The 144,179-nt window shown below is 40.9% G+C and overlaps 3 protein-coding genes and 2 non-coding genes across 7 annotated transcripts; 2 read left to right on the forward strand and 3 right to left on the reverse strand.

Annotated features, from left to right (window-relative positions):
- Positions 1-17,970: 17,970 nt before the first annotated feature.
- RPL3 (ribosomal protein L3) lies at positions 17,971-23,845 on the reverse strand. Its single transcript, XM_063308044.1, has 9 exons — positions 23,621-23,845; positions 23,060-23,228; positions 22,223-22,358; positions 21,512-21,698; positions 20,963-21,123; positions 20,178-20,279; positions 19,773-19,868; positions 19,093-19,212; positions 17,971-18,069 (listed from the first exon to the last, which is right to left on the reverse strand). Exons 1-9 carry the CDS (start codon positions 23,658-23,660, stop codon positions 18,025-18,027), a joined length of 1,056 nt encoding a protein of 351 aa, XP_063164114.1. The 5' UTR covers positions 23,661-23,845; the 3' UTR covers positions 17,971-18,024.
- Positions 21,274-21,366, reverse strand: LOC134501695 (small nucleolar RNA U83B). The gene has a single exon (XR_010068381.1). It is a non-coding gene; the product is annotated as a small nucleolar RNA U83B (small nucleolar RNA).
- Positions 22,359-22,408, reverse strand: LOC134501696 (small nucleolar RNA U82P). The gene has a single exon (XR_010068382.1). It is a non-coding gene; the product is annotated as a small nucleolar RNA U82P (small nucleolar RNA).
- Positions 23,846-39,783: 15,938 nt separating the features above from the next.
- On the forward strand, positions 39,784-70,858 carry SYNGR1 (synaptogyrin 1). 2 transcript variants are annotated; one of them, XM_063309543.1, is made up of 5 exons: positions 39,796-40,413; positions 54,222-54,459; positions 58,139-58,284; positions 64,570-69,295; positions 69,470-70,858. In XM_063309543.1, the coding sequence occupies exons 1-4, from the start codon at positions 40,315-40,317 to the stop codon at positions 64,783-64,785; spliced, it is 699 nt and encodes a 232-aa protein (XP_063165613.1). In that variant the 5' UTR covers positions 39,796-40,314; the 3' UTR covers positions 64,786-69,295; positions 69,470-70,858. The 2 variants fall into 2 exon arrangements, with proteins under 2 accessions (XP_063165614.1, XP_063165613.1); XM_063309544.1 differs by lacking the exon at positions 69,470-70,858 and having other exon boundaries at positions 39,784-40,413; positions 63,310-64,703.
- A 2,654-nt stretch (positions 70,859-73,512) lies between these two features.
- On the forward strand, positions 73,513-96,505 carry TAB1 (TGF-beta activated kinase 1 (MAP3K7) binding protein 1). 2 transcript variants are annotated; one of them, XM_063309542.1, is made up of 12 exons: positions 73,555-73,635; positions 74,548-74,814; positions 75,693-75,829; positions 75,976-76,129; positions 86,014-86,100; positions 87,166-87,304; positions 87,555-87,668; positions 90,090-90,201; positions 90,324-90,468; positions 94,313-94,535; positions 94,875-95,031; positions 95,878-96,505. In XM_063309542.1, the coding sequence occupies exons 2-12, from the start codon at positions 74,785-74,787 to the stop codon at positions 96,083-96,085; spliced, it is 1,506 nt and encodes a 501-aa protein (XP_063165612.1). In that variant the 5' UTR covers positions 73,555-73,635; positions 74,548-74,784; the 3' UTR covers positions 96,086-96,505. The 2 variants fall into 2 exon arrangements, with proteins under 2 accessions (XP_063165611.1, XP_063165612.1); XM_063309541.1 differs by lacking the exon at positions 74,548-74,814 and having other exon boundaries at positions 73,513-73,635.
- Positions 96,506-144,179: the final 47,674 nt, after the last annotated feature.

Here is a 144,179-nt window from a genome sequence, read left to right on the forward strand (position 1 = left end):
CCCTTTATGGATGCAGTTTCTTTGAATGAAAATCTTTGACTCTAAAATATTATAGAACCATCCTCCCAAATGTGCCATCTTCCAAATGTGCAGGGAGTCTTGGGCAACTGTGTTCCCTAGCCAGCATCACCCGAGCCAGGAAATGGGTTTTTGAGTCCCACTGCAAAACGTAGCTTCAGACAAGAGTGTGATCTGAAAGAAGTTGGACATATTTGAGTCTTGTCCTAAGAAATTTGCTTTTTTCACCAATTTATGCAGGCTTAGTATAGATAGCTATAGATGGATGAATGGAAGAGATAGCGTGTACATATATGCCTATAAATATACACATACACACACACATGTATTACTCCCTGAATTATCTTCTTTGCCATTCCTTTGCTACCCCAGGTTAGATGTTCCTAAATCACTGTTGTTTAGGATCTACATTGTAGGGGTCAACAGCTCCACTTTCTTATAATTGGCATATATGCATACTTCATTTAAAATAAAAATAGAAATAGAGGAGTGCACCACTTTCACTTCTCAAGATTTTTTTTCCTTCTCAGCACTTTTCAGTTCTGTTTAGAAACAAACTTGATGAATCTCTCTCAATTGTCATTTTAATGGGAAAATAGATAAAATGATAAAGAACTTTAAAAAGAAGGTAATGAGCAAGGAAGATACAGAGGGAGAGGCCTCTCTCCTGTGCACAGGGATAGGAGAGAAGGAATATCACCATTTTTTAGCTTTGCTGCAAACTGGTCTTGAGAGAGAGGACATGCAAGCCTTGAACAAATCATTCAAGCATTTTACAATATAAAACAGGGTCACAATGCCTCTTTGTAAGTTTACTATTCAGGGATAAAAAATATCACGTTATTACAGTCTCACAGTGACTCATCTGAGGCCTCTAGTTGCTGCTGTCATAAACCAATAAATAATAGTTAAACTGACTGGGATGCAGCAGTTTTAAACCTGCCTGAATCACAAATCAAACCAAGCTACCATTTAAAATAGAAGAAAAAGGAACAGTTTGAAATGTACACTTTCAGGTTCCATCTCCAGCATCAAAACAACAAGAAGCACAGGATGGAGGTAAGAATAATCAAATGCACTCAGAGAATGTGAAGCTGAGGCACTGGCACATAGACCTTCAGGATAAAGACTACATCTTCATCCCCACTGGGCATATAAATAAGCTACTTTCCCATGTTAAGCATATTTGAATGCACCACCTGTCAGCCTGATCAAAGAGAGGGGCCCACTTCAGTGCAGGAGTGTCAGATGGGTCACTTGTGAAGCTAATTGTGGGAATAGAGAACATCAAAACCCAGCCTCCTTCAATGCCTGAGGCAGCTTTGAACATCACTGACTGTATTGAACAGCCACAGCTGCTTTCCAGCTCAACTCTGAAAGTTATGAATAAGCAAATTGGGAACATGAGGTTTCCTAGGAAGATCTATTATGGTAATGTTATCTCTGGGAAGATGCCATTTCAACAGGATTTTAGGGCCAGGCCCAGGATCCTACCCAGCAGAATGACCAGGAAGGCATCCAACACAGCAGGAAGAAAAATACTACATTTTGAAGTAAGTGAAATTATGTACATCAGGTGAAAATGAACTCTTTCCATGTATATATTCATTAATTTGAGAGCCTAAACTTACCTAGTAGCTCTGTGGGTGAATTAGGCTAGGAAACATTGCCTGTTCTCTGAATCCTTTGAAATATACCTCTCTACACCTACAGAGGAGTAAATCTGTCCACTTTGGTTTTTCTCCATGTTTCATTATTGTGAACATCTTCTCTTCACTGTTTCTCAGCTTCTCATTTTGACAATGTATCACTTTCCAAAACTTGAGAAAGCTTTAGTTTACACTGAAATTTGAATTTATGTTGTACTTTTCTTCAAACATAACATTTTTGTTGTACTTTTTGTCCCTTAAGTGCATTCTAGTATATTATTTTCATGACTATATATCATATATTCACACCTACCATATTAGTGTACCCTCTTCTGTCACACTCACTGAGAACGTGAGTGAGGTTGAACTCAACCCTCCTCCCTCCACCCCAAAATCAGCTGGTTTCCTGCTCACCATATTTTTTGTTAATCTTTTCCCTAATACTAATAGCTATGCAGAGAGGAAATCCCCCCTCAAGTCTTGTTGCGTTGTCTCATGGCAGGAGGTGGGGTGGGGTCCTGGGAAGGATGAGTGAAGAACACTAGGAGTATATGCCAAGAATATATAATCCCAACAGGATGCAGCATGCAGGTCACCCCAGCTACCCTGTTAAAGCATGCCAGCACCTATATTGGGCAGCAGCAATATAGGAAGATACTGGAAGCAGATCATTTTAGTGACAACAGCAAAGGCATCATTTTGTACTGCATGGGAGAAGGCAATAGTAAACCACTCCTGTATTATTTTACCAAGAAAACCACATGGATACATAAATGGATTCCTGACAAAGCAAGTTCTCCTCGAGGTTCCAGTTATCATGCTTCTGACATATTATGTGAAGACCTTTCTCTGGAGAAGGCTAATGCTGGGAAAAATGGAAGAAAAGAAGAAGAGAATGACTACCAGCAAGGTGAATGGACTCAGTTATGATGTGTGTGTTGTTGGAAGACGTGAAGAACCAGGTTGGGGACAGATCCTCCTGGACAAATCCTCCACGTGGTTGCTAAGAGTCAACAGCAAGTTGGATGGCACATAATCAAGGAAATGTCCATAACTCCTATCTCCTCAGAATCCCATCCCTGCCATTCATCTCTGTCTCTAAACATAAATAGCAAAAATTAAACTGTATTGGCACATTACTAGCCTTCTTTCCATACTGTTCAGCTTCCCAACCAATTAGCTAAGTAGCAGATTGTATAAGTAGAGAGGAAGATTTTTGAAAATCCTACAAGAATCAGAATCAAGTACTTAAAGTATTTTCCTCTCTGTTTAGCTGGGGAGGAGGCCTGCCAAAGGCTCCATAAACTGTAGAGGGCGTGTATTGCCCACTCCTAGATTAGACAACTTTCCGGAAAGTACCTCTACTATTAGTGGCACTCATTTCACATGCCAGTAAGGTAATGCTCAAGACCCTGCAAGGTAGACTTCAGCAATTCATGGAGCGAGAATTGCCAGATGCACAAGCTGGGTTTAGAAAAGGCAGAGGAACTAGGGACCAAATTGCCAGTATCTGCTGGATAATGGAAAAAGCCAGGGAGTTTCAGAAAAACATCTATTTCTGTTTTATTGACTATTCTAAAGCCTTTGACTGTGTGGACCATAACAAATTGTGGCAAGTCCCTAGCGATATGGGGATACCAAGTCATCTTGTATGCCTCCTGAGGAATCTGTATAATGACCAAGTAGCAACGGTAAGAACAGACCACAGAACGGACTGGTTTCAGATTGGGAAAGGAGTACAGCAGGGCTGTATACTCTCACCCTACCTATTCAACTTGTACGCAGAACACATCATGCGACATGCTGGGCTTGAGGAATCCAAGGCTGGAGTTAAAATCGCTGGAAGAAACATTAATCTCAGATATGCAGATGATACCACTTTGATGGCTGAAAGTGAAGAGGAACTGAGGAGCCTTATGATGAAGGTGAAAGAAGAAAGTGCAAAAGCTGGTTTGCAGCTAAACCTCAAAAAAACCAAGATTATGGCAACCAGCTTGATTGATAACTGGCAAATAGAGGGACAAAACGTAGAAGCAATGAAAGACTTTGTATTTCTAGGTGCAAAGATTACTGCAGATGCTGACTGCAGTCAGGAAATCAGAAGACGCTTAATCCTTGGGAGAAGAGCAATGACCAATCTCAATAAAATAGTTAAGAGCAGAGACATCACACTGACAACACAGGTCTGCATAGTTAAAGCAATGGTGTTCCCCGTAGTAACATATCGCTGCGAGAGCTGGACCATGGGGAAGGCTGAGAGGAGGATAGATGCTTTTGAACTGTGGTGTTGGAGGAAAATTCTGAGAGTGCCTTGGACTGCCAGAAGATCAAACCAGTCCATCTGTCATGAGTAATGATGGCGAGCAGGAAGGGGCTCCCATCCAGGGTGGAAAATGCATGCGTAGTACTGAGGAATTAAGCAGCCATTCAAAGAGACACAGATCAGGCCCGCCTTAGCTTTTGGGGTTTATATGTCTGGGTTTTTCCCATGCTTATTCAGTTTGTTAGGATTCTGTTTATGTAGCAGTAATAAACACTAGAGAACTACTCATCTCAGTGTGTGTCTCACTGTTAGGACACCATCCTCCAGGAAATAAAGCCAGACTGCTCACTTGAGGGAATGATATTAAAGGCAAAACTGAAATACTTTGGCCACATAATGAGAAGACAGGACACCCTGGAGAAGATGCTGATGCTAGGGAGAGCGGAAGGCAAAAGGAAGAGGGGCCGACCAAGGGCAAGATGGATGGATGATATTCTAGAGGTGACGGACTCATCCCTGGGGGAACTGGGGGTGTTGACTGACAGGAAGCTCTGGCGTGGGCTGGTCCATGAAGTCACGAAGAGTTGGAAGCGACTGAACGAATAAACAACAAACCTCTACTATTAACTATCAGACCTGATCTATAATGTGTTTGTTTTTTAAAAGCTATGCCTACCAAGGATTGTAAAAGGAGGAATAGGCATCTCTGTTCAGGACATGTCACAAGGATGCAGCAAAGATTCCTGCTCATACCCATTGACATTCACAAGTGGATTGAGTTAATATAGTATCTTCACATTAGTCAAATTAACATGATGTAAGGATATGGGATTTTGGCCTCATCCACCTGGAAATTTAAGTTTAAAGACTTTGTTTTCTGGCTTCTTCTGAGCATTTGTTTCCAACATGTATATATTTAATGTGATTTGCATGTCACACTAAACTTGGTTAATTGTTTTATTCACTCACAAGTAGAATCAACAGTGTGTTCAGCATTAAGTCAGCTTTATGGCTTAACATAACATGTGAACTAATGATCATTACTATGGCCTTGCAAGCATTTTTAAAAATATTGTTTTCATTATCTTTTTCTCAAAGGGTTAGAAAAGCATCTTACTAAATAACCAGTGGTGTTCTTATATGAGGTTCTTAAAAAGAAAACACCCAAGTCAAGATCGACTTCCAGTGACATTTTGGACACATCAATACAACTTTGGCAACATTACAGAAGTGGTTTAGCCTGCGTCTTCAAGCCTTTTTTTATTTTACTTTCTATTCTAGCCTATAGCCTGAGATTTCTTTGTGCTGTCTCATCTAAGTACTAACCAGCTTTCTGAGATCAGCCAAGGTTGGTTAGATGCTATCTCCTGCTGCATCTTGAGATTGGGGTGTAAACGCAGCTATCCCCAATCTGGCAACCTCCAGTTCAGTGTTTTTCAAACTTGGCAACTTGAAGATGTGTGGACTTCAGCATGCTGGCTGGGGAATTCTGGGAGTTGAAATCCACACATATTCAAGTTGTCAAGTTTGAAAAACACTGCTCCAGATGGACTGGGCCTGCACCTTCAGTAATTTCAAAGGCCAGGTGGTAAAGCTTGGTGCTCTGACTTCACTTAGCAGGAAATCTGTGTTTAAATCATGTATGAACCGTAACAGGCTGGAGGCTTCATCCCTCAACCTACTTTAGAAGGCTATGGTAAGAAAAAATGAAGAGACCCTGCTCCCCTCAAGATACTGTCTTCCTAAAGTATAGGTAAAGGTAAAGGTTTCCCTTGACATTAAGTCCAGTCATGTCTGACTCTAGGGGGTGGTGCTCATCTCTGTTTCAAAGCCGAAGAGCCGGCGTTTGTCCGTAGACACTTCCGTGGTCATGTGGCCGGCATGACTACACGGAACGCCGTTACCTGCCCGCCGAAGCGGTACCTATTAATCTATTCACATTTGCATGTTTTTGAACTGCTAGGTTGGCAGGAGCTGGGACTAGCAACGGGAGCTCACCCCGTCACGCGGATTCAAACCACCGACCTTCTGATCGGCAAGCTCAGCAGCTCAGCGGTTTAACCCGCAGTGCCACCGCGTCCTAAAGTATAGCATCTTAAAATTCCTTTGAGGAAAATAAGCTCCAGACACAATGTGAGGAAAGAGCAGATGAAGCAGCTTTTGTTTCTGAATAAATATGTAATGTAGGCAAAACCACCAAACATGCAATTTGACCCTCAGAGGGTCTATGTTTTTTTCTTATTCAAAAGCATTCATACTATAGAAGCATACAAAAGGAAGAATTCTATATAATGTCTAAAATTGCATTTTAAAATGAGCCTTCTGTTTCTTTGTCTAAGATTCTGATCTCAGATACTTTGAAAGAGGTCATTTTTGCTGACAGCCAAGCCTTTTCCAGACTGAGCCCATGGCAAAGGCCTGCCCTGTGACATCACTCAATTGTTACCCGTTGCTCTGGAGATGGTGTCCTAAACACAAGATGCAGCCTTTACTGCAGGAATAGAAAGGCAGAGAAATCATTCCACAGAACTGAGAGAGCAAAGAGAGACCACCACCTACTGGTCCACTCACTCAGCAACAGCACTGGTGTCTTTGAGGACATCTTCTTGTAGGCACACTGCTAGGCCAACCAGTTGATCCTGCCAAATGTGCTGGACAACAGTTTCTCTTAAAGTAGCCAGTCTTGCCTTTGGGTTCAGTTGCAGTCTCCGCAGAAAAGTTGAGTCCAGAACCCCAGAGAATGGGCAAAGACAAAATTTAATGCATTCAATGGCAGTTCAGATCTTAAGCCAGTTGGTTATGTATACATTTTAGACATTTATACCCTTTTGTCAAAGTTTTCAAGACAGTGCACTCTACTTCATGCACTGATCTTGCAGTTTACTTGTTTTATTGGCCTGCAGGTCAGGTCTTTGACAAAGATGATGTGCCCTCCAAACCCACTGTGTCCAGATTGGGACACTGGCATAGATATAATGTGTAATAAACAAACAAACAAGGCAGTTTCCCTCTTGGGGTGAGAAGAAAGCTTGTTGTGATATTTACTCAATTTCATTTTCTGGATCTGTGCAGTAGATCGAACTAAAAATTAACTGCATAACACATTAGGCCAAAATGTAGTTGGCTAGTTTATGGCTTAGCATGCCACATGAACAGCAGCAGTGACTATAGTGGTTGAGGTGTTAGGCTGGCACAGTGGAGACCCAAGTTAAAGTCCATCATAGCCATGGAAATTCATTGGGTGATTCTCGGCCAGTCACTCTCAGGATGTTGTGGGGTAAAATGGGAGGAAAGAACATTATGTATGCCACCTTGAATTTCTGAAAGAAAAACAGTATCTCTATTATCTATCATCTATCAAATTATATTTTATTTATTATTCAAATTTAATTAGAGGGACTCTGGGCGGTTTACAATAAAATCAAACTCCGATCATAAACATTAAAATATCATAAAACCAGACACATTACAATTATTATAAAATACAATAAATATAAAATCTAAGGGGGTATAAAATCCAGGCTGGTGGGAGGGGCTCTAGGGTGTGAGCCACCCCCAAGAATGGTCGCTCACTTTCCCGCCCCAGGCGAGACAGCAGAACCAAGTTTTCAGGGCCTTCCAGAAGGTCAGGAGTGAAGGGGCCTGCCTCACCTCTGGGGACAAGATGTTCCAAAGGGCGGGGGGCCACTGCAGAGGCGTTTCCTGGACCCCACCAGATGAAATTCTCTTACAGACGGGGTCTGCAACATGCCCTCTCTGATCGGAAGGGGCAGGCTGAAGTAATGGGGATGAGATGGTCCCTCAGGTAACCTGGCCCCATGCCATGTAGGGCTTTAAAGGTGATAACCAACACCTTGAATTGGACCCGGAAGCAAACTGGCACCCAGTGCAGCTCACGCAGCAACAGTGTTATATGTGCCAACCTAGGGGCACCAAAAATGGCCCGCATGGCTGCATTCTGGACCAGCTAAAGCTTCCGGATACTCTTCAAGGGTAGCCCCATGTAGAGCACATTGCAGTAGTCTATATGGGAGATGACCAGGGCTTGAGTGACTGTTCGGAGGGCTTCTTGTTCCAGGAACGGGCATAACTGGCGCACAACCCAAAGTTGCACAAAGGCCCTCCTGGCCACGACTGCCACCTGCTCTGAGCAGGAGTCGTGAGTCCAGGAAAACCCCCAGATTACACACTGCGTCTGTCTGGGGCAATGCAACCCCATCCAGAACTAAAGATGAAAATTTCCCGGAAAGCGAGGCGCCATCTATCCACAGCCACTCTATATGGCTTGCAAGGCTCATTATTTGGTAATGTGAATAACTTCAGGTGCCACTTGCTGCGGATGGGGAGATGTTGCAGTGTCAAAGAGGAAAGAGGAAAATACCACAATCTATTTTTTGACCCCTAAGTTAGCTAGCTGCCCAAAGTTAAACTGAAAAGATTGCACTGATCTTTTCAAACATGTTAAAAAGGTGGTTTGTCAAGTACAAGTATCCAATGTAGAAATTTTTTAAGGTTGTAAAGATTTAAATACTCAAATTCTGTTTGAAAAAGACTGCTAGACTTCCACATGAAACTGCTGTTCCATTTTTCCAACACATCAATTTTAATTCAAAAACTCCACTAAATTATTGCTTAGGACTCTATCACCCCCATCTATTCATTACATTCCGACCATGCTATCCCCTTACAGTAGCTGAGCAAATGCAAACCTTTCCTCTTGCAGAGATTAGAATATTGGCCAACCTTAAATGATTATGAAACTAGGATAATATATGAGAAATACTTTTTAGCATGCACTGTATATTGTACAGATTGGAGGTGATGGCTGAATGCACCACATAGCTGCTTATGGATATATGAATTCATAGTAGTGCTAGTTCAGGGATTTTATGCACGTATTTTTCAACATGATCTCAATCTGTAGTTTGAGATCTTGCTCCAGTGCTTTAAACCTGCCATGGAAATTATGAAGGGATCAACATTGGAGTTTATGCTTTACTGGAAGGACTCTGGTAGTATAAGGCTTATGATTGACAGAACTGTAAAGTTTGCATTTTGTTTATTCATTTAGTCATTTCCAACTCTTCGTGACTTCATGGACCAGCCCACGCCAGAGCTTCCTGTCAGTCAACACCCCCAGCTCCCCCAGGGACGAGTCCATCACCTCTAGAATATCATCCATCTTGCCCTTGGTCGGCCCCTCTTCCTTTTGCCTTCCACTCTCCCTAGCATCAGCATCTTCTCCAGGGTGTCCTGTCTTCTCATTATGTGGCCAAACTATTTCAGTTTTGCCTTTAATATCATTCCCTCAAGTGAGCAGTCTGGCTTTATTTCCTGGAGGATAGACTGGTTTGATCTTCTTGCAGTCCAAGGCACTCTCAGAATTTTCCTCCAACACCACAGTTCCAAAGCATCTATCATCCCTCAGCCTTCCTTATGGTCCAGCTCTCGCAGCCATGTTACTACGGGGAACACCATTGCTTTAACTATGTGGACCTTTGTTGTCAGCGTGATGTCTCTGCTCTTAACTATCTTATCGAGATTTGTCATGCTCTTCTCCCAAGGATTAAGCGTCTTCTGATTTCCTGACTGCAGTCAGCATCTGCAGTAATCTTCGGACCTAGAAATACAAAGTCTTTCACTGCTTCTACATTTTCTCCCTCTATTTACCAGTTGTCAATCAAGGTGGTTGCCATAATCTTGGTTTTGTTGAGGTTTAGCTGCAAGCCAGCTTTTGCACTTTCTTCTTTCACCTTCATCATAAGGCTCCTCAGTTCCTCTTCGCTTTCAGCAAAGTGGTATCATCTGCATATCTGAGATTGTTAATGTTTCTTCCAGCAATTTTAACTCCAGCCTTGGATTCCTCAAGCCCAGCACATCGCATGATGTGTTCTGCGTACAAGTTGAATAGGTAGGGTGAGAGTATACAGCCCTGCCGTACTCCTTTCCCAATCTTAAACCAGTCCGTTGTTCCGTGGTCTGTTCTTACTGTCGCTACTTGGTCGTTATAGATTCTTCAGGAGGCATACAAGATGACTTGGTATCCCCATACCGCTAAGAACTTGCCACAATTTGTTATGGTCCACACAGTCAAAGGCTTTAGAAGAGTCAATAAACAGAAATATATGTTTTTCTGAAACTCCCTGGCTTTTTCCATTATCCAGCGGATGCTGGCAATTTGGTCCCTAGTTCCTCTGACTTTTCTAAACCCAGCTTGTGCATCTGGCAATTCTCGCTCCATGAATTGCTGAAGTCTACCTTGCAGGGTCTTGAGCATTACCTTACTGGCATGTGAAATGAGTGCCACTGTTCACTGTTTGAACATTCTTTAGTGTTCCCCTTTTTTGGTATGGGGATATAAGTTGATTTTTTCCAATCTGATGGCCATTCCTGTGTTTTCCAAATTTGTTGGCATATAGCATGCATTACCTTGACAGCATCATCTCACAAGATTTTGAACAGTTCAGCTGGGATGCCGTCATCTCCTGCTGCCTTATTAGCAATGCTTAAGGCCCATTCAACCTCACTCTTCAGGATGTCTGGCTCTAGCTCACTGACCACACCGTCAGAGCTATCCCCGATATTGTTATCCTTCCTATACAGGTCTTCCGTATATTCTTGCCACCTTTTGATCTCTTCTTCTTCTGTTAGGTCCTTGCCATCTTTGTTTTTGATCATACCCATTTTGGCCTGGAATTTACCTCCAATGTTTCTAATTTTCTGGAAGAGGTCTCTTGTCCTTCCTATTCTATTGTCTTCTTCCACTTCCGCGCATTGCTTGTTTAAAAATAATTCCTTATCTCTTCTGGCTAACCTCTGGAATTTTGCATTTAATTGGGCATATCTCCCCCTATCACGGTTGCCTTTTGCTTTCCTTCTTTCTTGGGCTACTTCTAGTGTCTCAGCAGACAGCCATTTTGCCTTCTTGGTTTCCTTTTTCTTTGGGATGTATTTTGTTGCTGCCTCCTGAACAATGTTGCGAACTTCTGTCCATAGTTCTTCCGGGACCCTATCTACTAAGTCCAGTCCCTTAAATCGATTCTTCACCTCCACTGCATATTCCTTAGGGATATTAGTGAGCTCATATCGAGCTGACCTGTGGGTCTTCCCTAATCTCTTTAGTCTGATCCTAAATTGTGCAAGTAGTAGTTCGTGATCAGAACTACAGTCAGCTCCTGGTCTTGTTTTTACCGACTGTATAGATGTCCACCACCTTTGGCTGCAAAGGATGTAGTCAATCTGATTTCGGTGTTGTCCATGTGGTGAAGTCCATGTATAAAGCCGTCTCTTAGGTTGCTGGAAGAGGGTATTTGTTATGTACATTGAGTTGTCTTGGCAAAATTCTATCAGCCTGTGTCCTGCTTCATTTTGTTCTCCCAGGCCATGCTTACCTGTAATTCCAGGTGTCATTTGACTGCCCACCTTAGCATTCCAGTCTCCCGTGATGAAAATAACATCTCTTTTAGGCGTGTTGTCCAGTAGGTGCTGCAGATCCTCATAGAACTGCTCTACTTCAGCTTCTTCAGCATCTGTGGTTGGGGCGTATATTTGGATCACTGTGATGTTATATGGCTTGCCCTGAATTCGAACTGAGATCATTCTATCATTTTTTGGATTGTATCCAAGCACTGCTTTAGCCACTTTACTATTAATTATGAAGGCTGCTCCATTTCTTCTGTGGTCCTCTTGTCCACAGTAGAAGATCTGGTGGTCATTTGATGTGAAGTGGCCCATTCCAGTCCATTTCAGTTCACTGACGCCCAAAATGTCTATCTTTAATCTTGACATCTCACCAATAACCACATCCAATTTGCCCTGGCTCATAGATCTTACATTCCAGGTTCCAATGGTGTGTTGATCCTTAGAACATCGGATTCGCCGTTCACCACCAGCACCGTCGGCCGCTAGCCGTCCTTTCGGCTTTGAGCTAGCTGCATCATCACATCTGGGGCTAGTTGAACTTATCCTCTATTCCTCCCCAGTAGCATTTTGACCATCTTCCGATGGTATACCAACATATCTCTGGTTGTACTGATCCATTTAGTTTTCACGGCAAGAAAACTACCGGGGTGGGTTGCCATTAGCTTCTGCTATATAAAAACAATACTTTCCACGATGGTTTTTCAGTGATCATCCTATCTCAACTGCAAGCTCATAGTACAATGAATATCTTTTAACCACCCCAATCCCTCCTGCACCCCTCTCCTTTTAAGCTGAGAATGATAGGACTATTAGATTGGTCAATAACTTGCAATATTGGTTTTGAAATGAGGGCAAAGGATAACTGAACTTTTGGCATTTATATATACGTGTGCATATTTAACCAGCTTGTTCTTCTGCACCCATTCTATAGAAACCTTGAATGCAACGTTTGTGTATATCTGTCATGTTCTCATTCTAATGTCTGGTTAACATTGTAACGTTTCACATGTCATTCTCTGTTCCGTGTTCCTTCACCCGGGGTTTTTCCATTCTTTCGCCCTCCATTGTTTTGAGGGCTTGGAATGCATGTTTGGGTTTGCGCTCCTGTTCAAGGTTACTTTCCCAGGCGCGTCTAACGGCTTCCAGCACCTGGGAGGGAGAGCGTCCTGACGAGCGACGGGGCGGGACCTGCTTACAAGCAAGGCTTTTAAGTTTGTATTTGGCGCGCTTTTGCTCATTCTCAGCTTTCTCTGTATTTGCATACTATTCCTTTAATAAATCAGTTATCTTTAAGCCCGAGCTTGTGAGACTGAGTATTTGGGTTTAGGCAATCGTTACATAAAGCTGAGAATCATTTCATCCATTTTCCGCTAGCCCCATCCAATCATTGGATAAGAGGGAACGCTAGCGATGACAGAACCTCAACTTCGCGCAAGTGAGGGAAGCGAAGAAGAGCGGGAGGCGGCCAAAAGCCGGCCAGTGCTAACTTCGAGAGCGCAAAGAGCAGCACGTCGGGAGTTGCGAGATATCCAATTGGACGAGCTGCTGATATCCATGCAGGAGAGTCTCAGGAGTGATCATAGAACCGTTATGGAAAAACCCCGGGTGAAGGAACACGGAACAGAGAATGACATGTGAAACGTTACAATGTTAACCAGACATTAGAATGAGAACATGACATATTGCCCCCCCAAAAGAAACTAGGGAGCCGGCTTGTCAGGATAGGCAGAGTGAAATTGGTCTACGAGACGAGGAGAATGCACGTCTGGAGCAGCAACCCATTCGGGATGAGGGAAATGTTTCCAGCGGACGAGGTATTGTAAAGCGGAGCGCTGGCGTCTGGAGTCGAGGATAGATGTCACCTCGAAGTGTTGCTGGTTGTCAATCATGAGGGGAGGTGGAGGAGTGGGTTGTGGATGCCAACGGTCCGACGACAGGCAGGGTTTGAGTAAGCTACAATGGAAAACAGGATGTAAACGTTTAAGGTTGTGAGGCAAATCAAGTTTAAACGTAACAGGGTTGATTTGAGCAACAATTGAAAAAGGTCCGACAAATTTAGGGCCAAGTTTCTTCGAGGGTTGTGGGGACTTGATAAACTTAGTTGATAAGTAGACGGTATCCCCGCCCGTTTGGTGAGTGACAGAGGCACACAATTTACGTCACAATTTTGGCGGGCGTTTTTAAAACTTTTAGGTACCAAACAGTCGCTTTCCACTGCCTGGCATCCGGAAACGGACGGATCTACGGAGGCGGTTAATTCTACATTGGAACAATACCTCCGGGCTTTTGTTAACTACCAACAAGACAACTGGGTCGATTTACTCCCATTTGCTGAAGTCGCTTACAACAATTCCGTTCATCAAACCACTGGTCAAGTTCCATTTAAAACAGTTTTTGGACGTGACTTTGTTCCTATTCCTGAACTTCCTCATCCTCAACCGCTACCAGCCACCCTTGCTGACTGGGCAGAATCTCTCAAAGGCTCATGGTCTAATATTCTACTGGCGCTCCACCATGCCCAGGCTACCTATAAACGCCATGCCGATGCAAAGCGTTCCCCAGAACCATCCTTTACAGTCGGGGATAAAGTCTACTTATCAACTAAGTTTATCAAGTCCCCACAACCCTCGAAGAAACTTGGCCCTAAATTTGTCGGACCTTTTTCAATTGTTGCTCAAATCAACCCTGTTACGTTTAAACTTGATTTGCCTCACAACCTTAAACGTTTACATCCTGTTTTCCATTGTAGCTTACTCAAACCCTGCCTGTCGTCGGACCGTTGGCATCCACAACCCACTCCTCCACCTCCCCTCATGATTGACAACCAGCAACACTTCGAGGTGACATCTATCCTCGACTCCAGACGCCAGCGCTCCGCTTTACAATACCTCGTCCGCTGGAAACATTTCCCTCATCCCGAATGGGTTGCTGCTCCAGACGTGCATTCTCCTCGTCTCGTAGACCAATTTCACTCTGCCTATCCTGACAAGCCGGCTCCCTAGTTTCTTTTGGGGGGGCAATATGTCATGTTCTCATTCTAATGTCTGGTTAACATTGTAACGTTTCACATGTCATTCTCTGTTCCGTGTTCCTTCACCCGGGGTTTTTCCATTCTTTCGCCCTCCATTGTTTTGAGGGCTTGGAATGCATGTTTGGGTTTGCGCTCCTGTTCAAGGTTACTTTCCCAGGCGCGTCTAACGGCTTCCAGCACCTGGGAGGGGGAGCGTCCTGACGAGCGACGGGGCGGGACCTGCTTACAAGCAAGGCTTTTAAGTTTGTATTTGGCGCGCTTTTGCTCATTCTCAGCTTTCTCTGTATTTGCATACTATTCCTTTAATAAATCAGTTATCTTTAAGCCCGAGCTTGTGAGACTGAGTATTTGGGTTTAGGCAATCGTTACAATATCACACAATATATTCCCAGAATCACTGCATCGTGCTGGTGGAAACTCCTTTGGTTTACTCACATTTCCCATCCACTGTGTATCTTTCCGTTCCTCCCCTTCAGCATCAGTCTTTCCAATCATAATGAATACAGTGAACATCATACAATAGTGAGTTTGGGAACTCTTCAGAACTACCCATAATCCTACAGTACAGTTTCCTAGTGTCATCTGATCAACATCTAAGACCTATTAATAGAATAATAAGATACGGAGATTCTGGTTCAACGAACAATGCAGTGTCTTATCTGCAATGAACATGAGCCAACATTCACTCTTTGCTGGAAAATTATCTGAAGCTTTTAACTTGGTAATTGATGGTATTTCCTTTAGCAGTAAATAACCTCAAACCTTTCCTGTACCTATTGATCAATCCTGTATTTTGGCTTGGAGGTATTTCAACCTATTCCTCTTTATAAAACCGTTTCACCTTGTTGATGTTGGGCTATCTTTCATGAGCTGCTTTCTTCAGGACACACCAGTTTCAATTGGTTTGACATCAGGGCTTTGACTTGACCATTTCCACATACAAATGTCTTCTACTCCAATCATACTATTATAAATTTACAGATCACCATTGTGTTGCATAACTTGCTTTAGCTTCAATCCACAAGACACCTTGACATCCTCCAGTAGAATTTGCTGGTAGAATGTAGAATCCACTGTTCTCTCAAGGATTATGAGCTGAAGCTACAAAGCTGCTCTAAACCATGATTTTCTCATCACCATGCTTCATGGTTGGGGTGGGTTTCATTTTCTCCAACTTAACAATGCCAAAATTCTACTTTAATCTGTCCACTGAAAGCCTACTAAACCATCAAGATGGTCTTTAGCAAACATGAGACATGCAGCATTGGGATTCCTGAAAAGCACTAGTTTCCTCCCTCATATCCCTCCCACCCTCATTCCACTCTTGTTCAATGTTTTCTTAACACTGACTTCAGAAAACAAAAACATACCTCACAGATCCTTTGCCATTGCCCTGGAATTCTTTGTGACATCCTAGTGTATTTTACATTTTATTCTTGGGAGTTACTTTTGTTGGACAACCACTCCTGGGAAGAATGTGGGGATCGATGAGATCAAAGACCTTAGCAATGGTTTTGTATCCTTTTCCAGCCTCACACTGACAACCCTTTTTCTGAAGTACTCAAGAGAACTTGCATTAGTACCAAATTCACATACTTGTCAAGAACAGGCTTGGCAAGTTAGAAGTCTTTTCAAAACTCACACATCTCATTGATTTGGAACACCTACCCCCCCCCCCCAAGAGAGAGCTGCTTATCCTATGGTTTCAGTATGTTTTTCCAACTAAAGCAAAGAACTGAGCTCAGCAAAGACAGGACACAGTATGTTTTATGTGTTCTAAGAGCTAATGGTTCAACCCAAAATTCTCACTCAAGGCACAAACGATGAGGCTCAAATTATCCTACTTTGGGCACATTATACAAAGACCTAGCTCTCTAGAGAAGGCTCTAATGCTGGGAAAAATAGAAGAGGATAACCACCAAGGTGGAGGGACTGAATTACAGTAGCAATGAATGCACCATTGGAAGACCTGAAAGACCAGGCTAGGGACAGATTGTCATGGAATAAAACTGTCTATGTGGTTGCTGAGTTGATGACACATTATCAAGAGATAAATGGTAGCCTGGTTATTTCCTCTAAAGTACCTATTTTCCACATCTGTACAATGCTAGGGATGTGCAGAATGAAAACGTTTGGTTTCAAACCCAAAATGAACATATGCTTCAGAAATCCACCAGAACCAAAAGCCAGGTTTTTCTAACTTTGGCTTAAAAGAAAATCCAGAAGGGTCTTATGGGTATGTAGCATAAGGCTGGTCCCCCTCACTTTGCTCTTCCTTCCAACTGTGGTCCCAGCAGCCTTCTCTCCCTAAAATAGTGTTTCTCAACCTTGGCAACTTGTGTGGATTTCAACTCCCAGAATTCCTCAGCCAGCATGACTTGCTGGGGAATTCTGGGAGTTAAAGTCCACACACCTTCAAGTTGTCAAAGTTGAGAAACACTGCCCTAAAGTGCCCCCAAAGTGTTTGGCTTCAAGCACAGCCTATTCAATTTGCCACCTGCCCCTTCTCTCCTGTATCTTCCCAATACTTTTTTCTTCCTTTAAGCTGCATCTCCCACCCACCCAACATTCTGTCCATAACATGCATATTTTAGTCTCATTCATTCCAAATGCATATTCCAATCTATAGTCCAGCTGAAGCTCGATCAGTTTCATTTACTAGTTTGTACATGGGAAATTTTGCACAGCTCCAGTTGCAGCACTTGAGGGGGCTTTTCCCTTCCTGACCTAAACTCAAACTAAATTCCTGGTGCCTACATCCACGTTTTATTTGGCAACCATTATTTGTCATTACCTTCTCCTGAAATGCCATTACTGTCCATTCTACAACCTTTGATTTCCTGGTAAACTCCCTTTAAAGTATCAAGAGCTTCTAGAGATGGTTCCCATTTTCAACTCTGACTACATATTCATATCAATCTTTGTAGCTGCTGGATTGTTTTTGAGATATTCCTACTCAGAATTCCACTATACATAATAAGGAAGTTGCCAAATGCAACAATAAGACATTTGAGATTTCAGCATCTTTTCAAGGAAAGGAATCACCAATACTTTGGAACAAAGGATAGAGATCAGTACGTTTCACTAATTTGGGCAGTGCTGAAGTGTAACACATTGCCACGGTAATGTCTTGTTCAGTGAGTCTGTTTCTACCACATTAAAAACAAAACATGCCAGGGAGGGGATTGACTTTGCCTCCACCAATACTTTCTGGAGAACTTTCTCTACAACTCTAAACTGGTATCACAAAGGAAATGTCTGCTTCAAAAATCTCCTTAATGAAATGCAATAGATTGTGCTTTATGTGCAAAAGGTGTTAAGACCAATTGCAAGTATCTCCAATTAGAGTGCAGAAAGGCAAAACACTGGAAAGCCAAATGAAATTCAATTAATTTAGACAAACAGCTTCCAGAATCAGATATTAACTACTCCTTTAACCACTACAGTGGCTTCATTTATTTTTCTTTTGATGCTATGCCTATTAACCACGTAGATCAATACTTATTGGTATTAACCATTCTGCTATGAAAACCTAATCAAACACTGATAACAGCAACAATTCTACAAGCACAAGGCAGAACCAAGACTTGTATTTGTAGTTTTATTATAAACTACAGATCAAAATCACAATATGCCAGACATTAAGCAGTCTCCTCTTTGGCAATACGGTCTTTCTTGAGTGGTCCCTGTAAAGAAGAAAAAAGAATCTCAATTTACATAGCACATTCCAGCAAGGATACTTTAGGTGAGCTTTTTCCTAAAAAAAAGAAAATAGAATAACCCACTGAATAACAATTAGTGAGAGTCTGCTGCCACCTACTGGACACCCAATATAGCACCGTTGAGTCCCAGGTCATGTGGTTAGTGAACTAGGTCTAATGTATAGTATGTTGGCTGTGGAAATTTTTAAGAATGTTAGACAAAGTGCTGTAAAAACATCCTGAGCAGCTACATTTACATAAAAAGAGTAATACATTTACACCTCCAATATTCTAACTCTGCCATGTAAGGTAAAGAGAAGAAATTTGCTTTGGGAATTGGATTACATCAACTTCCATTTAAGATCTCAAATCTCATGCAGGCTCCTCGAAATGAATCTGAGTGTGTCAGCTTTAAAAGAAGACTCTAAGAGTGTAACTCATATTTAATTTTACACCTAGCATACAGAATCTTAACATGAGAGTGAGCATGCTAAGTACATGTACAGCTCTCAATTCTTATACCGCTATGAAAACTATGGAAAGTACTGAAAGAAAAAGAAGGCATCAACAAATAGCAAGATTAAGACTGCTTCTCCCATGACTTGCAAATACAAAAATGGAAAACCTGAAGCAGGCATAACTGTATAGAGTTGAGTTTTCAAGTGCAGAACCACTTCTTGTCACAACTTACGTTACCCAGTTATACTAGAAATGGTAGGAAAGCCATATGGGACATCTATGCCAGATACTTCTGGCCAGAATAATGTTACAGCTTCCAATCTATATTAAGTCCTTACATTGCTGAAGGCACAATTTTGGAGTCTCAACTTATTTAGGTAATAAATATTATGCAAGCCTTGATTATTCCTGGACAGTTACTCCATTACTTCTGTACATTGTAGAACTAATTCCTATGTTGCAGATACAGTAAGTAACACAAGGCACTAAAAGGACAAACCAAAACCATTACCTGACTAAGGTAACAAGTTAAAAGGAAGTAACTCTTACCATGAAAGCTTTCTTCTCCTCTGCTGTCTGGAAACGGCCATGGCCAAATTTGGAAGTGGTATCGATAAACTTCAGGACAATCTTCTCCAGGGCCCGACGTTTGGTCTGCACAAGCAAGGACTACATAGGAAAGTGAAATGGATTAGAAAGAAACTAGCAGTCAATTTGGAAATCTCATTGGCTCCCATTCAAAACTCGCTTACTGTTACAGCAAACCTACAGCTTCCACTGAACATATCAATCCTCCCTATCTTAGAGCCCTCCAATTGTCGGCTACAACTTCCAGAATTCCAGCTAGCATAGTTCCTGGCTGTACATTATGGGAAATGCAGGGGTCCAGGTTAGAGAGAGCTGGATTATATGGTACGGTGTGCAGACTGTATAGCAACTGCTCAATGCTATCTGAATAATCCTTCAATCCTAGTGCAGGACGGATAAACTCAGACATCATACACTTTCAAGGAATTAGCAGCATGTGAATGTTTCCATACTTAAATCAGGGTTTTTTTGTGTGGCTTGCAGCAGACATTATGGTTATATCATGTAATGGTAGATCAATTACTGGTTGCCTAGGGGATGTTTCTGCAGATTGTAAATGCTTGCTGGAAAATCTGACTGCTATCTGGACAAGGAAGCAGAGGAACTTCAATGTCATCAATCAATGCCCTTGAAACACTCACCTTGCGCAGAGTGAGAACTCTCTTCTTGGTCCCAACAACACATCCTTTCAACATGATGAAATCATTGGTCACTTCACCATAATGGACAAACCCACCCTGTGTGGTAAGGAAGCAATATTTTAAGTTGTTTCCACTACTTAGTTAAGCCAGTTCTCCTTATTTCCAGTGGAATTCTACCAAAGCCTCAATGATTAGAAGGTTTATCCAAACAGAACCCAGAATTCAGGGCAGGTAATGATCAAACAAAAACTACCAAAATATGTTCTATGGAGAAGGAAAGGATCATAAAAATTATAGCGCAATTAGAACAAAAGATACTGAACACCATTCTGTGCCACTAGAAAGTGGTTACCCCACTTTTACCACTCAAGTCTGCTTAATTTCCAACTTTTAAACACAACTCACCAGAGGGTTAATGCTCTTGTCAGACTGATCATATTCTGTCGAAGCATTATTTTTTATTAGCTTGCCATCTTTGATCTGGTAACCTTGGCCAATCTTGTAGATCTAAGTGATCAATAAATGGCAAAGAGGGTTCACCAATAAAGTTTTTGAAGAACAGTACACACTCATTATCTGTTACACATGTAAATAAAAGACTATACATTTCTTCCAAGTACTCTGTGCCTGTCAGCAAATGCTGAGTGAAAACTGCAACCAAAATGCAGCTGAAAGTTCTATTAGCATTTATGGACTTCTGATTAACATCCATCCATAGGACTTTACTAGGTACTTTTCTGCCACGAAATATTTTTTTTTATAAGAATTTTATTAAGTTTCAATTCTGCCACCAAAGATTTGATGTTAGCCAAACTTTACTGTACACATGTACATAGTTTCACTATGTAGAATTACATTTCTTCTTTAGCAGTTCAACAATGAACAACTTGGTCCTTCTTTTTGATGCCAACAGTGACATTGCCCTGCAACTTCATTTAACAGTTTTATACATCAGTTGTCTTATGCCTTTCAAAGTTAGGAACCCAAATCCAGTCAATATCCCAGTATTCTCCTGAACCAAACTGTAGCTTTTAAAGCAGAAGTAAGTAATCTGATGCCCTCAGGATGTCTGGGACTTAAACTCACATTAACCTCAGTGGGTACAGCCAACGCCAAGGGACTGTGGGAATAATGTTTTCGCCTGGGTGGGCACCAACTCAAGGCTACAAACTATAAGGCACACGCCTTACCTTTTTATTGATTTCAGTACGGTGATGGTACCCCTTCTGACCGGCACGAGCTACAGAGAAGGCCACACGAGCAGGATGCCACGCACCAATGCAGGCTACTTTACGCAGACCCCTATGAGTTTTGCGGGGCAATTTTTTTGTATGCCATCGGCTAGTAACTCCTAAAAATAAGAACACAGAACTTGTCAAGGTACTCTGTTAATTATTGGTCCTTTGAGGAGAAAGTACTAAAAATAAGGTCTGAACTACCCAGGAAGCCTTTGCAGTTATCTGACCGACCACTCCACTTCCCTTCCATCCTTCATCACAATGCTGCTCTCAGAAGGAAGGCAGCATGGAAGAACTCCTCATGGGTCTCAGGCACTGTACCCAGTGCACATTCCATGACCTCATCACTGAGCAGCTCTTGTTTAGGGCAGAGCGCAGTATGCTCTCCTTGTCCTCAGGCAACATAAAGTCAAAAGCATCCCAAAAAAACCCTACATAGGTTTGAAAAGCCAGCCTTAATGATTTCATCCTTACTACAGTTTTGCCTGTGAGCTAAGTTACCTTTATATCCCTTGCCCTTAGTGACTCCAATGACATCTATCATTTCATCCTGGCCAAAGACAGTGGACACAGGCACCTGCTGCTCCAGCTTTCCTCGGGCCCATTCCACCTTTTCAGCCACAGTGCCACCATTCACCTGGATCTCCATCAGGTGAGACTTCTTTTGCCGGAGTGGAAGCATGCGCATCTGAGGGACCAAGAGAAGCAGTATTATGCAGCTTGCACAAGATAATTTTATTCACCTGCAAATTTTTCCTGCATCAGATTAACATCTTTAATGAAATCATCCAAAGGTGAAGAGTGATTATGTTTGTTCTCTTAACTGATGGACCACACCCAAGGCTGTGTGCGCTAAAAAACAAAAAGAAATGCACCAGCATCCCCAACTACTTTTCCTTTCTGAAACCTATAAACAGCTTCTTGATTAGAAGCAAGACCCAGCTGAACAACAGGTAGAAGAACAAATATCAAACAGATCATGTGAAATACTCAAAACTGAAACCCCTCAAGGAAACCAAATAAGATTTTACAATGAAATGCCATTATGACTATTGATTTACTTCCTGTAGAGCACATGGCAATTATGTTTTACAAAGTGTTATTACTAAACACTCTGTAAAGCAATAAGCAGCATACCATTTAGCAATAGCAATTCCTTGGACAAGAGTTCAGTACCTGCAAATCCATGTGTGGCAGGAAACAAGCACTCACCTGAGTGTGGGCTATGACCCTGATGACCTGGCAATACTTCTTCATGCTGCTGAAGTCTTTCTCCAGTTGTTTCTTGCCTTCCTCATCCTGCCACTTTTTGCAGTACTTGGTAAAGGCCTTCTTCTTGGACTTATGCCTTCAGGGAGCAGAGCACAGAGGGGGATTGGCACAGCCCTTCATCAGCTCACCCAGGGAGGTGGCTGAGTGGAAGAAACCGCCAGGGGGTTGAATTGGCTCATTGCCAGCTTCTAAGGAGCCTTTTCAACTGGCAAGCGGAGCCTGGAGCTCATCAGACAGTGGCCAAGCTGCCAATGCTGAGCGGAGCTGCCACAAATGCCAAAGAACATTAATATGTACTGAAACAACCTTGCCTTACATTACACATCAGGTTTACTTTAACATAAACTTCCTTACATGTATAGGTGGGAGTTGCACTTCATATATAAGACTCCAAATGGGTGCTAGTGAAAAGAATTTTCTGAGTTATCACTAACGTTTGCCAGATTATATCATATGGGAAAAGTCAGAAAATCTGTCAGAAATTCTTAAACCACACCACCCTGAAATCACCCCAATGATGGAAACTACACTCAGTACTCGACAATCAGCAACAAACGCCAAAGGCGATTCTTTATGTCCGCCCGTCGAGGAAATCATCATGCGTAGTGTACCGATACTGTACATTTCACCTCTAAATCTCAATAGGAACAAGCTCTTCAATACAGCTTTCAGTGCTCCAGTTCCAGGCCTAGATTGCTCAATCCCTCCCAGAAGTACCATACAGCTAAGTCTAATAAACTTTGCATTTTCCCAACTAGGAAAGTTCAGTTATCATACCAGTTCTTGTAGAAACGACGCTTGCACTCATCACTGATGTGCTCAGCAAACACAGTCTTGAAGGTGCGAAGGCCACGGGGAGTTTGCACATAGCCTACAATCCCAACAATGACCATAGGTGGGGTTTCCACCACAGTAACTGCTTCTACAACTTCTTTCTTGTTCACCTCTGTGAATCAGATATTACATAAGTTATCCTCTGTTTTCTTATAGTTAATGGAAAATGCAAAAGGCTACATCCAGAAGTAAACTAGTCCTTCAGTTCTGCAAGTTAAGTTAAACTCTTCAGCAAAGACTATCATGGGAAACCCAAAGGGGATTAAAAGAAGAGAAGTTTTCTTATGCCTATACAGAAGCCAGGTCTCTATACAACTAGGAAGAGAAGTCAGACTTCCCAAAGACTAGCCTGGCTAAGCAACTCTACTCCAATTGCTGTCTCCATCTGAAAGGTGAGTTATTTTGAGGTTACGTCTTAATCATATACGCCTTAAGCACTAGTGGCAAACCCCGGTTTCACTTCCCTCCCACTATTTCCCATCCACAGAGTAAAGGAATACTTACTGGACCCAACCCTGTCAACTTCACGGACAATGTGAGTCATGCCTGCCTTGTATCCAAGAAATGCAGTGAGATGGATAGGCTGGCTAGCATCATCTTTAGGAAAGCTCTTCACTTTTCCTCGATGGCGAGAACTACGCTTGCGAGGCAGAAAGCCCAAAGATCCATGCCTGGGAGCTGAAAATTTGCGGTGGGACTAGAAAAAAAAAATACATTTTTCTCATAAGGAAGCCTTGAACAAGTTATTCCAAATCAGGGAGCCCTTGTAAGGGAAAAACCTGCACTGAACAAGAAAGGTCTTATTCCACTCATTAAAATCCTCCCTCCCCTGGAATAATTAAAATTTGGGGCATACAGCAAAACAAGCAGCACGCTCTACTGCAGAAAAAAACAGGACAACCCTACAGGGATTCTACATATTTAATCATCATTCTACAGGACACTAACCCAACTAACACTTAGGCAAGTACCTTACTGGGACTTTGGCCATGAAAACGATATCCCGTCATGGCACACCACTATAAACATTTATAGAACTAGAAAAAATCCTTATTCTATAACCACCACTCACCCCCTCCACTGATGGACAAATATAGTAAACACAGAAACCACCGCATTCAAATAAGTCATGCAGCTCACTTTCCACGTGGCTCTGATTAGTAAGATAGGCCCTAGTTTGAACAGCTGCTGTTGCATCACATCCTAAATAACTAGACCAGGTTTCACGAATAATCAAGAGAGCCTTCATACAGTAATATCTTAATCAAAATCCTCATTTCTGTGCGTTTAAAGTGGAACAAGCTATTTCTCTGTAGGCTAATTCCACCTTTAGAACAGGCCAGGATCTCTCATCGAATGAAGACATAAAAACTCCCGAAATATTTATCGGGGTACCTTCGATCAAATATCTTGAACAAGAAAAGCCTAGCTTCCTACACGTGAGAGACCCCCTCGAAGCGATGACAGTAGATTACATAACGCAGGCCCTATTCAATCACCTACCATTCTCTCTCCGAGCCAAGGCAGAAGGAAAGACAAAGCTCGCGCATGCGCTATTTATCTCCTTTTCTCGAGGACGTACGTCGAAGCGCCTTGCGGAATCTTTTACGCATGCGGCTTTCAAATCATTCGTACGTGAGCGTATGAAATGTCGCGAAGAGATGAGTAGAAGGAAGGGATACCACTGCTTGTGGGGTGGGACTACGGGTGCCGGAAGGGCTGCGATATTGTTAGAAGACGCTCTTGCGAAGCGGAGGCACAGTGAGGAATGTAATTTGTATTAAAGCTCACGTAGAATTTCTTGTGACGAAGTGTACCTTCAGAGCCAGGCTCTTGGGAAATTACGTTTTGGTCTTAATCATGCATTCCTGAAAGTCGCATTGATTCAAGAGGGATTTGATGGAAGATGATAGAAATATAATACTGTAGCCCATATAAACCACGTGATAGAATTCCCTGCCTGTCATATCATAAAACGAAAGCCTAAAACGTGTCCGTGAGCAGATGGTTTATTAATGATTTGGCTAACTAATATATGCAAAATAGAAAACAGTCATATTTGTTGATGGAAACAAATTTGTGTGGATTTGAGAGCTTTGGCCCTGCACAAATCTCTTTAATCCTCTGCTTCTTTGGAGATTACAGCTATTAAATGAGGTGGAGAATTGCACTCCATCTTTATTGTTGTTGTTTATTCGTTTAGTCGCTTCCGACTCTTCGTGACTTCATGGACCAGCCCACGCCAGAGCTTCCTGTCGGTCGTCAACACCCCCAGCTCCCCCAGGGACGAGTCCGTCACCTCTAGAATATCATCCATCCATCTTGCCCTTGGTCGGCCCCTCTTCCTTTTGCCTTCCACTCTCCCTAGCATCAGCATCTTCTCCAGGGTGTCCTGTCTTCTCATTATGTGGCCAAAGTATTTCAGTTTTGCCTTTAATATCATTCCCTCAAGTGAGCAGTCTGGCTTTATTTCCTGGAGGATGGACTGGTTGGATCTTCTTGCAGTCCAAGGCACTCTCAGAATTTTCCTCCAACACCACAGTTCCAAAGCATCGATCTTCCTTCGCTCAGCCTTCCTTATGGTCCAGCTCTCGCAGCCATATGTTACTACAGGGAACACCATTGCTTTAACTATGCGGGCCTTTGTTGTCAGTGTGATGTCTCTGCTCTTAACTATTTTATCGAGATTTGTCATTGCTCTTCTTCCAAGGATTAAGCGTCTTCTGATTTCCTGACTGCAGTCAGCATCTGCAGTAATCTTTGCACCTAGGAATACAAAGTCTTTCACTGCTTCTACATTTTCTCCCTCTATTTGCCAGTTATCAATCAAGCTGGTTGCCATAATCTTGGTTTTTTTGAGGTTTAGCTGCAAACCAGCTTTTGCACTTTCTTCTTTCACCTTCATCATAAGGCTCCTCAGTTCCTCTTCACTTTCAGCCATCAAGGTGGTATCATCTGCATATCTGAGATTGTTAATGTTTCTTCCAGAGATTTTAACTCCAGCCTTGGATTCCTCAAGGCCAGCTTGTCGCATGATGTGTTCTGCATACAAGTTGAATAGGTAGGGTGAGAGTATACAGCCCTGCCGTACTCCTTTCCCAATCTTAAACCAGTCTGTTGTTCCGTGGTCTGTTCTTACTGTTGCTACTTGGTCGTTATACAGATTCTTCAGGAGGCATACAAGATGACTTGGTATCCCCATACCACTAAGAACTTGCCACAATTTGTTATGGTCCACACAGTCAAAGGCTTTAGAATAGTCAATAAAACAGAAATAGATGTTTTTCTGAAACTCCCTGGCTTTTTCCATTATCCAGCGGATATTGGCAATTTGGTCTCTAGTTCCTCTGCCTTTTCTAAACCCAGCTTGTACATCTGGCAATTCTCGCTCCATGAACTGCTGAAGTCTACCTTGCAGGATCTTGAGCATTACCTTACTGGCATGTGAAATGAGTGCCACTGTTCGATAGTTTGAACATTCTTTAGTGTTTCCCTTTTTTGGTATGGGGATATAAGTTGATTTTTTCCAGTCTGATGGCCATTCTTGTGTTTTCCAAATTTGCTGGCATATAGCATGCATTACCTTGACAGCATCATCTTGCAAGATTTTGAACAGTTCAGCTGGGATGCCGTCGTCTCCTGTTGCCTTGTTATTAGCAATGCTTCTTAAGGCCCACTCAACCTCACTCTTCAGGATGTCTGGCTCTAGCTCACTAACCACACCGTCAAAGTTATCCCCGATATTGTTATCCTTCCTATACAGGTTTTCTGTATATTCTTGCCACCTTTTCTTGATCTCTTCTTCTTCTGTTAGGTCCTTGCCATCTTTGTTTTTGATCATACCCATTTTTGCCTGGAATTTACCTCCAATGTTTCTAATTTTCTGGAAGAGGTCTCTTGTCCTTCCTATTCTATTGTCTTCTTCCACTTCCGCACATTGCTTGTTTAAAAATAATTCCTTATCTCTTCTGGCTAACCTCTGGAATTTTGCATTTAATTGGGCATATCTGCCCCTATCACTGTTGCCTTTTGCTTTCCTTCTTTCTTGGGCTACTTCTAGTGTCTCAGCAGACAGCCATTTTGCCTTCTTGGTTTTCTCTTTCTTTGGGATGTATTTTGTTGCCGCCTCCTGAACAATGCTGCCAACTTCTGTCCAGAGTTCTTCCGGGACCCTATCTACTAAGTCCAGTCCCTTAAATCTATTCTTCACCTCCACTGCATATTCCTTAGGAATATTAGTGAGCTCATATCTAGCTGATCTGTGGGTCTTCCCTAATCTCTTTAGTCTGATCCTAAATTGTGCAAGAAGAAGTTCGTGATCGGAACTACAGTCAGCTCCAGGCCTTGTTTTTACCGACTGTACAGATGTCCGCCACCTTTGGCTGCAAAGGATGTAATCAATCTGATTTCGGTGTTGTCCATCTGGTGAAGTCCATGTATAAAGCCGTCTCTTAGGTTGTTGGAAGAGAGTGTTTGTTATGCAGAGTGAATTGTCTTGGCAAAATTCTATCAGCCTGTGTCCTGCTTCGTTTTGTTCTCCCAGGCCATACTTACCTGTAATTCGAGGTGTCATTTGACTGCCCACCTTAGCATTCCAGTCTCCTGTGATGAAAATAACATCTCTTTTAGGCGTGTTGTCCAGTAGGTGCTGCAGATCCTCATAGAACTGCTCTACTTCAGCTTCTTCAGCATTTGTGGTTGGGGCGTATATTTGGATCACTGTGATGTTAGATGGCTTGCCCTGAATTCGAATTGAGATCATTCTGTCGTTTTTTGGGTTGTATCCAAGCACTGCTTTAGCCACTTTACTATTAATTATGAAGGCTACTCCATTTCTTCTGTGGTCCTCTTGTCCGCAGTAGTAGATCTGGTGGTCATTTGATGTGAAGTGGCCCATTCCAGTCCATTTCAGTTCACTGATGCCCAGAATGTCTATCTTTAATCTTGACATCTCACCAATAACCACATCCAATTTGCCCTGGCTCATAGATCTTACATTCCAGGTTCCGATGGTGTGTTGATCCTTAGAACATCGGATTCGCCGTTCACCACCAGCACCGTCGGCCGCTAGCCGTCCTTTCGGCTTTGAGCTAGCTGCGTCATCACGTCTGGGGCTAGTTGAGCTCATCCTCTGTTCCTCCCCCGTAGCATTTTGACCATCTTCCGACCTGGGGGTCTCATCTTCCGATGGTATACCGACATATCTCTGGTTGTACTGATCCATTTAGTTTTCACGGCAAGAATACTGAGGTGGGTTGCCATTACCTTCCCCAGGGATCGCATTTAGTCTGACCTCTCTGTCATGACCTTCCCGTCTTGGGTGGCCCTTCACGGTTTAGCTCATGGCATCATTGAGGTGCTCAAGCTCCAGCACCACGACAAGGTAACGATCCTTTGCTGAAGTCCATCTTTATAGTTTTATAATTTTTATTTGTAAGCCACCCAGAGTCACTTTTATAGTGAGATGGGTGGTGTATTAATAATAATAATAAATAATAATAATAATAATAATAATATAGGCAGTCCTTCTGGCCTAGATAAGAACTAAATTTGGTGTGAGAGCCTCTGCCCTCATTGATCCTGCAGGATAAGTGTACATTTTCATGGATAATTGGGATAATTCAGACAAAATTATGTGATTTTTCCACTCAATATCTGGGCTTTGAAAGAGCCCTTTGTCAGGGCTGAAACAGTGGGTCATAGATCTAGATCTACAAAAAGATCTAAGTTCCAGCCTAAACTTGTAAACTCAGACTTATTTGGAACGTCCTCTTTGGTGGTCTTCTATGTCACTAGCATTTTGGTATTCAGTGATATACAACCTCTGGACTTGGTTCCATTTAGCTAGCTAGGAGGTAAATACATAGACCTCTAAACTTACATAGTTTTTAAAATCTAAACATCTAAGTTTGTATAACCCTTGATTCTTCTCAAAGTCTTACTCTTATGGTAAAGTTTACTTTCCAAAAGTCTGTGTGAAGCATGCTTTTTTAAAAGAAAATGTAGGCAGTTTTATAGCAGGGCATTCCATAGAGATATGAAGTATGTAATGCACAGGAAAACTATATGGATTGTGTGTTCTCTGTAATATGCAAAAAAAGAATATCAGTGCAAATTAGCATTAACTTCTCTTGGTAATTTCCATAATTAACAAACTAGAAGTCAAGGTTATTTAAGGCAGCTTCATATGCACATACACACACAGTGAGACATAATGGAATGTAATTTATCATATGCTCATTTTTTAAGCTAGTGAAATTAATTGGAAACAATCCAAGACTTCCTGAAGGATTGGGCACAAATGCTCATGAAGAACAAGAAGGTGGAATGAAAGTATTGTTGAGATAAAAGAAGGCTGAATGGGGAAAATGAGGGACTGCCTCTTCCTAATTAGGTCTACCTGTCCCATTAGATCTGGCAGAAGAGGCATGCTCCAGGTTCCACGTGCTAAGGAATGCCATCTGGCGTGATCTAGGAAGAGAGCTTTTCTGTTGTGGTGTCTGTCCTTTGGAATATTCCCCAGAGATTAGAGTGGCCCCTACCTGTTGGCCTTTCATAAGGTCTTGGTTTTGTCACCAGGCCTGGGGGACAGGAGATGGGGTTGAGCTTGTACATTGGTTATGTTGACTTGTGACTGATGGGTCTGTTTTTACACTGGCTGCTGTTTCTAGGTGTGGGGGGGTTTTCCCCCTGTTTTTTATGCTTTTATATTTTCTTTTAGAGTAATACAGTACTATTAGCCTCCCAGAGTCATGAATTTGGGATGGGCAGCCACGTAAATTGAAATAAACTAATTTATAAAAAATTTGCACACAAAATTAAATACTTTCTGTCAATATTCTATCCCACTATCACATAAGCTAGAGTTTATTTTAACTTTCTACTACTAATCCATAGAATAAAATTTCCAATATCCCTGTTGTACCTTCTAGCTATACCTAGCCACCCATCTCTTCCCCCTTTATAGAGATGGAGAAAAACCATGCATCTGAATCATGTTCAGTGATTATTTTTAAGACTGATGTCATAAAAAGCCTGGAGTTCAACCTGGCAAGCCTACTTCAGCATGACCATATTTGGCTCTCTTTCTGATGTAATTGCTTGTTGGTGAGATATCTAGTTACATAGAAGGAATCCCAAAACAGATGCAAAGAAAGGGAGGAAATTTGTGCTGGAGTGTGGCCTTACATATCAGATGCCCAATTTAACAACATGTTGGGCAGTGAAGGATGTGCAGTGTACCAGCCAATTGGAAAGCAAATTATGACTCAGAGAGCAGAGCAGACTTTATGGCTACCCCGAGCCCAGCTCATGGTACTTTGCTTCTTGATGTATTCTCTTTTTGTAAAACTGTACAAGCCACTGCTGCACCCCCTGGCCACCATAGGGAGGCTAATCTTCTATTGGGTCGCTGTCCATGTGACTGGGATTGTCATTCTGTGCCACTTCATCCAAAAGATGTCAAGTATGGTACATTTCATTCTCCTTAGAAAGCTCTGGAAAGATGTGTTAGCCCCAACAATCCGAATCCTGTGGTGCTTCCAGGCAGTAATAAGGAACTTATGCTTTTATTGGGCTGATGCTTTACAATATTATGCTGCCAAATGGGCTCTTGGTCTGCTGTTTGTACTCCTGAAACAAAGAATGTTGCCAGCTGTTTCATCTACAGGGCAACAACTCTACCACTCTGTGCCCAACTGTCCCAAGGAAAACAATGAATTTTATCAGATAATGTTACGGCCAGTCATGAAGCAAATTGTGATCTCTCTGTTTCTGGGATTCTTGGATGGAGTTCAGGAAGCTGCCTGCCTGTCGATAGGAATATTGAAATATGCGCTGACCCAACTTTTTAACTACAGCAAGCCCACACAGCATTCAGCCCACAAAGAGGACATTTTAGGTGATATTACCTGTGTCCTTCCACGTATCCGTGTTCCCTTGTGTGCCCGTTTTAAAGGCCCTGCTACTTCTATTCTTAAGGACATACCTCAGAATTTTGCTGCGCTAAAATTTGTTGTGGCTACAAAGCACATAGTCAGTGGACCAGGCAAGTATGGTTTAGACACCACCAATATTCCTCTGCATGAAAGATTTCAGAACAAAATGAAGAATGGGTTTTCTTCATTGCAAAAAACAGATACAACTGTAAAGCGAATGAAGGTGGCTTGTATGGTCTTCATTGCACTCTACCTTTCCATGTTCTCCACTGTTATAAAGACCATCAAATAAAATCAGTCAAGGTGTACAGACTCTTATATGCTGACATATTTTTTTAATGCCTTTGCCTTGGCACCAGCATTGTGGTTTTTCCTGGTTATATGGGGATGTATGCATGCTTTTAGCACACAGCTGCAAACAACTTCACTTCCTCAGGTATTTTGCTAACACAGCATGGTAGGAACTAATCACTAGCTTTATTCTTTTCTATGTAATATTTTCAAGGAGGATCCTGAGAAAAAAGAGGTTCTTTAAGAGATATCTTCTAGATATTTCTATTCTTAGTGGCATATTAATATGAAGGAATTAAAATTTTAAATAAAAATTGTAGCTTACACACATTGACTGTGTGCACAAAACACAAATGAATATGTAGGGTTTTTTTGTTTTCGTTTGCTGTGTTGTTTGAACGGGCTCATGGTACTTTTAAAATATGATGTATTGCCCAGCATGAAGTGTGAGCTCAGTGTCTTGTGACTTGTTAGGCAAGCCATAACTTGCTGGCCATGCAAGCACAGACATTGACAGGATTTATACACTGCACTAACCTATAATATGGTTTATTTGTGGCTTAGCGCAAGGTGAATTCCAACTTTTTCCCCCTCCAAATCCTAACTGACAGCTCCTACTTTTTTGTAAGGTTACTTATGTGATGCAAATTCTGACTAGATATTTAGCATGTTCAAGTTTAAAGGAGTGTGTGAAAGGGGGGGAAACACCACCAAGTTTAGAATGAAACATAAGTGAAGCAGTCACAGCAACAGGGTATCATCTTACATTATAAAATAAAATACTTACAACGTTGTATTATCTTCCTTATAATCGAATTCAGGATTTCCTGTTCACAACTATTATTTCTAGCCTAAGTCCACAATCCTACTACTCTACATTCTTATGGTGAACATCTATACATTTTACAGTACAGTACCACGTGCTGGCTGGAAATTCAGGGAAATGTACAGTTCATCTAGAGGGCACCAGGCTGAGGAACATTGCTTTATCCTGACACAATTTGGGTATCTATTGCTGCAGATAGCAAAGATTAAGGATGCTATCTTAATTAACAATACCTCATATCCTTGGTGTAATATACTGCTATTTGCCAATGCAGGCCATCAGCCTTTTTAGACCAGTATGTAGATCATGGATTTAACAAAATGCACATATTGCATTATGCCATAATATAGTTTTGGGGGAGCCTTAGCATGTTATGAACCTAGCCAACTGTGACTTTCTGAACAAAGAGCAAGTAACTAAATTATTGTTGTTGTTTATTCGTTTAGTCGCTTCCGACTCTTCGTGACTTCATGGACCAGCCCACGCCAGAGCTTCCTGTCGGTCGTCAACACCCCCAGCTCCCCCAGGGACGAGTCCGTCACCTCTAGAATATCATCCATCCATCTTGCCCTTGGTCGGCCCCTCTTCCTTTTGCCTTCCACTCTCCCTAGCATCAGCATCTTCTCCAGGGTGTCCTGTCTTCTCATTATGTGGCCAAAGTATTTCAGTTTTGCCTTTAATATCATTCCCTCAAGTGAGCAGTCTGGCCTTATTTCCTGGAGGATGGACTGGTTGGGTCTTCTTGCAGTCCAAGGCACTCTCAGAATTTTCCTCCAACACCACAGTTCAAAAGCATCGATCTTCCTTCGCTCAGCCTTCCTTATGGTCCAGCTCTCGCAGCCATATGTTACTACAGGGAACACCATTGCTTTAACTATGCGGGCCTTTGTTGTCAGTGTGATGTCTCTGCTCTTAACTATTTTATCGAGATTTGTCATTGCTCTTCTTCCAAGGATTAAGCGTCTTCTGATTTCCTGACTGCAGTCAGCATCTGCAGTAATCTTTGCACCTAGGAATACAAAGTCTTTCACTGCTTCTACATTTTCTCCCTCTATTTGCCAGTTATCAATCAAGCTGGTTGCCATAATCTTGGTTTTTCTGAGGTTTAGCTGCAAGCCAGCTTTTGCACTTTCTTCTTTCACCTTCATCATAAGGCTCCTCAGTTCCTCTTCACTTTCAGCCATCAAAGTGGTATCATCTGCATATCTGAGATTGTTAATGTTTCTTCCAGAGATTTTAACTCCAGCCTTGGATTCCTCAAGGCCAGCTTGTCGCATGATGTGTTCTGCATACAAGTTGAATAGGTAGGGTGAGAGTATACAGCCCTGCCGTACTCCTTTCCCAATCTTAAACCAGTCTGTTGTTCCGTGGTCTGTTCTTACTGTTGCTACTTGGTCGTTATACAGATTCTTCAGGAGGCATACAAGATGACTTGGTATCCCCATACCACTAAGAACTTGCCACAATTTGTTATGGTCCACACAGTCAAAGGCTTTAGAATAGTCAATAAAACAGAAATAGATGTTTTTCTGAAACTCCCTGGCTTTTTCCATTATCCAGCGGATATTGGCAATTTGGTCTCTAGTTCCTCTGCCTTTTCTAAACCCAGCTTGTACATCTGGCAATTCTCGCTCCATGAACTGCTGAAGTCTACCTTGCAGGATCTTGAGCATTACCTTACTGGCATGTGAAATGAGTGCCACTGTTCGATAGTTTGAACATTCTTTAGTGTTTCCCTTTTTTGGTATGGGGATATAAGTTGATTTTTTCCAGTCTGATGGCCATTCTTGTGTTTTCCAAATTTGCTGGCATATAGCATGCATTACCTTGACAGCATCATATTGCAAGATTTTGAACAGTTCAGCTGGGATGCCGTCGTCTCCTGTTGCCTTGTTATTAGCAATGCTTCTTAAGGCCCACTCAACCTCACTCTTCAGGATGTCTGGCTCTAGCTCACCGACCACACCGTCAAAGCTATCCCCGATATTGTTATCCTTCCTATACAGGTTTTCTGTATATTCTTGCCACCTTCTTCTGTTAGGTCCTTGCCATCTTTGTTTTTGATCATACCCATTTTGGCCTGGAATTTACCTCCAATGTTTCTAATTTTCTGGAAGAGGTCTCTTGTCCTTCCTATTCTATTGTCTTCTTCCACTTCCGCGCATTGCTTGTTTAAAAATAATTCCTTATCTCTTCTGGCTAACCTCTGGAATTTTGCATTTAATTGGGCATAGCTCCCCCTATCACTGTTGCCTTTTGCTTTCCTTCTTTCTTGGGCTACTTCTAGTGTCTCAGCAGACAGCCATTTTGCCTTCTTGGTTTTCTCTTTCTTTGGGATGTATTTTGTTGCCGCCTCCTGAACAATGCTGCCAACTTCTGTCCAGAGTTCTTCCGGGACCCTATCTACTAAGTCCAGTCCCTTAAATCTATTCTTCACCTCCACTGCATATTCCTTAGGAATATTAGTGAGCTCATATCTAGCTGATCTGTGGGTCTTCCCTAATCTCTTTAGTCTGATCCTAAATTGTGCAAGAAGAAGTTCGTGATCTGAACTACAGTCAGCTCCAGGCCTTGTTTTTACCGACTGTACAGATGTCCGCCACCTTTGGCTGCAAAGGATGTAATCAATCTGATTTCGGTGTTGTCCATCTGGTGAAGTCCATGTATAAAGCCGTCTCTTAGGTTGTTGGAAGAGAGTGTTTGTTATGCAGAGTGAATTGTCTTGGCAAAATTCTATCAGCCTGTGTCCTGCTTCGTTTTGTTCTCCCAGGCCATACTTACCTGTAATTCGAGGTGTCATTTGACTGCCCACCTTAGCATTCCAGTCTCCTGTGATGAAAATAACATCTCTTTTAGGCGTGTTGTCCAGTAGGTGCTGCAGATCCTCATAGAACTGCTCTACTTCAGCTTCTTCAGCATTTGTGGTTGGGGCATATATTTGGATCACTGTGATGTTAGATGGCTTGCCCTGAATTCGAATTGAGATCATTCTGTCATTTTTTGGGTTGTATCCAAGCACTGCTTTAGCCACTTTACTATTAATTATGAAGGCTACTCCATTTCTTCTGTGGTCCTCTTGTCCGCAGTAGTAGATCTGGTGGTCATTTGATGTGAAGTGGCCCATTCCAGTCCATTTCAGTTCACTGACGCCCAGAATGTCTATCTTTAATCTTGACATCTCACCAATAACCACATCCAATTTGCCCTGGCTCATAGATCTTACATTCCAGGTTCCGATGGTGTGTTGATCCTTAGAACATCGGATTCGCCGTTCACCACCAGCACCGTCGGCCGCTAGCCATCCTTTCGGCTTTGAGCTAGCTGCGTCATCAAGTCTGGGGCTAGTTGAACTCATCCTCTGTTCCTCCCCAGTAGCATTTTGACCATCTTCCGACCTGGGGGTCTCATCTTCCGATGGTATACCGACATATCTCTGGTTGTACTGATCCATTTAGTTTTCACGGCAAGAATACTGAGGTGGGTTGCCATTACCTTCCCCAGGGATTGCATTTAGTCTGACCTCTCTGTCATGACCTTCCCGTCTTGGGTGGCCCTTCACGGTTTAGCTCATGGCATCATTGAGGTGCTCAAGCTCCAGCACCACGACAAGGTAACGATCCTTTGCTGAAGAACTAAATTATAGCTTTTCCATATGAGTGAACTCAGCCTATTTTGTGAACGCTCTTACAAAATGACTGCTATGAACAAGTTTTCCTACATAAATGGGCATTTCAAAAAAAGACTGGGCTGCAAGATCCACAATTTTATTGTCTAAATGTCTAATTTCTATCGTATAAACTTAACTTATACCATAGTCCTCTGAAGGAATGTCCTGATCCTGTAATTAAATGTTAAATTCACAGCACAGGTCTACTTTGGAAAAAGTCTGAATTAACTCATTATTTGCCTCTTAATCATTAGTAAGACTTGAGTCAGTGCCTCCAGTTGTTAAATAGGAAAATATTTCAGAGTATGGCTCAGCCTTATAGCATACTCTGATGTTAAAGCAGATATCAAGAATAAGGCAACCTCCTTCTATTGGCCCAGATAAAGCTTTTCCGGGTATACAGGTAAGTGGTTAAAAGCAATAATAATGAAAAATACAGGGGAAAGCATGTACAAATTAGCAGTCCTATTTGGGAGGCAGTAACTGTTTTTTCTTTAGTTATAGAGTTGTACATTTAATATACAGTGCATTCGGAAAGTATTCAGACCCCCTTCACTTTTTTCAATTTTGTTATGTTGCAGCCTGATACTACAATCATTCAAATTCATTTTTTCTCTCATTAATCTACACTCAGTACCCCATAATGACAAAGTGAAAACAGAATTTTAGAAATGTCTGTAAATTTATTGAAAAGGAAAAACTGAAATATCACATGTACATAAGTATTCAGACCCTTTATTCAGTACTTTGTTGAAGCACCTTTGGCAGCAATTACAGCCTTGAGTCTTTTTTGGTATGATGCGACAAGCTTTGCACACCTGGATTGGGGGATTTTCTGCCATTCTTTGCAAATCCTCTCAAGCTCAATCAGGTTGGACGGGGACTGTCGGTGGACAGCCATTTTCAGGTCTCTCCAGAGATGTTCAATAGGGTTCAAGTCAGGGCTCTGGCTGGACCCCTCTAGGACATTCACAGAGTTGTCCCTAAGCCATTCCTGTGTTGTCTTGGCTGTGTGCTTAGGATCGTTGTCATGTTGGAAGGTGAACCTTCGGCCCAGTCTGAGGTTCTGAGGGCTGTGGAACAGGTTTTCATTGAGGATATCTCTGTACTTTGCTCCATTCAGCTTTCCCTCAACCCTGACCAGTCTCCCAGTTCCTGCTGCTGAAAAACACCCCCACAGCATGATGCTGCCACCACCATGCTTCACTGTTGGGATGGTATTGGGCAGGTGATTAGCAGTGCCTGGTGTACCCCAGACATAACGTTTAGAATTGAGGCCAGATGGTTCAATCTTGGTTTCTTCAGACCAGAGAATCTTGTTCCTCACCATCTGAGAGTCCTTCAGGTGCTGTTTTACAAACTCCAAGCAGGCTTTCATGTGTTTTACACTGAGGAGAGGCTTCCATCTAGCCACTCTGCCATACGGCCCAGATCGGTGGAGGGCTGCAGTGATGGTTGTCCTTCTGGAACTCTGTCCCATCTCCACACAGGATCTCTGGAGCTCAATCAGAGTGACCATCAGGTTCTTGGTCACCTCTCTTACTAAGGCTCTTCTCCCCCGATTGCTCAGTTTGGCCAGATGACCAGCTCTTGGAAGAGTCCTGGTTGTGCCAAACTTCTTCCATTTGAGAATTATGGAGGCCACTGTACTCTTGGGAACCTTCAGTGCAGCAGAAATTTGTTATAGCCTTCCCCAGATCTGTGCCTTGCAATAATCCTGTCTCTGAGCTCTGCAGGCAGTTCCTCTGACCACGTGGCTTTTGCTCTGATACAGTATGCATTGTCAGCTGTGAGGCCTTCTATAGAGAGGTCTGTGCCTTTCCAAATCATATCCAATCAATTTAATTTACCACAGGTGGACTCCAATCAAGGTGAACAAACAGCTCAGCAATGATCAAGAGAAATGGGAGGCACCTGAGCTAAATTTCAAGTGTTGTTGCAAAGGGTCTGAATACTTATGTACTTGTCATATTTCAGTTTTTTCCTTTTTAATAAATCTACAGACATTTCTAAAATTCTGTTTTCACTTTGTCATTATGGGATACTGAGTGTAGATTAATGAGAAAAAAATGAATTTGAATGATTGTAGTATCAGGCTGCAACATAACAAAAATGAAAAAAGTGGTCTGAATACTTTCTGAATGCACTGTAGCTCTTAACCAAATACAAACTATGCTTAATAAAACTAATCACTGTTCAGATTGTTGTATATAAATTTATTAGTTTTCAGGATGGGACAGGTATGAATGATAGATGGTTTCTTGCAAAATTCTAATACTGCTGTCGCTTTATAGATCAAATAGTGACTGGATGACAAATCAGGCTGTTTTGTTTATCCTGTTTTTCAGCACTTTTATCTACAAAATGTTATCTGGTTCTTACTGAAAAAAACAATCTGGTTAATCTGCTACTCCCAAGGCCATCAGAGAGTTCTCCTAGAGGTGTAACATTTACCTACTTGCATTTTCATGGCTATTCCCAGCAATCCAGATGGACATTTTCAAGGTTTGTAAGCAGGACAGATATTGTCATCTGCAATAACTTAAATTCTTTTCCTTTCTCCAAATATTTAAGATCTTCCAGAAATGGGTTCTAGATTATGATTTTATAAAACAAGAGCATGGAGCATGCACAAAAGTGTTTTGCATGATTGTTCCAGAGCTATTGAAATTCCAGGTATCAGAGTTTTAGCTAATATAAATTCTCATTTTATTTAAGCTACCTTTCGGAGGCCTCTGGTAGGTGAAATACTGAAATATTATTTTCTTCTAATTGCAAAAGATAAACCCATTGCAGCTTAATGTTGCATGGCCAATTGGCTAACTGGTTTTTCAGGGTTATTCTAATACATCAGCATGTATCTGCTGAACTGAATTATGAAAACAAAATTATGCAAAACACTGCTGAGCCAAGTTCAGCCTATTCTGCAGTTACACAGGGCGACATATTGGCCAGTCTCTGCCATCCCCAATGTTGCAAACTAACAAATACATACAATGACCAGTATGTTTCTAGAAATGATTTTACTAGTTTTGTTGCCATTTAATTTGGTAAAAGGTATCTGCTATTTTCCTGAAGATTGCTCAGTGACTGCCCTGCCATCTAAAAATTCTGAAAGCAGCAGAGTTAAAAATCTCTAACACCCATCCTGTCTACTTATTGAGGAACACTGAATTCTGCAGGAGTTATTTTGGATCACAGCATCAGGTAGAAAAATGACAGAATGAAGAGGCTATTTCTCTCAAAGTTCTGACAGAAAATGTGATCTACAATTGCACTGATGCCTTTCTTAGGATTAACTAAAGTGACACAAAAGGCCATTCATCCTTTTAAGCTCTTTAACAGCCCACAGTAATTGCTACAAAAAAATGGTAGACAAGGAAGAAGTCGGTCAGTCCAATTTAACCCAGGAGTTCTGTAGATCTTGTGTCTTCTGAATCCTGTTTTTTGTAAGATACTGCCTGGTTACAAGTTCTAGAGAACTTAAAAGCTTGCATAGTCGCACTATTTTGTGTTATTTTGTCATAAAGGTCTCACCTAGCTGTGAATTTTGGTTTTTTTAGCCCATGGGCCCTCATGGCTGATTGCTTTCTCTGTGTAAAAGGGCTGTACAGTAGTCATTCTAGGCTACAAGTCCTCTCTCTTTTAAGCTGTGGAGTTAATTATTCACACCATTACATTAGACTACTGTAACTTGGAGAATGAGTTGACTGTTGTAACATGGGCTGGTGTTTTAGAATACAAGACAGACTGACCATGAAAAGTTGTATCCAACCTAAAAGCAAACGGCACCACATATGATAGCAAAAGTTACGTCTAATAGAGCGTAATAGTGCCAGAAGGTCGGTATCAAACCTATCCATGTCCATTCAGAAGGAAGCCCGTTGCGTTCCTTGGATTATGTAAACTGTATAGGAGGACTGCAGTTCGTCCCTAAAGTAGGCTCTGGGCCCGAAAGCGTCTCGTTATGAAGACCGCATTCCCTGGAAAGGCCTCCACCGTCGACGGAAGCGAAGCTCTGCAGCGCCCTTGCCGCCCTCCCCCGCCCTCCAAGTTGCTAGGATGGAGGGTGCACGTAAGCGCGCGCCGTCACTAGGACTCGCGGCCGCCCCTCGACGCTGCGAAGCGGGAGCGCGCCTCTCTTGCTTCAGCAATATGTAGGTTGCTTTTCCCATCCAGCCTTGGTGGTCGCCAGCGAGTTTCTCTTCGTTCAGCTGGACAAGGCAGCGAGCAAGAAGCGAGGCCGGGGCTGTCAGGCAGAACTAACTCCCGTCAGCGCGCGCGCTTCACCTCGGCACCATTCCCTCCGCTGACCCTGCCTTCTCTCTGCGAGGCGCGCTCCGCGTTGCTGAAGGCGCAGGCTGGTTTCTTCACTCTCGCGGAGCGTCCCTGGTGCAATAAACTTTTATCGCCCAGGGAATCGCTGAAAGAGAAGAGAAGAGAAGGCAGCTCGGAAGGTCTTGCCAGTGCTCCGAGGATGGAAGCGGCCGCGTACGGAGCCGGCAAAGCTGGAGGCGCCTTTGACCCTCAGACCTTCATCCGGCAACCTCACACGATCCTCCGGATAGTTTCTTGGGTAAGGCGGCGCTGCCGGAGGCCATCGGGTTTTTCATCTCGAGGGCTAGCCCAGCGCGTTCAAAGCCACCTGAACGCTTGGACATTCTCTTCCAAATGTGGCGTAGGTGGGAACGGTTCGGGTGCAAATATAAGCAAGCCTGGCCTGAAGATTTAAGAGGGAGCCGCGCGAGCAGGAGCCATTGACATTAGGTGGGCTTTAAGCCATGTCCTTTCTCGTGTGGGCGGGCGCGAAGCGCATTATGGAGGCGATTAGAGATGCCCGGTGTGGCTGGCTTGGATTGCAAATGCCACGGACTAGCTTGATCGCCTTCCTCTTGAGGAGCCTGTAGGGCGAAAACAAGTTCCGGGGCTTGGGCGAGCAGCAGAGTAAGACGGCGCTTGATGACCTCTAAGATGGGAGGGACGCGGGATCACCCCGCAACTCGGGCCGCTGCCTCCCTTTCTGTTTTCCGTCGTTCCGGCGGTGCAGCCCCTAGCAAGAGTTGTTGCGGCTGGGTGCAATGTTTGTAAACGGCTGCGTATGCGGACCCAGCCAGCAAGCGGTATGAAGGATGCAAAATAGCACAGTGGTCCGGTCCCCCTCTTCTTTCCATTGCCTAGAAATTGGCCTTAATGATTTTGTATTTGGGAAAGAAAATGGCAGAACTTTTGAACATTGGGATCTGTCCTTTGCCTCTCTCAAAAACTTTTTTAAAGAGATGATTCAACTGGTTTCCCTACCCTTCAAACTGGCACCGCTATTAATTTTGATCAAAACAAGGACAACAGACAAGTTTTAGGTAAGAAGGAGCTGTCCTGCAGACAAAGAAAGTTGGAGTGGGGAATTAAGAGAGAGTGTACTGGTCTAAGACTGTAATAAATTATGAACTGAACTGAAGTAAGAGAGATGGTGAATCTTCTGTCCTCTGTGAGCCCCACCCTCAATTTTTTAATTTCCTTTTTTAATTTCTTTTTCAACATTTGCAAGGAGGATTAGGGATAAAGAACTGAGCCAGTTTGGGCTAGTGGTTAAGGAACCGGGCTAGAAGCCAGGAGGCTGTGAATTCTAGTCCTGCCTTAGGCATGAAAGCTGACTGGGTGGCTTTGGGCCAGTCACTCCCTCTTAGCCCACAACTACGACATCAGGCTCAGGCGACAAGCTGGTCGGTTAATTCCTGTCACAACATATGGAGAAAAAAGCAGACCCTGCACATGTGGGAAAAACCCTAGGAAAAAAAATGGGGATAAGGAAGTGAGGGGAAAGGTATGAGGGGTGGAAATGTGTGTAATTCTCATCTTGTGACACTTTGCCATGGCTGCCTATGCGCCTGTAGTGTTTGCAAGGTCATTTAGATAGGATTGCAAACTGCAAACAGAAACCTAGAGAAAGCATTGTCTCCTGTGGGTGTCACAAAGAGAGAAAAGGAGGACACAGTGAAATGGAAGAAATCACAGAAATGGGATGGCTTCCTCCCCCAACTGATCAAGGAAGGCAGACTGGGGTGAGGTTGACACAGATATGGCATAGGGCCTGGATAACTGAGAGACCTCTTACCTCCAATTGTTTCTGCCCGCCCAGGGCATTCCAGCACAGTGTGTGCGCTCCAGGTCCTCTCCATTAAGCATTGCCATCTTGTGGGATCTAGGATGCATGCTTTCTCTGTTGCAGCCCCCACCCTCTGGAACAGCATCCCTCCAGAGAGAAGGATGGCACCCTCCCTCTAGGGTTCCAGAAAGCCTTGAAAACCTGGCTCTGGATCCAGGCCTGGGGTTGATGTTTGTCATTCTTTAATGGCCCCTGTTTTGTTTTGTGGGTTTTGTTAACAGAATATTCTGTTGATTTAATATTTCTCACTCTTTTTATGTTTTTTAGTTTTGTACAATGCTCAGAGTCCACTGGAGTTGGGCGGCCAATAAATTTAAACAAATAAAATAAATAAATATATGGTAAGCATATATGTACTTGTCATCCATTCAGATCTTCAGGAGGAAGCCAAAACAGTAGGAACATAAGTCTGTTTTCCTGACTAGTCCATTCATCCCTTATGGGAGTTTTCCCATCTTTTCCTAGAGATAACAAGGACTGAACCTGGGGCTTCTTGTCTGCAAAGCCTCTCCTCTGCTATTGATTATGAGCCATAGCTTAAGGATGCAGCAGCTAAAAAGGCCAGTGCAGTCTTGGGCTGCATTAACGTTAGCATTGCATCCACATCACAAGAGATAGTGGTTTCTGTACTCTGAACTGATTAGACTGGACTTGGAATATTGTGTCCAGTTCTGGGTGCTGCAGTTTAAAAGGGCCATGGAAAAGCTGGAGCAGATTCAGAGGACTGAAGGGTCTTTAAGTTCCAAACAAGAAGACTAGGGGTAGAAGCTTGTCATGTGCAAGAGTGGGTAGACTGTATTCTGTTGAACAGAGGATCAAGGAGCAATAATTGGACATTAAAAGAAAAACAATTCATGCTGAACATTAGGAGAAATGTATTATTATAAGAACTGTTAAGCAATGGAACAGTTTGCCCCAAAAAGTAGTAAAGTCTTCCTCATGGAAAGTTTTCAAGCAGGGTTTGGATGGCTATCTGCCATTAATCATTTGGTGGTTTCCTTCTCCAACTATGGGGTTGGACTAGATGACCTATAAGGTCCTTTCCAACTGATGCATTCAACAATGTTTATTTTTTAGAAAATTACTTACTCTAATAAGCTAGTGTTTGCCATTCATTTTCCCACAAGGCTTTCCTGTGCTTCCTGTTTGCACATGAATGTGGGAAGTATTGGAAGAAAGGGGAGGGGAGGGATTATGAATGAAAGACTGTTGAAATCCTAGCAGGTTTCTATAGAAAATTAATGTGGCCAGTAGAAATACAGTATGTCTATCCAGGGATATTTTACAATACAGCATGTTTACAGTTCTTATTAGAAGGTGGAAGGCAGTTGACTCACAGCTGCCACTGAAATTCAACATAAAGTGATAGGAAAAATGTTTTGTTGCATGAATGCTTGAAACCTGCATGAGGCAAAGTGACAGACAACCCGGGTGACAACACAGCAGTGGTCAATTATGACTGACACAATATGTCCTGAGATAGATGTTTCTGTTCTTGAGAATCTAGGACAGAACATTCTCTGATTTAAAGCTGTAACCATTTCATTACTGCAGGGCTTCACTAAGTCAAGGAGAAGAGTTTCTGCAGAATGTTGCTTTCTCTTTCAGAGTGCCACTTGCCGACTTTCTTCATGAAATAAACTCTCAGTTGCAGAAAGATGCTTAGCATCCTTTTTAAATTTTCCCCTTGGATGTGACCTTTTCCCCCAGAGTCATTAATGGCATATTGTACCTTGACCTTGGAAATGACTTTGATAGGTCTCTATTTCTTGCTCTAGTAGTGTTGGCTTGATAAATGAGTTGCAGAATAGCAATAACATTTTCAGACCATCCTCTACATGTTTATCTGGGATGAAGTCCTCCTGAGTTCAGTGGGCTTATCCGAATCACATGCTTATAGGACAGACATTTCATAAATTGGAGCACAAGCTTAGAGGAACAAATCAGAGAAATGGCTACTGAAACACAACCTTTTTCCTTCTTGTTTAGATTTTCTCTTCTCCTTTACGGTAACACAATCCTTCTCCTATCCCCTTTAGCTACCATGCTATTGGTCACAAATTTACAATCAGTGCAAATATAAGCATCACAAGTCTTAGTAAGTTTAATGCAACTTGCTTCCAAGCAGATCTGTATAGGATTGTATCCTCCCATTTTACAACTGTATCAATACTATGAAAAATTACTGATGTACTTAACATTGCATTGCCAAAAAAAAGGTCACAGCTATCCATTCAGAACTGTTGAACAAATGAAGTGCAAAATATTACTCCTATTATATTTTTAGAATTGTATTACAGTGGTGGCCTACATAGAACTTGTATCCTATGTACGGTCTCTAGAGTTTGCAGATTCTTTTATATATTTCCCTGCATTGCTAGTGTAAGTGAACTAAAGCATTTAAAATTAATGAATGCTGAGAATGAGTTTATTTATAACAGGGTACAAAAATGTAGCCTGAAACCATATGCAATCAACCAGCATCCCTTTTATGCCCCCAAAGTCCAACAGAGTGATGGGAGCCAAATATTTGGTTTCCCTTTTGCCTTTGTGGTAGCTTTGGGGGGAGCTGGGGAGGGATTACCTCTTTAATCTTTCAGAAAAATATATCCTAATATTCTTTTATAATAAATAGACTTGGGCTAAATGTAGGAAGCAAGAGAAGACAATCTTGGTTGGTTCAAAGTACTCCGTTTTCCAGTTTTCCACTACCTTGAATACAATTATTGTAGTAACAAGTAGACAGAGCATGAAAATGTTAAGTCTGATGATGATTAAAAACCAGCTTATAATATGTAGGCCATTAAGATGATGGACTTTCAACTAAAATGTATTAACCTGAACTAAACTGACAACACATTTATCGCCGGGCTTCTTTGGAGACCCATATACCAATACTTAAATTCAAGAATGCCTTTTCTGTGATGTTGGAGTTTTGCTAATTATTTAGTGGTGAAACGCACAGAAGTCCCATAGGAATAACGTTGTGCTAAATTAAGTAGCTAAAAACATCATTGATTTCGATAAGATCACTTTAGGTGTGTTTAGTAATCATAACTAGGACCAGACAGCAAAATATATAATACAGTGATATTCTCTGCAAAATTGCCAGCTTTATTCATTGTGTGAAAAAGTTTAAATGTGGATTTTTGCTCTGCAAGCTACATAGGAACTGGCCAGACTAATGTTATAGTTGATTAGCAGTTTCTGTCTCTGCAGATGCAGTATCAGACGCAGTTAGGCTGTAAACAGGAAGCAAAAATAGATTTAGCCTTTGTCGAAGAGGTATGATTTATAAGTTACTTTGTGACTTGTAGTCCAATTGAAAGCCATGTTTAGAAGCCCTGTTGAATTTAGTGGCTCTTCCAAGCATGTATATGGTGAGATGCCATTCGCTATTCATGAGGTTTATAGCTACATCCTAGACACTGAGCAGAAACATTAATACTTACCTGCATATAGACCATGGAGATTTCCTCAGCCCCTCCTGACTTGTTTTAAAGCTGTGCCTTGGAGAGCTGTGGGGCCGAGACAATGAATAGAAGTCTCTGGGAAAATGTCGCAAATATATGAGAAACTGGGAAGATCCTAGGAGGCAAAGTGTATCCTATGCTTCAAGAACTCTGAATGGCTTAAGGAATTAGTAAAATGTTTTTAGCTAGAAATCTCCATTAAGGTTTTAGGTTTAATTTGGCTGAATATGCTTAGTCTGCTTCATTGACTCTGATATTTTGATTATGACTCAATATATATATATTTATCTCGGAAAGCCCAGTATATGTGTGAGTGTTCTATCACTTGGATTCTATGGGCAACAAAGCTTTCTTGATCATTAGCAGTTCAGTGCCATCTTAGGTTTTGCTCAGGATCTTCAAATTTTAAGCTTTTTTGGTGCATTCCCTCCCCCCCTCCCCAGGATCTGGAGATACTGCCTATACTTTAGCAGTTCTATAGTTCTATGAGTTTTATCCCTGAATGTTTTGCAGCTTCACTCCTTAAATCTCCAGAAGAATATTGGTATTCTTTAGAATTAACTTTGGGTGGTTTTTAATAACCTAATAAAGCAGGAACAGCCTAGTCATATGCTCTAAAAGCTGTAAGGCCAGGGGCTGGAGCTACAAAATGTTGTTGTTGTTGTTTCCCTGCAAATACGGGAAAGCACCCAGGTTGTGAGATCCCTGTCTGTCCCACATGCTGGGGTTGGGGAAAAGGGTGTCAGGTAAAGGGACCCTCCCAGACAGATAGGTGATGGCAACACGAATTACCCACAAAGTGTACCATAGGAGGAAGGGAGGTCCAGTGGGAGGCAGGGGGGTAATTCCAGAGGACGTCAGGGAGAGGAAGTGGAGATTTCCAACCTTTCTCCCTATGGGCACAGTCCTGTGCTGCTACAGTATGCTTCAGCTCTTATTTTTAAATTAGTGGTACACATGTAAAGAGATGCTGTAAAAGATAAAACTCTAGTATTGTTCATATTTTTAGGGGAAAGCAAAGCTTCTTTTCTATTATTTCGGATAAATTTGAGCACTGGGATTATATTTAGGCTGTCACCTCAGCTGAACATGTGAACCATCTGAACAATTTTTGTACACAATCACTATTTTTTTTTCATTCTTAATCCTTGAAACAGGACAACAGTGGCTATATTTTGGGAAATGACAGTCCCATTTTCCAGGCCGTCAATCTATTTAGGTAGGTCTGGAATGCAGTATACGGCCTGGATGCTTTGAGAGATGCATTAGATGTGTCTGTGGCATATTCTGGTTTCCTAGATTCCCTGGAGAATTGTTCACTCAGCTAACATCTTCCATTTAAAATGAGCAAACTTCTGAAGTGTGTATCTGTACTTTAGAGTAAATTGTTCAAGAAAGCAAGTGCCAAAGACTGTAGGGCTGTGCAATGCTTTGGAAGTTCTTTAGAAATGGCACTTTCAGGGATGAAGGAAAGTGAATGTAGCACTCATCTGCATCTTTTTGAAGCAGCGTTATCATCTAGTTCTTCTGTCTGCCCTCTGCAAATGCCATGTAATCCCAGGGAAAACGTCACTGTTTTAAAGAGTTCCAAGCAGGTGCTACATTCATGCTTCTGCATACTCTGAAGTACCTTTTTGGAATCAATTCCCAAGTGTTGCAAAGCCATACAAAATAATTCTCCCTAGATTGCCTGGATAACTATTAGTTAAATGCAAGATAAACTGGGAAGAGGGTAGAATTGCCTTCGCTGTAATTGACAGTCTTCCTGTGGACTAAAATTCAAAAAGGATACTTCTGTGCATGTTTATTTCTATATATGTTTTCTATTGGAAACTAGCACTGTTCAAAACTGCTAACAAAAATAATTAAAAACTATTAAAATTCATAACATTCCTCTAAATCCAAGATTAGTATATACATTTAAAACAGTACGTACTTACCAGAGAAAATGGCCATTTGGTGGGAAGAAAGGGAATATGTTCCAAAAATTCGCCTTGATAGCATTTCTGCCAGTAGAAATTCCTTTTCAACACCTTGTGGAGTGAAGAAATTCAACTGATTATTGGCACACTAAAGCAGAGAGAGAAATGTTTCTCTCCTTATTGCCAAAAAAAAGTTTACATGTCAAATAAATGCCTGTCATGGAGCTGTGAAGACAAAGGAGTGTATTGGGGTGGGGAGGTTGGCACCTGCCATTACCCGCCATCCTTACTCTGTGCAAACCATAGCCCTCTCTATCATGCATACACTGTACATTTTATGAAAGCACTTTCCTTGAGAACTCTTATTCCTTCCATCCATTTAAAAGTTCTTGGATAGGAACTGGGGCATATGAGTAGGAAAATGAGTAGCAGGAAAAAGCCTGGTGATTACCTGATTATTAAAAATGTAGAAGGAAGTTCTGTTTCTCAAAGATTTGCAGAGCAGGATTTCTTAGAATCAGGGAGTAGGAAGGGGCTGTTTAAGCTGCCAAGTTCAACCCCCTGCTCAGTTGCAGGAATCCATATTAAAGCCTGAACACATCCAGTAAAGGGGAATTCACCTCTTCTCTGGATAATTGGTTCTCTTTCTGTTAGGAAGGTTTTTCAATGTTCAGTTTGAATCTGCCTTCCTGCCACTTTGACTCTGTGTCCTGCATTCTGAAATGAGAAAGAATAAGTCCTAACCTCCTGAGTTACATCCTTTCAGATATTTTAAGAGTGCTTTCATATGCCCACCTCATTTGGCTTTTCTCAAGGTTAAACAGCCGAATCCCTTCAAGTTCCCTTCAAGGGGCTTGGCTTCTAGTCCTCTGACCATGTACATTGCTCTTTTGTGAATCTTTTCCAGTCTCTCTATATTGGTGTTTCTCAACCTTGGCCACTGTAAGATGTGTGGACTTCAACTCCCAGAATTCCCCAGCCAGCCATGGTTGAGAAACACTGCCCTTTTAAAAGTGTAGTTCCCAGAACCAGGCAGAATGCACAAATGGAATCTGATCAATGCAGACTAGAGTAGAACGAATACTTCTTCTGATTTGGAAATTATACTTCTATTGATGCGAGCTAAAATTGCATTTGTCTGTTTCCAGTCACTTTACACTGCTTGCTCATACTCGGTTTGCAAGTTACTATTTTAAAATATTTTTTTTACGCACTGTTACGTATACATGTATCTCCTATACCTGCATATTGATTGCTTTGGATTTTATCTTCTGGAATATAAATTATCCTACCCAATTTTGAATAATCTGCAAATTTGATAAGCATTCCATCCACCTCTTATCCAAATCATTTACGCTGGTCTATGACCATAATAAAGATCTGATTGATTGATTGATTGATATCCAAATCATTAAATGAAAATGTTGAAATGTAGAGGTAGAGGATTGCACAAGAGAAGGTCCTCTCCTGTATAAGAGATAGGCGAGCTTCTGGTAGCAGGGGGTAATCTTCAAAACAGTAGGTCAGGCAAGGCTGATACCTTGGTTCAGCCTTAAGTTGTCAGCAGCAACATCTTAAATTGAGCCAAATAGGCAAATGGCAACTAGTAAAGACCTCTTACTGCAAGTATCGTATGATTCCCGTACTTTGTACTGGTTAGCAGTTTAGCTGTCATGGTTTGCACCAATTGCAATTTCTGATACTCTTCAGGGCAGTCCCAGGTTAAGTTAATTGCAGTAGTCAAGCCATGATATAAGCAAGGCATGGATGAAGCCTACTTCTTACCTAAAAGCATTTAAATATATGTGAAATGTCCAAGCTATACAGACAAATAATATAGAGGGATCAATTTTCAGGCAAATAAGCATGCACTGGATTCATTTTCAGGAATTGCAGAGAAAGCATTTCTGAAGGAAAACAAATGAGAATTGCACGTGGCATGAAGCTGGAATGCCAAGGAAGACTCGAGTTGGCAGCAGTCCTGTGAAATATAAATATACACACACAGTGATATTAGAGTGAAAAGTGTCCACATTCTCTCTGTGCTGCAAATATGATTCATCTTGACCTTCCTAGGTAGCAGTTCTGGGTATAGTTATCTAGGGGTTAGCCCATTGTGAATAGGATTTATGTATTTCTGAATGGGCACGTAGAAGGTTGGTTTTATTAAACTGAGAGCAGCATAGGATATTCTAAGCATTTGTGAAGAATGGGTTTTATGAATAGGTATCATATGAAAAATGACTCAAAATAAATTGTGTTCCATTTGAATAACCACATCACACTGAAAAGGGTGGGGTCGCAAATCCAAATGGAAAGAGATTACTTCAGGTATAACAAATGGCAACACAGTAGTGGTCTCAGTAAGTGTCAGGTACAGTATTTGGAGCATCAGTAAAACAACTGAAGTTTTCCATAACATCTTTTGGAAGACCCTAGAACTTTTCAGATGTGCTGAGACTTCTCTCTTTCTCACAATCCTAGAAGTTCCCTATCCTAGGAGAGGTGTGTGTTTGTGTGTGTGTGATGGTGTGTCATGATCATCTTTCTTTGGGGTAAATATGATAAATGCTCACAATGTGGAAGCGTTGGGTTAGGTCCAGTTTTCATTCGTAGATCCACTGAAACAACTGGAGCTTAAGGATACTGTAGTCATATCTAAGTAAAATCTGCTGATTTTCAGTTGGTCTGTTTTAAATATGGCTGAATCTGCATTCAGAGAGCCATAGGTTTGGAAGGTATGGGCTATGTTGTCCAGCCCCTTGCTGCTCAGCACAAGAATCCTGATTATGATGGAGATCTGATTAGCAAATTCTACTTGAATCTCATTTCATTTGAATAAGAGCACAAGAAAACTTGATTATTCAATAAGAACCTCTGAAGGTACTCTACCCTGTCTGGAGCCCTCCAGATGTTTTTGCTTGGAATTATGGGAGTGGTCCTCAAATGTAAGGAAAAATATCTGTTTTATTCTGTCTGAGATAGTTATAAATCTGGTGAGGAATATGATGTGACTGAATAACTGAAAGATGGTTTAGCAGCATTTCTGAGAGGGGAAGGATTCATAATGAGTAAAGGGTTGGAAATAAAAGGAGGTCAAAGCACAGTAGGTGTTTTCAAAAAATAAGTGATATGCTGGTCAAGGAGAATAGCAGCTTTCATTCTGTGGTGCTCAAGAGGCATTTGGGGGCTGAACTGCAAGTGCATCACATGATACTTAGAGGAGCTTAATAGACCACTGGAAATGGGTATCATGCTGCAGGCATCACATGGCAGTCAAGAGATCTATTGTGTAAGCTATCTGGTCAATTTACTTTGCAACACTGGGGATAAGGAAGATGAGGGTAGTCTTTGATTACTGACTGACTTTGTGAAGAAAGTATCTAGGGAAGGTTTGTAAATCAAGGGAGTTCTGGGCAGGGCCGCAACTGCGGGGGGAGCAAGCGGGGCATGTGCCCCGGGCGCCACGCTGGAGGGGTGCCAAAATGAGCGCTGGGGAGGCACCAAAATGGGTGCAGAATCCATGTTTGCCCTGGGTGACACAGACCCTAGTTGCGACCCTGGTTCTGGGAAAGATTTCTTAGTGTTTAATCCAATGTAGATCAGGTCTCTGTGCCTCCCCTTCCCTCTGATTGTTTCTTCATCTTCTTAGAAATGCTTTGCTACAGCCATGTTTTATTTATTTATTTATTTATTTTCTATCCCGCCTTTATTATTTTTATAAATAACTCAAGGCGGGGAACATACCTAATACTCCTTCCTCCTCGTCTTTTCCCCACAACAACAACCCTGTGAGGTGAGTTGGGCTGAGAGAGAGAGTGACTGGCCCAAGGTCTCCCTTGTCTGTCCCTTTGTATGTATAAATAGAAATAACCTGAAACATTGCAAAACAGTTGACAATTCAGATTTTTATGCTACCAATATCCATCTTTGTGCTATAGAATTCGTTTCAGATGGAAATGTAATCAGGTCCTGGAGTTTAAGAAATGGTCCTAAATAATGGCACATGCTGATAAGTACTTAGTCTTGAAATTTTTCAGAAGCTTCCTAATCAAGCTTTAACTGAGATTGTTTTCTTCTACAGCTAATAGGGCTTTTTATTGTCCCTGCAATATAACATGTTAAACTTCTTGTAGAATTATTAGTAAGACTTTAGTATGGCAGCGGTTCAAAAGAAAAAGTATACTGATGTTTTTAATGGTTGCTCTATGACTAGAGATTGTCTAATGCAGTGTTTTTCAACTTTGGCAACTTTAAGATGTGTGAACTTCAACTCCCAGAGTTCCCCAACCAGCATGCTTGAAAAACACTGCTTTAATGGCTTGTAAAGAAACACAATATTTTTTGTTTAATCCATCTAAGGATAGTTAAGAAGTCATATGGTGGATGCACATACTGTACACTGGGATTAAATTTTAAAATGATTACTTTGGTTTTCAGATATGTTTCCAAGGACAATTCAAGTGTCAAGGGTCTTAAGCTTTTTTCTTACACTAGTCTGCTTGACTACTTTTTTTCAGAGGCTGTCTTTGGACCTTTCAAAAGTTAGGAGATGGCATTTTAACTACAGATGCTCCAGTTTTAGAACTCTGCTCCCTGAGAGATTTGCCTGGAGTGGAGCCTTTTTCTCCCAACACTAAGCAAATACTTCTTAAAATTATTATTCATTCAGACCTTTCATAGCATACTTCTATCCCTGTTTATTGGCAAGTAACCTCCATTAATTCAAGGAATTCATTCCCAAATAAGTGGATGAAGGCTTGGAACTTTAGCTGCTGTGCATTCAAGAACTATTTTAAGTCTAACTCATATTGCGGTTGTGTTTTTGTCTTTTAAATATCTTTTTAAAAATATCGTCACTTTAAAAAGTGTATCTTGGTTTTTATACAATAATGGTTACTTTTAAAATATTTTAAATAAAAGTAATAAAGGAATTATAAATGGATGGAATACTGTTGGTTATGCTAAACAGTTCTATAAACTGCCATACACCATTTGTGGGATGACCCTTGTTCAAGGTGCTCACTGTAGTGTATAAAACATTACACGGCATAGGCCAAATGGTCTGCAAGACCACCCTGTTCTTGTACAGTTTGCCTTGCAATCTTAGGTCCTTAATGGGTCATGTTTTGCAGATCTCAGCACAAGTATGTTTAATATCTACAGGAATTTTGCTTTTTCTGTGGCAGATCGCATGCTGTGGAATTAATTATAGTAGGAGTTAAAGCTGGTTCTCTCGGTATGCAATTTAGGAGAGGGTTTAAAACATACTTTTTTTTACAGTTTTAGAGGCTAAAGGTTTTTTTGCATTTTGTTTTTAATGCTGTTTTACATTTTTAAATGGTTTTAAAATGTATTTGTTTAGAAAAATTATATGGCCACCTATCTTGAATGCATAACTCTGCGTGGCTCACAACAAACCACAAAAATACATTTAAAAACCTCGTAAAGTATAATACATCAACTGAGGCACCGTAATACTCTGCCAATGCAGCTATACCTATGTTGTATGTTATTGATGTATTCCTGGAAGCCACCTTGACCTATCAGAATGGGCAGTATTTTTTTTTTTAAAAGCGAATTAATAAATATGCACATAAACATCTGATTAAAGTAGAGATAGGTGATTGGGGATGATGATTCATTTTTGAACACATTTGATTCCACTTGGGAAGAAAAATTAAGGAAACCATCAATGCAGAATTTAGACAAGGTGTGAAATGTATACTCACTTTCAAAAGGGAAATATTTGCACTTCCTGATTAATACAATTCCAGCCCACATGAACAACTATAAGATGTTTGGAAAATGATCAGGCTTTCGAAACTTGCTGCCCTTCAGATGTGCTGTTTGGTAGGTCTATGTGTGAGGTTACGTTGTGCAGCAAATAGAGAATTTCTGAAGTCTGAATGGAGTTTCCTTATATTTTGGAAACATATTCCCCCCTTCCTGGTGACCTCTGGCTTTATTTTGCTATATCAATATGTTTACAGTGGTATTCATTTTAATACACACAGTTGTGTTTACAGCATGAAAAACTACTGTGATAGAGAAGGGGAGAGGGAAATCAGCAGGTGGTAGGTGAAGAAATTCCCTGAATCATTCTGAAGAACGGATTTGATGATCTCTACCTTGAGCCTGTTCTTACTTTGTGAACATCTAGCTGTTACATAAATGTTATGTAGCCATAATAAATAACATTTACAAAAATAGTGGAAAAGATAAAGAAGTCTGAAGAAATTTTAATAGAGAATGAAACAAAAGTATAATTGAATGAGTAAATGAAAAGTGGAGAATACTGATGATTGAAAATTATTACTGAATATTATTGATGTATTTTTTCTTGATTTGAGAAAAATAAGAAATAAAAAAGATGCACGAAAGCCTAAATGGATGGATATGTTATGATGATATAAATTACTAGATCTGGAGATCTCACTGCTGCTTTCTGATACATCTTTCAGCCAAATATTTAGCTGAAATTGAAAACAAAAAAGAGAAAGATCTTGGAGGTTTCTAGAACATTGCATGAAGATACCTGAGGAACTAGCTATGCTGAAGGCACACTTAGCCTTAAGCTACATTCCAAATTCTCTTTCACTGATATGCATGGGATTTAGAAATGGTTATACTGTCTGAAGCAACAATGGGTTTACTGTTGGAAGACCAAAGGGCCAGGTTGGGGACAGATTATCCTGGAATGGAAAAGGTCTGTTGATGTTGGCTGTCAACACCAACTTGATGGTTCATAATCAGCCCTCCTCATGTGAATTTTGTATTTGTATAATGAGTCCTCTTAACTCTTTTCTTACCTTTTTGTATCCAGCTTTTTTCCATTGTTGTGTTTGGCTGCATTGTGAATGAAGGCTTTGTCAACAATCCAAACACATCAGAAGAGTACTGCATCTACAATCACAACCAGAATGCCTGCAACTATGGTATCACAGTGGGAGTCCTTGCATTCCTCATCTGCCTTCTTTACTTAGCCCTAGATGTCTACTTCCCACAGATTAGCAGTGTCAAAGATCGCAAGAAAGCTGTGCTTTCTGACATTGGCGTATCTGGTGAGTTTCTAGTGAATGTATATGGGTTTCTATAGGGACAGTGTGTATGCCTGTTGGTGAATATGGATCCAGTCTTATATCTATATACATCGTAGGAATAGCTTTTTAATAATCACAGATGGAGTTGTGTGCTGCATTGGAATCTGCTTTATTAAATGAATTGATCACCTATTGAAATTAAAAATATATTTTTTGTTCACTTGCATCGTCTTGATTACCTTTTCTCCTACTTCTATGATTTCTTAGTTTTACCACTTTAATTCTTCTTAATGTTTTTAAATTAACACAGTTTCTTGCCAAATTAATTAGCTGTAAATGAGATGCCTTTGCTGTAATGGAGGATGACTGTCATGCAGAGTTTTCTCTGTCTGTGGAGAATCTCCATGCAAATGAGGACTCTGGAAAATGAGGAAGCTCAGTTGGTGGAATTACATGGTTACAGAGGCTTTCTTTAGAGCCATCTAGAAATGCACAAATAAAAGTAGCCAGGAAGATTTCCTGGCACCGCCACTACTTTTTTAAAAAAGAAAAATTATTCCTAGAAATGCCCTGTTGAGGGGGAGAGCTGTTGGATATAATGGAGAAAAGGAACACCAACTTTCAGAAACTTTATGTATAGTATTGTGATATGCTAGCTTTACAGCTAGTCAGTCTTTCTAATTATTGATTAACTTCCACCAAATAAATATTAATCCTAAAACAAGCTAATTCTAAATTAAACTAAAAATTTTCAAGATGCCACTGCTATTTGCTTTGGCTCTAAACGACACAGTAAGACGCAAAATCTTTTCTACTTCTTACGAAACTGAAGGCCAAATTAAAAGGAAGTGGGGCTGGCTTATGCAGGCTGTAATCAGCCTAGGAGAGTTCTCTGTCCATACAGGGAATATTCTGCCAGAATACCAGCCAGGAGCTTGAACTAGCAGCATCCATGGGTGGATTGGTTTCAAAACAGGCAAGATGGTGGCAGGGTCGCAACTAGGGTCTGTGTCAGCTGGGGCAAACATGGATTCCGTGCCCATTTTGGTGCCCTCCCAGCACTCATTTTGCCCCCCCCCGTGCTCATTTTGGCACCCCCCCAGCACGGCGCCTGGGGCACATGCCCTGGTTGCCCCCCCCTAGTTGTGGCCCTGGATGGTGACACAGAATCACGATCCAAGGCCTGCCCTGGAGATACTACTGCTTGAACTATTAAAAAATTTAAAACAACCTCTTGATTTATGCTTCCCTTTAATTGGTCTCATTATTACTTATTCTACTCAGCTATCTCAGGTCTGGTTCCAGTGCAAATTGATATATAAACCTTAATGTAGTCACAACTGATTTAAGTCTCATTGATTTCAGTATATCTCCTTTATCCTTGAATTAAGCCCTCTTTCTTAAAAACATCTTTTTTCATAGGATACTGATTTGTCGTTGCTGTTGTTCTGAGCATCATAATTTGTTACTGCTGTCTTTCTAACACTAGTACCACTAGTAATTGTCTCCAATTGTTTCTGCCTGTTCAGTATGCTTGGGCATAGTGGGCACACTGTGCCCTCCCCCCATTAAATGTTGTTATCTTGCGGGACCAAGGAGGTGTGGACAGCATCCCTCCAGAGATACATACAGCCCCAACTCTTCAAGCATTTCCGAAGTATCTTAAAACCTGGCTCTGTTCCCAGGCCTGGAGTTAGGCTGTTTGTGGAGCCCCTATTAATTTTTTGGGAGTGTGACTAGGTATGTTTCATTATGTTCATCATGTTTCATTAAGTTATTTATCTTTAAATATTGAAAGCTACCAACAATATTTTTGGAGCTGGGCAGCCTCAAAATCCAATAAATAAATAAATAAATAAATAAATCTGGCAAGACAACAATTGTCCAGTGGACAGGGTTATTCAGTAAATTGTTTTTCACAATTGTGGGATTCAAATGTCAGTTTTATAGCTGAGAAGTGATTCCGTACTGATTCCCCTTTCAAGGAAGCTTTCTCTGAAAATGTTCAAGCATGATCTGTTGCAGCATAACGTAACACCGTGCAGCCTTCCTCACCCAGATCTCTTCAGATGTGTGGAGATTGGTCTTGCTGAGAACCCTGGAAGCTGGCACCCTTGCACATCTGAGAAAAATGGCCTTGTGCTTTCAGAGAAAGCAAAGGGCATTACTAGAACAGGGGGCATCCATTCGCTTCCATCAATAGTGCAGATTATTTTCGTGGCCATCCTTAGAGAGAGCCATCGATTTGTCCTTAAGATGGTGTTATTTGGCTATAAATGTACTGAAGTATAACATCTAGATGCAGCTTTCTTGCTGTTAATGATGGCAAGATAGACAAGAACAGCCAGGGAAATATTTGCCAAACAGCTGCTCATTTTTGTTTTGTTTTGCTTTGCTTTGCTTCTTTTATGTTAGCAAATTCTATATTGGAGCTAGCTAACTTACTGGCATGGAAATGCTACATAAATATTGAGGTGCAGGAAAGGATAATGGAAGGAAGGAAATACATTTTAGGGTTATTACTCCAATTCTCCTAGCCACACTTACTTATAAGCACAACCTAGTAATTAAAAAGCTGTGTTACAAGCCAGTCAGATTCCACTTTAAATCTTAGTTCTGCTGTTGACTCAGAATGAGGCCATAGCCACATTGTTCTCTCCCACCCTCACCCCGTCTAAAACGGCAAGAATTATAACTCTGCCATGTAGAGCTGTCTGTAGGGATTCCTTTTGATTAGTTAGACTATTTAGACCTTCAACAATCCAGCACCCCCTCCCGCCCTCTCTCTCCACCTGTCCTCACTCTCAACCTGAACCCTGTGTTTCATTGTATAGTTTAGTTCTGCAGGGTTGCTGCAATTCAAGAATAAGTGAGCAAGTGACACCACTGTTGTGAGACTAGGAGATACCATTTGTGTAATGGAAATGAGCTTCCTGATAACTAAGCATTGCCATTCCACAGCATGTTCCTTACTTAGGGCAGAACTGCATGTTAACCCAACAAATGCTCCTTCCAAACTTGGTTTGCCAGGTAAATGAGTATGTATCCTCTTCCTTCTTCCTTCTTTTCCTAAAAGTCCTCTGTAATACATCCAAGTTCATTACCCATTAAAAAGAAAAATATAAGATGCTATTGCTGCTGCCTTGCAAAGCATGAAAGAGGAGAAAAAGCACCAGTATGGAAATTGGTGTGTGTGTAGAACTCCGGAATATGTATAGAGCAACAAGAGGACTTCCTGCCCAGGACCTCCACAAATCTGGTTGCACCAATACTCAGTAAAGAGACAAACAGAATCTAACTATAACTCATGGAAAAATATACATCCCATCCTTTCCTTATATTTTCACAGCTGGAATTGCATCTGATTGTGGATCCCAGCTAAAGGAAAGAGGCTGAAAATGACTGTTGCCATATTTGTCAGGGATAGATAGCACAGAAGGAAAAGGGCCTTTCAATCACTAATTCTCTTCTTCAAATTCCTTCAATCCCTCAAATTTGGGAGATGTGAGGTTTGGGTATATGTTTGGATTTTAACTTGCAATTCTATCCTATAATCTGCAGAACTGGAATTTATCCCAATCTGCAAATCACTTTGAGATGTTATAGGAAGAACTTTCTGAACAAATGTAAGAATTAAAATTCATGGGTATGTATTCTTCCTTCCTTCTTTTCCCTCTTGTTTGATGGTGATGTCTTGTAGGCTTTTGGGCATTTCTCTGGTTTGTCGGTTTTTGCTTCCTGGCTGACCAATGGCGTGTTTCGGAGAAAGAGGACAGTCCACTGAATGAGGGAACAGATGCAGCCCGAGCAGCCATTGCCTTCTCTTTTTTCTCCATCTTCACCTGGGTAAGTTATGCAGTCTTGGGCCCTGGCTAGTAATGAGGGATGTCATTTATAAGTATCCTGTTGCCCCAGTTCCCATTTGTATAAGGGGCAGCTCCTCTGTTGCAGTCTGTAGCCTTAGAAAATCTCCTTATATGATCTGAACAATCAGTGGCTTGACTATAGAAAAAAAAAGAGTTACTTGGCCAAATATTTTATTACTTGCATATCTGTTTTCTGTGTCTTCTTCCAACCATAACATTCCTGATGGAGATGATGTTTCAACATAGGAAATCATCTTGCTCCCACTCAGTTGACTTCTACAGCTCTGTATCTCACAGAACTAGAAGAGACCTTTGAGGCATCTAGTCCAACTTGTTTTTCAAAGTAAGCTTGGTAATGCAAAATGGTCCTACAACAGTCTTCTCCAACCCGGTGCTCTCCAGATAAGCTGGATTTCTCTTCTCTTCATGGTTTTCTTTTAATTGCCATTTTCAAAACATTTTGCTGTTGTTGTTGTTTATTCGTTCAGTCGCTTCCGACTCTTCGTGACTTCATGGACCAGCCCACGCCAGAGCTTCCTGTTGGTTGTCAACACCCCCAGCTTCCCCAGGGACGAGTCCGTCACCTCTAGAATATCATCCATCCACCTTGCCCTTGGTTGGCCCCTCTTCCTTTTGCCCTCCACTCTCCCTAGCATCAGCATCTTCTCCAGGGTGTCCTGTCTTTCATTATGTGGCCAAAGTATTTCAGTTTTGCCTTTAATATCATTCCCTCAAGTGAGCAGTCTGGCTTTATTTCCTGGAGGATGGACTGGTTTGATCTTCTTGCAGTCCAAGGCACTCTCAGAATTTTCCTCCAACACCACAGTTCAAAAGCATCGATCTTCCTTCTCTCAGCCTTCCTTATGGTCCAGCTCTCGCAGCCATATGTTACTACGGGGAACACCATTGCTTTAACTATGCAGACCTGTGTTGTCAGTGTGATGTCTCTGCTGTTAACTATTTTATCGAGATTGGTCATTGCTCTTCTCCCAAGGATTAAGCGTCTTCTGATTTCCTGACTGCAGTCAGCATCTGCAGTAATCTTCGCACCTAGAAATACAAAGTCTTTCACTGCCTCTACATTTTCTCCCTCTATTTGCCAGTTATCAATCAAGCTGGTTGCCATAATCTTGGTTTTTTTGAGGTTTAGCTGCAAGCCAGCTTTTGCACTTTCTTCTTTCACCTTCATCATAAGGCTCCTCAGTTCCTCTTCGCTTTCAGCCATCAAAGTGGTATCATCTGCATATCTGAGATTGTTAATGTTTCTTCCAGCAATTTTAACTCCAGCCTTGGATTCCTCAAGCCCAGCATGTCGCATGATGTGTTCTGCATACAAGTTGAATAGGTAGGGTGAGAGTATACAGCCCTGCCGTACTCCTTTCCCAATCTGAAACCAGTCCATTGTTCCGTGGTCTGTTCTTACCGTTGCTGCTTGGTCGTTATACAGATTCTTCAGGAGGCATACAAGATGACTTGGTATTTCCATACCACCAAGAACTTGCCACAATTTGTTATGGTCCACACAGTCAGAGGCTTTAGAATAGTCAATAAAACAGAAATAGATGTTTTTCTGAAACTCCCTGGCCTTTTCCATTATCCGTCGGATATTGGCCATTTGGTCCCTAGTTCCTCTGCCTTTTCTAAACCCAGCTTGTACATCTGGCAATTCTCGCTCCATGAATTGCTGAAGTCTACTTTGCAGGATCTTGAGCATTACCTTACTGGCATGTGAAATGAGTGCCACTGTTCGATAGTCTCAACATTCTTTAGTGTTTCCCTTTTTTGGTATGGGGATATAAGTTGATTTTTTCCAATCGGATGGCCATTCTTGTGTTTTCCAAATTTGCTGGCATATAGCATGCATTACCTTGACCGCATCATCTTGCAAGATTTTGAACAGTTCAGCTGGGATACCGTCGTCTCCTGCTGCCTTGTTATTAGCAATGCTTCTTAAGGCCCATTCAACCTCACTCTTCAGGATGTCTGGCTCTAGCTCACTGACCACACCGTCAAAGCTATCCCCGATATTGTTATCCTTCCTATACAGGTCTTCTGTATATTCTTGCCACCTTTTCTTGATCTCTTCTTCTTCTGTTAGGTCCTTGCCATCTTTGTTTTTGATCATACCCATTTTTGCCTGGAATTTACCTCCAATGTTTCTAATTTTCTGGAAGAGTTCTCTAGTCCTTCCTATTCTATTGTCTTCTTCCACTTCCGCGCATTGCTTGTTTAAAAATAATTCCTTATCTCTTCTGGCTAACCTCTGGAGTTTTGCATTTAATCGGGCATATCTCCCCCTATCACTGTTGCCTTTTGCTTTCCTTCTTTCTTGGGCTACTTCTAGTGTCTCAGCAGACAGCCATTTTGCCTTCTTGGTTTTCTCTTTCTTTGGGATGTATTTAGTTGCCGCCTCCTGAACAATGTTGCGAACTTCTGTCCATAGTTCTTCCGGGACCCTATTCTACTAAGTCCAATCCCTTAAATCTATTCTTCACCTCCACTGCATATTCCTTAGGAATATTAGTGAGCTCATATCTAGCTGATCTGTGGGTCTTCCCTAATCTCTTTAGTCTGATCCTAAATTGTGCAATAAGAAGTTCGTGATCGGAACTACAGTCAGCTCCAGGTCTTGTTTTTACTGACTGTATAGATGTCCGCCACCTTTGGCTGCAAAGGATGTAGTCAATCTGATTTCGGTGTTGTCCATGTGGTGAAGTCCATGTATAAAGCCGTCTCTTAGGTTGCTGGAAGAGGGTATTTGTTATGTACATTGAGTTGTCTTGGCAAAATTCTATCAGCCTATGTCCTGCTTCGTTTTGTTCTCCCAGGCCATGCTTACCTGTAATTCCAGGTGTCATTTGACTGCCCACCTTAGCATTCCAGTCTCCCGTGATGAAAATAACATCTCTTTTAGGCGTGTCGTCCAGTAGGTGCTGCAGATCCTCATAGAACTGCTCTACTTCAGCTTCTTCAGCATCTGTGGTTGGGGCGTATATTTGGATCACTGTGATGTTAGATGGCTTGCCCTGAATTCGAATTGAGATCATTCTATCGTTTTTTGGATTGTATCCAAGCACTGCTTTAGCCACTTGACTATTAATTATGAAGGCTACTCCATTTCTTCTGTGGTCCTCTTGTCCACAGTAGTAGATCTGGTGATCATTTGATGTGAAGTGGCCCATTCCAGTCCATTTCAGTTCACTGACGCCCAAAATGTCTATCCTTAATCTTGACATCTCACCAATAACCACATCCAATTTGCCCTGGCTCATAGATCTTACATTCCAGGTTCCAATGGTGTGTTGATCCTTAGAACATCGGATTCGCCGTTCACCACCAGTACCGTCGGCCACTAGCCGTCCTTTCGGCTTTGATCTAGCTGTGTCATCACGTCTGGGGCTAGTTGAACTCATCCTCTGTTCCTCCCCAGTAGCATTTTGACCATCTTCCGACCTGGGGGTCTGATCTTCCAATGGTATACCGACATATCTCTGGTTGTACTGATCCATTTAGTTTTCACGGCAAGAATACTGGGGTGGGTTACCATTACCTTCCCCAGGGATCGCGTTTAGTCTGACCACTCTGTCACGACCTTCCCGTCTTGGGTGTCCCTTCACGGATAAGCTGGATTTCTCTTCTCTTCATGGTTTTCTTTTAATAGCCATTTTCAAAACATTTTAAAGGCTTTAATTGGCTACTTAACAAAACTACTAAAATGAATGCTTATTTCATTTGACACTGGCATCTTTTAAAAAAGAAAATCACCAATTTTGATGATACAGTAGCTAACTAGTCTAGTTAGCACTACATTTTATCTCTCTAAATATGAGAAGCAGTGTAGAAATTTTTAGATAAATCAGATTGTTGCTGGAATAGTTAGGTGTAACAACTAAAACAAACTAGAGTTACCATTTCTACTGTGTGAAGGAGAATACATCATATTTTGTCCTATAAATATTCATTCATTTAATGTCTTTAAAGTTAAAATTACCCACTTTACGACTGATGGATTACAAAAATGCATATTCTACCTCCGACAATGGGAAGGGACAAAAGAAAATGCAGGATGGTTTATAACAGACCTATTACTAACCAGCCCACAGACCAATAATATGTTTTAGAGATATAGTATCACATGGCTTTTTTTTCCTTTGCCTTATATGCCGTCACATGTCCAGAACTGGAAAGAGCTTCAAGAGAGCTATTACCATACAAGGTTATTGCTTTTCATAGAGAAGAAGGGAATCCTTTATTGCTTATTTGTGTCTATAATTAAATATAAGCAAATTTTAAATACCCCTTTGGAAAAGGACTCCAAAAGAAAACTAAGAAATGAAAGGCTGAGAAACAAACCCAGATTAGTACAGAGTATGTTTTTATCTTAAAAAAAATACCTTGTATTTGTTGCTGTAGCTGATTTATATTTTAGTCAGAAACAAAACTTTAGGAGTTTTTTCAGCATTTTAAGGAATCTTTTCCTTTTTCCCTTGGCTCTTGATATAATTTGTCTCCTCCCAGCTGCTCTGTTTAAATGTTAAATCGCCTCTCTTAAATTAGGGGCTGCAGCTTGTCTTCCCAGCTTTTTGGAGGGCTGCTGGAGGTACTAACCTCCCCAACCATCCTGAAATCATGCCACTTAAATCTGGCCATTTTGTTGGCAAATCTCAGTGGTGTTATCTGGGGATGCTGTCCTAGAGGCTGCAGGTTACCCCTCCCAGTCATAAATGCTGCTTATTACTTTTTTCATTGACAGCTTTTAATCTTAGAAAGGATTGAGTCCTCTTTTGGCCAAAATAGAAAAAAACCATCTCCTATCTGCTGGGGGAATTTGCTGTCATGTGAAGTCCTTTATTACACATTGACACCTGAAATTTCTCTTCTGCCAAATGGAAGTTAGACATCCTTCCCTGTTTTTCCCATGTTATCCTTCATTTCAATAAGGCCTTGAATTCACACCATGTCTCTTCTCTAATGCCCTTTGTTCCATCCTGTTCTTTCCCTACAGAGCTTCCTGACTTTTCTGGCCTTTCGCAGACTTGGAGAAATTACTTTTCAGGAAGAATACGACACACTGTTTCCTAATTCTCCACCAGCTCTCCCTTAACCTTGGGTGCATAAAAATTGGGCATATCAGGGAAAAAGTGTTTAGAGCAAATATTTCTGATGCTTAAGGGGCAAGGAAGGAAGAAAAGAGGCTGAAAGGTCCAGGAAATAAAAGATAGGATGTTTTGGGGGAGAAGGAAAACTCTAGAAACATTGGGTTTTTAAGGACAACTTTGAGGTTGTCTTCTTTTTAAGCTTCAAATAGTTGAAAATAGAATATGTCCTATTGAATTTCGTTTCTTCTGCTTCTTTCTCCACCTTCAGTGTTAGATAACATCGTTGTGCCTTTTTGTTGACTTTGTTACAATTTTAACACAACATGTCGTAGTCAAAATGTATTTTCTACTCCTGCTCATCCTCATGTTGCCACGGCTTGCTCTTCCCTTGCACAGCCTACATGTTGATGGTATGAGGAAGCAGTTTAGAAGCTGTCATGGCTTCCCACAGTCTTTGTTCCATGTTGTTACCCTAAAGAGCATTTCATAAATAAGAGATTTATGATGGGGCTGGGCCTCTTATAAACACTACTTTGATTAGTCTTGAAAATGTGGTCTGCCTTTATTCCTACCTGTCAGCTTCCATAGTTCCCCAGAACTACTGGAGGTGGAGTTGCATGGGTATGAGATGTCCCTGGAAAGCTAATTATTTCAGACTCCACCTCCACCCCAGTCAGCATTGAAAAGCTTGGCTGCCAGCCTGGTGTGATCCTTCAGTTACCTCTCTGAGCCATGAGACTGAATATGAAAGAGACTCCGATTAATGCCTTCAACATACTTGGCCTGGCCTTGTTGGGTTTGGATATGCTAAAAGAAAAGCATTCCAGAACTATGCCTTCTACTGTAGCTTTCTATCTGCCAGTCTTTTATCAAAATAAATAAGCCATAGGATCTCTCGTGAAAGTTTATTCTTCCCTTGCTTACTCTGTAGCTTCTTTCTTGAACTTGCTTTCTTGGGGAGCTGTGCCAGCTTTGGAATGTATTTGCATTCAACTTGTTAATTCTGATATGTTTCATGCCCTAATTTATGTCTTGTGCACTAACCATTACTAACACAGCTTCTATTTGTTTCTTCCTGGTATGTTTTCTCTCTCTCTTTCCTTCCCATGTCTTTTTCCATCCCATTTTCCAAAATCTCTCCCATGCTGCCACATTCTTCCTTAAAGGTGGGCCAATCTTTTCTGGCATTCCAGCGATACCAACTTGGAGCCGATTCAGCGCTCTTCTCCCAGGACTACACAGATCCAAGCCAGGAGGCAGGCATGCCTTATGCACCCTACACAAATGAGGATACCACAGATAACATGGGGACATACCAGCAGCCTCCTTCCACAGATATTTTTGATGCTGAGACACAGGGCTACCAAACACAAGACTACTGAGAGCTGTTGGAGAGGTCCCATTTCCCCTTCCCTCTGCCCACTCTCTTCTGCCACCGAGAAGTCAGCGTGCAAAGCAGACCAGAGCAACAGGTGACTCTTGGCCAGTTTCTGGCCTTCTAGGTTCTCTTTTTTAATTTCTTCTTTACAGAAAACCTAATGCCCTCCTCCTCCTCCTGAATTCTCTGTCAAAACTAAATTGTTCATTGCAAAACATTTTATTGTTTGTGTTGCAGTGATAGGTTCTTTGTCTGGGACGCTCAAGCCTTCTTTCAGAGGGGAGAAGGGAAAGGAGCTCAAGATGGTGTTGGTGGAAAGTGCAGACACTGGATATGTGGGTGAATACTAGTTAAGATGCCAGTGCATAAATGTAAATGCTGAGAAATAAGAATCAGAACTGGACAAATGAGTAGACCATCCTATGAATTAGTAAAAGTGGTCAAGCAAAGGTGAACAATGTACATGGCAGCAAGGAAGTCTATAGAGGTGGCAAGAAGAAAGGGGTCTCAGGTAGGTGAGAATGGAATCAAAGAGTTGGCTGTAGAATCTACAATAAGCCAGACTGGGTTTGATACTACTGAGCTTTAGAAAAATATCCTGGCCTCCTTGATTTTCATGAAACATTGGAATGTTTTGTTTTGTGTACTCTATTATCTTTTGTTTTCATTCTACCTGCTGCAGATTGATAATTTGTGGTTTCCTTCACAAACTGTTCCAATGTTTGATCACTTGTGGTTGGCTTTTTGGAGAATTGAGAAATATTACATGATTCTCTGATCAAGTTCAAAAGGCAAGCAAAAGTTAAATAGAGGCTGAAAAACAAGATACACAGTGGTTATATTTGTTTCTGAATGTGAGGTAGCTCTTTACAGCAAAATCACATCTGTTAATAGGTGAAACCAAATCTGATGAATTGACTTTGTTTAGTTTGCAAAACAACATACGAGAAAAGGCCCAGTCACAATCCATAAAATTTAAACAAACTCTACAACGGCTGATCATTTTATTCCATTATTTTTTTCTCCAAAAATTGTTTATGAAGACAAGTGTACAGATTATGAACTGTCAAGGAATGATGTAGCATTCTAAATTCAGGATAATGGCCATAAAATCTCTTCTCCCTCAAATTCAGGCTCATAGTTAACAGATTGTCATCAGCATTTATTGTGCAAAACAAAGTTCAGTTGGAAAAATAGTGCCAAGAATGGTCTGGAAAATCCTTTGAAAGCAGAACCATATTGAGATGTAATTCAACTGCCACAGAACAAAATTATCTATCAGTGGACAATCCTCTTTTCCAGGTTTTTTTTTTTAATAAAGCTGTTTTCCAATAAAGCTCTTTTCCATTTCTTCCAATTAATGGAGAAATGCCAATGCTGATAAAATGATAGTGAGTAGAGGAACTCTGATGAGGAATGGAAGTAAAAATAAGCAAAAATAGCTCTGAATAAGAGGATACTTCTGCCCACTATGTTATATGGAACAGAGAGTTGGGGATGTCAAGAGAAACATAAAAGTAAGTTCAGTGCACTGGGAATAAATTACTTAAGAAATATATGAGGTAAAGTAGGGTTAAGAACGAATAGGTAGAGAATGAATGTGTATTGAATACAAAAGTGAGTGACCAGTACATAAGAAGTATATTGAAATGGTTTGGTCATATAAAGAGAATGAATGAAGACTGATTTGCAGACTAAATACATGGAGGAGGAGTGAGTGGATGGAGAGGACGGGGAAGACCAAGAAAGTCATGTTGGATGAAACTCAAATTCTCAAAAGGAGAGAAGTTTCTTTTTCTTATCTCATGCCTTAACTTCCTTCAGCTTACTATTTCCTACTGCACTGTTCATTATGTTGATTAACCCAAAAGGGAATAATGTGATAGATACATAATATAAGTATACTATTCATATATTCATGATTCAAGAAATTAAGAGAAGGAATAAACAAAACCATGCCCTAGGAACAAGTGATACTCAAATAGTTTGATCAGACAAAGGATTATTCAGAAGTAAACTTCATCCAGTTCAATGGGACTTGCTCCTGAGAATGTGTGTCCAGAAGAGTATAAGTTTAACAAATACTTACTCATGAATTTCTAAAGAAAAGTGCTAGGACCAAACCTTGTCGGTAAACCACATTCATTGTATTAAATGGTAATGTCTTACAAGAAAACATTAACATTTTGTATGGAGTTAACAAAACAGACCTCTTCTGTCTGTTAAACTTGTCTACAGTAGAACAGAGATACAATTAAGTTGTATGCCAATCACTGTAAAAAGGCTCATCTACTCCTAGTTCCCATCACACAATTGCCCAAAGTAAGTCTAAAACTTCTTGATTGAAAAGTGTCTGTACAGCTATCTGCCCATCCCTCCTTAATCCACCTCTTCATTCAGCAAGCCTTTACTGGCCATTTCTCTTCTGAAGGAAACCATAGAATTGTTTTCATTAAGTTTACAGAGATCAGTACATTTAGTGGAATAAACCTGTCATTAAGCAATATACAGTAAAACACTAAGTGAAGATGCACTATTCAGTCTCAGTACTCAAAATTTTCTTCATCTTATGTCAGGGAGCCAAAGGTGGATCTTTGTCATGATGGCTGGGAATGATAGGAGCTGTAGTTCAGATTATGCTCCCACATTGCCCTTATTTTGATGTATCTACAGATACCCTTCCTGATATCACAGCAGTACATCTGCAGGGCCACTTGCCACATGCTGCTCTGGACAGATTTAAAATGGGAATAAGACAATGCAGCATTTGAAATGTCTTTTGACCATGGGCATCCACAAGGGGGCATGTCAAAATCTGCAAGATGGCAGACATAGCATTGCAATTTTTTATGTGTGTGCTAAGTCGGCGGACATTCAAAAGTGTAGGACTTGGATCCCAACATTGCACCCGCCATCCTGCAGATTTTGACCTCTTCCCCCAGCAGATTTTGACCTTCTCTCCTTTTTCTAGAACCAAGTTAGTATAAAAGGACACAGTTCTTGCACAAGGAGGAAAACCTTTTGTCTCCCTATGAGTAGTTCAGTCTTTGAAAGCAGAAAACAATGAAAGGAAAGAAGCACATGCTTGTGCTGTTTGGTCTTCCCCAGTATGTGGTTTGTATGATGGTTCTTGTATGTGGAATAGCTTCAGTATGTTTTCTGTTGTCTATTTTTCTCTGGAAATACACTGTGAAGTGTGTGTGGCTTGTAGGTAGCATTAAGAAGATGTGATCATCTGTAGCACATAAAGCACAAAGAGGAACTTGGTCCCTTTATGGTTCCACATGAAAGCAATATTGCGTAGGGCTTGAGAGAGGGGAAAATATTCTCCCCCAAAGCTTCTGTTACTGGAGTAGCCTAATACTTAGGCATATGGGAGGGGGAGCGGGGTTTCTTTTTAAATCAGCCAGTGAAGGCCCTTCCCTTTCACCTGTTTCCTGGTAGGAAAAAGGATTATAGAATTGGATGGGAGGTAGAAAATCCAGGGGTACAATATTGCAAAGTTTTGTGAATGTCACTTATATGCATTGATGTCAAGTTCACTTAGCAGAAACAACAACTGGGTTTTCGCTTGTGGGGAAGGCCAAAATGCATTAAACTCTCTATTTACAAACTGGACTCTAGATTCTTGTAGTAATGGGCATTGTTTCATGCCACTTTTCCTTTCCCATATGGGTAAATTTTAAGTTGAAACAGGAGTACTTACCCAAGTCAATCAGTATTTATCATAAAGTCTAAAAAAGGGACACACCTGATTGTGGTGGAAATGTAGGCTCATGGAGTGGTATAACAAAGTTAGATCAAATAAAACCAGGATTGCAGTTAAGGGTATTCACTTTCACTTCAAAATAAATATTCTGCTCTTAGTTCTGGGCATGGCCAATGTCTGCCTTAATTCTTGCTTCTTACAAAAAAGTTCTGTGCTGATTCTCTCTCTGTTCTCTTTTGAAACATTTTGTTTCATCCAAGGAGCATCAAGTGTCAGTCTGGCTGATCTCCATTAGTGGTTTGTTTTTTTTAATTGAACATGCCTAAACAGTAACACTGGCTACTACATAATACAAGCCTTCTTTGAATGATTAAAAGGCTTTCTGTAGTAAGTCCAGCATCCAGGGGGACATTTTGACTACACAGAAGCTACATTATTTATTTAAAGATTTATATGGCTGCTCACCTTGCAAAATGTGACTCCAGGCAGCATACAACTATAAAACAAATAACAATCCACCCCCACCCCACCCCGGCAAAGACCCAGTAACAAGAACAATTCATAAAATTGGGACATAACAACATATACTTCCCTCTCCCAGGACAAGCTCACCTTTATGATGAACTCAGCATTATGATTGCTGCTCTTTGATGTAACACTGGAATCTTTGCATTCGTTTCTGATATAAGATTATAGCCATTTCATACTGAATTATAAAGCAATTACCTCAGTGTTTAGTCCAGTTTCCACATAAAATGTGAGGAATGGATGAATAACACTTATGTGTGGAGGAAATGTTCAATGAGTTGTCACTAAACCAGGGCTGCAACTAGGGGGCAAGTGGGGCATGTACCCCGGGCACCGTGCTGGGGGGGCACCAAAATGAGCACTGGGGGGGGCGCCAAAATGAGTGCTGGGGGGGCGCCAAAATGGGCATGGAACCCATGTTTGCCCTGGGTGACACAGACCCTAGTTGCAGCCCTGCACTAAACTTGGCTTCCTGGCAGATGGCTATGCCTCTTTAGAACTATACATATGCCCTTTACACTAATGTGTTCCTTGTGGGGCAATTCTGGTGTAATTTGGCTGCTTGGCCTAATGTGAAACAGCTTGGAAATATAATATTGGCTTAAAATATTGCATAATATTTCTGAAGTATCAATTGTGATCCCCCCCCCCCCAGATTTTAACTGTTCTCCTTGTTTAATGATATATTTGTTTATATCTGTACAACTTCTGAGCAACTGCAGAGAGTAAAGAAGATGACCTTGACAGAGATTTGCAAGCTCCATTACCAAAGCAATGAGGGGTGAAACAGATCTTAAATCTACAGCAAATAGTATTTGGAAAAGGCTCAGACAGACAGCTCCCTAATTCACAGGAGTATAAGAAAGGGAAGGAGGTACAGCACAATCAGACTTGCAAGATTCCGTTATTATAGCCAACCTCAATAAAAGTAGTTTTAGCCTTCCTGTGGAGTTGATTTCTTGGTTTGGTCTACTTGGTGGGGCTGAAAGCCACCAAGGTAAATACCGCCCATCATCCAGGTAAAAGAGATCTACTAGGCAACAACGTAGGATGTTTATTGAGCCTTTGATGAGTTGCCTTATATTGCTATAGAGCTGCATGTAGGCTAATGGGTCATAAAGGTTGGCTTGTAATTTTCTTTGTGCCCAACAAATGAGGGAAGTATTTGCATACATATCTCCAGATGAGATATTTTGATGCACAACTTGGGAAGAATGGATACCCATTCCAATTCTTCTTCTTAACTGTTGAAATCAACTTAACGTTTCCCCACCCTCTGTATTTCTCCCTAGTTGTTTTGGTAATAGTGGTTCCTGGTATTTGATGCTGCTAGAAATCATGCTAATACATTCCCAAACATGATTTCAGATGCAAGGAAAGACTATTTGGTGATCTTATGAAATTAAGCTGGAAGAGAGTAAGAAATCACAGGTCAGTTCATTTTGCATCATGCAATACATGCAGTTCTGACAATCTCTTTGTCCCAGAATCATTGACTCAGGAGTCTATCCTTAATCTACTGCATTACTGCCCGTGTATAGTATATATATATATATATTATATAAAGATGTATAATATAGAACTCTATATACATGCATATACACATATGTGGCAATGAAAGAGTGGCTTGCTCCATACAGGATCCCCCAAATGTCCAGTGAATTATCAGCTCCACTCATTTTATCCTCTTCAGTGTATCTCCCTCTACCAAATAATAGAAACCTTGTCCTTTTGGCACCTCTGTTTATGATGTCCTGTATGTTTGTGGTTATTTAAAAAAAAAGTGAAGGTGGTAATTACTGGTACCTTACCAATAAAATTATTACATCAGAAGTTGTAACAGGAGTGCTCTGAAGTTTTTATTCTCCCAATTTTAAATTATCATTATTATATTATTTCAAGCAACAGTGCAAATCTGAGGTTTCAAGGCTACGTGCAGCCCCTGAAAGCTTTAAAAACAGACCCCAGAATCCTTTCAAAAATTGTTACAGAATTGTAATCTTTAATGTGACAGAAAGGCAATCATTTTAGCACGAAAATTCAAATCAAGTCTTAATCATATGTTAATTGTTAGATGTATATCCCACCTTCCCTCCAGGAGCTGAAGCTGGCATATGCAGTACTCCCTCCTTTCTGTTTTCACCTGTAGAATAGGTTTGGCTGAGAGTAGTGGCTGGCCAAAGTCACACAGTGAGTATCCATGGGTGAAGGTGGGCTTGAATCAGTATGCCAAATAGCATGCTAGGCGTCGCAGCTTAGCTCTGCTTTCAACATTCCTAAAAATTTAACCATTGGTTCTTGCAAGCTGGTACAAGCCAGCTCCAGCACACCTCTGGCTTGAATCCAGATCTCCCAGGTCTTAGCTCAACACTGTAACCCAGAATTTCTCAACCTTAGCAACTTTAAGATGTTTGGACTTCAACTCAGCAAGCTGGCTGGGGAATTCTGGGGATTGAAGTCCACAGATCTTAAAGTTGCTAAGGTTGAGAAACCCTAACCACCTAACTGGCCCTACCCATCTTTTTTCCCCAGCCTTGCCTGATTTATGAAGCAGGCTCCAAGCAAAGTGTGGCTCTTGATATGAGAAAGGATGCATAATCCTAGTTTATGTGAAGATTTCTATCTCATTTTTCAACCTGAAAGCCTTTCAGGGCAGTTCACAGGATATAAAAGTGTCCTTTGTTTTCAGAGGAAATGGGGAGGGGAAAGGACCAAGAGCACCCAGTTGCAGGTGTTGTTTTTCATGGGGATTATACCAGCCAGCGGTGACAGAAAGGGACTTCTCAAAGTAACCTAAAAAAGAGGCCCCTCCATTCAGAGGTCTGGCTGCTTGTCCTCACAGGGCAGTTGCTTCTCATCGCTAGCATGGTGAGGTAATACTTTATACCTGCATTAGCAAACCTTGGGAGTTGACTGTGTGCAGAGGCATTTGTGGCACCCTCAAGGGGGAACAGATGACAAAGCACTGGATCTTGTGGATGCATTTGATTGTATGATTTTCCCAATGGCTAATATTTCTGGACCACATTCAGGCTGAGACACTAATAAATTTCTATTAGGAAGTGGCTGTGTCCTGTATTGCACTGAATAGCTAGGGTACTGTAATGACAAGCCTTCTCCACACCAATTTCCAAAGCATTTCAGCACAAATTATTTAGGCTTTCAGGTTCACAGCCAGGGCGTGGATCTGCTGACCCTTTCCAGGCCATTCTAGAAATGGCCTATTTAGCTTACAGTTCTGCAGGGTTTCAGGTTGGGGCCTTTGGGGGACAACCCTGGAAGAATGGCCATCCTGCATGTAAAACCTGGCTAAACTGGGCTTGGCAACTCTCTAGGATTTGGAAAGCCTATGTCACTCATTCATCTCCCTCTTCTCCAGGAGCTCATGGTGAGCATAATAAAGGCATTAAAATTAAATAAATAATAATTTTTACCCTTTTATTGCTACAACAACCCTGGCAGGTAGGTTGGGCTGAAAATGACTGGCCTTAAGCCAGCTAGGGAGTTCTATGAGAGGGGCCTCGAATCGGTCGCTCCATCCCAAAGCCAGGACCTTAAACGTTACACTACAAAATGGTGGTGGTTTATTCGTTTAGTTGCTTTAGACTCTTTGTGACTTCATGGACCAGCCCACGCCTGAGCTTCCTGTCAGCCACCACCTCCAGCTCCCCTAGGGATGAATCCATCACCCCTAGAATATCCATCCATCTTGCCCTTGGTCAGCCCCTCTTCCTTTTCCCTTCCACTTTCCCTAGCATCATCATCATCATCATCTCCAGGGTGTCCTGTCTTCTCATTATGTGGCCAAAGTATTTCAGTTTTGCCTTTAATATCATTCCCTCAAGTGAGCAGTCTGGCTTTATTTCCTGGAGTATGGACTGGTTTGATCTTGCAAAATTACGAAATGATACCACTGTAAAAATGAGTGATTTTAGAACAGGACTGCTAATGCAAACTTCAGCGGAAATGCAGTAAGAGGAGGTACCGAAGGTGATAAGCAGTTATCCCAAACAAGGTAATATTTTGCAGGCTACTGCTACTGAAATTTCTCAAGGGATTATCTAATTTAAGCTCTAAAAGATCAGATCTGATTCGTAGATTTAAAAGCCCCCAACTCTGTGAAAATGTGAAGCCGTTGCTGGTCAAACAGTCCGGCTCAGGGCAAGGCTTAGAAATACATGATCTACTGAATGTGGAAAGCAGTCGGCGCTGGTGGCCGCGCCACCCCTCCTGTCTTATTTTAAGATTCGCTTTGCAAAATACCGCATATCCACCTATGGCTGCTGGGTCTTGTATCCCACTCTGTCTGAGGACTACCTCGACAAATGTTGTTCTGCAAAAAGATAATGTCTAGTTTTTAAAACATTTCAACATGCAAGACAAAACGCGGAAGGAAGAGCGAGTCAATGGGCCGCAATACTCCCTCCCGTCCTCTCGAGGGCGCTGTCGACCGAGGGAAACCAAAGACACCACGCCCCCAATTCCGCAGAGTAAACTGCGTCCGATGGCCACCCTTGCCTTTCCTCCGGCCCGCTCTCTCTTTCCCGCCGATGGGCGGGAGGAGGGTATTGTTTCTGCATAAAGATGGCGGCGGTGAGGAGGAGTCTTTTGCAGAGTGTGAGCAGCTCCGCTTTTTCTATGGGAGCACGAGAGGGGCGCGGCGGGGGGACAACGGATGGAAGAAAGTTCTGCTCCCGGATTTAAGGAAGGGGTCGGGTGTGCCGCGGGCTTCCTGTTTTTCTGGGTTCTGTCTTGCACACACACGGGCGTATGCTTTCCTGCAATAGTAACGAGGGGGTGGGCGTGCAGGGAGAGGCGCGCGTTGTGTTCCCCTTCAGCCGTGGGAGCAATCAGAAGCAAAGGAATGTGGGTTCCCCTTTAATGAGGCCATGCGCGAAGAAGCATTTTGGGATGTGTAGTTCTCTGTGCGACAAGGAAAAAAGCTGCTACTTTGAAATCCCCTTGGCTGCGTGATTGTGAAAGAGTGAACTCCCACCTCCTTTATCCTAATCAAGGAACTACCAAGGAGAATTAGTACACTAATCAAGGAACTACCAAGGAGAAAACCACACTCCCACTAACCTTTGCAGGGTAAGCTACTGTATATAAACAGAGCAAACCCCACGCTCACTAGCACTGATGATGTTACCTAGTTGGGTAACGTGTGCAAGCAAACAGCTAAGCTCAGAGAGCACCCCACCAAGGACTCCACAGTCCTATCTCCTTTATCTCACTAGTTTCTCTTGCGTTTGTCACTGGGTGCATCCAGATGCCTTGGAGATCACTGCAGCAGTAGGCTGTGCTGATTTGGAAGTATAGGCACTGTAGCCAACACAGCCAGAAGAGGGAAAGATGGGAAAGGTGGGGTGCCCAATTCCCGTGGCTATGCATAGACAGGCTGGATTCTAATTTGTCTTCCAAACTTTTGCTTTGAACAAAACAAGACCACCAAGCCTCTTTATTTCCTGCAGTTGCAGGGTGAGAAAGAGCTGCCTCTTCTTTTTTCTTTCTTTTTTCTTCCATTTACAGTTGGCAATCCAAGTTGCAAGTTAGAAATTAACTGAATCAAGAGAGGAAGATCATGCTCATATTATTCACCAAGTGTGCATGGAAAAAGTAGAAAAAGTTAATGTTTTCCCACTCCTGATATAGTCCAGGAATATATATGTACTTTTCTTCAGTGCCAAGAACAAATGCCTCATTTAATTGTGTCTCAGGGAAAGAAATTAAGTGAAATCAAAACATGGTTCTCACAGTTCTTCATGTATGTTGCCTAAGATGCAGCAAACCAGTCAGGTACTCCAGTTGGGCTATTCATGTACCTTATGTTTGTGTATTAATGTATTATTCTACAATCCCACTTTGTACCAGCTTTGTCGGGATAATTTTCTCCAATATAAGGATTAAAGGAAAAACACTGATAATAAAACAACTTCTGGTGCTCTTATGGTATTAGTGATATAGCAAGATAATTGTACTTCTGGCTCTGGCCTCTACAGTGTAGGCAAACTCAATTCAGCATTAGTCATGAGTGGTGCCTATCAAGATCTAAATGAGGGGTCTGCAAATTTGAGTTAGCTTGCTGTTCCCAGCCTGCACTATTTGCACCCCTGCCCTAGACCCATATAAAAAGAAATACTTTATGAATATTTGTGCACTGTTTCTGGGAAAGTTGATTCTAAATGAATATTTTACAATTCTGTGGAGGACAGACTGATGTCAGTTCTGCAATCCATGTATATAGTGGAGGAGAAGAATTGTGGCTTTCTGAAGGGCAACTATTTCAGAAATTCAAGGGAAATATTAATGTCCTATGCCAAAAGCATCTGAACTATGCATGGAAAAGCATTGGCAATTAAATTATGGTAATTAAAATGTGTGTAACTTACTGGTTTTGCAGGCAAATTATGTATATTCTGATGCCAGTGTAGGGCCTGTATGCATGCATAGGCATTTAATATGTGAAGCTAGCTTTCAAGGAATGGGCAGTAAGGAAGCAAGAGCAATATAATAGAGAAAACATGGTTGAGTAGGTGGCAAGGTCTGTTTAAGTACAAAAAGGGTCTCAAGTGTTTTAATTGCTAGCACTCTGATTGAGAAGGTAATCTGATTAGTGTACTATTATTCCATTTGCTTTTGTTGAGAAGTGAGGCTCTCTTCTTACCAATATTTAGGAGCAACTTTCAAGCTGGACAGATGACTTGCCTCTCTGTCAACTCTCTGGTGTCGGTTCAGCCTCTAATCGCTCCTACACTGCTGATGGAAAGGGCACTGAAACTCATCCCTTAGAGGATAACTGGTTGAAATTCAGGTAAGGAGCACAGATTTGGATGGAATCATTCAACTGCACAGGAATACAGTTTTCTTGCTCTTTCATTTGATTTTCATAATGGACATGCTGTTTCTCTGATTATCTAAGAAATGGCACTGCCTACTTATCCTGACTCCTTTTGGCAGGAGTGAGAACAATTGCTACCTCTACGGAGTTTTTAATGGTTATGATGGTAACCGAATCACAAACTTTGTGGGAGAGCGGCTTTCTGCAGAACTCCTGTTGGGCCAGCTGAATGCAGACCAGGATGAGGCAGAGGTGCGCAGAATCTTGCTGCAGGTAATAGAACACGCATTTTCTCTCTATTTATTTATTCATTTATTTATAATTGTATTGCAATATTTAAGAGAGGAATGATGAAAGAATAGGAAAGGAAAACAATAATATCCAACAAATTAATATGAAATTGTAATACCAAAACAAAAAGAGAAAAAACAGAATTAAATGATTAGAAAAAAACTAAAAAATTAACATACTAAATATATCAGATATTCTTTTAATCATGTAATAACAATGGTGTGTAAAATTTGTCTAGTCTTTTAAAGTATTTTGAAATTAGTGTCAAAAGGGAAACATATTGTTGATTAGTAGTAAAAATAGCCTTTTGAAAAAACAGGTAAATTACACATTTCTTGAATCCAGTCTTTGATATCCAGGGTAATAGTACTTTTCCAATCTCTCAATATAATTCTCTTGGCTATTCCCCATGCCCTATATAACCAAAACTCCTGAAAATTGTCAGATTCCACAATTTTGGGATATAATTCAAAACAACATTAACATCTTTAACTTGAAAACCTTACCAAGACACCTCCTTATATATGTTACAATATTCTTCTAATACAAAACCAAAACCAGACAAAAATCTTATGAATTAATTTACCCTCAATTTTTTTTACCACACCAACGATCTATAGTCCATGCTTTCTGATACATTCTTTGAGGACTTCAGTAGACTCGGAATAAAATCTTAGAAGGATTAATTTCAAATTCAAGTCCAGAGAAGCAATGTTTAAAGACTTAGATCCATTGATATTCCATTACTGAGTATTCAACTCTTTATTTCATCACTTATAAATTTTAGTAATTTCAACTTTAAAGATTTTTCAATTTCTGATATGGACCTGGTTTAATTTCAACAACAGACAGTATAAAAGTTGATAGCATCCCAGACTTCTTCAAGCAGCTGTCTGATCCATACTGAGAAATCAAAACATGCTTAAGTTGGTTGTATTGCCAGTGATGTGTGCTAGCAAGAAAAATGTTATCTGTAGTTCTGAAAATCCTTAAAATAATTATTACAAAGTGTTTGATTTAAAGCAACTATTCCAGATTCTGCCCATGCTTTCTAATAGAATGGTCTTCCCAATTTTTTTTAAAGTAGAGTTATTCCACAAATTTACATGTTCATGAAACTTGGCATCACAATCCAATATACATTTCAATAATATCTTTTAGTTGCACATAAGCCCGGAAATAAAAGATCTTTTTTCTATATGAATACCCAAGTAATTGCCAGGTTCTTAATAGAGATACATAATAACTTTCCAATTCAGCCCATAGAGGTTTATGTTCAGTTATGTTCTATTTCATAAATGATAAACTAAATGCCCAATTGTTGAAAATGTCATAAATTAAAACCTTCTTCAAGAAATACTCTCAACTTAGCCAGCAAAATCCTTGGTGGCTGTCTCTCTCTTTAGAGAAATCATGCTTTTTTAAGGTCACATCTTTAAATTAAAACTACACAAAAAGTTTAGCATTCTTTTCATGTAGTGAGGATCATTATGCAATTTTGCATGATACTGTGCCAAGAACTTTAAAATAGTAATAGTTTTTTCTGATATAAGATAAAAATGCAAAATCAGTTTAAAAACAAAGAAAACCAAATTGTGGTTTGAAAAAGCCCATGACAAAAGCACACAAATATTCTGAGAGGTTTGATAAAAAGAATCTGTGGGGTTAAAGACCCTCAGAAAATAGATATGCTTGGGACTTCTGGTGGGGACATGGTAGACTGAATAGCTGTGCCCATGGGCTTAGTGGGTGGAGCTGACAATGCAGCAAATTTTTTCAGGCTCAGGCAGGTTTTCCTGAAGCCCAGGAGTGTTCTCTGGATAAAGGAAAACACTGGAATCACCCCATCTGCCCTCCAGAAGGCTGCCAGAAGATCGCAAACAGTGTTTTGCGTTCAACTGTTAAGAGCTAGCAGGGAGGTGGGGACATCATCATTTTCCAAGCCGCGCTGTAGGCTTAAAGGGACATTAAGATCAGCCACCCGATTTCTAAATCACCGTGTGTGGGGGGCGAGGTGTGTGTGTGTGTGTGTATTTTTTAAGTATGCATACCCTAAGAGAGGCTTTCTGCAGCAAGAAGCTGGCTTTCTTGGTGCTTATCGTTATTTTTGGGATTACTCTTTAAAAAATTCTTTTTTAAGTTTTGGACTTTGTTTTCCTTCCAAATATTAAGGAGGATTGAGAGTAAACAATTGTCTTCCTCTTTTATTTTTGTACTAAATTTGAAGATATTAGCATTTTCCTACATGTTGAATCAGCTGATTTGAACCTTCAGCTTTCTGCTTCTACTTTCCCTTGGGAACTGTTTGCTTATCTCACTTTCACTTTGTGTAAACACATTTGGAACTTTTCTATATCTTCAATTTTTGCTGGTTAAGCTCCTGGGGCGCCATAATCTACTGTATGAGACATGGAAGATCTTAAACAGATTTTTTCTGACTTCCAACAAGATTTTAAACAGATTCTTTCTGACTCTTATCAAGCTTTTATGCAAGACATTCAGGACATCTTGGAAAATATGAGGTTTAAAATGTGTCATCTGGTTGGGGATGTCATGGATGAAATTGAGGAATTTAACAGTGATAGAAATATTTCTTCTAAGAATGAGATCGGGATTTCTATTGAGATGCTGGATGAAGATTGGATAGTGGAGTTGGAGAAATTTAAGGGAGAGAGAGATTTGTAAGCCACAAGTGAAATTGATTTTCTGGAGGAATGCCATGGAAAAGAAGGGATCATTATGTATGGGAGATTTTCTCAAGAGTAGTTGGAATTTTTGAGGGGGGCAGTTGGGCTGTTTGCTTTTTTCTAAGAAAAAAGCTCTGTGTACATTGTGGGGATATGTAAATGCTCTGGTTTATTTTGAAGTGGGATAAGGGTTAAAGAATATTTCTCTGGATTGATTTTAGGGTTTGGCTGATATTTGTTTTTAAGGATTTGGATTAAGATTATTAGGGTTAAAAATGTTTATTTGGATGGTTTTGGGTTTATTAAGATTAAGATTATTAAACTTGTACTATTAAGTATAATGGCAGACAATTTATGTGCTTTTTAGTTTGATTTTTATTATAGCAGACAGAAATGTATAGAATAGTAGTAGGAAGGGAATAATTAAATAAGTGTTATCTTTTGGGGGGAAGTTGTTTAGGAGGTTTATATGGACTTTTTTTTCTTTAATATAAGGGGAGGGAGTAACTGTACTTACTGATTTTTATAATGTGCCAAAGTAGAATGATATATAGAAATAATGTTTTGGTTTAATATAGAGTAAGGGACTGATTATGGAAAATTTTTGTATATCCTTGCTGTTAAAAATCAGAAGTCACATCTTTCTGTAACTTTGAAAAAAAAAAGTTTTCTCTTGTTTTTTCACATCTTTTTAGGGTTTTTTTGTTTGTTTTTTGTAGCTTTTATCTTTCTCTTAAAACTTAATAAAATTAAGAAAATAGATATGCTTTTACATGACATCAAAAGAGCAGTACAGATGCTCTGGAGAGAACATTTAATAATTGACACTTTAGCACTGGCAAGTGCCTCTTTCTGCTCACCCTCTACCTCTTCTCAGAAAGCAAGTTTACTCTCAAAAGTCTAAACTAGAGACCATTTTCAGCTGGTCTCTTAGCCAAAATGCTACAGTGGTGCTTAAAAGTTTGTGAACCCTTTTGAATTTTCAATATTTCTTCATAAATATGACAAAACATTATATGTTCTTAACACAAGTCCTAAAACTAGATAAAGAGAACCCAATTAAACACGTGAGTTGAAAACATTATGCTTGTTCATTTATTTGGTCTAGTAGTTAAGGGACTGGGCTAGAAACTAGGGCACCGTGAGTTCCAGTCCCGACTTAGGCATGAAAGCCAGCTGGGTGACCTTGGGCCGGTCACACACACTCAGCCCAACTCACCTCACAGGGTAGTTGTTGTAGGGAAAATAGGACGAGGAAGGAGTATTAGGTATGTTTGACACCTTGAGTTATTTATAAAAATAATAAAGGCGGGATAGAATATGAATGAATGAATGAATGAATGAATGAATGAATGAATGAATGAATGACTGGTTTGAATCTCTGAAGCCAATCCTCAAACCCTGTAGTTATTTTTCCATACTCCTGCTATTTTCTTTGCGTGACTATACGGGCAACTAGTGTCATGAGTACGGATGGTGAGCAGGAGGGGGCCCCTATCCAGGGGGGAAAACGCATGCGTAGTACTGAGGAATTAAGCAGCCATTCAAAGAGACACAGATCAGACCCGCCTTAACTTTTGGGGTTTATCTGTCTGGGTTTTTCCCACACTTCTTCAGTTTGTTAGGATTTTCTGTCTAATATAGCAGTAATAAAACACTAGAGACCTATTCCTTGTCTCAGCGTGGTTCCTGGCTGTTAGGACATCAATCCTAACAAACTGCCTACTCCCATTGAAAGAGGGAGGAACAAAAAAAAAGGAAGAGACATTTGGGAAAATGTCTTCGGAAAACCAGGAAATTCAGCAGGCCATCCAACAACTGGCAGCAGCATTGCAACAACAACAACAAGTAGATCTCCAGATCAACACATTACAAGCAGCCATGCTACAGCAGTTACAACAACCAGCTCCGATTAACCCACAACCGGTGCCAACAGCAGCAGCTCCACCAGTAATCTTGAGATCCCAGGGCAGTCTACCAGAGAAGTTTGGAGGAGAAGCAGGACAGTTGAGAACTTTCTCACACAGTGCACAATGTTTTTCGACAGCAGACTGGCAGAGTTTCCCACAAACAGAACCAGAGTCACCTTCATTTTAAGTCTGCTAAAGGGCCCAGCAGCCAAATGGGCTATTCCCATGGTGGAGAACAATGACCCAATTCTCAACGACTACCAGAATTTTCTGGCAGGGTTCTGAGCACACTTTGACGACCTGATCAGAGAGGTCACTGCCAGCCAGGAAATTCGGAAGCTCAAGCAAGGCAACAAGAGGGTGGGAATCTACATTGTTGATTTCAAATTGTTAACAGGAGATCTGGACTGGAATGAGAGTGCATTAAAAGACCAATTCAAACAGGGGCTGGATGAAGAAATTAAAAATGAATTAGTGCGCCGGGGAACACCAGCTACCCTAGAAGGTTTATATCAACTGTCTGTAGTTGTAGACGCCAGGCTACAAGAGCTCAGACAGATGCAGCCAGGGAGAAACGGGGGCCTCAGAGCACTTCCAGGATTTCCCTCTCCGCACCATCTCTTTACTCAGGACCAGAGGAGCCGATGCAGATCAGGGTGAGCAGGAGGCTTATTTCCGAGACTGAGAGACAGAGAAGGAGAGAGAGAGCCTGCTGTTTCTACTGAGGAGTCCAGGGGCACATGGTGAGAGCTTGCCCAGCGAGAAGCCAAGCAAATTCCTAAGAGCCCCAGGGCAAGCAGCAGAACCAAGAGCCACCTCCACCTCGACTTCCAGCCAGGGAAACTCCGTCGGTCTCCCTCCACAGAGCTCAGCAGGGAGACCATCAATCAATTAAGAAGGGCTCATTCTGAGGATTCCAGGCAATCCTTTTACTACTTACCAGTCATAATGCATGTAAACCCAGAGCACCAGGTCAAGCTAGAGGCCCTCGTGGATTCCGGAGCTTCCACCAATTTTATTGATGTACAGATTGTACAAGACCTCAACATCCCGACCATAGAATTGCCACGTCCCATAGAAGTTGAGACCATTGACGGCCAGCCCCTCAAGGCAGGGCCGATTAGAAGTTTCACAGAACCTTTGCAACTAACAACAGGAGACCACACTGAGTGGATCCAACTTTATGTTACTGCATCACTTAATGTGCCTATAGTCCTGGGCACACCTTGGCTGAAGATCCACAACCCATTGTTGAACTGGACTACAGGAGCAATCTCCTTCCCAGCTAAGGAATGCCAGCACCACAAGATTCAAGCCACTCTCCTCTCTCCAGCAACCAATGCAGTCACGGAAGCAGGGGGGATCCAGTTGCCAGCCAAGTATGCAGACTTCGCAGACATTTTCAGCGAACAAGAGGCCACAGCACTACCCCCCCCCCATAGGGACTGTGATTGCACCATTGAGTTGATACCAGGAGACAAGATTCCAGCAAGGAAACAATATCGCATGTCCCCCAAGGAACTAGCCACCTTAAAAGATTACTTGGATTCTAATCTCCAAAAGGGTTTTATCTGACCATCTACTTCCCCAGAGTCTGCTCCTACCTTCTTCGTACCAAAAAAGCCTGATCCGTTGGCACCAGCAACCCAGGAGGCACCCATGAGATGGTGCATGATTTCAGTTCCCTCAATAAAGTCATGGTCAAGGAAAATTACCCACTCCCCCTAATATCTGATCTGCTGAATCGCTTACAGCAAGCATGCATTTTTACTAGGTTGGACCTCAGAAATGCGTACAATCTGATCCGGATGAAAGAGGGGCATGAATACCTGACTGCCTTCAATACCAGGTTTGGTAAATTTGAGTACCTTGTTTTGCCTTTTGGCTTGTCTAATGCAGGAGCCATATTTTCCCAATTTATGAATCAAATTTTCTCTGATTTACTAGATAAGTATCTGGTCATTTATCTAGATGACATATTAATATTCTCTGAGGATGCTACAACTCATGTAACCCATGTACGTAATGTCTTACAAAGACTGAGAGAGAACAAGCTGTTCACCGAGCTAGAGAAGTTCAATTTAGCTGAATTACATTTCCTGGGCTATAGAATATCAACAGAAGGCATATCCATGGATCCTTCAAAGGTCCAGGCAATTCTCTCTTGGCAACCCCCCCCCCAATGTGAAAGATGTACAAAGATTCCTAGGATTCTCCAATTTCTACAGGAGATTCATAAATAAATTTAGTGACAGGGCTAAACCCCTCAAACAGCTTTTGAAGAAAGGATCAAAATTCATTTGGGGGGAGAGAGAGCAAGCAGCCTTCCAAGAATTTAAGCAACTCTTTGCATCCCAGCTGCTTTTAAAGCATCCTGATCCCACGAAGCAATTCATAATGCATTCAGATGCTTCAGATTTTGCTATTGCGGCTGTTTTATTGCAATATAATGACAAAGAAGGAAAGACACTGCTCCCTTGTGCATTTTTCTCCTGCACGGTCTCACCAGCAGAGAGAAACTATGATGTTTTTAACAAGGAGTTGCTGGCAATTAAAGCAGCATTTCAAGAGTGGAGGCACTGGCTAGAAGGTGCAACCTTTCCTGTGAAAGTTTGCACCGATCACAAGAATTTACAGCTTCTACCAGATCCCTAACACCAGATCCCTCTCCCCACGCCAAATCAGATGGAGCCAGTTTTTCTCCCGTTTCAGTTTTGTTATTTCTTATGTTCCTGGGGCGCAGAACCGTTTGGCAGATGCCCTGTCTCAATCCATTCAGGCAACTCCCGCTACTCACCAGGAGGTACAGGCTACTATATTACAACCTCACAACTTTCAGCAGTCTATGAGGGGGAACCAGACAGAGATTTTAGCAGCAGGCAGACAAGCAGAGGACCTATTTACAAGAGTCAGAGCTCAGCAGCAACAGGACCCGTATGCCAGAGCCAGGATGATGACCTCCAGAGGGGCCCACAAGACACTGCCTCCCCATTTAATGTGGAGGCAGGAATCCTCTGGCATAGCGGGTGATTATACATTCCCTCCTCATTGAGGGAAGAAGTACTGAGACTTTGCCATGACCATCAAATGGCAAGCCACAGAGGTGTTTTCGAAACTCTCCATAGAGCTCTGAGAGACTACTGGTGGCCTAAGATGACTGCAGACATAAAGGGTTACGTTGCTTCTTGTCATACCTGTAGACGAGCCAAGCCTCTCCCAGGGAAGCCCACAGGACTCTTGCAACCCCTACCCACCCCCAGCAGGCCTTGGGATACAATCTCCATGGATTTCATCACTGATTTACCCCCGGTCCAGGGGCTGACTTCCATAATGGTGGTGGTGGACCTTTTCACTAAAATGGCGCATTTTATTCCTTGCAAGGGCCTCCCATCTGTGCAAGCCACAGCGCAGTTGTTCATGGATCATGTTTTTAGGTATAGAGGCATGATAAATCACTTGGTGAGTGACAGAGGCCCTCAGTTCACTTCCAGGTTCTGGAGGGCCCTTTTCCAGTCATTAGGGGTCCAGATCCACCTATCATCATCGTATCATCTGGCTAGTAACGGGCAAGTTGAGAAAATTTACCAATGGTTACAGCAGTATCTCAGGTGTTACACCACTTATCAGCAAGACAATTGGCCAGCCCTGCTCCCCATGGCAGAATTTACTTATAACAACTCTGTGCAATCCTCTACCAAGATGTCTCCTTTCCGAGCACTCTACGGGGTTAACCCTCGGGTGTTGCCCACCTCCTCCCAGCAGGGAACTGTTCCAACCGCAGCTGATTTTCTTAAAGAGCAACAAGCCACACAGGAGTTGTTAAAGGAGCAGCTGAATAGGGCAAAGAGTGCTTACAAGAGAGCTACAGATGCTCACAGACAAGAGGGGCCAGCAATTGCAGTAGGAGACAAAGTGTGGCTCTCTACCAAGTTTTTGACCTCTACCAGACCCTCCAAGAAGTTGGACTCTAAGTTTGTGGGCCCTCTCACTGTGGTACAGCAGATAAATCCAGTGGCTTATTGCTTAAAGCTGCCAGCATCCATGAAAATCCATCCAGTGTTTCACAGAGCCTTGCTAGCCAAAGACCCTCCCCCAAGTACCTTACAATCGCAAATGCCCCCCCCCCCACCTCCAGTAATTGTGGAGGGGGAGGAGGAATACGAAGTCGAGGAAATTCTGGACTCTAGGAGGAGGGGAAGGGGCATCCAATATTTAATACACTGGAAAGGGTACCCTGAGGAAGAGCGCACGTGGGAGAATGCCAGAGATGTGCATGCACCAACGCTGGTTCATCGATTCCATCAGCTTTTCCCTCACAAACCCAAGCCTCGCACTCTACCAGAGATTCCTCACTTGACTGAGCAAGCAGAGGAATCCCAAGCAGAGGAGTTCGTAAGTTGGCAACCTCCACCCCCGCCTGAGGCTCTCAGGCCAAAGCAAGAGGAGGAGGGAGAGCCACAGCCCTCCACCTTGGGCTTGCATTTCCCAAGGGGGAGGAGGGAAGAATCTTCTAATTATATAGCTATTTTCCAGCAGCAGCCACCTGGGCCAGAAGCGTTATCAGACCTGGAGAGCAGCACTGATTCGTCCTTGGAGGAGTTTTCCTTTGAAGAATTTCCATTGTTGCCCAGTTCCCATGGAAGCTTGGAGGGGGAGATGGACTCTCATGAGACCTCTGGAAGGGAGGGGGCTGAAATGGAATGTGAATCTGGAGGGGACGGTGATGTCATGAGTATGGATGGTGAGCAGGAGGGGGCCCCTATCCAGGGGGGAAAACGCATGCGTAGTAGTGAGGAGTTGAGCAGCCATTCAAAGTGACACAGATCAGACCTGCCTTAACTTTTGGGGTTTATCTGTCTGGGTTTTTCCCACACTTCTTCAGTTTGTTAGGATTTTCTGTCTAATGTAGCAGTAATAAAACACTAGAGACCTATTCCTTGTCTCAGTGTGGTTCCTAGCTGTTAGGACAACTAGAGATTTCAGCCTGTTTTTCCCACTGGAAGAGAAGACAAGAAGTATAATGTGAACTGTCATGATGAGTGTAGTAGGTATTTTGGCACAAGAAAAAATGTAAGATTGCAGAATTCTCATTGTACAGATGTATTCTCTTTGGTATGAGCATACCAGCATGGGCATGTTTGGGGAATTCATGGAAAGTGGTATAATATTTGACAAGAAGAAAGAATCCTGATCATTTCTGTATAGCTGGCTATAAACATTTGGGGATCTAATAGGCTCTTGTACTAATCTATTTCTGGCATCTCCTCAGGCCTTTGATGTGGTAGAAAGAAGTTTCTTGGAGTCTATTGACGATGCATTGGCAGAAAAAGCCAGTCTTCAATCCCAATTACCAGAGGTAACTCCTGTTCTTACTAGGCAATTCGAGGACTGTTGATTTCGCATTTTATTTCTGGAAAGATCCTTATAGCCTGAATTAATTTGAAAATGTAGAATTGAGCACCCATGGTACAAATTGAAAAACCTTAATGAGTGAACTGTTGAGATGTTTACTTTTCAAGATTGATGCGGCTCCTGTGAATTAGAATAAAAGATATAGTCAAGCAGAACACCTTTTTTTGGGTCATATTGTCCTCTTCAGTCTGGCCTTTTGGTTTGTGCTTTGTATTGGTTTTAATTGCTTATATATTATTTTAGAATGTGGATAGATAAGTGCTTTGAATAGAAGCTGAAATAATACAATATAAATACTGTATGCACAAAACTGTGCCCTCATAGTCTGTTAAATAATTAAGAAATAATACAACCCTTTGAGAGCCAGTTTAGTGTAGTGGTTAAGGTACCAGTCTAGAAACCAGGAGACTGTGAGTTCTAGTCTCGCTTTAGGCATGAAGCCAGCTGGGTGGCCTTGAGCCAGTCACTCACTCTCAGCCCTAGGAAGGAGGCAGTGGGCAACTAATTCCAAAATCTTGCCAAGAAAACTTCAGGGACTAGTCCAGGCAGTCACCAGGAGTCAACACTGACTCGAAGGCACACATACAAAAAGCCCTTTAATGTTCTATGTTTATAACTATTAAAATTAATTGGAAATTCTGTTTCACCCATAGAGCGTGTATTTTGAGAGGGAAATGTTTTAACAATCCTGACTGAATATACAGATGGTTAAATTAAATACAATTAAGTTCCTTTTCTGTACTGTTCGGGTAGCTTTTTTTGATCCTGTCACATGCTGTACATGTGTTTCCTCTTTTTATATTAGAAATGTAGCATTTTAAAAGACTAGAATGTTGGTTATGACATAAACTTTGTGGACTAGAGTCAGTTTTGTCAAATGCATAATGTACAGTATGTATGTAGGTGAAGAAAAATATAAACAGTGGAAACAATTCTTTTGGTCCACAGAAGATTCCCAAAGTATATTGCTGATAATCTTTACACTGATAGTTACGACTTTGTGTTCTAGGGGGTTCCTCATCACCAGCTGCCTCCTCAGTACCAGAAAATCTTGGAGAGGTTGAAGGCTGTAGAAAAGGAAATCTCTGGAGGAGCCATGGCCATTGTGGCAGTGATTCTTAACAACAAGCTTTATATCGCTAATGTAGGTGTGTTCCTCTTCTACGCTGTTTTGACTTGGTACTTTCTGAGCCCAGCACTGAGAGATGGGAGTTGGTCAGTTGGATGACCACCCTATTTATGCAAGGGAAATGCTTCTGTGACTTCTCACTGAAAATCGCTGTGTGAATCAGCTTGGAATTGTACAGTTCCCTGGCGAGGGAGAAAAAAACCTTTTGTCATGGGGTGGTAGCGGTCAGTTGCCGTTCCGTTTTTGCATTGTAAATTCACTCTTCACAGGAACAAACCGTGCACTTTTGTGCAAATCTACCATGGATGGATTGCAAGTGACACAGCTCAACATGGATCACACTACCGAGAACGAGGATGAATTATTCCGCTTTTCGCAACTGGGTAAGTAATGTTTTCCCCAGCAGCTACTAAGAATACTGTGGCCCACAAGAATAACAATCAAATAAAGGCTGACTTCATATACTTTGGAAATGTGAGGTGAATGTATGATGGACTAGTTAAAATTATTATGCTTGACAAAGTGGAGGGAATTAAACCATGGATATAGTGGATTGGATTACTGGAAAGCCCTTGGAAGAACTATGAGTTATTACTGGAGACACTTAGTAGGTGAGCCTTTAACCAGATAGTCACTCAGAGTCAAATGCAAGTCTTTGATTTCTTACTAATTAAAGATAATCATACAAGCAGTAGGTTGAAGCCATGATACAGAAATGGGCAAAGCCATGGAGGGGGAAAAAATCCCAGAAGAACATTTTAAAAGCCACCACCATCCCAAACAAAGTACAAGCATTTCAGTTCGAAATAAACTTGGATAAAACAAAATATATCAGTGTTTTTATGCAGCGGTTTAATAATTTTCATACTATAAAAAAAGCGTGAGGTTTGCAAGCAGACCCAGATTACCTCCCTGCAATAGGGGAAGAGATTCCAAAATAAGATTTTTGTGCTGAGGTTTTTGTTTTTGTTTTGTTTCCCTACAGAGTATCACTGTTATTGATGGGTTCTCTGGGTAGCAGTGTCAAGCTAAAGCATGCCCAATTGAACAGGCGAAGGTAGTAAACTCTCTCCTTCCCAATATAGGAAATATATAATTGAATATCAGAGTAGTTGAGGAAGGGGCTTTGTTGCCACCATAGTTTGCAAAATTAATGTAGTATTCCCAATTACACAGAATGGATAGCTAAACCAAATACATAAGCCAAACAGTTGAATTTCCTCTAATATGTATTATATGTGATGCAAAAAAAAAAAATCACTAAAGAATTGCCTTCAGTAGGTGAGCCTTTATCTATGCAGCCTCCAGGAGTCAAACCCAGGTTAATTGAATGGCTTTGTGTGGTTTTCAAAAATTCCCAAGCTCAGGTATTTATTGATCTCTGGAAAAATAGACATTCAAAAATGGAGTAATGAGCCAAAGAAGCCTTGCTGTGTTTCCTCATAATTTGTTTTTGGCATCCAGAGAACACTATCAAGTGGCTGCTCACACCAAATTGTTGCAGGATAGGAAGTAAAACGATACATGACCCCCAAATTATTTGTAGAAGATCCTTCTGCTAAATTTTACCAATCACTGTAGGTGTATCTGGAAATCAATTTGCACAATACGTTCCTTGAGAGGTAAATTATGGCAACAAATTATTCTCTCCCCCGACCATCTAGCTGTTATTTTGACCTAAATAGGTTTTGAAACAGGAGTCTTCATGATCCTTGCAACTGAAGATGATAAATGTTTAATCCAGGGTTTACTATGTACAAAACCGATGCTGTACAGTTGAGCTTTGGGGTCTCCCCCAAAACACTGTTTTTTCATCTACTTTTGTTTTTTAAGTAAAAAATAATAATTCAAAAGACTAGACCAAGATTAGAGAGCATTATCCCATCTTCTTCTGGTGGCATGAAGCACACTTGTCTTTATGTTGTTGTGCTGCATTGCTCTCCTATCTGTCGCCCTGGCAGCCATCCACCCCTTAGATTCTTGCAAATTCCAGAATTAATTCCAATAGTCTTTTCTATAAAACATTTCCACAAAGAAGTTGTTGGAATTGTTTAAAAATTTCCACAAATAAGTTGTTGGAACGTAGTATGGTGGTGAAAAAAATCAAGTGTTGGAAATAAATCTTGTAAATTATTTCATTGTATTACATGTAAGCTGTTTCAATTTTCTCTTCCCCTCAAAACTGACGTAAGTAAATTATTCTAGATTTAATTTGCGTCTCAACTCAAGATTTCTTAGATAACTCTCAACTTAATTTTTCCTTTGGAGTAATCAAATCAATGCACAGCTCTTGGAATTGGGTAGAAAAATGAATGATAAATCTGAAGAAAATCCATGAATATTTTGATTTAGCTTAAATTGCTATATGAGATGAACTGAGATGTGATTTAAAATGTTTTGAAGTGCTGTTAACTTTTTCCTGAGTTCTCTAGTTGTTCGTTGTTTTAATTTATGAAGGGTGATGAAAGCTGATTTATGCCATATATTTTCAGAAAAAAAGGTTGACTAATTAGTTTGCAAATGCAGTGATACTAGGCTGTATAAGAACATCCAGGATAAGAAGCAGTGTCTAGAATATGAGTCTGCACTTTCTTTTCAATAAATAACTAAAGATGAAAGTCTGCTCTCTGTCTTGTACTCCTTATTGAGTTCATGGTGTCTTCCCTCATTGGTTAGGTAGTCTTCCAGCTGACACTGCTGTTTATTTGAGGGTACTGTCCTCTTTCTGACTTGGAATGCAAATGTAAACTCTTAGCATGTCTACCTAAATTAATGAGATTTTTTTTTTGTTTTTGGTCTGGCAGGTTTGGATGCAGCAAAAATAAAGCAAGTAGGAACCATATGTGGGCAAGAAAGTACTCGGCGCATTGGAGATTATAAGGTCAAATATGGCTACGGTGATATTGAATTTCTTAGGTAAGGCAAAGCCTGCTTGAATCTTACTTTAATCTTACTTTTATTTCCCTATTTGATTTTATTGTATTGACAAGTCCTTTTTCATTGCATTATACAGTACTAACTTGGGTTTCTCTTTGAAGTGCTGCAAAATCTAAGCCAATCATAGCAGAGCCTGAAATCCATGGTGGGCATCCATTAGATGGCGTCACAGGCTTTCTTGTGCTTATGTCAGAAGGACTCTACAAAGCTCTAGAAGCTGCTCATGGACCTGGACAAGCCAATCAGGTAGTAGCTCCAGAGCAATTCAAAACTGTTATTTTACACCACACTGTTGTCTTCAGATCTACACTGATGTGTTTCAGTTCTGAGTACTTATAATCTCCTGTGGATAACTCTGTGGCATCATAGATGAGCCATTCTTGTAAATGCATGTCCATTTGCTGGTGAAATAAACATTCTCTGAGATGTGCAGTATACACAGAGCAAAATCTGATGTTTTATTTATCTTATATTTAGAGCATAGAAAACAAACCACCATTGGTTTATCAGGACAAGATATGCTTATTCCAAAGGTCACATAATAGTTCCTATCAACTTCCTTTGACGTCCTGTAAAGAAGGGTTACTGGCTTAGATGCCTAAGTTGCTAATTCCAGAACCTTTTAACCACTGTAGAACTTTAGAAGTAGTGACTGGATCAAATAATAGCTTAATTTGATTAAATTGCTTGGAAGCAATCTGAGAAAAATTCATTTTTTGATCCTGCAAAGCTTTTAAAAATTCTTCTTCAGAACTGATTCGAAGCCATAATGTGGTGAGAGGCCCTGTTTACCCAGAAAACAGATTTAGATGCTATTTTTAAACTGAGGTTATTTCACAATAAAGGCTTTTCATTGATTTACCGACCAAAATTATATCCGTGGCCCATTACTTTCCATATATGTCCTGCAGCATTAAACCAGGAATTGAAACAGAACTTTGCATAAGTAGTACTTGTCAGGATTTTGGTGGTGTCAGAGAGTAACTCTCCAGTTGAGCCCGGAGAGAAGCTGAATTCTAAAGGTCCTTATTCCAAACAGTAACCAAATTAGGATTAATACAAAATAAGGATAAATCCCAAAATGTGAAGTTAAAGGTTCTTGTCTCATCAGATAATTGTAAATTACACAATGAACATCTCACTGAATGTCCTTGCCAGAGAAAAGTATTCGGTATCCTGTACATTCACTTACTATAATTGAATAAATATGGCAAGGCCTCTCAAAATATAAATCAATCCCAACTATTTTTATTGCAAACACTCAAACTCTAGGCCATTTTCTAGATCTTGATTCATGTGCATCAAAAGAAGAGTTATATCTTACCAGTTGAGAAGTGTTCCACTATTAAACCAAGATAAACAAAGGGGTCACAACTTAACGCAAAATCCCATATACTTTTCTAGGTTTGTATTGTAACATAATAACGAAGTCTGATATATTCCAGTTCTGTCCTAACAGTCAGGAACCACACTGAGACAAGGAATAAGTCTCTAGTGTTTTATTACTGCTACGTTAGACAGAAAATCCTAACAAACTGAAGAAGCGTGAGAAAACCCATACAGATAAACCCCAAAAGTCAAGGTGGGTCTGTTCTGTGTCTCTTTGAATGACTGCTCAACTCCTCACTACTACGCATGCATTTTCCCCCCTGGATAGGGGCCCCCTCCTGCTCACCATCAGTGCTCATGACAAGTTCATTGAATTACTGGTCAGGATTCCAAACTCATATTTAATTAAGATTAGGAGTAAAGATTCTCTCTAGATCTGTCTCTCTAGATCCTCTAACAATCTGTCTCTAAAATATAACAGCATATAATAAAATACTACATTCTGACACCACACTGCCATAATCACCCACTTGGGAATAACTATATTTGTTTCACTAAACTATAAGGGAGGGGCCCAGGAAGTATGCCTTCTCTGTCATGGTACCTGCCCTCTGGAGCAGCATCCCCCCATCCCAGAGAGTTGAACTGTCCATAACCTGCTTACTCATAAATGAGCCTTGAAAACCTGACTCTTCTCCCACCACCACCACTACTCCTGGTCTTGGGTTAGGATGTTTGTCGAGCCCCTTTAAGTTGGATACAATAAATATTTGTTCTAACATTCCATTGGAAAGCCACCAGGACCAGGTATCTTCCCCAATTACATAATTGTAGTGATTATTTCTTGAAGTGAAAGATGTAAAGGAAAAATGGACTGATCTTGTGATAAATGTGATCATCTTCTGTTTTAAACAAAATGTCATCTTTTGATGAAAGATGATTACTATACAGTTTGGAATAACTTTTTTAAAACATTTGATTAATAAAATATATACATATATATATATCCTTTCATATCTTAAATAGATTGTAATATGTTATTTTACTTAATTTCTTTAAAAAGCCATTAACTTACCAGGTGTGTGTCCCCTTTTCCAATATCACACTGCCTTGTGCAGTTTAATAATTATTTTAGAAGCATAAATCTCAATGAGTTCATATTTAGTAGAAATCAATTATCCATACTGGTCTAGGGATAGCTGGGGCATGTAGAACAATAATGATCCTTTACGTTTTTTCCTCTAAAATTATTGCTTCTTTTTATGTGAAGTGCACAAAATAATACAACCTTGAATAAATGTTTCTAAAAATAATGATGTAACTGAGCCCCTGTTAAATAATTAGCAGAGTATTTTTAGGAATACAAAACTATGTCCCCGAGAAAAGCATCACGTTCTCTCCTTCTCTCCCAGTAGTTCCACCAGAGAGACACAAGCAGTAATTTTTAACCACTTAGATAAGATCTTGACATTCAAGTCTGTCCCAAAGACCTGTAGGAGTTTCCTTCCCTCCATTTCCAGTACTTCGGAAGGAATGGTCAAAGAATAATCTCTCATGTGTTTGTGTATGTATGTATAATATTGCTTGAAAGGGCTACACTGGGGTTAGAGAAGAAATAATATCTGTGTTTACTGTTGACCGGAAACCCCTTATGGACTTTTTCATAAAACAGAAAAAAAAAAAGTTAGTATCTATAGGATAGATCAGGGTTTCTCAACCAGGGTTCCATGGAACCCTAGGGTTCTGCAAGCAGTCACTAGGGGTTCCCTGGGAGATCACAATTTATTGAAAAAAATTATTTCAAATTCAGGCAACTTCACATTGAAGAGGTAAGTTTCATTCTTTATTTTCAGTTTAAGAACACTGTTAATGCATATATCAGGACTACACATGAAACAAATACAATAATTTTGTAATGTCTGGCCTGTATTTGAGCCTGAATGTGCAGGGGTTCCCCAAGGCCTGAAAAATATCTCAAGGGTTCCTCCAGGATCAAAAGGTTGAGAAAGGCTGGGTTAGATTATAGAAAGAAAAGAGTCATGATGTGACTTTAGAGAAAAAGGTAAATTTACAGTTGTACTTATAACTGCTATAAAGAAGATCAGAAGCCACTTCTTTATATCTTTTTTCTATTTTTCTTCTATCTTTTTTTTTCTTCTTGCACTTTCCCTTTATTTTTCTTTTTTCTTTCTTATTCAATTGTATGTTTGTATTAATTTTTACTCTTGTTTTTAAAACTTTCAATAAAAACATATTTTTTTTAAAAAAAAATGAAAGGGCTACATTAGAAGAGAAAACATGTAGCAACTTACAACAAGTAAATCATCTCCATGTCTCCACTAACATAAGGCTTTATGTATATATGTATGTACATACATAAAGAATGTGTAGCCCTTTCAAGTAATCTGACAAAAAGCTCATTAGGTTTTGTATTATTGCACCTGTTCACTTCAGATGGATTACTCAGGTGTCCTCCAGATGTTTGTCCAAATCTTTGGGAGCTGTTTAGCCATGAGAAGCTTTCATACCATTATAATAATACTTAAAAAGCCCAGCCATTGGAGGCTAGGCCTAATTCTCAGGTTTTGGACCATATGATACTTGTCCTGGTAGGCTTCCTATTTTGGAGCAGGACCTGCCCAGATGCATTGGAGCTGCTCACAAATAAGGAATTCCTAAGTGATGGGAAGAACAACCTCAGGGCTTTCAAATAATCACATTGGTGCCAAATATTTTTTTTGTAAACATCTTCCATTTCCAGGAAATTGCAGCCATGATTGCTACAGAGTTTGCCAAGCAAACTTCATTGGATTCTGTGGCTCAAGCAGTTGTGGATCGAGTTAAGCGTATTCACTGCGATACCTATGCCAGTGGTGGTGAACGGTCCAAATTCTGCTCTCGGCACGAAGACATGACAGTCCTAGTAAGAAATTTTGGGTACCCTTTAGGGGAGATGAGCCAGCCCACGTTGACTCCAACACAAGGTATGGGAGAATTAAATGTTTCTACGACAGAAATTGTGTATGAAAGAGCAACAGATCAGACCTGCTTTTTCCCCCAGTTGGTTGTGTAAAAGAGAAGTACATAAAGAAAGTGAAACAGAAGCACATAAACCTCTTGTGAGATTTTTATTTGTCTTAGGATAGTATGAAGCAGCCATGAGGCTATTTTTGACTAAACAGTGTAGGCCACTCATCATTGGATTAAACGGCCATAATTTTAATGTCCAGAGGAAAAAAACTACCAATTTTAGAATGACAAAGCTATTGGCATTTCCCAATCCCTTTACCCATTCTTTTCATGATGTATCTCTGTATCTCCAGGTGGACGTGTTTATCCTGTGTCCGTGCCATACTCTAGTACTCAGAGTACAAGCAAGACCAGTGTAACATTATCACTTGTCATGCCTTCCCAAGGTCAGATGGTCAATGGTGCCCACAGTAGTTCCACGCTAGATGAAGCCACACCCACACTTACCAAGTAAGTGTTCCCTGCACAGATTATGTACAGTTTTGTTCTCTGTTATCCATGGAATACCAGATGCAGGGTTTCATTTTTTTTCTAGTTGCTTCTTAACGCAAATTTCCAAGCCCTGTGCTGTTCAACATTTTCATTAATAACTTTGATGAAGGGGATAATTACATAATTTACCAGTGACACAAAACTAGAAGAAGTGGCTAACACTTCAGAAGAAAAAGAGAAGATTCCAAAAAACTGAGACAAGCTTGAACAATTGGCCAAAACAAGCAAGGTGAAGTTTTAACAGGGAGAAATTAGCCCTGCATCAGGGTGGGGGATGAAAGACACAGGATAGGATTAGGGGGGACCTGGCTTGCAGTAGTACATGTGAAAAGAACCTGAGTGTTTATCAGCTGCAAAAACTGATAAAAGTAACCCTGTGTCACCAAGGACAGTGAAAAAGTTAAAGCTAAAAAGCCTTTCTGGCTCTAAACGTGCTCTTTTAGGGTCTCCAAACAAGTTGAATATTGTATTTATGAATTAGGAGTGCCAAAAATATAGCCTGGTATCTCTTGTAGCCTACCTGGTGCCTCTCCTAATTTTAAGAAGCAAAATATCTGAAGCCTTGCAGATGCTTAAAGCACTTGTTTCACCCCATAAAAGTTCTGAACCCCTTCCAGAATGGGAATTGGCCTCACCCACTTTTGGACTGCAGCCCTTGGCATGCTGTGCAAAGCCGGGCTCTCTCTTGAGCTGACAAATATTGGACACCCCATTGTAAATTGTCCTCACTGTGTAATTTGTGAAGATTGAACTGAATGTTTGTGTCTCTTTTTTTTCCCCCTCACTCTCTTGCTTTGTCTACAGTCAAAGTCCTACTGTGACCCTTCAGTCTACTAACACTCATACCCAGAGTAGCAGCTCAAGCTCAGATGGAGGGCTTTTCCGTTCTCGTCCTTCTCATTCTCTCAGGCCAGATGAAGATGGACGTGTTGAGTCCTATGTGGACTTTGCAGAGTTTTACCGCCTTTGGAATATGGACCACAGTGAACAGGGGACACTCACTGTGCAATAATGCATGGAGACCAGCCCCTGTGAATTCCCACCAGACAGTAGGTTGCAATTCATCTCTTGGCTGACAATATTCTTCCACAAAGCATGACCTTTTGAGACGAGGCTAACTTTGGGACAAATTGCTAATGTGATTATTTTCATCCACTTGTCAAGCATATTTACACATACTGAATTCTTTTCTAATGGTCTCTTCCACTGTGAAATCCTGTGGGCATTAGAGGGAGTTACAAACCTTTGCTGCATGGCTAAAGTTAAGAACAGTCAGCAATCAAGCTTCTCTTATGGATAAGTCCACAACAAGTGTGTGTGTGTGTATATGTGTGTATGTATGTGCATGCTGTTGAAGGTGTAAATCTGGGAATACTGTATCATGATATGAAAGATACCTCTGATTTGCAAAATAAATGATAACTTATAGTTACTATTGCCATTTTTGTGAAACAAATTTTCACCATGATCAACTGTAAAGCATATGATATCCTCAGCTCCTTCTGCTGTATAGCTCCTGAGGGATGAATATCATCTTGGTTTGAATCATTTAGGTCTTCAAAAGCAGAAACACTTTTCAAAAGAATAGACCACAGGCACACTCATCATCTTATATACTGATCCACTAGCTTTACTGAAGTGTAATGTGAATATCAAACAAATGAAACAACTGCCATTTCAATTTGTGATTCGTTGTAAAAAAAAAACCCCATCCTTTTGTAGGGTATGCATGGTTTTGCATATCATTCTGATCTAAATATAAGCAAACTACATAATGATGTGAAGATACTTATAAACCAGGCCACTGACTCATGAAAAACTGGCCTAGGAATAATTTACAGAGTTCAGGTGATGGCTGAGAAAAGACTATAACCTTTTACCCTGGTACCAAGGGAAATGCAGTTGTCATTACTGTAAATGTTTTCTTTGCATCTAATTTTGGATCAGTCTGAGAGAGCATCAGAAAGAGTGGATCTGGATATCACTGCCTTCCCCTTCTGGAAGATTCCTCCGCATTCCTCTGAAGAATTACTATCTAATTACACAGGACAACACATAACACAGGACAACACATACTGACTGTAATGGAGATCGCATGACTGAGGGATGCTGTGAAGGTCATAAATGTGGGTGTTGGTCATAAAATTATTTTTTCAGGACCACTGTAACTTTGAACAGTCACTGAACAAGGCAGTTGGTAAGTGAGGACTACTTGTACAGTATTTCAGTATACCCCTTCCATCTTTGTTTAATCTTCTTTAAATCAATTACCTGTCCATCGGTGTCCTTTAGCATAACAATTTGAGGTTGGAACCTTTCCTGAGCCCAGAGATCTTTTGGAAGGCTTCCTTGTTTTTCCATTCTGTTTCCATCTTCAAAGTCTTTATAGATGTTGTAATACTGCTTCTTGTCTCTTCTAACAGCTCTCTGAAACCCTTTCTGAGATTTTTTATCTTTCTTGGCTTTGCCTTCTCTTCTCTTGGCAATTTCCAGTTTGTTCTGACATTCAGTTTTCTTTGAATGGATACACCTCATACTTTTGTAAATCCTTGCTTACTAATTTGTATTTTATTCTTTTATCTCTTTTCCCTGTTCCTTTTTCCTGTTTGTTTATATAGTTTTTTATATAGTGTTCAGTGGTGAGAAATGTAAAGTTCTGCATTTAGGCAGGAAAAACCAGATGCACAGGTGCAATATAGGTGGTACCTGGATTAGCAGTACTACTTGTGAGAAGTATCTGGGTGTCTTGTTACACCACAGATTAAGCATGAGCCAGCAATGTGCAGCCTCTGCCAAAGAGGCAGTGCAGTTTTGGGTTGCGTTAACAGAGGTATAGTGTCAAGATCACAGGAAGTGATAACCTTGCTGCATTGGTTAGACCACACCTGGAATATTGTGTCCAGTTCTGGTTGCCACAATACAAAAAAGAGTATCTGGAAAGAGTACAGAGAAAAGCGACAAAGATAAGAGGCTTGGTGGCTAAATCCTACCAAGAGTGGTTAAAGGGACTTGGTGTGTTTTGCCTAAGGAAAAAAAGGCTGAGACATGACAGCAGCCCTCTGGATTTATTCTCCATAGCACCTGAGGGTAAGAGAAGACCCAACAGGTAGAAGCTTTACAGTGAGAGATACAAACTTGAAATAAGGAGGAATTTCCTGACTATTGAGAGAGCTATTAATTAATGGAAGAGCCAGCTCCCAAAAATGTGGGTGTTCCATGAGTGGAAATTTTCAGGACAAGACTGGACAGCCATTTGAGATGGTATGAGAATTCCTGCACTGGCAGGGTTTGGGCTAGAAGCCACTCCCAACCCTGGAATTCTATGACTCTTGGTAAGCACCAGCAGACAAATGGCATCACCAAGAAAGAATCCAGGAAAGGAGTTTTAACAGGAAAGAGTTAAGAGTTTAACTCACGCACAAAAATAGACACATGCACTTATTAAAAAAGAAGTATTAAATGTGATTTCAATTTTTTAAAATTGAAACCTAGAAAGGTTTGAATAACAAGGGCCAGAAGATCCCATTAGTAAAATGTTTTGTTTTTTATATAATTTGCAGTAGGTTGCAGGTTGCTTTAGCAACACCTGCCTGAAACACTGGTAAGTGGGTGTTCTTGTGTAGGGATCAGAAATACAGAGATATATAGCACATGTTTGAGGGTCAGCATCACCGATAAGTGGGCTGGGTTTAGCATAGCAAGTAGTGCTGCATTTCTATTGTTGCATAGAAAAGAAATGCGTTCTCCCTGCCATGCAGATGGTGGTCCTTGTGAGTCAAACACAAAGGCAGTTGGCTGCAGTTATTTAAACTTGGACTGGCTTTTATGTTATGGCTTGTGGCCTCTGATTGCTTTTGCTGAGTAGGTTATTGCTAAGAAACTTCCCTCATGGCTTCTCCTGAATGGGTGGGGGCAGCTATGGTGAATCAAGCATGGCTGCTTTCACTAATTCTTTGGATCCTGGTAAGAAGTTGACAGGAATGCAATGATGCAAGGACAGCTTCAAACATAATAGCAAAAAACCAAAAAAGGGTTGATTAATTTGTCATAAGGCTGAGCCATCTCTTCTCCTGGCCAGTTCAAGACCACATGAAACCTGAATGAAATCACAGGGCTTCCTGATTGGTGGAGTTCTATAATTAAAAAAAACTAGTATATCCAAGACTCTGATTAATTGATAAGTTAACCAAATGCATCTCCATGATGCCACTTCTACAGTTGCCAGTTTGAGAGATTAGGTGTGGCCATTAGGTCATTCAAGAACTTTGGCAGACAAGTAATCTGTTTCAGTGAATGAGTATGTGCTGGAGGTTTAACAAGCAGATAACCACCACTAAATTCTTTTTAGCTAGCTGATGTTACTTAAAACTCTAGTGCTAGGCTAACCTTAACAATTCTGAGATCATGAATACTCTTCATAGACAGATATTGTTGAATTTAGTTGGGTTTTGAATCAATCACCAGAGACATGCAATCATGGAAATGCCCATCTCAGTACAGTGGCTTTCTAATAAAAACCTTGAGCTGTTAATATGGGACAATGAAATGAGAATTGCAATGGTAGGGAAAGAGAAATCTCAGTGTCCTGCAGTTACTGTATACTGTCACTGACTGGCTAGCTACTACCTGTGTAGATGGCCAGCTAACCAATCATCAGCAATTACATGCTGTATCATGCTGAACAAGGGGACCTAGGCTTCAAAGGTTATCTCTCAATGGTGGCAATTTAAAGTTTCAATACATTCCACCACTGAATGCATACATTCATGACTGGGAAAACTGAGATCAATTTAACATTATTTTGGTTTTTTTTTTAAGAACAGACTCTTGTCTGTTTTAAAATAATCACTTTGGCTCGCTATGTCTCTTTTTAAATTAGAGACATGGGGAGCCAAAGTGATTATTTTTTTAAAAAGTGACATCTGCCTAATATCAGTGCAAGAGTTGTTCTTAAAAACAAACAAACCCAAAACTATATCTATGTATCTATGCTCTCTCCTTTTGGTAGTCCCAATGCTTCTGGAATGCACCAGTTTGGAGAAAGCTGTAATATTGTAATTTCCCCTTTCCTAGGTAATGAGCCACAGACTTTCATGCAAAACTAAGCTGATTTGTTGAATAGTGTCTGTTCCACTATCAAGAAATAGCTTTTCACCATGGGGAGAATGATATCCATGTGGCTTTTACTGAATTCTGTCAAGTTCTTTTTCACTGTCAAATTTCCTAAAATTGGCATTATATGGGATCCAGATGTTTTCTCACATGCATGCTTAATTCACAGTGATAAATCACAGGACAACATGAGTTTTGTTGCCTACATGCATTCCCAGGTAATAGTTCTTACATACACAAAAGCAAGCATGAAATTCCCCTAGGCTGCAACATAAAACCTATGATTGCACGCTGTTAATGCAGGGAGTATGAATGTACAAAAATAGCTAAATGTTGTCAAAGATAGTGAGCACAACAGTTCAGAGACCAGACAGCCTCTGTGGGAAGGCATACTGAAAATGGCAAGGCTTCCCTTCCTTTCTGAAAAACTGTTTTCAGGCAAAAATCTTAATTTGCCAACATTCCTGTTCTTTTACTGATCCATGTTAAATTTGGCAAATGTACTCTGAAAACTTTGAAAACCCCAAATTTTGCAACCAAAGCCATTTATTCAGATTCATTATTCACAATTTCTTTTGAGCACAGATTTGATTTTTTTAAAAATTATTACTCTTGCATAGAATGTAGAAGACCACAGGGCTCATCCAGGCAGGCACCAGGACCTGAGGCACACTCCCACAGAGAGAATGTGGACCCTTTTCATACAGAGTACAGTCTAGCCCCACACTAGCTGTCCTTGAGATGTGTTACTAAGGTCTTTTTAAACATTTCTTTGTTTTACAACAGTTTTAAAGAAAGGTATAAGAACTGTTAAAGCACAGAATAAATATAGGTAGAGCTACATTCAGGTTTTTGGCATAATTACCTGTTTGGTAAATATAGGGATTAACATGGCTACGATAACCCCAGAAGGACTATAGGGAAAGATTTGTTTGTTTTCACCATAGGAGTGATGAAAAATAGCACTTTCTTTAAAAGCTATACAGAAATCTGAATAATGGTACCAAAGCAGGGGGATGAGAGAACTGCAGTAAATAGGATTTCAGAAGAGATGTATGTTGTAATACTTTTTATTAAATAAAAGATTTCATTTCCAAACAGAATTCCAATAAGCATTGAGCACGTGATTGGGTGGATCCTACCAATAATATGATCCTATGGAGACCAATCCTGCTAAAAGATGGCAGTCTGCATAGAATGGGAGTGAAAGAAACAAGGCACAGCTTCAAGGACGAGGACAACCTGAACGTAAAGATAGCCTTCCGGAATCAGGCAATCTCAATACGTTTTGGACTACAACATCCACTATCCCCTTGCTGGCTGGAAGTGGGGGGCCTTGCAGTCCAATTCAAACTGATCAGGCAGGGGACAGTTGCTTTCAAGGATGTTGGGAGCACACAAGCTAACCAGGTTAGGACAAACCAATGGAATGCTTTCCTCTGTCAAACTGCTTCAGACAAAGCAAAGACAGGCCTATCAGTGATCTCAGAACAGTGAAGGTGAGAGAGAGAGAGAAAAGGGGGGGGTAGGAGAAAGGAGGTATAACCCTGCTCACTGGAATAAAGCCCAGAGAGGAAATTACAGATGGATATAAGGATCAGAGATGGAGGACCTAAATACCTGTAATTTAAACCAGATGCTGCTGAGAGAAGAGCATCAGCACAGCAATAAATGCAATCTCTGAACACCTTGAGGGGATGGTGGCATAAATCAAGAAAATCCATTTGGAACAGGAGGCCAAAAGAGTAACAAGCCCAAAGCAAAAAACACAATAATGGGAATAAAAGATATGAAGATGGATTACTAATGAGGCCAGGAGCCATGTTAAGTTCCTGGGGGAAACAATGCTGCAGATAGTGTCTGTGAGAGCATGTCTCTTGCTGTATTGAGTTCATCTGTAGAGCACCTGCCTGCAGCCAGATCAAGCAAAAGCTTGAAAAGTAAGCTTCAAGGTATGGATTTGTTGAGGCTGGCAATTACGAAAGTGAACTCATTGCTAAATGAGAGTTGGGCAGCTTCCCTTGGTATTTTTATATCTTACTCTCCCTGCAAGGGTAGATCAGCAAAGACCGGAGACTTGCTGCCCTTGCCAGTTGTATCCATTTGACTTCAGAACATTTCACAACTTTTCTAGCCTGTCCCAGATTAGTAAATGATGCATAGTTTAGCACAAACCTCCTGATTCTGATACCCTTGGAGATCCAGGAAGTTAATTTAGTAAAGGCTCATAGCCAGAGGAGATCAGTTGGACTGAAACAGAAAAAGTGTGTGAGAAACAAAGGCCCATAAAACAGCAAGAGCTTACTCTGCAAAGATGGACTCCAACACAAACAAGGGGAGAAGCCATGTTTCATCTGAGTGCTCGCGCACAGCACTCTTGTGTCCAAAATAAATACATACATAAACAATGGAGGGAAAAATATAACCCTTGCCTTTCAGAAGGAATTATCTCTTTCTGAAGAGACTTGAGTTCAATAGTTCACTTATGGAAGTCCACCATTTAATTTAATGTCTTGTCTTATTTGCTTCAGCTAATTCTCATGAGGGTGAGAATTCTTCCCCACTTTCATTTCTGGGAAGGGAAAAAGATACATTTCAATAGATCAAAGGGTTTACTTGTTATTCTCAATGGAAAATTTGCAAAGGCCATATCTAGAGCAGCCTTCATCAACTGGGCTCACTCCAAGCATGGTCATGCTGGCTAGTAATTCTAGGAGGGTGTCATGTTGACCTACAGTACATCAGTATGTCTTTCCAGCTATTGGGGTATAATCTTTTTTAGTGTTGTAGTCAATAAAATTGGAAACCCTGAAACGGCCTGATACCATAAACTCAGCCCAAATTATTATTTTTCTATCTAGACCAATGGGCAGTCATCTAAAAGTTAAAGATACCCTCAACTCTGGGTGACTTAAGTTTTTTTTGCAGTATTATAGGAGTGATTTGGCACTGCCTTCGTCTGGGATGTTTTTCTGATGTTTCCGGCTTACTTAGCTTCAAAGATCAGTCCGATATCATGTAATAACCTGCTAGCACAACCCATTCTGAATTTCATGACTTCTAGACAATTTATTTATTTATTTATCAATCAATCAAATTTTATCACAGCCCATCTCCCCCCAAGGGAGATCTTAGGACATACAGTGCATTCGGAAAGTATTCAGACCGCCTTCACTTTTTTCATTTTTGTTATGTTGCAGCCTGATACTACAATCGTTCAAATTCATTTTTTTCTCATTAATCTACACTCAGTATCCCATAATGACAAAGTGAAAACAGAATTTTAGAAATGTCTGTAGATTTATTAAAAAGGAAAAAACTGAAATATGACAAGTACATAAGTATTCAGACCCTTTGCAACAACACTTGAAATTTAGCTCAGGTGCCTCCCATTTCTCTTGATCATTGCTGAGCTGTTTCTTCACCTTGATTGGAGTCCACCTGTGGTAAATTAAATTGATTGGATATGATTTGGAAAGGCACAGACCTCTCTATAGAAGGCCTCACAGCTGACAATGCATACTGTATCAGAGCAAAAGCCACGTGGTCAGAGGAACTGCCTGCAGAGCTCAGAGACAGGATTATTGCAAGGCACAGATCTGGGGAAGGCTATAAAAAATTTCTGCTGCACTGAAGGTTCCCAAGAGTACAGTGGCCTCCATAATTCTCAAATGGAAGAAGTTTGGCACAGCCAGGACTCCTCCAAGAGCTGGTCATCTGGCCAAACTGAGCAATCGGGGGAGAAGAGCCTTAGTAAGAGAGGTGACCAAGAACCCGATGGTCACTCCGATTGAGCTCCAGAGATCCTGTGTGGAGATGGGACAGAGTTCCAGAAGGACAACCATCACTGCAGCCCTCCACCGATCTGGGCCGTATGGCAGAGTGGCTAGATGGAAGCCTCTCCTCAGTGTAAAACACATGAAAGCCTGCTTGGAGTTTGTAAAACAGCACCTGAAGGACTCTCAGATGGTGAGGAACAAGATTCTCTGGTCTGAAGAAACCAAGATTGAACCATCTGGCCTCAATTCTAAATGTTATGTCTGGGGTACACCAGGCACCGCTCATCACCTGCCCAATACCATCCCAACAGTGAAGCGTGGTGGCAGCATCATGCTGTGGGGGTGTTTTTCAGCAGCAGGGACTGGGAGACTGGTCAGGGTTGAGGGAAAGCTGAATGGAGCAAAGTACAGAGATATCCTCAATGAAAACCTGTTCCACAGCCCTCAGGACCTCAGACTGGGCCGAAGGTTCACCTTCCAACATGACAACGATCCTAAGCACACAGCCAAGACAACACAGGAATGGCTTAGGGACAACTCTGTGAATGTCCTAGAGGGGTCCAGCCAGAGCCCTGACTTGAACCCTATTGAACATCTCTGGAGAGACCTGAAAATGGCTGTCCACCGACAGTCCCCGTCCAACCTGATTGAGCTTGAGAGGATTTGCAAAGAATGGCAGAAAATCCCCCAATCCAGGTGTGCAAAGCTTGTCGCATCATACCAAAAAAGACTCAAGGCTGTAATTGCTGCCAAAGGTGCTTCAACAAAGTACTGAATAAAGGGTCTGAATACTTATGTACATGTGATATTTCAGTTTTTCCTTTTCAATAAATTTACAGACATTTCTAAAATTCTGTTTTCACTTTGTCATTATGGGGTACTGAGTGTAGATTAATGAGAGAAAAAATGAATTTGAATGACTGTAGCATCAGGCTGCAACATAACAAAATTTTAAAAAGTGAAGGGTCTGAATACTTTCCGAATGCACTGTATATGGGAATCACTACAAGATGTGGACTCTCTGTGTTCTTAGAATGAGAAAAATGGTTGGACTCATTATTTATTGATTTAATGATATCAACTGCAGTTTTAAAATCCTATTTGATTTCTTTCCAAAGAAATCAAATTTTAATTTAATTTGTGTTGAGTTTGTATTTTCTCTCATATTTTTATGCATTAACATTGCTTTCCCAATATAAGCTGCCATCTGTCTTTTTAAAAAGGTAGGCTATAAATAATATAAACAGCTTCATATAATTTTGATAAAAAGAAAATTTTGAACACCTTCTTGGTAACAACTCCTTGCCAAGTTTGACTTTGTATTAATCCATTCAAGTGAGAAATTTACTATGGATTTGACCTACCCTGACAATACACCTACCCTACCCTGTTAAGAATACATTTTTGTGGCTTGAAGTCTTGCCAAAATATTTGCTGCAAGAAGCAGATTACTGGACTGAGTAACCAGGGTAAATACAAGCTTGAGAAGATAACAAGAAAAACACAGCTAAATGCTTTAAGTGACAAAAATTGCAGTGCTGTTGAAAAGTTTGTGAACTTGTTAGCAACCCTACTTTTGGCCATGAGTGCATAAAGATTAGTTCCATAAAAGATATGGGCACAACCCATTCAGAGAAGCTGTCACCAACCCAATACCCTCCTGATATAAGTTAAGTAACAGTATCATGAGAGTCCAGTATATGTGGGGCTGCCAGCCAGAATACCAGCCAGTATGGCCAAAGTGATGGCCCTTGAAACATGTTAGCTTGGAACTTAACATTCCACTATGAGAACATTGGCTGGAGAAGGATGAATTAAAGTGAAGAACATTCATGTTTTACTAACTTCAGTGAACGAATAAGTTGAAATGTTTCCCTTTGGATGGCTTGCTTCTGAGGCCTCCAAGTTCTGCTCAGGGACCAAAATGGCAGTGATTATAAGCCATTTATTAATAATATATAGAAGAGATGTTCCTTTCAGAGAAGATGTTTGGAATCATTGCAAGTAATGGCCTGGAGGTCATATCACTGTAAACAAAGGCCAGCAGAATACAGTTATGAGAGCTGTTGTTAATTGTCACATAAAAATAGAACATGCATCTGCATGGGTTTTCAAGAACTGGCAAAGTCTAATGGTTCTGCCTAACACACTGAAAGATATAAAAGGAAACTGCTTGATCAGGCCAACAATTTATCAATTCAATTGTCCCCTACCGTCTCCCAGTAAATGGCAGAGCTATAGTATCCTCAAACATGGAGGCCCCATATGTAACCCTCATAACTCACAGCTGCCAACAATGAATCCATCCATTCCTACAATGGAGAAATGAGAAGAACCTGCAATCACTTTTTTCAAGAGTTCAGTCTGTGGGCTCAGCTGCTCTTAGTTTATTCTTCGGATTATGCTGCTTGACCCACTACAGAGATTCTGGAGTGGATAACTAGTGGCTTTGGAGCAGGAGTTAAAATGAGAGTTTCCATTTTTCTCCATCTCCCAGGTGTGTGCTTGTCTTTATAATCATGGTAAACCTAACAAGTAGAAATGTCATCACATTTCTAAATTGGGGTTATTCCAAGACAGGGCCATCTCCCCCAATTCTTTTCTTGATATCTGAATTCTTGAAATAGAGTATCCTCCATAAGTGAATGTCCATCCTCTGCTTGAAGTACTCTCTGATGGGAGAATCCAGGATCCTTCATGTGATATAGCAGTGGTCAACTTGTTTTGGCTTGGGGGAGCTGCACTTTTATTCTGCTTGCCTGGGAGCAGCAAGGTAATGTTATGATGTCACTGGATTGGGTACAGCCAACATTTTGAGATCTGTTCCCCCCTCCCCCCTCCCCCCTCCCCCCTCCCCCCAATTGTTTTGGACTTTGGCAGTTTAAGGTTGAAATAGGGGCTTAAGCCAGAGGTTTAAAGGACCCATTTTGCTTCTTAAAGCCCTCAACCCCCCTCCCTCAGTCCAAAACATTCAGCCTCACCAACTCCATGTGGGTACAGAGTCTGTATGTGGGCCACTGGTTTCAGATGGTCCATCCCTGATTCTACTGACTCCAATTGTTCTTAATGTCAGGAAACATCTAACCAGAATCTAATCTTGTGTTTTATACAACATTAGATTTTGATTAGAAGCTTCTTGACCCTAGATTGGCCTCATCCTCCAAGCTAACATACTTTTGCCTTCACATTCTCTCTTAAGCCTATTTACCTGGGGATGAACTAAGAACAACCCCATGGGGACAAGACAGGAAAAAAAATGTTGCCAGGACAGGTTTGTGCTATTGTTAAGAGGCTAGAAAGGAAAAACCTTACATGTTGTTGAAAGGAATGAATAATACTCCCTTTTCAAGTTTCCACAGATGACAGGTTGAACTTTTTGAAAGTTCCTACAGTGTCTTTTTATCTTGTTTGGAGGAATGCCTCACAGTATCTCTGTGAGTTCAAAGTTCTCATGCTGTCAGCTGAAAAGGTGCAATTCAACATTCTCCTATGCCATTATAAACTGAATGTTGCCTTTGCTTTGACCTTCAGCAACTTAAGCTACTGAAAATTCTTGGTTGCAATGTCAGGGAGGGGGGAAAAAGTCTTGCAAAATGTTTCATTGCTTTTGGATAAACTGTCAGGATCAGCCTCGCTCCGAATAAGACACGGACTCACTTAATAGGGATTAAGGGTTTCCGGTTTATTGAAACGGTTCTGACAGAAAGAAAAACGGGAACGGGGGTGCGGTGGTGAGGTGCCCTGTTTATACCCTCTTGCGGGGTCCCGTGCTCCTCCACCCTTCATTGTCCCCAATCCCCCTTGATGGGTTTCTTGATGGCTGTGTGGGCGTTTTCCCGGTGGCTGTCCTTGTCCTCTTGGTTCAGGCGTGTCCTCCAGGGCACCAGGTGCGGCTTATCTGAAGTCCTTCTATTCAGCTGCATCTGATTCCATGGGTGTGGGTGCTTTGGGTGCTTGGTTTAAGCACTGATTTAATTATCTCCTTCCTCTCTTTCTTAATGATCATGATCCACGTTGTGAGGCTCTTTGTGCCTTGCAACGGGGTCATGACATAAACCATAATCTAGTTGTAGCTGGAACTAGAATTACAAATGGATAGTTGCTAGATGAGAGAGAGAGAGATAAATAATTTCACCTAGAATCATTCTTTACACAATTAATGCAAGACTACTTCCATCAGCTTGGAGCAGAAGGCAACAAGATGGAGTAACAATGTATCAATAATATGGCAAAGGTTATTTAAGCAGTGTTGCCTATAGTAAGTCCAGATATATGGACTGAAAAATCCATATATAAAATCTTGAAGTAGTAATCAGTCTCTTTCTCTCTCTGTCTCCTGGCATGCCCTCCCACACTTCCTAGAAGAAAAAGATATTATTTATATATTTTTAATATTACAATAGTCGTATTTCTACTTGATCCCTGACTTGTCCCTCTTGGATCATGAAAATGTCTTATAAGATATTGTTGAATATTCTTGAAACGGAAGTCATCACTCTAAGGCAATGTTTCTCCACCTTGGCACATTTAAGCTGCATGGACTTCAACCTCTCAGAATTCCCCAGCATGGCTGGCTGGAGAATTCTGGGAGTTTGAAGTCCACACAGCTTAAACGTGCCAAGGTGGAGAAACACTGCTCTAAGCGGTTAATTCTTTTTGCCTTAAGAGGCTGCTTGATGCTTTAAAATGGTTTTTTTTTTTGAAAGAAAGAAAAGGGACTATTTCTCTGATGGAAGAAGAGAGGCATTTCAATTTGAAAATGACATAATATCCCTTGAGGGGCAAAGACAGAACTCTTGGCCCATCAGAGAAGAGGCCATACCTGTTCCTGTTTGTGAAATCTCTCTATAAAGCCAATATCAAAGAAAAATAAAAGCCAATATCAAAGAAAAATAAAAGCCAATATCAAAGAAAAATAAAAGCCAATATCAAAGAAAAATAGAGGAAAGTGTATATCTCTCTCTCTCCTGCCCAAGCCTTCTATGATCTAAAACAGCCATCTCTATTTGGTGCCTTCCAGATGTGTTGAGAATGACTGAGGATTCTGGTGGCCTCTACCAGATGTAGGTGACTGATCTAGAAAGGCTGGTTTACAAAAATAAGATTATCATATTAATCTGTGTATGTCTATAACTGGGCATACATACATAGAAGGTCTATCAGATTCATAGCTGTTTAAATACCATGGTTGGCTGCAAAGAAGCCTGAGACTTTTGGCAGGGGGCTGTGAGAGCTACTACATGCCATTCCCTTGCGTTTCTCCAACCCACTCCTAGAAGAATTATAATTTCCTCAGGGCAAAGGAATGAAACTAATGTAAACTTTTTACAGAGGTTCCATCCTCTGTTTTCTTTCTTTCCATTCTCTTGATGTTTTAACTGTTCACAAGCCTGTGAATAGTTCTTGTGAGAGTGGGGTGAAGGGCATATTTTCTATAAGCCCAAAGTTCTCTCATATTTGCCTTTGAACTGTTTAGCTGCTAATTCCAGCACTCTGCTGATTTGATGCAGGTTTTTTTTTTTTTAGGAGAAAAAGGACTTGTTTTTGCGCCTACTGCAAACCACAGGAATTTTGCCATAGGGTTATATGGAAATAACACCTGCCTCCCTTGATGCAGAAAACAGAAACCAAGAAAATGATGTTAAGTAAAGTACAGCAAAACAGCTAATGTGCAGATCTTTTCAAAATCCACAAATAATAAAGACTTGCTTAAATAACAAAGGTTCAGAGATGAATTATAATGAAGTACAACTCTCCTTCACACAAGCCAAGGATTTCTGGGTGTTTCACTCATTCTGTACTTGCTGGCTATTCAAAGATCACTTCTAGAGATCTGCACAATGCCATGATAAAAACCCTTGTAGTGTTTATGTGATCAAAAGAGATGGGTCAGGAGATTTTGATCCTTCAGGTTTCTTTTTTAATCAAATTTATATGGCCACCCATCTCAGAAAAGTGACTCTGGGTGGCTTACCACAAGATACAAACAATAAATATATCAAAAAACAACAATTGTTAAAAAGTTAAAAATCAGAAGGCATACAGGAGATAAAATGTTATTAATGGAGCCACCTCAAGATCTCACCAGTTCCTTGGGACCCCCAGGCCTGATGACACAGCCTGGTCTTGAGGAACTTCTGGAAAATAATTAGGGATGGTGGTAACCTCCCTTGCATTTTTCCTACATGTTGAACCTGCCATTCTGAACTTTTACGTTCTTGCCGCTACTTTCTCTGGGAAACTGTTATCTTAATTCAGTTTGGAAATTTTCCATTACCTTTCACTTCTGCTGGTTAAGTATTTAGGGAGTGCCATAATTTACTGCCTCAGACATGGAGGATCTTAACCAGGCTTTCTCTGACTTTCACCAAGATATTAAAGCAGATATTAAGCAGATTTTTTCTGATTCCTGCCAAGTTATGCAAGACATTCAGAGCATTGTGGAAAATATGTGGTCTAAAATGTGCCATCTGGTTGGGGATGTTGGGGATGAAACTTAAGAATCTAACAGTGATGGAAATGTCTCTCCTAAGACTGAGATTCGGGCTTCTGTTGAAATCCTGGATGATATTGACAATGCTGAATTGAAAAACTTAAACAGAAATAAAGCTGCAAGACATGGTGAATTTTACTTTTTGATGGAATGTTATGGAAAAGAAGGGGTTATAATGTATGGGAGGTTTTTTGAAGAGAAGTCTGTGTTTGTGAGGGGAGCAGTTGGGCTGTTTGATTTCTTTAAGAAAATAGCTCTGTGTTTATTATGGGGATATGTAAATGTCTTGATCTATTTTCAAGTGGGTTAAGGGACCAGAAATATTTATCTGGATGGTCTTTTGGCTTTGGATGATTTTACTTATAGTTAATGATTGGGATTATGATTATTAAGGTATTTTTAAAAATATTAATATTAATTCATGTTTCTTGTATTAATTATAATAGCAGACAATTTACATGTTTTTTTTATTTTTGATCCTTATTATTGTAGACAGGAATGTATAGAAGAGTAGTAGGAAGGAAATAACTAAGTAATTTAAGTAAGTAAACGTTATTTTGGGGGGGAGTTGATTAGGTGATTTATACTTTTTCTTTTCTTTTAATATTAGGGGAGGGAGCAATTGTATTTAGTAATTTTTATAATGTGCTAAGGGATTGACTTGTAGAAATAATGTGATTTTGTTTTAATATAGAGTAAGGGATTGATTATGGGAAATTGTTGTATATCCTTGTTGTTTAAGGTCAGAAGTCACTTCGTTTTGTAATCTATTTAAAATGTTTCTCTTGTCTTTCAACACTTCTTTTAGTTTTTTTTGGTAGTTTTTTTTTCTGTATCTTTTATCTTTTTCTGAAATTTAATAAAAATTCTTTAAAAAAAAGAAAAATATTTCAAGGGTTCCTCCAAGGTCAGAAGGTTGAGAAAGGCTGTTTAGATTAGACTATTGCAGATACTAAAGAACAAAGACATACAAAATAGTTCTTTGCTTATTGCTGCTCTGAAGATGTAAAAGACTTTCATGTTCATAGGTTTAAACTCAAGGTTTCTTCCTCTCGCCCTTCTAATTAATTAATTAATACTTGGCACAGCACTTGATGGCCTCGAAGCTGAACTGTTGTTGAACAGTTGTATGTTTATATAACAGCCCTCTTTGGCCTGGAAACCACTGGTTCCCATCTGTCCCCCCACAAAACCCTCACACCTGGGTCCCCCTCTGTGATTGCTTTTGAAACCAATATTCGTATAAACATAATGGTCATCGTGCTATTACCTTTCAGGGTAAACAATATTATATAAAGCATAGAAAAATGAGTAAGAAGTAGTGACAAAAACAAATTTAGGAAAATTAGGAAAATTAGGAAAAAAGAAAATGCATACTTAACTGTATTTAGGTTTATATCAACACTATTTATATACCAGCTGTGTGACTTCTGGGTGACATGCAGGAAGGCCATGGGGTTGAGGGTGCAGTGCCACATGGGCACTGGAAGGCCATGGACTGGAGGGTGTGGTGCCATGTAAGTGCAGGAAGGCCATGGGATAGAGGGTGTGGTGCAGTGTGAGCACAAGAAAGCCAGGGGGACTTACTGGAGCAACTTGCGACCTTCCCTGCCAGCTTCCCCATTGACTTTGCTTGTGGGAAGCTGGCAGGGAAGGTTGCAAATGGTGATCACATGACTGTGACTCCCTGCAACATTGTAATTATGAGCTAGGCAGCCAAGTGCCTGGATAACGATCATGTGACCACAGGGCTACTGCAATGGCCAGAACTTAAAAGATGTTGAAGTACATCCATTTTTTCAGTGATGCCATAACTTTGAACAGTTGCTGAATGAATGGACATAATTCAAGGACTACCTGAATTAAATAAGACAGAACAAAATTCAAAATTATCTTGATAGGTTAGAGAAGTGCACTGAAAGTAGTAGAATGAAATTAATAGCGACAAATGCAAAGTTCTTCTTTTAAGAAATAGAAACCAGTGCAGAGGTGCAGATTAGTGTTACCTGGCTTTGGAATGGTATGTGTGAAAAAGACTGGAATTATACTTGATCATAAGCTTAATATGATTCAGCAGTGTGATGTAGCTCTCGAAAAGGTAGACAAAATGTATCAAAAGAATAGTTTCTAAATCATGTAAAATAATAGTTCCACTGTATTCTGCACTGCTCGTACCCTACCTTGGCTACTCTGTCCAGTTCTGGGCACCACATATTAAGAAATATTCAGAGAAGGGAAAATGAACATCAGGGAACTGAAAACTTAAGTGGTATAAGGGAACTTGGTACATTTAGCCTTGAGAAAGGACAACTGAGGTGGAATATAATAGCACTTTTTTGAATACCTGAAGGAGTGCTACAAAAAAGGAAGTAAATTTTCTATAATCCCAGAGTGCAGAATAAGGACTTTGGCTGTCTTAAATTAAAGAAGGCAATTTTCAGCTGAATATTAGGAAAAACTTCCTAGCAATAAGAGCAGTTCAGAGTGGAACCAATTACCAAGAGACAGTGAGTTTCTCTACTTTAAATGTGTTCAGGGAGAGGCTAGAAGCATCTCTCAAAAGTACTTTAATTTGCATTCTTGCACTGAGGTTGGACTCAATGGCTAAGTGCTCAGACCTAAAGAAAGAAAATAAATTACTATACACAAGGTCCAAAATTAAAGAAGAATTTGCAGGATTGTTCAGGAAATTATATGCTAAGGCTCATATAGATGAAGCAGGCCTGAATAAATATATTGAAGACTCTGCAGACAAAGAATTTAATGAATAACATAGACCAATATTAAGTAATCTTATAACTATTCAAGAAACCAGAGAAGCAACAAAAGAAATTAAGCTTGGGAAGGCACCAGGCCCACATGGGCTTGTAGCACAGTAGTATAGACCTGGAGGGTAAACTACTAGAACTGCTGACAAAAATAATGAATGAAATCTCAAAGGCAATAACACAACATGGCAGGAAGCACACTGATTCATAAAGAAGGGAATGAGCTGGAGAAACCACAGTCATTTAGACCAATCTCCTTATTGAATGCTGATTACAATTTTCTTTTTGGTAAAATAGTATTAGCTGAAAGTTTAAAGAAGCTACAGTATAATACATATGGATCAAAGAAATTATATGCCCAAGAGGAATATTAAGGACAGCAGCAGATTTATAATAAATTCAATAGAACACATCAATAACAAGGGGTAGGGGGAAAGCAAACAATAATTTTTTTAGACACAGAAAAAGCCTTTGACAATTTGGAATGGCAATTTCTACTTGCAGTATTGAATAAAATAATTCCTAGAGAAGAATGTAAAGCTTGGGTTAAAAGCATATATCAATGTCAAACAGCATAGCTCATAGCTAATGGAACACTTTCAACAATTTTTTCAATCAGTAAAGGTACCAGACAACGATGTCCACTTTCTCCTTTACTATTTGTGATCACTTTAGAAGTATTAACAAATAAGGTTCAAAAAGATAAACAAATATAGTCACCAAGATTTAAGGAAAGGAATATAAATTAAAATTTATTTTATTTATTATTTATTAGTTAAATTTATATTACTGCCCATCTCCCCCAATGGGATGATATAATACTAACCATTATGTAACCACAAAGTATAAAAAGACAGCTGATGAATACAATTAAAAAGTAGGGTTTTTAAAACAAATGACAGAATTTGAAACACTTATACGGAACCAAGACCACCTACTAGGACATATATAAATTGCTCTTAAAATATGACATGGAGATAGAACAAATAAACAGCATGATAAAGCTGATGCAAAATGTAAAAGAAACAATTACAGTACAACAATGGGGGACTTACGGAAAAAAACCTCAATAAAATTTACCCCATGATATAATTTAAGAGAAAATTGGTACAAAGTGTTTTATAGATTGTACATAACTCTAGCAATAATTGCAAAAACAGATAAATCATATAATAAAAAGTTCTGGAAATGTGATACAGAAGGAACATTTTATCATATTCTAAAGAAATACATAGCATTATTAAAAAAAATTTAAAAACAAACTTTGAATCGAAACTTCAGTTTTTTCTACTAGGAATTGCTCCAGAATGAATAAATAAAATATTACAGTTTATTAAGATATATGCTGATGGCTGTGAGGATAAATTTGGCTCAAAACTGGACAAGAGTCACTTTGCCAAATTGGGAAACCAGACTTGGGGAATCTGCTGCAATGACAAAATTAACAGTATATATTCAGAAAAGAAGTTTGATTAAATTTAAGTAAGAATGGCTCCCCTATATATCAAATGTCACACCACCAGGTGAATCCAGGCACTTATAGTATGGTTTTTAAGAGGGAAATTATTAACATAAAGAGAGTAATTAGAAACAATTTTAATGTTTAAAAACATGTTGATGTAATTCTCAGTCTGGTCCAATAGAAGGGAATTTACACTATGTAGTTTTCTAATAGCTTTTTTACTTGTTTACTTTTTTTCTTTCTTTTTAATTTTTAAAAAAACATTATTTCCCTTTCCTTTCTTTTCCTTCCCCCCCACTTTTACATGTGCGTTTATCTTTGGAACAATGACAAACAGTGGTGATATCAATATTGATACCATGTTTATAGTTTTATAGAGATTTCTAGATATTTCTTAAGATAACATAATGAACTTAATTCTACATTTAATTAATCAATCAATGAAACAATGAATTTTAAATTTTATTACAATTATCATAAAATTTAACATTCATTATTTCAATTGATTGATTTACTTACTGCTATTTTATTCTTAACCACCATGTCACTTTCAATCTTTTTTTCGTATATGTAGTCCTTTTTTCTGGTCCTTTAAATGTTTAATACATTTAATAAATGAAAACGTAGCAGTTTAATTTGTTGTTGTTTATTTGTTCAGTTGCTTCTGACTCTTCGTGACTTCATGGACCAGCCCACGCCAGAGCTTCCTGTCAGTCAACACCCCCAGCTCCCCCAGGGACGAGTCCATCACCTCTAGAATATCATCCATCCACCTTGCCCTTGGTCGGCCCCTCTTCCTTTTGCCCTCCACTCTCCCTAGCATCAGCATCTTCTCCAGGGTGTCCTGTCTTCTCATTATGTGGCCAAAGTATTTCAGTTTTGCCTTTAATATCATTCCCTCAAGTGAGCAATCTGGCTTTATTTCCTGGAGGATGGACTGGTTTGATCTTCTTGCAGTCCAAGGCACTCTCAGAATTTTCCTCCAACACCACAGTTCCAAAGCATCGATATTCCTTCTCTCAGCCTTCCTTATGGTCCAGCTCTCACAGCCATATGTTACTACAGGGAACACCATTCCTTTAACTATGTGGACCTTTGTTGTCAGTGTGATGTCTCTGCTCTTAACTATTTTATCGAGATTTGTCATTGCTCTTCTCCCAAAGATAGCAGTTTAATACTATTAATAAATTAAAAACTAGCAGTTCCAATTTCCTGGAAAGACTCCCATCCCCTGGGCATGTCAAAATTCACATGTATTTCCATTGTAGCATCTTACATTCAGAAATGTAATTTTCCAACTATTCTGGCAGCCTCTTTGGTACCTATCTCAATCCAAAGCACACCAAGCAATTTGTAAGGGGTTGGATAAACTGTCAGGACAGATGCATACAGAAAAGGAGTGGCACAAAAGAAGGAAGAATCTATCTGACAACATGCAGCAGTGGGTGAGCAGAAGCTGAAGGAATAGTAATGGTTCACAAATAATATTAGGCTATAATTTTAGAAAATAAACCCGTTCTTTTATAAGTGAGTTAAGTGATCATGAGTAGGTTCAAATATCATGTAGAGCTTAAAGCAGGTGAGTCACATGATGTAGGCAAGCTGTAACATTTCAGATGTTATTCGACTACCATCCCCAGCAGCCCCAGCCATCTTGGTCAATGATATGAGATACTGGAACCATAGTTGAGCAAATTTCTGAGCTGACACAGGAAATGGTGCCTTACAGCAATATAAACAATGCTTGCATGGTTCCACTATACTGTGTGATGTGCAAGTACTTCAGGATGCCCATCATAACGCATGGTGTATTCTTGAACTGTGAGACCTTTGTGTGAATAAAGGTGACATTCCTTTTTGTTCCACTGGCCATCATCATGGGAAACAGGCAGAAGAAAGAGGCCTTATCTAGTCAAAAGCTATCCCTTATTAAAATTTAGAACAAGCTGGTGATACACAAGACAGGTAAACAGGAAGAACATGTCACAAATTCACAACTTTATAGAAAGTTCACAAACTTTCACTATTGAAAGAGATCATTTATAGAACCTGGGGGAGTCTGTTTATGACAAGTCAGGTAAGGGGATTAATGTTATTACAAAGGCAGTAATGCTATAAAATATCCAACACAATATTCTTACTTCACTGCAGCCAGTATGGTTCCATTGAAAAAAAGTCACTTTGAACCTACGTAAATATTCTTTCGAGTGCATCATACAAATTCAAGGACAAAATTAATGCATTCTGAGAAGAGAGAAAATATATAGCTTGATTCTTTAAAGAGGTGCCTGGAAAATATGAATACTTCACTCTCCCAAGATTCTACTGGATTCCTTGTACTGGAAAGTCAAAAATCATATGCGCCCAAATGAACTTATGAAAACTATCATCAGAGGATGTTCAACAACTGTACATTCTCAGCAAATAATCATTCTTCTGGGTAAAACAATCTACAAAACAAGATGTTAGCTTGATTTGCAAGGAATCATACCACATCTCTGCTATAAGAACGTGGAAGCGCTTTTAGGAAATGTTAATAAGCTTGAATAAGTGTTGAGGTTTGGACTTCCAGCAATACTGTTCTGCCATATGAATGTCTTCTTCTATAATGACAAATACATAACCTTTAAATGCACAGCTTTACTAACATAACATTCATACTTTTTCAGTGAAGTTTCAGCAGTAATTCCATGCATGCCAGTAGAGCCACTATTCAAGAGTCACTGTGGGCAGTCCCAATTTCCAAGAAGCTTGTTTTGTTCTGCGAAGCTGAAATAGCCAAATACTTTTTCAGATGTAGCCCTGGAAAGTATTTCTCTCTCTCTCTCCTACTCTATTTCTGCCCCTCCTTCCAGTTCTACATCAAACAAGAAACCCATTCATAATTACATTAAAATGGAACTAACTGTTCTGATCCATACCTAACAGACAGCACCATGGACAACTCCAAATAAACAACTTGCTCTGTCTAGAGCTGGAGATGATCAGAGACCCTACAAGGATCTTTCTCCATCCATACTTCTCCAGGTCACCCTTCCTGAAGAGTCTGAATATAAAAAGCCAATTCCTTGATCTGCAGAAAAGCATTTATTTCAATTCTGTATGGAAGAGCAACCTCAGACTCAGCAGTCTATCTTCCCCAATCTCGAAGCTTGAGGTTGGAACTCTGGAGATGAATGTCAAAGATAGGAAATTCCTAATACTAAAATTATTATACAGTGATGTTCCAATACAGCTAGTCCATGAACAAACATCCAGGACAGCACACCTGGAGTTTCACCAAATTCAGAAGCACACTTATTAAAACAAGAGCAACAGAAATCCTACTTGACACCCTTCTCGTTCTCCTTCCTCTTATCTTCCCTAGATGTTCTCCAGAGAAATAAAGGAGCTGAGTGTAACTGTAGCTTTGCTTTGTAGTACACCCAAACCCTTTTAAAAATTAAAGAGGAAGTAAAAAAGGAAAGATACAGTATTGCTGCCCATTAAGGGGTTAGGGTGGGGAGCAAAGCATGGAAACAATAAATGCACTGAATGGAGAAAAGGACATAAAGAAACAGCCAGGAAGAGGAAATTTGTGAGGGAGAAAAAGAACAGGTAGAATGCCAAGAGAGTATATGAGGGATTCCAAAATGCATCTTGTCCAAAGCTTGAACACTGGTAGTGCCATGTTAATGTGAATACATAAAGAATCAAAACCAAGTAAAAAGAAATGTCAGCACAGCTTAATTGTCAACCACCATGTTTGCTGTAACACAATGGAAGCCACAGAAGCCTAAAATGTATAGGGGGGTGGCTAGTAGACCCTTTGGGAATTTTGAGTGTATCATGGCGATATCTGTGATGACTGGAATATTCAGCTTCCCATTAAATCCGACTCATAAGTAATTATTTAGAATTCTCTTTAATGGTGTATAGCATTCAGTGCAGAAGGAAAAGTTGCAAATGGAAAAGTCCGCACTTTTCCCCATTAAACATCTTCAGCAAATTCAAATTCCGCCCCCACTCCCCACCTCAGGTATCTGCCCCTCCCTCTTGTGCCAGTTAGTGGAAGCATCTGCAGCCGTGTCCAACGCTCCTTGCAAACGACCTTGGCAGAACAAGATAGTTCAGACAAAATGATTTCACACTCCAACGATGTTCCCCCCTTCCTTTCCTTCAGCTCGCAAGAAGAAGACACGTGTTGACTGAAACATGCATGCAAGTCCAATCAGTTGTTCTGTGAACGTTTGAACTGGGAGCATGACAATATCCCAGGATGGGGAGAGGCATCGAATAGCTACCCTGTGGGAATAGCAGAATCACGTACATCCACAGAGTGTCACCACACAGACCCGTTGCTATACAAGGAATATTCTCAGTCTCTGGATGACCATGTCTGCACACATCGACATATGCTTTTAAAATAAATAAGGCAATTCAATGTTCAGGACAACAAGAGAGGAAATGTTGGGACTCTAGAAAGTTGCTTCTTCCTTCCTAAGCTTTTTGTAAAATTATAACAGATTAAAACAGCAAGTGACTCCTTTTCAGACTGACCAATGGGCATATGACTACATTGCTCAAATATGCTTCTCTTCCAGCCAAGAAGTGAACACCTTTTAGGTCACATCTGCCATCATTGCTAACCAAGATGCCGCTGCTGGATGAAAATGATGAGAATTATGACCCGGCTGATCTGGTGGGCAGCAGGTTGGTGGAGGTTAATATGTAGCTTGCAATCTTTCACTCCAAGCCTGAATTCATATGGGATACCTGTTCTGTACTTTTCCTTTTTTTAATTGAGGAAAAAACTTGCTGTAATTTTTCTTTCTCAGGCCGGAGCAATCCTGATTGAATTCTTCCAACGGAGATGAGCTGTTAGTTTCCAGACCAGAATCAGGCAGGTTTGTATTTACAGCCTCCAGACAACTCATGTGGTGTGCTGCACAACTTCGATGCTTACAATGCTCTAGTGGATTCTCCAGAAGCAGAAGTCGAGGTCTCTGCTGCTAGATCCATTCCTGAGCATTTCCATTCTCTCCAGAAAGTTGAACAGAGAAAATATACTTTGCAGTCCAAAACCAGATGTTTCTGACTGCTTTCCTCTCGTTGGGGGAGTTTGCTTCCTGCAAAGGGAGACAGGGAACGCTCATCTCTGCTCTCCACCACTCCGATACAGGCAGTCCTTAATCTGCAAGAAGAAGGAAATACCTCTCAGGAGTCAGAAATAGTATTTTGGAGCTTCCAGTCTGATCAGCTGATCTCTAATTTCAGGGATAAGAAGCTGAAGTTATTAGAAAAGAAGTGTTTCTACAAGGTGTAGGAAGAGGAAATGGGACCAAGGAAAGAAAGGAAGAGCAAGCAGGCCCGACGGAGCACCGCTGTCAGCACAAAGTAATCTGTGCATTTAGAAAGTTGCTCTACAATCCAAGCCACCACCACCCCCTTTCTGCTTATATAAGTACTCAAGGCAGTGTGAAACAAAATAAAGTATAAAACTTTACAGGACATTTAATACATTTCTTACAGCACATCCTGTTGTCTTCTCTTAGAGACAAAATGCTAGTCTTAATGGACCTTTCGTTTGATTCAAGTGATGTTTCTATGACCTTACTGAAAATAGGGAATGTCTAGTTCCCAGACGGATAAAGATTCAGGAGACAATTACGTAAACAGCCACGGCAAGTTTTTTCCATGATCAGTTTATCCAACCCCTTATGAATTGCTTGGTGTGTTTCTCTTCTCAATTCCTGCTGATCATTCTTTCAGTATCTCTTTTTTATGGATTCAGGCAAAACATTTGGGGTTTGATTTGCTCATTCCTTTGTTTGCAAAACTGTTACTGTATGGTGGGCGTCTCTGAATTCTCCTTATTCCATGCTGGATTTTGTTCTCATCAGAAGCTTTTGGCAGATTGGCAGCTGCTGGCAGGGAGCTTGAGAGCATTCCAGAACCCATTGAAATAAATACTGACAATGGCTCTGATTCAGGCATCAAATATCTCTGAGATTCTTTGGGTTCTAATTGCAGTACTGTTCTCCTTTCCCCCATCAGCTGATATTTCCTCTTTTTTCTCCTTTTTTGAAACACATTTTCATTCTTAATGTGGTGAAGCAATACTGCTTGTTTTCCTTTTAAAAAAGAAGTATACATGATGCAGTCTTATCATCTAGTTTAGAATATAGGTATTGTTAAAATCAAGGTGATAAATGCCAAAAAACATTTTCCTTCTTAGTACAGAAGTCTAATTAGAAATCAGAGACTTGTGGATTGTATTTAATTCCTACAATTTAATCTGCTTTCTTACTAACTCTTTGTGACCCCAGGGCATGTTACGCTTGGAGCACTACAGAAATTAACCATATTAATTCTTATTCCTTCAAAGAGTGCAGCCTAATAATTATGATTAAATAAAAATATTTTGACCGACATCTTAGCCATGCAGTTGCTCGTTCCAATTTTTTTTACCAAAACCATGTAGTTAACAAGCACAATAAAATCTTCTGTATAAACAGAATAGCAGTAATTGCATTTCTATCAGTGGCTGTGAGGACACTGTTGTTTTCTCATCAGAGCAACTTGTATAGACTTAACATATTGACATCCAGATAAGAACTCTCATAAAATCTGTTCATTGATGTGACTACATGAATTTTAAAGGTCTCACCGAAACCGGGACATTCCTCTCCTATAAACATTTCTTGAGCAGATCAGAATTCTGTTTTGATACAAGCTTTATCAAATAAATTTGCCATCTTTCTCTGGAGACATACTAACTGCTAGATAACCACTGTTTGTTTTAACTAATTTTCACATAGCCCAGCAAAGATCCATTTAAAGAAGTTGGCAAAAATAACACGCATGCACACATGCACTATCACAGGAAATAATCATGTTCTATTTATGTAGAGATGACCCTGATGGAGATATGCAAGATCCATCACCAGGGCAACAGGGGGGTGAAGCATATTTTGAGTCTACAATAGACAGATAATATTCGAAAGTGGCCCAGACAGATATCTGCCTAATTCACTGAACTATAAGGAGGTACAGCACAATCAGACTTGCCAGATTCTGTTCTGATAGCCATCTCAATAAAAGTAGTTTTAGCCTTCCCATGGAGCTGAATTTTTGGCCTGGTCTGGTCTGGTCTATCTAGTGGGGCTGACATCAGTCTTGTAAGTCTAATTGTGCTATATCAGATAAGTAAGTTTGCCATCTTTCTCTGGGGACATAAATGCCCATCTCACAGCAGTGACTCTGGTAGCACACAGAGGACTAAAACCAAAAAGGAACAACAACATAAGCATCCAAACCACTAATCCAAAATAGCAATGATTATATATCATACACACGGGGTCCAAAAATAATTTCATTTCAACTGATAAGAACAGAACTGACAGATCCACCAACCCAACTAGTTTAACCTCACAGCCCAAATGCTTAAAGGAACATCTTTAATGTCCTACAAAAGGCCAAGAGGGTTGGGGCCATCTGGATCTCCAGGGGGATATTGTGACCATAAAGGCATGAATCCTAACCCTCACAAGAAGATATTTCCTAATCAGAGGGGCCTGGAGGATGCCAACCCTACTCCTTCTAGTAGAGCAAGCAGAAACAATGAGAGTGCCATGTAGGACTTTATAGGTGATAACCTACACCTTGAACTGCACCCAGAAGCCCACTGGAATTTCATATGGGAGAATCATGGAGTGCCCCAAACTCCTCATGCCTCTGGCTTCAACCTCTTAATGCTCTTCAAGGACAGTCCCATGTAGAGGCTGTCAATACAGTAATCCTACTGAAAGGTAACAAAGGCATGAGTTACTCCAGGCAATAGATTTTGTAATGGATAGGCTTGCTTTTCCAGCTGCTTTTTCTAGCTTTTTTTTTTTTTTTTGGAGGATAGATAGCAAAATGGGTCAACTAACTGTAGGACTACTATATCTGGGCTGCAAAAATGTGGGCAATCATTAGATGGCAGCAAAAAGCTCCAGGTTTCAGTACCATTTACTGCTCACCAGTGATGATCTTGATTTTTGTAGCACTTGTATGGTAGTTATAATTAACACAATTTATTGGATAGACTTAATTTAATCCTGCACAAAAATGCATCTGGGGTTAAATTTAACTTCCTGGAAGCTGACTGGGTGTAATGGTCTGTGAGTGTCCTTGAGAGATAAGAGGAGAGTGGCAGACTAGGCAACGGTCAGATAGGAGGCAGCTTAGCCTGCACAAGGAAAGTTGGTGTGGCAAATGTCTCAAAAGGGATCCTCCCTAGTATCTTGGACAATAAAGGCAACGGGGGAGACCTGTCCCTTCAGACTTGCAAGATTTTGTTACTGTAACCTTACAGTAAAGGTAGCTTACTGTACATTAGTACTCAGGATTGATGCTTCTTGTCTAGACTACCTCGAAGGGCTAACACTGGGTCAACTGACTCCTTTTTGATGGTCCCACAATACACTACCAGTCCTGTCGCTCTAATTAAGCACACTGTGAGAATACGACCAGTGCACTGTAGGAAACTGGGAAACCACCATAAGCATCTCTTAGTGGCATAGCTTTGGACTTATGTCAGAGATGGGCTTCCACCACTGTCTTGAGAGAAGTTCTGTCTCCAAGCAGAAATGGATTTTACCTTCTCTTCTGCAACCATTTGGGTATCAGAACACCAGAAACACGCATTCAGCAGTCTGTTCAATCACTCAATATTTGTTTACACCAGGGGTTGGCAACCTGGGACATGGAAGACATCACACTGCCCTCAGTCTGATTTCAAAAACTATTCATAAATTAATTCAGACATTTGGAAAAATCACAAAGTTCCTTCCCCAGCAGTTTGTTGGAGAAGTGGGTAAGAGAAAAAGTATCAGAAAGAGAAAAAAAGAATTGGTGGCCCTGCCATTTTTGGCTTGGGCTTTGGCTTTCCCCTTAACAGGCATGCAATACAGTTTCCAACTGACCACTCCTGCATGAATGGAAAGATTACTGAGAGATCAATTTTGGCTAGTTCCTTGGCTGTTTGCACAGCTTGTCAAAATAGTTGGAGATAGGGCTATCTCCATACAGATAGGGCTATTTCCTATCAGGTGAAGGTAGGAGCAATAGTGAAAGACTGGAAGCCAAAGCTCCATGTGCTGTGCTTTCTGTCCCCTAAGGAAGCTTCTGCTCTCAGGCACAGTGAACACTGTCCCACTGCAGCTGTTGAAGTAAGATCCAACGTTTGGTTTTGCTAACTTCTAAGTGTAGCACGGGCTGGGTGGTCCTATCCGTAGCTGGTTCAGACTGCAAAATAACTTGGGCCATAGCTGGGACTGAAACTTTTTGGATGATCACATTTGATGAATACCACAAATGCTGGTATCTAAAATGACTTGCAAACATTCAGGCTTTGCAGACTGTTCATTATGCAGAATCAAAAGAAACTCCATTTGAGGCATAATAGGAAGCGTAGCAGCTGAAAGGCATTTGCATTTGCTGATAATGTCTTATTTACAGGAATGCCCAGCTATGAAGTACTAGTAGAGTATTTGTAAAATTTTCCTAAAAGAGGCTTATACTGTTGATAATGGACATTTTACAAGCCATTCAGCATTTGCAAACACAATAGGGACTCAGAAATATTGGTCTGAAGTTATCCTGTTGGTCTTACCAATGTTGCTTTTCCTTTGGGAGCTCTTGAACAGTGGAATAGGTGAAGTTAGGAGTTGTCCTAGAATCCCTTGCACCAGAGCACTGGTGCAGAACCTGCGGCCCAGGAGGCGGGGTGAAGTTGTCAGGGGCAGCCAGCAACAAACCTCCATGTTGCTGCCAAGCCCTTCAGAAGTCCTGTCTCCTGGCATCTCCTCTGAATATGAGATGTGTGTGGATCATAACAACAGTATATTATTATTATTATTATTATTAGTAGTAGTAGTAGTAGTAGTAGTAGCAGCAGCAGCAGCAGCAGCAGCAGTAGTAGTAGTATATATGTGGGAGAGCATATACATATGAGACTTTTTTTTTTGGTGGCTACTTGAGTCAGAATATTTCACAAGTACTTTTCTTCTTCCCCAGAACTAAAAATACAATAAAAATGGTTTGTTGTTTATTCTTTTAGTTGCTTCCGACTCTTCGTGACTTCATGGACTAGCCCACGACAGAGCTTCCTGTCTGTCGTCAACACCCCCAGCTCCCCCAGGGACGAGTCCATCACCTCTAGAAATCATCCATCCACCTTGCCCTTGGTCGGCCCCTCCTCCTTTTGCCTTCCACTCTCCCTAGCATCAGCATCTTCTCCAGGGTGTCCTGTCTTCTCATTATGTGGCCAAAGTATTTCAGTTTCGCCTTTAATATCATTCCCTCAAGTGAGCAGTCTGGCTTTATTTCCTGGAGTATGGGCTAGTTTGATCTTCTTGCAGTCCAAGGCACTCTCAGAATTTCCCTCCAACACCACAGTTCAAAAGCATCGATCTTCCTTCTCTCAGCCTTCCTTATGGTCCAGCTCTCGCAGCCATATGTCACTACGGGGAACACCATTGCTTTAACTATGCGGGCCTTTGTTGTCAGTGTGATGTCTCTGCTGTTAACTATTTTATCGAGATTGGTCATTGCTCTTCTCCCAAGGATTAAGCGTCTTCTGATTTCCTGACTGCAGTCAGCATCTGCAGTAATCTTCACACCTAGAAATACAAAGTCTTTCACTGCTTCTACATTTTCTCCCTCTATTTGCCAGTTATCAATCAAGCTGGTTGCCATAATCTTGGTTTTTTTGAGGTTTAGCTGCAAGCCAGCTTTTGCACTTTCTTCTTTCACCTTCATCATAAGGCTCCTCAGTTCCTCTTTGCTTTCAGCCATCAAAGTGGTATCATCTGCATATCTGAGATTGTTAATGTTTCTTCCAGCAATTTTAACTCCAGCCTTGGATTCCTCAAGCCCAGCATGTCGCATGATGTGTTCTGCGTACAAGTTGAATAGGTAGGGTGAGAGTATACAGCCCTGCCGTACTCCTTTCCCACTCTTAAACCAGTCCATTGTTCCGTGGTCTGTTCTTACTGTTGCTACTTGGTCGTTATACAGATTCTTCAGGAGGCAGACAAGATGACTTAGTATCCCCATACCATTAAGAACTTGCCACAATTTGTTATGGTCCACACAGTCAAAGGCTTTAGAATAGTCAATAAAACAGAAATAGATGTTTTTCTGAAACTCCCTGGCTTTTTCCATTATCCAGCAGATACTGGCAATTTTGTCCCTAGTTCCTCTGCCTTTTCTAAACCCAGCTTGTACATCTGGCAATTTTCGCTCCATGAATTGCTGAAGTCTACCTTGCAGGATCTTGAGCATTACCTTACTGCCATGTGAAATGAGTGCCACTGTTCGATAGTCTCAACATTCTTTAGTGTTTCCCTTTTTTGGTATGGGGATATAAGTTGATTTTTTCCAATCGGATGACCATTCTTGTGATTTCCAAATTTGCTGGCATATAGCATGCATTACCTTGACACCATCATCTTGCAAGATTTTGAACAGTTCAGCTGGGATGCCGTCGTCTCCTGCTGCCTTGTTATTAGCAATGCTTCTTAAGGCCCATTCAACCTCACTCTTCAGGATGTCTGGCTCTAGCTCACTGACCACACCGTCAAAGCTATCCCCGATATTGTTATCCTTCCTATACAGGTCTTCTGTATATTCTTGCCACCTTTTCTTGATCTCTTCTTCTTCTGTTAGGTCCTTGCCATCTTTGTTTTTGATCATACCCATTTTGGCCTGGAATTTACCTCCAATGTTTCTAATTTTCTGGAAGAGGTCTCTTGTCCTTCCTATTCTATTGTATTCTTCCACTTCCACGCATTGCTTGTTTAAAAATAATTCCTTATCTCTTCTGGCTAACCTCTGGAATTTTGCATTTAATTGGGCATATCTCCCCCTATCACTGTTGCCTTTTGCTTTCCTTCTTTCTTGGGCTACTTCTAGTGTCTCAGCAGACAGCCATTTTGCCTTCTTGGTTTTCTCTTTCTTTGGGATGTATTTAGTAGCCGCCTCCTGAACAATGTTGCGAACTTCTGTCCATAGTTCTTCCGGGACCCTATCTACTAAGTCCAGTCCCTTAAATCTATTCTTCACCTCCACTGCATATTCCTTAGGAATATTAGTGAGCTCATATCTAGCTGATCTGTGGGTCTTCCCTAATCTCTTTAGTCTGATCCTAAATTGTGCAATAAGAAGTACGTGATTGGAACTACAGTCAGCTCCAGGTCTTGTTTTTACCCACTGTACAGATGTCCGCCACCTTTGACTGCAAAGGATGTAGTCAATCTGATTTCGGTGTTGTCCATCTGGTGAAGTCCATGTATAAAGCCATCTGTTTAGTTGTTGGAAGAGAGTGTTTGTTATGCAGAGTGAATTGTCTTGGCAAAATTCTATCAGCCTATGTCCTGCTTTGTTTTGTTCTCCCAGGCCATGCTTACCTGTAATTCCAGGTGTCTTTTGCCTGCCCACCTTAGCATTCCAGTCTCCCGTGATGAAAATAACATCTCTTTTAGGCGTGTTGTCCAGTAGGTGCTGCAGATCCTCATAGAACTGATCTATTTCAGCTTCTTCAGCATCTGTGGTTGGGGCGTATATTTGGATCACTGTGATGTTAGATGGCTTGCCCTGGATTCGAATTGAGATCATTCTATTGTTTTTTGGATCGTATCCAAGCACTGCTTTAGCCACTTTACTATTAATTATGAAGGCTACTCCATTTCTTCTGTGGTCCTTTTGTCCACAGTAGTAGATCTGGTGGTCATTTGATGTGAAGTGGCCCATTCCAGTCCATTTCAGTTCACTGATGCCCAAAATGTCTATCTTTAATCTTGACATCTCACCAATAACCACATCCAATTTGCCCTGGCTCATAGATCTTACAGTCCAGGTTCCAATGGTGTGTTGATCCTTAGAACATCGGATTCGCCGTTCACCACCAGCACCGTCGGCCGCTAGCCGTCCTTTCGGCTTTGAGCTAGCTGCGTCATCACGTCTGGGGCTAGTTGAACTCATCCTCTGTTCCTCCCCAGTAGCATTTTGACCATCTTCTGACCTGGGGGTCTCATCTTCCGATGGTATACCGACATATCTCTGGTTGTACTGATCCATTTAGTTTTCACGGCAAGAATATTGGGGTGGGTTGCCATTACCTTCCCAAGGGATTGCATTTAGTCTGACCTCTCTGTCATGACCTTCCCGTCTTGGGTGGCCTTTCATGGTTTAGCTCATGGCATCATTGAGGTGCTCAAGCTCCAGCACCACGACCAGGTAACGATCCTTTGCTGAAGAATAAAAATGGTACAGTGGGCCATTTTCTGAATTTTTGTGACACCTCAATCCTTTGCTGGTGGGGGAGAAATCTTTTCAATGTGCATAATGGTAAGGCCAGTCCTGGGCATGAACAAAGAAAGATACCAATGTCTCTTCGAGATCTTTCTCTTCACTGTTATCTTTTTCAGTTGTAATTCTAAAGCCAAAGAATGATTAATGAATTGGCACACTGGTCCTTTTTCTTTACAGACATCCACTGTAGTGGTGGTTGAAAGCTCTCACAATTGGCCAACCCAGGTCTAGTACTGACACCTATTCTGTGCAAACAACTCTGAGAACACATCCTACCCAGGTACAGACACCACCACTATAGCTTATGCTTGTTTTATTCCAAAAGTTGGTGTCAGCTATGGACTGCTTTACTTAAATAATGTGAAGAAATCCTCCTATTCTCACCAAGCAGCTGGTTGCCTTTTTGAATAGTGACCTGGGGCTTTAATACATCCATAATATGCATAAACTTAGCAAGCACAGGTTTTTTCCCCTCCTCTCTGCATCTCCATGCTAGGAGAAACTAAATTGTGGATTTGTTGCGCACATTTTACACTTTTTAAAGGCTCAGAATCTCTATTAACAATAAATAGGGCAGAACTACTTGTGAGTGACATGGAACCTGCCATCTGATGGCTGTTCACTGGCCTGTGTGAAATGAATTAGTGGACTTTGCTCATTGCCTAATGGGATTCATGTTTGCATAATGGAAACTACTAAGACAATTATACCTAAATCAGTCCCACTTAACCAGCAGTTTCAGAAGAGCAGCCAAGGATTAAACAGGAGGACTGAACTTCTTTGCTTCCTCATAGGTTATCTCCAATGAATCAAAGTGGGAGCTTTGGCAGGGCCAGTTTAAGGGGCTCACAGCATTCACAGCTACATTGAACCTCCAAAAACCAGTCCCTCCCTCTGCCTGCTGCTGCTGTTGATCTCTTGGCTTTGCTTGATTCCAAGTTCAGTCAACAATTGTGCAGGCTTTTACCTCCTTTCCTACACAGTCTGAATGCATGAGGCCAGCAGGCACCAGATGAGGAGCCAGGCAGGATATTGTTGGCAGTAGTGTTGGTCACTGCACACTGAAAACAGCACAAGACAAGAAGTCTGCTCTGGCAGCCATCACCAAGGCATAAGGAGGAGGCAGGCTGTCTTCCTGCTGGATGGACTGGGGGTCCACAGTGTAGCCTGCCCACCTGATGACCACCACTGTACTGCCCAGGCCAGGCACCTCTTCCCACCTGTCAGGATTGAGGAGGAACTGGGAGGATGGATTGAGACACATGTTGCTCTGCCCCCCCAGCCCCTTGCTGTTGCTTGGGGTTGGGGAATGATGCTGCTAGTGAGCCCAGCAGGAGCAGATGAGACAGTCCTCTCTTCCCATCCCATTTACTGCCTGACACACCTGAAGAGGGAGGGAGAAGCAGGGAAAATGTATGTTATGTGAAGGGTGGAACAGATGTATAAAGAGGTAATCCAGTTTGACATGGTATGTCAATCAATCAATCAATCAATCAAACCTTTATTGGCATTATAAAAGCAATAAAATACAAAAGGCATTAACATATCGTGAGAGTAGCAAAGAAAGAACGATATTCATTGAAAAAATTGGTTACATTTCCTTTTGAGTACTTCCTCTAGGAATTTGGCAACAGTTCAGGTGGTTTCAGATACAGCATCACTCAGTAGTTATTGGCTAGATGATACAGTATCTACAACATTTAACGGGTATTTACTCTGTAAAGGTTTTAAGAGTAATTCATGCCGAAGAGACACAAATAAGCGGCAGTCAAAAATGATGTGATGAATTGTATCCGGACTGCCACAGAGACAGAGCCTCTCATGGACGGGAATGCGCTTGTACCTTCCGAAGAGCACCTCGGAAGGAAAAGCGTTTACTCTGCCCAGGAAGAAGGCCCTACGCTGAGATGGTACCACAAGATTGTGTAAATAATGTGCCATCTTGCCCAGATGGTTTTCTATACCAAGCGTAGCAGGCGAACAGACACGAGGTTGAGCTGGTCTGAGTGCCAGTACTTACATTATGATATTCTAAGTCCAAAAATCTCTGTTTAATAATACTAAATACATAGGTTTCATCTGAGAGATATAAATCCTCAATTGCAATCCTGATTTGCCTGAGCTTGGACATAATATGTCGAGTCCAAAGTGAAGTATAGTTACCTTTTTTAAGATATGATAGCAGACTTCAAGGAGCAGCTCTAAATAAAATTCTACACCAGTATTTAATTGTTATTATCCAAGCTTTAGTTTCAATTAAGCTTTGACCAGTTTCTAAGCAAATTGTGGGTTAGGAGAAGCAATTAGGTGCCCCTAAAGGCTGCCTCAAAAAGGATGCCTGAATACCCTCTACTTTAGAGTTAAAGACTCTTAGCCAAATAGGAATACCATATAGTATTTGAGAGAGAGATTTGGCTTTAAAAATTCTAATCGCTGCAGGTGCAAATCAGTTACCTCTTGTAAAATAAAATTGTTTAATCTGGGCAACTGAACAAGTGGCCAAATGAATTATCTTATTACGATGAGTTACCCAAGAAAGATTATAACTAAATGTAATGCCAAGATATTTAAAAGTTTTAACTTGTTCAATTTCTGTACTACCCATGAACCATCTCAGTGATTGAAAGTCCAAACATACCACCCTGCCCCAAAGACTTTTGAGTAAGTTGAATGGGAATACATGTCCTCTAGAAGTAGGAGGACTCTGGGGTGAGGAATTTACATTTTGTTGTTCCTTTTTCTTTGTACAACTGAGATGGAGGCGATTGCTACAGCCCTTTTGTAGAGCTGTGAAAGAATATGGTTAGGAAATATTTATTTGGTGCTCAGAAAAGGTAAAAGAGGAAGGAACAATACAACATGAAGGAAAACAGCACAAAAATGTGAGTATATTTTTAAAAGCTCAAGCTTAGAGCCTATGTGCAAAAGGGCAAAAGGATCTGATGAAGCGCCTGCTCCATTTATTTTTGAGAAAGGCATTGTATCTCCAGAAGGGCATGATAGTTATGACATGTCCTCTCAGCCTTCAGATGTTATTACTTGAATATTGGATTCTGAAAACCTATTAGCAGGGCAGGAAGAAAAGGAAGCATCATTTCAAACATAAAAGCAGTTTCTTTCTCTCTGCCAAGGAAAGTCTCTCTCTCTCTCTAAAGAAAAGGAATTGGCATTTTTTAAAATGAAATAAGTATGTATTTATATTCTGTACCCTATATGTTTCTTCTAGGTAGATCTATACTTTTTAATTCAGGTTCTGTGGCTATTCCATTTTGAATAGTTGTAACATCTCATTTTGCAGGAATTTATCTGCAATGTTAATCTAGGGCTTTGAGAATTGTATTGGGCTCCCAAATATCTTACCCTGGCCTTGGTTTCTAGTCCTGTTTTATCTATCTCCATCTCCATCTCCACCCAGATGAACTATGCAGGTTATGTTTCCATACAGTTACACACACCTGGTTAATCATACTCTTTTCTCTTTTGGAAATTAGCCAATGAGATCTGCAGCCAAAATGGCAGTATTGAGAATTCCAGTTGTATATTCCAGCCACTCAATCATTTTCTTTTTTAGAAAACTCCATTCCACCTTGTTTTCCCAATAATTTGTCAGCATTTTGCAGCTACTAAGATGTCTAACCCTTACTGAATGGCACTTGGGATGTCTTTTCGTTTCAACATTTCAGCAATGACTTTTTGTAGTTCTGCAAAACATGCTCCTTCTCTAGCTTTTTGATAACTCCATTTTTCTGCAGAGGAATTCCCATTCTGGCAACATATCCTCTGAATACTAACAACATAAAGGTTTCTTGGTTTTATTCTACCTTTCCTCTAATATAAGCAAGGTAATAGGCATGTTTTTCCAACAACAACCCTATGAATCCTAGAAGAGTTTGCAATTTCACCAATTGTTGCTGCTGAGGAATATTTGAAGTGTTGATCAGCTCTGGTAGGACACTGTATCAAACTCTGATTAAAGAATCTTCTTGACTTCTACTTCCAAGGCTATTTAGCATAGTAGACTGATACTGCTGGTGAAGTGGTGCTGTCAGTAAAAGCTAAAAAGGGAGAGCTTATGACAAGACCCTTATTATGAACAATCCTCTTTCAAAAATGTCACTCTTGCCATATGTGAAGTGTTAAAGAGCAAATGATAATAAAAAGAGCACTGTATTTTTGTGTATTCATGCATGTATGCACACTTCTCTGTCAGTAACTCATTACGGGTGAAGTCCAAGCTAGAATTGTAACGGTAATTGAAGACTGGGAATTAGTAACAACATTATTAGAACTTTGTACAAGGAAACAAAGTCTAAATCACAATCAGGAAGCAATATTTGAGATAGGAAGCAAGAAGGGATCAGTAATATATAGATAATTAAGTTTAGCTGTGCAAGAAACAAACAAAACTCTTTTCATAAAATTCTACGTTTTTAGGTATGAGCTGTCCTCAGGCTCAGTTACATGATAACTAAGGCAACCTTGATTCAGCAATACACCAAAGCTGTAACAACATCAACAAACAAGCAAGATTGCCTTCATATGAAAAATGTTACAAAATATTAACCCAAAGAACCAACCCCTCCCCCCGCAAAAAAAACAAAAAACAAAATTGTATGCATTCAAATCACTGTTGTTAGAAACCTTGGGAGGAAATGTCAGGGAAAAAGATTTTGGCAAACTATTGAGTGCTGTAGAACAGAATGCTCTGGAAAATGGTTAGCTCTCTTTCATTATGGTAAAAACATTTAAACAGAAGTGAACACTGTTTCTTGTCTGGGGAGTTGGGGGGTTGCATATTCAGTTTGGCGCTGCAGATTGTGCATTGAACAAAGGGTTGAACAGATCACAACTTCAATTCTCAGGGCTGTGTGTGGCTGCTGGGAATCCTGGGTACCGTCCTCAGATTTTTATAAAATGGCCTTTCAGTTAAACAGTGACAAAAATTTTGATTTATTTTGAATGATGTATATACACTATATACAGTCTCTTTGTGCTTTTCCTAGTAGAAGGCTTTATTGCTCAGTTACCACCTGCTTCTATTCTTTCTGTTTTCTTTCTTTTTGCTATAAAAGACATGGTGCCTCCTTATTCATTGATTAGGATTACATTTCACTGCTTTTCTCTTCCTTTGAGTCATAAACTATAGGTAATCCTCCAATACATAGTAAACAGCATTGAATTGTCAATTCCTAGCTCTGAGGTATTAAGTATACCATTAATCACCCCTGAGAGCATCTTGGGGGCAGTTTGGAGGGAGCAAGCTTATCTCACTTGGCCCTGTTTTTAGGAGTTCCTGTGAATATGAAGACTGTGGTCTCCTGGAACTTGTCACAAGCATGTTATGCTCTCCTTGCTTGAGCCATTGTGGTCTTGACAATTTAAAATCAGGATATTTCACACTTCCTCTCCCCAGTTCTTGGTCCCAACTATTGTTTCTGATCATCTAATTTAAATAATACAGAGCAATGCAGTTTTAGAAAGACAAGCACTCCATGGTGGTTATTGAGGTAGGATTTATAGGCTGCTTTTGCAAGCTATGTAAATCTCCATGAAATCATGCCACTGAGAGTACAAGTTTCCATGGCTGAAATTGAACTCATAGCTGCCAATAAACGTACTTATTGGCAAGGACAGAAATTGGGGAAGGATCTGGCCAGCTGCTACTGGCCATTTCAGGCAATTCTGGGCACAGCTTCTCCATTCTCTTTGCTAGGATTTGTCCTCTATGACCATTTTGGTGTGGCTGCAGGAAAGACCGGGCACTTGGTTTCTGTAGGGGCACCTATCTGTATAATGTCTGATCTACACTTACCAAGACACTTGTCAGGTCTTATGCAGGTTCCATATCAACAAGGGTTTAGCCATCATTTTTTTACAAAGAGCACTGTATCTCTGAGGCTTGATGCTCTTTTGGAAGGCCACTAGACTTGTGTTTAAAAAACAAGACTGTGCTTCACAGATGGTTGATTTAAACTTGGAAAGAGAACTGTGTTCTGCCAGCTGTGTGTTGTTGGTACCGTCACTGTTGTGCACATTAGAAGTTTTCCACTGCTTTTGCTGTCAAGTGGTTTTATGTGGCTGTGGTTGTCCCTGTTTTTATTAGGTGGCAGTGGGTGGGGGAGCATTTTGCATACTGTATTCTGGCTGTCTGTGGCCTACTTCTGGGTGCTGCCAACCACGAGGATCAAGCTGAATTCATTGCCAGCACTGCCACTCACTTGCAGCAGTAGTTGAGGAGAGAGCTTGTTTGTCATTGTCATTGATTTTAAAAGAACTAAAGGGTGACAAACAAATATCATCTGGTGTCAGCCGGTTATTTGTACTTCTTAACTTATGTTGACTGAACACTGACATTTCCTGACTCCTAGGAATGGGAGGAAGTGGGATTATCTGTAGTCCAGGCATCTGTAGTCCACCTGCAGTTCAGGTTCTCTCTCTCTCATCTCCCTCTCTCTCTATATCTCTATCTCAAAGGACAGTTGAAGGTAAAGCTGAGAAGCTTCTGAAAGGAAATCTGCAACAAAATGCAAAAGCATAAGCATGCATGGAACAGCCCTGTGGGAAACAACTTGTCTTTCTCCCCCAGGGATGTCATAAGCATTGCCCCAGAAGTTCCACCCAAGTCTTTCCTACTGCCTTTTCAAATAGCATTCTTATGTTTTTGTGAGATTGCCCACACAACTGGGTCAGAGGCTTATTTTCTTAGTGATGTAAAGTTACAGACTTTGAAAGTAGTGTGTGTGTGTGAATGTGTTTATATTATATTCTTATATTAAAAAAAACTCTATTTTGCAGGGAAAACTTTTTGATCTCTGGCTTAGAAAGGAAAAGATACAGGTTTATCACCCTGAGAGGCAGGAATGGCCTACTGGGAAAACCCCTCAAATACTTCACAGTCTGTTGTTTCAGGAGAGCCAAGAATCTGAGCTGCAGGGAGGAGCTGCCTCCTAATCCACCATTCAGAATGGTCTCCCTTCTGCCCATTTTACAGATATCAACACGTGTGTATTGAGATCAGCAGGGATTCAGACCCGTGCATTTCTGAGTTTGGTTCCAGGAACCGTCTCCCGCATTGCACCTTTCAGGTGTTTGGGGGAGGGAGAATCTTGACTCCTCCCTTTGCTTCCTCAGCCGGACTGCTATTTTTTTTTTCCTTCTAAAGTGGTTGCCCACTTCAGACACTCTCAAAGCCCACCCATCAGTCTCCTCCTCTCCGCCCCCCGCCGGCGCCGGATCACAAGGCGTTCCTTTGTATTCCTTTCCATTGCGGAGGTAGAACAGGAGCGCGTGTGCGCGCGGAGCAGGGAAAGAGGGCTGGTCTCCGGCAGCAAAGCCTCAGTTTTCTGCTCCAGCTCCACAACCCGTCCATTTATGACGTTCGTTCTTGGAAACTGGGAGGGGGCGCTTTCAAGATTAAAGGCGGGGGGTGGTGGAACACGCGCTCGCACGGACCTGCCCTTCTCTGATGGCCGGAATGATGCTCGGATGACTTAATCTTCCTCCCTCCACTCCCCCCGCCCCGGGCTGTTCGAGAAGCTCATTCCCCCGCCCCCTCACACCCTGCTGTGCGTCTGGAGTGGGACAATCGGGATATTTTTAAACCGGAGAAAGGCGGGAGGTGGTGGGAAAGCGGGTTGCGGACTGGGAAGGCGCCTCGGGGGCAGAGCGAAAGCTGGGCACCGGGGGGCGGAAAAGAGAGGGAGGGCTCCGCTTGCACGCACCGCTTTGAATGACTGCCGCAGTTTAGGCAGCAGACTGACCTGCCAGGCGCTGCCACAGCCAAGGGGGGAAATCGAAGCCCTTCCAGTCGCCGATTTCTCTATTCCGTTAGCACCGGGCTCCTTCCTTCGGCTGGTGCAAGGCTTCCAGGAGGAGGAGGAGGAGGAGGAGGAGACGGGGGGGTGGGGGAGCTTTTTTTTTTATTATTATTATTATTTAGTTATTTTTGTGCGGGAAGTGATTTCCCCCGCCGCTGCGATCACCAGCCGCCTGGGCGCTCGCTTGCTCTGCCCGCCGCCACTACACTCCGCACCCCGCTTGTGGCTGGCTCGCCCCCTCCCGCCCCTGCAGAGGCTGCGCTGCTGCCGGGGCGGAGGGCGGGAGGTGGCGGGCTCTCACCCGGGCTGAGCCATGCCGGGGGGCGGCCGCCGTTGCCAGAATCAGGAATGGGGCGAGACGCCGCTGAGGATCACCGCATCTCTCCACCGCGGGCCCAGGAGGCAGAGGAGTCGCCGCCGCCGCCGCCGCTGCTGCTGCTGCTGCTGCTGCTGAAAGACAACGGGCGATGGGTGAGTGCGAGGAGGTTCAGCACCCCCCGGGGAAGGAACCCTCCGCTCCGCGCCGCTCCCCACGGACGAATCCCAGCCCTGCCCCTCATTTCCCCTCGGCCCCTTTTCTGACTCCTCCTGCCCCTCGCCTCCCCTTCTGTCACCTCGGTCGCCCTCCTTCCATCCATTTTCCCTTTTGTCTTCTATTTCCATCTCATGCAGTGCCCCCTCGGGCCCTCCCTCGCCCCCGCCTGCTGGCTCCCTCCCCTCTTCCTTAGGCGTCCCTTCCTACAGATGCACCCCCAGCTCCCCTTCCCCACCTTCTTTGTGCTGTATTAGGAAAGGGGTGGACAGCAGAGGGCTTCCTGGGAGAAGAGCCCTGGAGATGTTGGGATGCAGGGCAGGGAAGGTGGAAGAAGGTTGCTCCAGATTGGCCCATTCTCTGAAGCTCTGGGGTTCGGAGGATGAGTGCTCCCAGCCCAGCTTTTTTCTACTTGGGACCTTCCATGATGGACAACAATTCTTATTATCCCCAGCCCATGTGGCCTTCTTGGCCAGGAGTAATGGGGTTTGTACCCCAATCCATTTGAAAGATGTCAGGTGGGGGAAGCTGTCCTAGAGATCAGTGTCTAGGGAAGACCCCCCCCCCTTCCCTATCTTATCAGTATTTAACATCCGAAATAATTGTGTATGCATGTGTGTGTGCCAACATCCCTAAATCCCCAGATGATCCCTGATTTCCCTGAAGCTGCCTGTCTAGCTCAGGGATGCAGGGAATAGTCAAGGCAGGCTGAATTTGGGGACTTCATGCACTGCAAAGCCAAGGTTGATTACAAACCTCCTCTGCTTTGCCTTCCCCACCTAGAAAGACAGTAAGGTTCAAGGAAGGCTGCCACCAGTGCTGCAGCAAGGGCCTGTTTGCTCCTAGCTTCCTGTGCCAGGAGGCCACTCATGGAGCGTTTGTGCCCCATCTGCAGTATTTGGTAGGCAGCAAATGAGTGTCCAGGGTGGTTGCTGTTCAATACCAGGAATGGTACGGAACAAACAAGCACAGAGACTGTCCTCTCCTCCCCACCCCTTTCTTATCTTAAAGCCAGCAACAATTTTTAATAGCCAGGCTTTGTGTATTTCCTTGGTCCATCGGGCCACTGGTAATACTTCAGGTCTGGTTTGCTTGATCAGTCTGTCTGCTTTTTGATTGTGCCAAAGTAGCTGTCATTTTGTGCAGGTTCATCCTGGGATATGTGATTGTCTGCACTAGCACAGCAAAGGTGTTGCAGTGAGGAAGCTGAGTGTGTGCTGCAGCTGTAGACTTACTTAGGCAGGACTGGAGAAAGAAAGGCCACACAAGGAGGAGGGGTGGAAGAGGGAAAAAAAATGGACTACCTCTTTTCTTCTCGGACTTTCTGTAATTTGAGTCACATTGAAAATGTCCTTTTACCATCTCATGGAGGGCTAGCAAAACTTTTATGAAGTGAATAGCTCAAAAATTAGAACTCAAATGATTAGCAGAGCTGTCAGGATAATCTGTACTGTATGTTCATAGTACTTCACATACATTATTTCAGCAATCTTAAAAACAGCTCCAGGAGCTAGACTACTATTATATCTCGTATAAGAAATGACAGTTGAGGTTGGTGGTGACTTACCTAAAGCAGGTGATGAGTTCATGGCAGTTTTGAACTTTGCTTGGCAAGATTTCTGACAGCTTTTGCCAATCAGTCACTCTCCAGATGTGTTGGGATGGCAACTTCCAGAATAACCAACACATCTGGAAAGCTTTATGCTGAAGAAACTTGGTTGGTTTCCAAGTTGATGTCCCTCACAAAAATCAGTTATTGATGACTAGGACATAACTACTCAAACTTTTAAAAAGCATGAGTGGGAGTGATAATAGCAAATTAAAGAAATTTATTTCTGATGTTAGATTGGATCTTATGCCAGTTATCACTTGATAGTTCAATCATCACATGATGAGCATATAAATGAATCAGAACTTAATTAATCAAAACTCCCTCAAGTCAACTGTGACTCCTTATAACCACACAGCCATATCCATAGTAATTTTCTTGACAGACAGTGACCTTCACCTTCTTCTAGGAAATTTTCTTTTTCTTTTTTTACTTCTTAATCTAGCCTAGATCTGGGATTGCCAGTGGTCTCCCATCCAAGTATTAAATATATCTAACGCATCACATTTTTTAGATCAGCCAATGTGAATTAAGTGTTGCCACTTAGTTGCAATTCTGGTTAACAATGGAGGGAATACAGTTATCTGGGAATTCCACGTACCTGTACTATACATGTACATAGGAGCAAAAACTGACTCAGCCACCAGCACTAACCACTTTCCTATACAGTGAACTCAGAACAACAGGAACCTGGCACTGAACAGCTTTCTACTCACACCCTCATTCCACAAAATTTCCACGCCACACCCTTAGCACGTATTTTGAGGCATGATCTCACATTACCTGGAACTTCCTCATAAAAGTGTTTCTATTGTTGCCATTCTTCCTATCAGGAAATAACAGTGTTTTAGCTATCATCCCAATTCTGCCTGATATGATATTGTATGGGAGGATTCATGTCAGCTAAAAAATCTAGGACCATATTTGAAATCAAATAGTATATCACTAGGTGAAGACACCACACACCCCTTCCTCTTGCACTTGGGAGATTTGGAAGTCGGAAAGCAAGAATATGATTGCCTGAATAAACACATTCTTTTTTTATCCCAGTAATCTTGGGTCAAGTAGGTCTTGCATTGCTTCAAAAACCTGCAGAATGTGTTCATAATGAAGCAGAATAAAGCAAGCAAACATAAAATCACAGCTTTATTGTTATCACATGCAAATCTCTGAAAAACTAGAGCAGGGGAAGAAGACTGTAACAGGATCTTATTGCCAAAGTATATCCTTTTTGGTGAGACAATCATGGAGGAAAAGTCCGTGTCTTTTCCCTTTTTGATGCCCTCTGAGAATCCTTGAATTTCTGCAGTGAAAGCTGATGAACAGTAGATTTGGAATGATGCCTAAGATTGCCACAGGCCATGGGAACGCTCCCAAGCTGCTCACCTATTCAGTATCAAATATCTTTGAATCTGTATTTCTTTACTCAAGGTGATTTTTTTTTTGCAAATCAGAGTATCCTTTCCAGCTGGGATGCTCTTATATTTCCCCTGATGTGAATTCTTTAAATATAAAGGAAACCTGACAGAAGCCAGTTCTTCTGTGGGTGCCAGCTCTGCTTACAGGGAAGACAGTTTTTTCTCAGATTGTATCAGAAGCAGCTGCTTGGACACCAATCATGTTTCACTGAGTCAAAAGGAACCTGGCCTCCTTTAAATGCCGTGGTCTCCTTTGAGCACTCTTCATTGCTTTATGGCCTTCCTCATAGAAAATGTCAAAAATATTTTTTTAAAGACTCTATGCTATAGCCTAGGATGAAGAAGATTTGAGAACTGAGATCAGAGTAATTAGATGTGTATATATAAAATATGCTTATGTTGTCAAGTATCCTTCATAAGACTAAAACCATACCAACTTTGTCAAGAATTGGGCTTCGCAAGCAGCTGCATCATTTTTCTAGTTACAAGATCAGCAAATTGTTGCCTTGTGCATGCCTAAGGATTGTTTTTCCCAAACATGTTTATATTGTGTGTAATTATACAGTTCTATGTACAGCATATGCAGGTATTTCTAAATATGTTTATTTAATAAGTTGCAATATATTTATATGCTGTGGTATGTGCACAAAGCACCAAGAGAGAGGTGCTGATTAAAATGGCTGGTGAATGCAGAAGATATTTGATACTGAATAGGTGAGCAGCTTCTTCTGACAGGACATCTACTCTTTCTACAACTATGGGACCAGCAAATCTTGTTCAGTTAATGTTTTCCCAACTCTGTACTCCATTTTGAGCAAAGCCTCACCTGCTGAATTTCTGTTTGTCATGTAGCTAAAGCTCTGCCTAACTGAAGGTTTGAAAGACAAAGAAGGCTCAGTGTGAAAAAGAAATTAGCAATCCTAAAAGCAGTTCAGCAATGGAAACAAAATTGCTCATGGGATTAGCTTTTTGACTTCAAAAGATGGGTTGGCACATGAAGATAGATTTGAGAAAAGAAGCTTAAAACATTGTAAGTCTTTCTGTACTCCTATACTGATCCTTGCAGGTATTTGATCTTTATAGGAATAAACAACTTACCTTGGTTCATTTTGTAAGGTGCTACCTCCTTTCTTGCCTGGCTGTTCTGTTGCAGAGTATGGGCGACCCTTAAGAGTAACTTAAGACCCTTCAGTAGTGTTGGACTTCTGTCCTCACCAGCCAGAATGATCACTAGCTATGTTAAATGGAAGTTGAACACCAAAAATGTTTGGAGGAGAGCGTCCAATTGGGAAATCTGGCAGTGTCTGATGGACACACTGTACTCATCTGTGGAACACCAACATACTTCTGGTTCTAAAGTTATCCCTCATGGTTGTAGTTATCCAAGGGTTATAGTTTTGTATCTTCAAAATATACTTTTGAGCAAATATTGTGTGCATAATCTGATGGCAACTCCTTCTTTTCTTCTATGCAGCTGGGTTTGGAACAAATATTAAGCAGTCAACAAGGAAATGAAACAACCAGTGCTAAGTAGGCTTTTGGTTACAAACTTCCTGGAGAATAGTATGCATTAGATTTAAAGTATATCTTCAACTTCCTTCCCAATCTTATGCTGGACTATATATGCATGCATGTATGAATGTATCAGATGCTGAAGGGAGAAGAGGAGTATGACTGGGGTTGGCTGGGGTGAGAACAAGTTAAGCACCAGTGGACTCTATGCACCTAAAACATTTTCTGCCTAAGCTCCATTGGAATCAGTTGGAGCAACTGTTGGTAATGACTAATGTTTGTTGAAGCTGACAAGACTTGAGGCTGGGCTGTTTGCTCTTAAGCAAGTTCTTTGTACATTGTTGCACTTGTGACCCAGCCAGAATGGAAATACTGTTAGAGGAAGAGGTAGGGCCTATTAAAGCTGGTGTAGCTATGGTAATACCAGTGTGGGGAGAGTTGAAAAAGCTGAGGGTGGGGGCTATCTCTGGATCAGGTCATATACACTAAAGAGTCAGATTTCCTTTGCAATATATCCTCTGTTTGCACATTTGACAGTAGGGACTGTAAATAACTTCTCTTCCAGTTCTACTCCTTATGTCTGCAGCCAAAGGTAAGAATAAAAAGTATCCTCAGATGTGTGTGTATGGGTATAATCATGTTAGCATATGATCTGGATGTGGGATCATATCCCAATGGGTTTGGAACCATTAAAAAAAAATTTTTTTTTTAAAGCTGTGTATGTCATTGAGGTTTTTTTACCAGGTGCCCTTACTATAAGATGTATCTCCATAGGCCCATAACAATTAGTATAGCTATGTATCACTTGGGGAAATCCTTACTAAGGAGGCTCACTTGATGCCCATTTTGCAATCCCTTCTGTGTGAAGTAAAGACCTTTGATTTCCCCAGGCATTTGACTATTTATAACTTGGAATATCTGTAACTCTTCAAGCAGCTGTCAGTTTTGTATTGATTGTAGTCCAAAACTATGTTATGGAGTGATTTTATTAGCATTTAAAGGCCTTTTTTTTTTGGTCCTGAATACTAAAGGGCAGTTTTAGAAATAAATAAATAGTAGTGATTTCTGGAAGACCTATGCAGCAAGGCAGTCACAATAAAAATATCTTGTTGCTTTAAGACTGACACTTCTGAAACAACCAACTTTTCTGGAGCAAAATCTACCTCAACTGATGCAAGCTTATGGTTATGTCATGTGTCCACATAGGGGGTGGGTTCACACAAGACATTAAGCCATAACCAAAGGTACCACTGTATGGTTTAGCATGATGTGTGGCCCCAATACATGCTGAATTCAGTAGGATTTACTCTCAGGTAAGTATATAAAATTGCAGCCTAAAATCTAAGATGCCACTTATCTCTAAGATGTTATAAGACAATGGTCAAATTCAACAAGTCAGTGTCTCCTACTCCTATCTCTGTACTAGGAAATACCTGCATTGATGAATTTTAGATTATAGAAGCAGTGAAGAAATAATGTGATGTAATGGATGGAAGGCTTGTATTTTGAATGGGAAGATCACTTGAGTTTAAAACATTGGCTGTATGATCATTAGCTATGATCATGATTAATGAAACTATGGTGTATTCATCATTTTCTAGGTTCTCATGACACAGAAGCATAACTGTATTATGCTGGCTATGTTTACACAACACATGTTATAACTAGGCTGGTCTGTAGCTGTGTTGTATGAACCAGCCACTAATTAGGTATTGCTCAATATCTCTGCAAGACTTCAGTTTAATACAGAATAGTTTGAGAATTAAATTAGAAAAAGTTAATGTTTGTTTCCCATAATTCCAAGGGAGACATAAAATGTGATATATAATAATTGGGAAGTCAGTTATTAAGCTGTCGAGCTTTAAAAAATCCCATTTATCAGTGTTATGGGAGAGCAGCTGCTGATAAGCAGAGCAAGTAGGAATTGGGGAGGTAGACCAAAAGCCTGACTTCATAGAAGAAGTTTGTTATGTTTATGTAACTCCACTGCCTTGTTTTTCTTGGGTGATGAGGGAGATCCCTAAGACATTTTATTATATACTTAGCCCCCTCCTTAATGGATAACCTCCATCACAGAAAAGGGAGGATTATTGCACACTAATTGCATAATATCTTTGGTACTACTAGGGACCCTGTCTGGAAGCAACTCAATGCTATTTCCAGCTCTGCTAGAGATTCACTGGCTGGCATTAATCTTTAATCTCCTGCCCCTTCATGAGCTTAGCATGGTTTACAACAACACATTCATTTTAAAAATCCATGAAGTTCTGTTGAATATATGAGTGCTATCTCTTCATGGGCTTTGCTCCTGTATTTTTAACAGCTAACATGAAGTTCTAAAGCAGGTGAAACATTGCCTTAATGATACATAAAGTACATTGAAACAAATAAAAACACACAGCATTTACCCATGTTTACATTTACCCCACTGAGCAATAAAGTGTAAATGTTCTAATGTAACTTAACATAGAGAGCCATAGGTTCTTTCTTAGCCCAGTCATTCTTAAGTGCTGAAGTGTCTTTTAGTGCCAGAGGAGGACTACTATGTTGGGGTAGATATCTTAGTAAGAATGGATATGCTTCTACTGTTAATCAAAGCCTCTAGTGAGCCACATTCTATAATTCAAGCCTATTCACTATCATATACTTTCTCTAAACCAATGTATAATAAACTTTCTCATTCATACCCAGTCAGAATTCTGCCAAACACCATCCCAGATAAATTTAACAAACTCACTTAAAGGATATTTAATGAATATTTAAAATGAATAGCATATAAATAAGATAGTTGGTCCCAGACAGTGAAGCACATATTGCTATATTCACACTAATTCTAAACCTTCTCTCTCCAACCTCATGCCCTTTAAATATACTGGAATGAAACACTTATTCCCATTTGTATAAATGTGTACAATGAATGGAATTCTGGGACTGCATTCTCAATACATCTGAAAGACCCCAGGCTGGTTTAGACTCAGTACTGTAGATAATTATTTTGTTTAGGCAAGGAAAATGGGAACAGAATAATGTGGATGTTCTTTGCCATATCTGGAAGTATATACTTTTCTCTAAGAAATGCAAAGCAATTAAGCATTCAGTAAAGAAGCATAATTAACAAAAATACCTTACATTTTTGCCCAGTTTGTATGAATCAGTCTCATGGGCAAAAAAACCTACACTTCCATAATTCTACCAAAGAGATAACAGGGAGTTTGTGAAATGATATTGCTGTCTTGAAGGGTATCAGGAGCAAAATCCAGGATTTT

Source organism: Candoia aspera, chromosome 7, assembly GCF_035149785.1.
Source record: "Candoia aspera isolate rCanAsp1 chromosome 7, rCanAsp1.hap2, whole genome shotgun sequence".
Lineage (NCBI taxonomy): Eukaryota > Metazoa > Chordata > Lepidosauria > Squamata > Boidae > Candoia > Candoia aspera.

Bases quoted from the DNA above. Each gene is read 5' to 3' on its own strand.
- RPL3 (XM_063308044.1), bottom strand. From the start codon at position 23,660: ATGACTCACATTGTCCGTGAAGTTGACAGGGTTGGGTCCA. The intron at 22,359-23,059 runs GTATGATAACTG...TGCTCCCTGAAG, and splicing joins CGTCGTTTCTACAAGAACTG to GCATAAGTCCAAGAAGAAGG. The intron at 21,699-22,222 runs GTGAGTGCTTGT...TTGGTCCCTCAG, and splicing joins GGGTCATAGCCCACACTCAG to ATGCGCATGCTTCCACTCCG.
- SYNGR1 (XM_063309543.1), top strand. From the start codon at position 40,315: ATGGAAGCGGCCGCGTACGGAGCCGGCAAAGCTGGAGGCGCCTTTGAC. The intron at 54,460-58,138 runs GTGAGTTTCTAG...GATGTCTTGTAG, and splicing joins TTCTGACATTGGCGTATCTG to GCTTTTGGGCATTTCTCTGG. The intron at 58,285-64,569 runs GTAAGTTATGCA...TCTTCCTTAAAG, and splicing joins TTTTCTCCATCTTCACCTGG to GTGGGCCAATCTTTTCTGGC.
- TAB1 (XM_063309541.1), top strand. From the start codon at position 73,603: ATGGCGGCGGTGAGGAGGAGTCTTTTGCAGAGT. The intron at 73,636-75,692 runs GTGAGCAGCTCC...ACCAATATTTAG, and splicing joins GGAGGAGTCTTTTGCAGAGT to GAGCAACTTTCAAGCTGGAC. The intron at 76,130-86,013 runs GTAATAGAACAC...GCATCTCCTCAG, and splicing joins TGCGCAGAATCTTGCTGCAG to GCCTTTGATGTGGTAGAAAG.